The sequence below is a fragment of the Rattus norvegicus genome, chromosome 2 (genome assembly GCF_036323735.1).
Source record: "Rattus norvegicus strain BN/NHsdMcwi chromosome 2, GRCr8, whole genome shotgun sequence".
In the NCBI taxonomy this organism is placed as follows: Eukaryota; Metazoa; Chordata; class Mammalia; order Rodentia; family Muridae; genus Rattus; species Rattus norvegicus.
In genome coordinates, this window is record NC_086020.1 from 135,350,764 (window position 1) to 135,480,980 (window position 130,217).

The 130,217-nt window shown below is 38.0% G+C and overlaps 1 protein-coding gene across 8 annotated transcripts; it reads left to right on the top strand.

The window, feature by feature from the left end:
* The first annotated feature begins 7,183 nt into the window (after positions 1-7,183).
* LOC102550446 (rho GTPase-activating protein 20-like) lies at positions 7,184-118,102 on the top strand. Of its 8 annotated transcripts, none has more exons than XM_063282884.1 (23): positions 7,184-7,411; positions 11,689-11,763; positions 12,678-12,747; positions 16,566-16,620; positions 17,742-17,818; positions 83,236-83,419; positions 85,950-86,099; positions 88,153-88,194; positions 89,356-89,437; positions 91,789-91,866; positions 92,617-92,680; positions 96,810-96,989; positions 98,841-99,010; positions 99,271-99,432; positions 101,155-101,264; positions 101,654-101,843; positions 105,070-105,250; positions 106,241-106,380; positions 107,624-107,782; positions 112,675-112,784; positions 113,843-114,026; positions 116,914-117,154; positions 117,848-118,102. In XM_063282884.1, the coding sequence occupies exons 6-23, from the start codon at positions 83,301-83,303 to the stop codon at positions 117,904-117,906; spliced, it is 2,421 nt and encodes an 806-aa protein (XP_063138954.1). In that variant the 5' UTR covers positions 7,184-7,411; positions 11,689-11,763; positions 12,678-12,747; positions 16,566-16,620; positions 17,742-17,818; positions 83,236-83,300; the 3' UTR covers positions 117,907-118,102. The 8 variants fall into 8 exon arrangements, with proteins under 8 accessions (XP_063138954.1, XP_038959592.1, XP_038959588.1 ...); XM_039103664.2 differs by having other exon boundaries at positions 7,190-7,411; positions 105,070-105,331; XM_039103660.2 differs by having other exon boundaries at positions 7,191-7,411; positions 105,070-105,331; positions 117,845-118,102.
* Positions 118,103-130,217: the final 12,115 nt, after the last annotated feature.

Below are 130,217 nucleotides of genomic sequence, written 5' to 3' on the forward strand. Positions count from 1 at the left end.
CCACCCCAACATCCCACTTTGGGGAAATGAGCCTTCACAGGACCATTGATGCTGGACAATGTCATCCTCCACTACATGTGTGGTTGCAGTCATGGAACCCTCCACGTGCATCCATTGGTTGCTGGTTGAGTCCCTGGAAGCTCTGGTGGGGTATGCTTGGTTGATATCATTGTTCTTCCTATGGTGTTGCAAACCTGTTCAGATACTTCAGGCTTTCCTCTAACTCCTCCATTAGGGCCCCCTTGTTCTGTCAAATGGTTAGCTGCAAGCATCCTCATTTGTATCAGTAGGGCTCTGTTAGAGAATCTCAGAGGACACCCATATCTGGCTCCTATCACCAAGCAGAGAACCAACTCTTACAAGGTGTCCCTCAGTGTCCCTTTGTCAATGACATACATGTACGTGTGCACGCGTGCACGCACACACACACACACACACACACACACACACAAACTAAATAATATAGTATAATTAAAGATGTCCAACATCCTTTTCATTATATTATGAGGAATTTAGATCTTAGATTGATCTCTAAAGCTGGTAGAATTGCAGAGTATCTGTGAAGAAATAAATTCTTTAATCAGTTGTAATATTTAATTTTAATGATTGAAATGCTTTAATGACCGACATATAGAATGAATACAAGATTTGTCCTAATAATCTAACATATTATTGGCGAGGCACACAGAATATAACTAGTAATTCAAACAAAGGAGACATGAACAAAAAAGAGTTTAGTAGACAAACACTATATTGAAAAATTGAGAGGTTTAAAAATTAATAAGAAATTAGAACTCTAACAGCAGAAAGGAGGGGTAACACTACATAAAACAAGAAATTCATGATTTAGTTGCATTACAATTAAAGATTGTGTATATATTTTCCAACATGTATTGAAAGGTATTCGTGCATAAAATATCCTTTTGTGAAAAAACGAAATAAGTATTTAAAATCTTTATTTCAAAAATAATGTTTGCATCCAAACACTGATAGGAACACAAAGGGTGAATGTGAAAGTGTAACAAAATATTCCTGAGGATGCCTGAACTCTGCTGCTGGAAATGCAAGTGAAGAATGATGCTCCATAATGATGGTGGTTGTTGTTGTTGCTGTTTTAATCTCTTAGTTGAGCTAATAAAACCAATATTGGCTTAAGAAAATTCTGAAAGATAGAATTCACATATACATATGGAGAAATTACAATATAGCAGTTTCCTCAGAGGTAATAACAAAATGTAGAGAAACTACACCTTACAGAAAGCAGGAATACCATCCCCTTGCAGTGAAACCAAAAGAGAGACACACAAACATAATTCCACCTCCAGCAACGAAAATAACAGGAAGTAACAATCATTATTCCTTACCATCTCTCAACCTCAATGGACTCAATTCCCCAATAAAAAGACATAGACTAACAGACTGGATACGTAAAGAGGACTGAGCATTTTGCTGCATGCAGGAAACACACCTCAGAGACAAAGACAGACACTACCTCAAAGTAACTGGCTGGAAAACAATTTTCCAAGCAAATGGCTTAAAGAAACAAGCTGCGTTGCCATTCTAATATCGAATAAAATTGACTTTCAACCAAAAGTCATTTAAAAAGATAAGGAAGGACATTTCATATTCATCAAAGGAAAAATCCACCAAGATGAACTCTCAGTCCTAAATATCTATGCTTCAAATGCAAGGGCACCTACATTCATAAAAGAAATCTTACTAAAGCTCAAAGCACACATTGCACCTCACACAATAATAGTAGGAGATTTCAACACCCCACTCTCATCAATGGACAGATATGGAAACAGAAATTAAACAGAGACATAGATAAACTAACAGTAGTTATGAGCCAAATGAGTTTGACAGATATTTATAAGAACAGTCCATCCTAAAACAAAAGGATATACCTTCTTCTCAGCATCTAGTGATACTTCTCCAAAATTGACCATATAATTGGTCACAAAACAGGCCTCAACAGCTACAGGAAAATAGAATTAATCCCATGCATCCTATTAGCTCACCACGGACTAAGACTGGTCTTCAATAACAACAATGACAGCCCACATGTTCATGGAAGTTGAACAATGCTTTACTCAATGACAACTTGATAAAGGAAGAAATAAAGAAATTAAAGACTTCTTAGAATTGGGACACAATGAAAGGGGTGCGGAAAGCTCTTAGCTCTGATTACCTGCAAAATGAAACAGGACATTCCACTACCTGAGGACACAGCTATACCTCCCCTGGGCATATACCCAAAAGATGCTCCAACATACAACAAAGACACATGCTCCACTATATTCATAGCGGCCTTATTTATAATCTCCAGAAGTTGCAAAGAACCCAGATTCCCTTCAATAGAGGAATGTATACAGAAAATGTGGTATATGCACACAATGCAGTACTACTCAGCTATCAAAAACAATGACTTCATGAAATTCATAGGCAAATGGAATGAACTAGAATATATCATCCTGAGTGAAGTAAGCCAATCACAGAAAAACACACTTGGTATGCCCTCATCAATAGGTGGATATTAGCCCAAAAGCTCGAATTACCCAAGATACAATCCACAGACCACAGGAAGCTCAAGAACAAAGATATCCAAAATGTGGATCCTCCCACTCCTTTTTAAAAGGGGAAAAATATCCATAGTAGGGGATATGGAAGCAAATTTTAGAGCAGCGACTGAAGGAACGACCATTCAGAGCCTGCCCCACATGGGGCCCATATATATATATATATATATATATATATATATATATATATATATATATATATATATCCACCAAAACTAGATAAGATTGATGAAGCTAAAAAATGCATGCTGAAAGGGACTGGGTGTAGATCTCTCCTGAGAGACACATCCAAAGCATGTCCAATACAGAGGTCAGTGCTAGCAGCAAACCACTGTCTAAGAACAGGACCCCCTTGGGGGAAATTAGAGGTAATATTGAAAGAGTTGAAGGAGCTTTCAACCCCAGAAGAACAGCAATGCCAACCAACCAGAGCTTCCGGGGACTAAACCGCTTCTGAAAGACTATACATGAACTGACCCAGGGCTCCAATTGCATATGTAGCAGAGAATAGCCTTGTTGGGTCACCAATGGAAGGGGAAGCCCTTGGTCCCGCCAAGGTTGGACCCTCAGTGCAGGGGAATGTTGGGGGGTGGTAAAGGGGGTGGATGAGGGGAACAGCCATCTGGGGGATGGGTAAGAGATGGGGGCTTATGGACAGGAAACAGGGAACGGGAATAACATTTGAAATGTAAGTAAAGAAATATATCTAATTTAAAACAAAACAAAAAAAAAACACAAAAGGAATGTAGTAGAAGTCTAAGCAAATTGTTTATTGTTCACTTCAGTGGTACCAAGTAACGAGTGGAAGATAAAACGCACACAGACTTCAGAAACAAATCTGTTGACAGCCATAAAACAAACCCCAAAACACAAAACCACTGGCAGCCATGAAAAAAGACTTTTCAAGAATCATGAAATTATTAGCAAGTTGTGACCAAGTATGCCTGGACTATCGATAGACATCTCTATCCAAGGTGTAAAGGACACGTGGCTGAAAAGAAGTGAGTTACAGGGCATTCTTGATAACAAGACATGGGATAGTACCAAAAATAAACATGGAATCAAGAAGAGACAAGAAGATAATCTCTTAATTGTTACAGAGTTTGAGACAATATGCATACCTAGGTAACTTTTGTAACTTGTAGGAATAAAAGGAACTCAGGTGAGGAACAGAATAAGAGCCACACAATTGCCCACTGCAGTGGGTCCTCTACCGTTTTGAGCATACAGTAAAGAACTGCATTGCTGGGATTGCTCCCAAGACAATAAGTTGAAATATAAACAATTTGAAACTATGGTGACCTCAATAAAGATTTTCTTTTGCAAGTTATTGAGAGAGAAGAATGCCAAAAGTGCTATTTATCCAAACACAAGTAGACACTTGGTAATAGATTTCAGGGACATGGAGAAATAATGCTTTATTTTCTCACAGAAGCAGTTTTTGAACAGAAAAAAAAATTGAAAAACCAAACTGCAAAAGAATCGCAATTTAGGTGGATGAAAAAAGAAAACTTTTATATCAGACATTCAAAATACTGCTTTCGAGCTAAGCATGGGCAAGTCAGATTGCTGAAGCAGGTAAGAAAGCCTGCTCAATCAGCATTCTATTTTTATTTTTTAAAAGGAAATGGAAAGCAACATAAAATTGAACAAGAACCTCCTGGCTCAGATGATAAAGTATGATTGTGAAAACTGTTCTGAAGAGTTTCAGCTTAGGTGAGTGGGCTTGCTGGAAGGCTAGAAAGCCAGCCAAGTCTGGAGGTGTTGTGAAAAGGGTTCCCAGCAAGCTCTCTGGTTCTTCACATTTACATTGTCAGAAGAATGAACACATTACCAGTCAGCTTCCTCTGCTTTGCTGACAAAGTTCCTGAAATGTTTTTCTGTTTCTTCTTCTTCTTCTCTCTCTCTCTCTCTCTCTCTCTCTCTCTCTCTCTCTCTCTCTCTCTCTCTCTCTCTGTGTGTGTGTTGGGTACACTTTCTGTGCATGTGTGTGTGGAGTTCAGTAGTTGATACTGCTTATCTACTAACATTGCTCTCTCTTTTATTTTTTCTTTTTGAGCCAAGTTATTGCAGGAGGCAGGGAACTTACTGTCTTAGTTAAATTGGCTGATGGACAGCACCCCTGTATCAGCCTGTCTCTGCCATGTGCCTGCTCTGGGTTTCAGGTGCATACCATGTATGACACTGGCATGTGCATGAGTGCTGGGGACTGACCACAGGTCCTCCTCATACACCAAGCAGATAACCCACAGAGATTTCTTCTCCCTGACCTTGGACCAGCTTCCAAGATTCAGCTTGCATAAGACATTCATTCAAGGTTGTACTATCCTGAGTCCGAAGACAGGTTGGAGTGTAATTAAGAGTTGTGAAAAATCACTTTGTAGCAAATATATAGATATTGGAGCAGATTCAAATTTAAATTATGATTTTATCAACTATCATCAAGAAATTTTCTCATAGATATAAAGCAATTGTCATGTTTACTTTCCTTCTTAGAGTTTAAATATCCTATAAATATATTTGAATTTCCTCTTTCACATTATGTTAAAGAAATTACAATAAAGAGCTCAAAAAAATATTAAAGTGTATTTTGCAAAAGTTCAAATTATGACCCTAATTGAAGTGTAGTGTGGATATATTTCAAACAAATGGGATAATTCATTAATGATTGATGCACTAGAGGGAATGTCCATTACAAAGCCATTCAAAAGCATTCATGATGGCATTACTGAGATTAATTTGCTAAATTGTTCTTATTAAACAAACTGATCTCTAATTTTAGAAAAATAAAAAAACTAATTTAATCAACGATGTTCCCAATAGAATCAATTATATTCCAATTAAGATCTTAATGAAATTTATAAAATGTCTATTGAATAATTTGGATGTGGTAGAATGCAGTCAGGGGAATCTAATTGTTCATCACTATTTCCTCTTTTGGTGCCTCATGTGGACTGTTTGTCTCTTCTAACTTAATTCCCAGGAAGATCTTGTAGATTTCAGGTTCCTTTAGATAATACAAATTCCTATCTAACATGTATATTTCACTTATCTTCAAGCGTTTTGGATTCTTTAACCATATGTATCTGATTAGGGAGGGGACTTATCACCGCTATATCATTTTTTTTTCTGAAATTATGAAGCTGTGTTCAAAACTTTACTGATAAAATTTATTGTAAGCTTAAATAGAAGATTAAGAAAATAAAGAGGTTGAGAAGAAAATATTACATATCTGAAAAAGCTTCCAGAGAAAGACAGGAAGGAAGACCTACCTATGTATGGGCGTGGACCTAGCCATATGTAGGCATAGTCTCTAGAGGTAGGGAAAGCCTATTCTCACTTTCTTCCTTATTTGCTCACATTGTGGTTTGGATGGAGTGTCCTTATTTAGAACTAAGGAGAGGGGAATAAAGGTACCAAGGGAAAGGCCTCTAATGCCTGGGAAGGCACCTTCCTGTGATATTTAAGAATATGAAAAATTCTATCTCTCTTTTAAGATCCTTTCTCAGAGTCAGGGAGCTCAAGAAGTTAGACATGTGGATCCTCCATGGTTGTATATGTATGTCACCACCTTGCCCTAATCTTAAGAGACATTCTAGATGCCCAGTATCTCCCCAAGGAAGATACCCCACTCCTGGCTCTTGTGATGTCCTTTATATCTTGCCTGTTGCTCTCCTTGCTAATGAATCTAGCAAGGAAAATCAGTTTCCATGCCTAAAATCAAGTAGAAGTAAAGCAATCTCTTGCAAAACAGCTCATCTGTTCCTGTTCTGAAAGGTACCAAATATTACCTTAGACTTTGACTTTAGGCTTGAATAGAGACTTAATTCATTTGCAAACTACTCCCATTAGCTTGAGGTCAAGAAGTGATGCTTCCTCTCCACAGGTCAAAGCTGGTAAACCATCTTAACACCACTCATTACTAATGAGTAAAGAGACCTCCATTACAAACTTCAGCTTCACATTGAACATATCTCCCCTCGTTTCATACAGCATTTTTAGCCACAGCTGGTGTAAATTTTTTTTTGTATTTTAGGAATCACATGTCCTATGCATCATTTCTCAGAGGTATTCCTCCTTCATTATTTTCAGCTGGACGTTATTAGTTTGTGTTACTATCACTCTGATGAAACATGATCACCAAAGCTAATTGCAAGGACAGAGTTTATGTAGCTTACACTTCTATGATGTTCTTCACCAAAGGAAGCCAGGCCAGGAACTCAACTAGGGCAGGAACCTGGACGCAGAAGCTGATGCAAAAGCCAGAGAGGAGTGCTGATTATTGACTTGCATACAGGGTTTGAGCGGGTAATGATGGGTAACAAAGATTAGGTAGAAACAACTCCACATTGTAGTCAAGAGTTACCACATTTCCTCCCTTCTTCAGATATTCAAGAGAATAACATTATGAAACTATAGACAGACATTATTTTATGTGTAAATATATATACATATATATACACATATATATTGTGTGTATATATATATATATATATATATATATATATATATATATATATATTATATTTGAAGAACCTGAAGCTCAAAAATTATAAAGCCTGGATAGTGGATTCAAGGATACTTTTATTTTCTATGATACAGAAGTCTGATATATCTGTGTGTATGAGATAGAAATGTTTCCTCTCTCTGCCAGCAGCAAACCACTGAACTGAGAATAGGACCCCCGTTGAAGGAATCAGAGAAAGAACTGGAAGAGCTTGAAGGGGCTCGAGACTCCATATGTACAACAATGCCAAGCAACCAGAGCTTCCAGGGACTAAGCCCCTACCCAAAGACTATACATGGACTGACCCTGGACTCTGACCTCATAGGTAGCAATGCATATCCTAGTAAGAGCACCAGTGGAAGGGGAAGCCCTGGGTCCTGCTAAGACTGAACCCCCAGTGAACTAGACTGGTGGGGGGAGGGCGGCAATGGGGGGAGGGTTGGGAGGGGAACACCCATTAGGAAGGGGAGGGGGGAGGGGGATGTTTGCCCGGATACCGGGAAAGGGAATAACACTTGAAATGTATATAAGAAATACTCAAGTTAATAAAAATATATATATATATATAAATTTCTAGCTGATAATGGTAGTTGACTTGTGTAGGAAGAATAATTAGAGCTTAGGAAGTTTTATTTTCTCACATAATTATATTAGGAAACTAAGATTCACTTGGTGATCATAATTACCATAATTCAGATAATTTCTGAAACTCTGTGAAAATGTATGCCTTCATTTGGTAGCAATTATTCTTCTCAGTGATTCTCTGGCTTCAATAATGGTATTGAATTTCCAAGAAAAAATTACATCTATAAAGATATTATGCATGATCATGCATGTACACAGACACACAGAGTACATCTTACCTGTTTTTAGTCATGTATCAGAATATCATAGAATGAGAATCACCTATTAAATAAACTTTCACAGTTTCCTAGTTTAATAAAAACAAGTTGTGAAATGTATCTGTCCCAATCATTAAATTGCAGAGCACTGAAACAATGTCTAAAGGCCATTCCACAAGCAACATGAATTACCATGCACACATTTTAATATGCATGAGATTGATAAAGTGAGCCAGATTTGCATTCCATACATAAAACTGTCAACCCACATTTTCATGATAAATCATGAAGAGAATAAAGGGGTGCTCAGGCTTAGAAAAACTGCATATATTTTCTGGGCTAACAAAGGCATCGCCTCTGTGTCTGATTCACTTGTACTAATTTCTAAGACACCCAACTTTTTACCAGAAGGCTAATATCACAATTATAATTGAAGAGTATCATGCTGAAAAAGATGGCACTTCTTTATAATATTCATAGGCTGTAGTAATTATATCAAATGTGGCTTTAATATTTTAAACTATTATTTTCTAATATATTGCATTTTTGTAAAAACCCTTACTAAAGGATAAGATACAAGAGAAAGCATTTAACTGTCATCCTGAAACAGTTAAACTGCCTGCCATTCTGTGGAATATAAGTATTTCATATTGTCTAATGAGATCCCATGGTGGTTTGAATAAAATTGACCTCCATAGACTCATATATTGGAATGGTTGGGCATTATTAGGGCGTGGCGCTATGTGAGAGGGATTAGAAGTTGTGGTTTCTTTAGAGGAAGTATGTCTCTGGGGATTGGCTTTGCGTTTCAGATGCTGAAGCCAGGCTCAATATCATGTTCTCTCTCTCTCTCTCTCTCTCTCTCTCTCTCTCTCTCTCTCTCTCTCTCTCTCTTTCTCTCCTCTCTCTCAGACAGACGCGCACATGCACACGCACATGCACACACACTACTGCTTTCTTTGGTTCCAGATATAGAACTCTCTCAGCTAAGATGTCTGTCCGCATGCCACTATACGTCTCCCCCCACGGTGAGGATAATGGGCTAAACCTCTGAAACTGTAAGCTAGCCTCCAATAAAATACTTTTCTTTTTTGTTAGATTTTCCATAGTTTTAGTGTCTCTTCATAGCAATAGAACACTGACCAAGACACCTATATTTTCAAAACAATAACGTACTGAGGCTTGTATGTGTATGTTTAGACAGCTCCAGCATAACATAAGCTACACCTATTATTAAAAAAAAAAAAGAAGAACAGTGCCTATTCAGTGTGTGTCTAAACCATCATGGTTGCCACACTAGAACATCTTAAAGTGACCTCATATTATCCTGCAAGCCCACTGCCAAGCAGTCTCTCAGTTCTGTATAGTCAGTTTTTGACCTGATATCACATTGTTCCTCCTCACAGGTGCCCTCTAGCATCCCTGCTTCTAACCCCCTGGCATTGCTAGTTCTTGATATAACTATCTTCAGCCACCTTAAAAGAACAAATTCATCTACCCTGCTAAAAACCCCATGTATCGCTGATATTTCACTCTGAGTGAAAGGCAAAATTGCTTACTGTACTGGTCATCCAGTCCCAGGTCTTCCTAAACTTCTGCAGGTGGGATCTTTTCTGCCTGAGAAATTGTTCTAGAACCCCAGGAATATAACTATTAAAATAGTTATGTAAGTCAAGCGATCATTGGTTAGATATGGCAAAGAATTTTTAAATGACTATATATATGTATATATATGTATATATGTATGTATATATATACACACACATACATGCTGAGCTTAATAAAGTTGACAAACATAAATATCAATACATTTGAAATGCTTGTTTGTTTTGTCTGAAGAATTAAGTCTTGGCTGAATAATTGATGGTGCAAAATTTATTCTCTAACAATATTCAGTGTTGAATATTTGTTTCCATAATTGTCCGTGTTGAGAATAACCATTAACATACGTGATTGGTACAGAATAGCAAAACGATGTGTAGGGCCGTTCCAGAATGTGCTTGACATCCTATCCTCATCCAAACCACAGCTCACTTAGCAATTCCCCCTGAAATTCAAATCAGTAACTGGAACATAAAGGTTTAAATCATACATTCTAACATCATGCAAGTCATAGATATACTAATTTGATCCTTGTATGCAAAAGTCAAGAAGAAAACATTAGAAGTTCTCATTTTTCATAACTATCAATTTCTGTAAAAGTAGCAAACACTGCACAGTCTAACCGCAGCTCATAACACACAAGTGGCTCAGATCTGAGCTGGTGTTCCTGGTATTCACTAATGTTACATCCAGGCTGTGGAGCATGCAGTGCAAGTGTGCATGCCGTGTGTTCTGAACTAGACCTGTAGGGAAGATGTGATACACACGTTAGCATTGCCACATACCCCATTAACTGTGCATGAATTAGTCTAAGGTCACTGCTTTCAGTAACCTTCCACTGTTTTTAAATTATTTACAACACATTGTACTCAATTATATAAGCCAGATGTGGTCTCACCTGCAATATAACAATTTGGTCCACAGGGCTGTACTTGGGCTGGACCTGGCTGCCCCTGATGCATCCCTACCAGTGTTCTGGTTGCTGGTTTAACCATACAAGGGACTGTTGCACGAGCCTTTCTTTTTGCCTGGATATTAAACCAATTAGACACCCCACTGCAACATTTTGCTTTTTCTAATGTTGAAAAGACTGGTGAAAGGAAAGATAATTAGCTTCATTTTTAAAAATTTGTTTTACAGAATTCTGTCTCCATTTTTATCACACACTTGCTAAGTTTTCACAATCTGAAAATTCTCAACACATTTGCATATTTTACAAATCATCATTGTTTTACTTCCGGTCCAAATCAACATATGCTTTGAAGCCAATAGTGCTGGTTAAGCTTCTTGCCTGCCATATGCTCTTCTTTTTAGAATTAACTGGGGCACTTGGGTATGCCTGGGTATCAGCAGAAGTAAATCCAAATGACTGACTCTTTTAAACAGGTTCACTGACTGTCTACCAGGAATTGTTTTAGACCTTTGAAATACATCTTCGAACAAAATAAACAAGTGCCTTTCATCAGTGGACCTTATGTTGTGATTGAGATAAATGATGCGAAAGAATGGAGCTTTAGATTACAGTAATATTGAAATCAGTTAAACAGTGTAACAAGAATGGCATAGCAGGAGACTGAGCATATACAGTAACTTGGAACACGCTAGATTACTTTCCATACTTTGCAAATGAGATGGCTTAGCTGAATAGAAGCTTGTTGTGATCTTGAGTTACAGCCACAAGGGAGAACTGACTCCCACAAGTTGTCCTCTGACCTCATGTTTGCTATGGCATGTGTGTGTCCACACACGTGCACAATATATAAATAATTTGAATTAAATATAATTTGATACTGATTTAAATTTGTCAGCTACTACTGAGGTATGTTTATTCTGTTTTAAACAGTTTGAAAACAGAGAACTAAAGAACAGAAAAAAAACCCTAGCAAGAATATTCCCCAGAGAAGGTGAAAAGCAGTAGAACAACTCAGTTTGATGTAGGAGTCAGTTTTCAGACAAAAGTGTATGGCAGAAGATTTGAGTTTCCTGTCAAGAGGCACCGCGGCAGGCAGTGTCTGGATAGGAGTGTTCCTACTGAGTAGATGCTATACTGTGTTGGGATCTATGAGAACTGCTTGCTCACAGTTTCAGTTTGAACACAACGTTGATTCCATTTTGATTCCCAAACATGCTTTATCTTTTTTTTTTTTTTTTGGCCAAGCCATGGTTGACATCTATGTAGATGAAGAAAAGAATACTTCAAACCAACCAACCTCATGTATTACTCAATAATAAAGTAAGTATTATTACTAAGTAATAAATAATAAAATAAGAAGCTTTTTTCAATCCATCCAGAAAAAAAAAATTCCCTTTGCTTTGTTCCTGTAAAAGCAGTTGATTGACTTAGGAAAGAAATAAAATCTTTCATCATTATTCATGGTTCTGCTTTATTTATCATACACAATCCCCACTCTGTTTCTTCTGATAGTTCCAAACAATAATTATTTCCCAAGCAAGTATTATCCACAGGTGAATGAAAAAACCTAGCGAAATGAAAACAAGACTCCAGGAGGCCCCACGAGCTCACCACAGAAACTCCACTGTAGCACAAAATTACAAACAAATATTATCTATAAACAAGTATAAAGAAAGATTGACAGGTGGTTGTTCCTGCTTATGACAGTGTTAAGATTCATTTTCTTTCATTTGTTCTTTCTGCTGCAGGTAGAAATTAATATTGTGGTTTCTACCCTCAGAGAGATGATAGGAAAAGAAAACAAACCAGCTATCTCCCTCCCATTTTCTCTCATTCTGGAACACAGTAACTTGGAGACTGCCTTTGATTTCTACTCCCACCTCTGACTTAAATGAACAGCATAGACATCAGAAGAGTTGATATTTATAAGAAGTTGAATATTTATAAACAATTCTCATTAATTAGCTGTGTGATGTTTATAATTTTTAAAACATAAGGAGCAGGATGTAATAACCAAGACAAATAAAAGCATGACTTCTCCTCAGAATTTGACATATGTTTGTGTGTTTGCATGTATGATCGTGCTCTCTAATTACTTAGATAGCACTGCTACTTAACAGTAGTATCTTTAATTACCCTTTTCTCATTTGTAAGTTAAGTCTCCTATTAATTGCTGATTTCACACAGTATCCAACAGACATGTTCAAAGCATGTATTTTCACACCTGTTTACAGATCTAAAGGAATATTTAGGAGTGACATCCTCAGATACAACATGCTCTTTAATATGCCAAAGCCACCTCAAGTAAGTGATTTCCTTTTAAGTCATTCATTTATCTATTATTATGAGTAGTAATAACAGTATTTGAACTTCAGATATCCTGCCTGAGAGCAGACCCTGAGCCACAAGCTGGCTCCCTTTAATCCATTTGAATTCTTTCTTATACAATAACTCCATTTGTTTTGTTTTGATCCAGAAAATTTATAATACAGGACATTTTGAGATAAAATTCAAATGTGTTTTCATGCTAATCTGCAGTGAGATTAAGTGTTTCTATTACACTGCAGCTTCCTTTAGGAGCTTTGAGTGCACGGTAGTATCTAAGAAAGAGTTGGAAGATGCTCCCAGTCATCAGGGTCCATTACTCCAGCTCTCATTAAGCTATCATTTGCCACAATATTGCTCTCCTAATTTAATGATATTTTAAGCCCTAAACTTTCCCACCCAAGTAAGGTATCTGTTAATATTTTTGTAACAACTATGTAATTCGCATATTTGACTCATAAATATCTTGAAATTCCTCAATGTTTCCATCCAATAAGAGTAGTAACATATTCACAAATGTCAACATTAAAAAGTCAGAGGTGATAAACCATGGAAAGTCTAAGAACAATTGCTGTCCAGTTACTTTACCTCACCTTGATCTTCAGTTGTTGCCATGGTTTTTATATTTTAGTGCTTTTCTGTTGGCTGATTTGTATAAATATATACACTTACTTTTCCCATTTATTCCAAATTTGTTATCATGCTAAACTCAACATCCTGATCACTTGCTTTCATTTTTCAGATGATGTACTTGACATTCCTAAAAATATCAGTATGGGAAATTCTTTTTCTGTTTATATTTCACAACAATATTAGTATACTTTATTTTACAGTACCTGGTAATGGCCATTTGATATTTGATGTTTCAATTCTTACTGACCTGACAGTAACTTTTATTGAATCTATCAAATCCCATCTATGCAGAAAGATATGAAGCTCTTAGAAATAAGATTTTTCCTATCATGTGTTGGAGACACTTGTTTCTGTATATTGCTACCACTCTTTGAGGAACTGGAGAGATGGTTAAGGGTAAAAGCTGTTCTTCTAGAGGACCTAGATTTGATTCCAAATTCCCAGCACTTACATGTGTCAATTTTCAGGAGGCAGTAACTCCAGGTCCACCAAACCTGAGGCCCTCTTGTGGTCTTTTCTGGCAACATACACATACACACATAGGCACATACACACAAACACACATGCACACTTACACACATACACACCTACATATATACATGCAGAATACATTAAAGCTTTCAAGGGATAGAGTGATGGCTCAGAAGCCAGAAGCATTGGCTGGTCTTCAGTTGTTCCCAGGTTAAGGTACCAGAATTCACAGGGTCATTTACAACCACGGAATTTGATTCTCTCTTCTGATCCACAAATTCCAAGTGGGTATCAAGTGCATACATACATACATGCAATAATTTAAGTTTTTTTAAATCTTGAGCAGTCCTTAGAAGGGGGAACAAAAATATGCACAGATATGCAATATATCACAGTAGGAAATTCGGAGACAAAGTTTGGAGCAGAGACTGTAGGAAAGGCCATCCAGAGACTCTCCCACCTGGGGATCCAGCCCATATATAGATAGCAAACCCAGACAATATTGCTGATGCCAAGTAGTGCAAGCTGACAGGAGCCTGATATAGCTGTCTCCTGAGAGGCTGTGCCAGAACCTGACAAATACAAAGTCAGATGCTTGCAGCCAACCATTGAACTGAGTACGGGATTCCCATTGGAGAAGTTAGAAAAAAGATTGAAGAAGCTGAAGGGGTTTGCAACCCCATAAGAATAACAGTACCAACCAACCAGAGCTCCCAGGGATGAAACCACTATCCAAAGAGCACACATGGACAGAACCATGGCTCCAGCTGCATATGTGGCAGAGGATGGCCTTGTTGGGCGTCAATGGGTGGAGAAGCCCTTGCTTCTATCAAGGCTCGATGCCCCAATGTAGAGGAATGTCAGGGCAGGGAAGTAGGAAGGGGTGGGTGGGTAGGTGTTCACCCTCATAGGAGCATGGGGAGGGGGGATGGGATAGAGGGTTTATGGATGAGAAAACAGGAAAGGGGATAACATTTGAAATGTAAATTAAAAATATCCAATTAAATAAAGAAAAGAAAAGAAATCTTGAGCAAATTTATAAAAGTTATGTTTGTACTTTCTATGGAATCATGATGCATGTACTGCTCTAAGGTATATTTAAGTAGACATCCAAGCTTTACATTTATCTTTATGATCATTGTTGTCTCATAAGCAGTTTTAATACTATGTCTTCAATATAAGACATCACATTAAATCCAGGATTTGCATTTCCATATAGACCTTTAGTTCACCTCTTTATACCTTCTTCATCTATAGATTGAGATACTGCTATGTTATGATTCATCGCATGTAATTCATTTTAATAATTGATGGAGGTAATTCCTTTGTTTCTTTTTCCATCTACGTGAGTCTGTCCTTGCCACTACTTACAGCCAGCAGTCCTTATGAAGTCACGACTGCTAACATTTGAGGTTTATTTATCTACCTTGGTTACTTTTGCACCAACATACTGATTTTTTTGTATTCTGTTCTATCAATGTGAGTTCACTTTCTATCAAAAGTTTGATTAAAAAAGGGAAATCCATGGCAGTGAGTCGAAGACAAAGGTACAAAACAGTAGCCAATACCTGAGGTGATGTTTTCCATTTGTTATAAACTTGATACAAAGCATGGTTGGAAAAAAGGAAAGGAAAAAATGAAATAAAACGAATACGGGAAAATGCAAGCAATTCCACCAAATATTTAAAAATGGAAAACTGGAAAACAACCTAGGCAAATGTCCAACCCCTCTACTTAGCCCTTTTGACTTTTACCCAGTGGAATATCTTCCATTAGACACAGCCGTGCCTTGAAGAAAGGCTTTTAACCCTTCAATCATCAGGTTTAGACAAGATCCGAGAGAAGGAAAGGCACTGGAAATTACTAAACCATTTGACATGTTACCTACATGTTCCTGCTCAGACCTTTAGTAATTGACTCAGTATCATATGCATGCACACATAGTTTTCCAAAGAGAAAACTTCTCTCTCTCCCCCCCCCCTCTCTCTCCATATATATATTCTGTGTAAATTAGTTTTATGTCACTCAGATGCATGTTCACACCTTATTTTAAAAGGGATTAGTAGCCCATGTCTGTTTAATGAGGTTTATATCAATTTCAGGCCATATATCCGCACTCTTCATTCTCAATTCTGCTTCATTGTTCTCTTTGCTTCAAAGAAAGCTTAAATTTGTTAGAGATATTCTAAACCTCTGGGATTCTATTCAATGCAGCAGCCCATCTCAGAAGATCCCAGTATTGAATGGGATATATGACACATAGACATTTCTAATATTAATACCCCAAGTGCATATGCACAAATATAAGACCCAATGTTTTAGTTTCTATTTTTATTTACTAGATTACTGAATAAGTGGTGTTGATATAAGCATTTATTACAATTTATTTATTCTTTGCCAGTAAGTACAGTGTTGAAAAGAGATGACACTTTACCTTAGACTACAATTTTTAGTTAATATATTAATTATAATATATTATAATAATTATATACATTATAATTACATATTATAGTTATAATAATATTAATCAAATCATTGGAAATATGCACAACTGTGGAGGTTTGATATCCCCCACAGGCTTATTTATGTGAATAATCAATCCTGGTTGGTAGGACTGTTTGGGGAGGTTATGGACATTTAAATGTAGAGCCTTGTTTATTGGAGGATATAAGTCTCTCAACTTTCTGTTTTAGCACTCTGCTGCCATATGTTCTCCACCATTATGGACTCTCCTTCTGGAAAAAGGAGGTAAAATAAAGTTTTCATCTGTAAGTCACTTCTATTTTAGTGATCTTCACCAAATTGCAAAATACTGCTGATATTATTGAAGCCAAGAAGGAGTTCTGTACCTGAAGAAGGTTATACAGTAACAATTCACTTGCTTTTCTAAGGAAAGTGCAGTTAATTAATCATAGAGTTGTAGTGCAATATGAGATATTACTTTACAGTTAGAATACAGTAATGCTAAAGCAGTTAAAATAAATACCTAAAAAATAAATATTCAATAACAAGTTTAAAAATGAACAATTTTAGAGTTTTAATGCATTTCATGTTTTAAAATTCTTTAACAGTATTGAAGAAAGAAATAATAATTTTTCAAATTAAGAAAGAATGAAAAACAAGAGTTGAGGCTGTAATAGGAACATATATTCAATCTTTGTGGTGGAAGTATTCTTCTGTGTGTTGTTTGTGGCAGATCTGCAGATCTGTGAATCTGGTAAAATTGAGTAGAGCCAACTGTGTTTGTATTTTGCATACACAGATGAAATCGAATAAAATTGATGAGAATAAAACTTGTGAAAACAGAATGATAGATTATTAGGTAATATTCTGCTGTGGCATACTTATTTTACTTGGAGGAAATACCCTCAAACGTTAATGTTTGGTTCCATATGCAAACTACAATGACGCAGGCAATTGGATCATAAGAGCTTTAATTTCATTCCAGTAATCCAACTGTAGATATATGATTTTATGACATTCTTGGCAGATAATAAAATCAGTAGGTAAAGCCCAGTTGTGTGGAGCAGATCATTAGACATGCCGAGGGAAAGACTAGTCCAGAGTTCTTTTGTGTTTCTCTCTCTCTCCCTCTCTCCCTCTCTCCCTCTCTCCCTCTCTCCCTCAGCCACTCTCCCCACTGTCTCTCCTCCTTCTTCCCCGATCCTATCCCTCCCTCTTACCATCAGTCCCTCAGCTACTCCCATCCCCTCTCTCCTAGCAACCCAAAGAGAAACATGTTTGTCCCATACTGAGTTTTCTGCCATAATGATTAGCCTCACATGAGGTCCCAAACAATAAAATCACTGGGACACAGTTTGATATGCTGAACTAAAATAAATTTTCATCCATTACCTTGTTTTTCTCAGGTGTTCTTTTCACACTGATGGAAATTTGCCAAGTAAAAAGGTGCTGGAACCATGCAAAATTTTCTCAATGGAAGACAGTGAGTCAAAGGTTTTTATTATATTTTGGGGTGTTTTCTTACAAGTATATGATAATTTACAGGTAAATATAAGTTAATACTTGTTAAAATATTGTGTTTTCAGTCATGAGAATGGCTTTAATGGGTAGAGATACGTGGCTACAAATATCTTCCTAGAAAGCAAGAGAATATTACAAGCAGAAGACTGCTTACAGGAAAGATCATGTCCATTGATCCTTCATATGACGTTCAATTGTCTATGCATGAGTTCCACACATATCCTAGCTAAATTCTTACAGCTTCTCTAGATAGAGTGAGAAGAGAACTCATTGTACTTTTCTTCTGACTTTGTTTTTCTGACAAAAATGGCAACCATTCTTTTAAATGTTATTTTCTTAAATTTTAAAACATAATTATATCACTATACCAACTAGTTTTATATCAACTTGACACAAATAGAGTCATCAGAGAGGAGGACACTTCAACTGAGGCTATAGCTCCATCCCTAAGGTTCAGCTATAGGGATCTTTTGTTTAATTAGGGATTGATGCAGGATGGCCCAGCTCATTGTGGGTGGTGGTATCCCTGGTGTGTTGTCCTGAGATTTATAAGAAAAAAAGTTGTGAGAGCCACGGGAGGCAAGCCAGTATACAGCATCCTTCCATGCCCTTTGCATTAGTTCCTGCTTCCAAGATCCAGCCGTTTGAGTTTCTGCCTCAATACTTTGAGGGGTCAACTGTTACCTATAACTGTGAGTGAAGTAAGCTCTTTTCTCCCCAAGTTGTTTGTCATGATGTCTCATCACAATAGAAACCTTAACTCAACTACTTCTCTCATTCCCTTTCCTCTGTCCACTCCATATATATGTATGTATCTTCAACCTGCTGAGTATGTCTTTGTTGTTTGTGTATGTATGGCTTCAGAATAGACCACTTTGTATTTGATAACCAACCAGGGATTGAAAGGAACTGAGGCCAAATGTAATTCATCTTCTCTTACATTTGTTGACCATTTGCATTTGTTAATTTGAATGGGTCTTATCATTTGCCCATTTTAATTGGTTTCATTATTTTTATTATTTTAGTTTTAAAATATTGTGTATTTTAACACACGTTTAGATGAATAATGACCAGTAATTTCTCATATCCTGTAAGCTAGTTCCTCACTATTGATTGTATTGTTACTATTGGATAAGCTTTCTAACTGGATTTAATCCAGCTTCTCAATGTTTTGTCTGTTCCTGTTCTGTTGGATTCCTCTCTGGAGATCAATTTCCTTCATGAATATCTTGAAATGCTTCCATATTTTCCTATGGGAGTTTTAAATTTTCAAGGGTTACATTTAGGCCTTAGATGCATTTTATGTTAGTTTTTGTAAAAAGTGAGAGATAGGTATCAAGAATGAATTTTGTCTTTTCAAATATTCTAGTTCTCAAGCCCTCATTTATTGCATATGTGGCCTTCTCACAGTGTATGTGCTTGACATTTTTCTCGGCAAACTATTGGCTATAGTTGTATGGATTCATCCTTAGGATCTCTATTGTGGTTAATTTGTGTGTCTGATTTTTATGGCAATATTGTGCTGTTAACCATCTTCCAATCTGGTATTTTGAAGATTCCATTTCTGCTGTCTTTACTTAGGATTGCCTTTGTTTCCCGGTCTTTGCTCTCTTATCTAGAAAACAAGATTTTGTCCAAAAGTGTGAAGTGTTTTCTCTGTTCCTCCTGTTATGTCTCTGAAGATCTATCTGTGTTGCTAGTGCTCTAATGAAAATTTCATTAAGTCTCAGTGAGCTTTGCATATTCAGGCTTTTCACAATTTTAGTTCTTCCTATCTGAATTCGGGAGGTTCCCACATATTGTAGTGAGTAATTTTTATCCAGAGTTCTCAATTCTGTGGTTAATTTTTCTAGGTATTAAATATTTTGTACCTTTGGTGAAAAAAAATCACCTTCCCAGTTCATGGGCAAATTCAGGTGTGTAGAAAAGTTACTAATTAGTATATGCCAACAGTGATTTTTTTATATCGTAACTAATTTTTTAGTTCTGGTGTTTCCATGGACTCTGTGGGAGTTTTATGTACATATCTATTAACAAGGGCTGGAGTTAGAGTCCAGTGTTGAGAATTGTATATTTAATGTGGGAGCCTGGTTTCATTCTGCAGAAAATTAAAAGACAGACTATTTAGGGCTTTTGACATGATGAAATAATTATGATTGCAGAGAAACAGAACATAAATGAGTTTGAATAAGGCACTAAGCTTTACTAACAACAAAGATTAAACACAGTGAATACACTAATTGGGACAATGCTGAAGTTTTAATTGATTCTGAAGAACAGGACTTGTAATCATTTCTCCAGTTGTAGTTGGGGATTAAAAATAGAGAAACATGTAACTGAATTGATCTCGAAACAGCAAAAGTGAGAGCAAGAGTAAAGGTAGGAAAAGCATAAAATCAGCATACACAGAGTCAAGTAACTATTGCTATATTGAAAACATAGCATGAGGTTGTTGAACACTGCCCGAGCTTTCAGGAAGCTTTGTGTTACTCTGTAAGAGGATAAAAAGTTGGATGTCAGCAAGCAATAATTAAATATCAATAACTTGATTCATATCAGTGAAGAATTGATTGGTAGATAAAGGTTAGTTACTAACAACACTGGTAACACTAAGTAACACTGAGATGCAATTTAATTTGACATATTTATAATATGGTGAATGCTGCTATTAAAATGTATAGAAAATATTTTTCAAAGGAAGTTTTAAGCAGCAGTAACTACAACAAAAAAGGAATCAACAATATATTAAGCAAACACAAATAAATGTAAAATACAATATGAAGTAAACCTTTTGTATTTTATTTTTATATTGTATATTTTTTATTGGCTATATTTTATTTACATTTCAAATGTTATCCCCTTCTCCAGTTTCTCATCCATAAACGCTCTATGCCATCCCCTACCCCTTCTTATATGAGAGTGTTCCCCCACACATCCACCCACCCCATCCCAACTGCCACCCTGACCTTCCCCTACAGTGGGAGGTCCAGCCTTGGGAGGACCAAGGGTTTCTCCTCCCATCCTTGCCCAACAAGCTCATCCTCTACTACCTATGCAGGTGGAGCCAAGGGTCTGTCCACGGGTACTCCTTGGGTGGTATTTTAGTCCCTGGGAGCTCTGGTTGGTTGATATTGTTGTCTTTTTTTTTTTTTTATTAACTTGAGTATTTCTTATATACATTTCGAGTGTTATTCCCTTTCCAGGTTTCCGGGCAAACATCCCCCTCCCCCCTCCCCTTTTTTATGGGTGTTCCCCTCCCCATCCTCCCCCCCTTGTTGCCCTCCACCCAACAATCTAGTTCACTGGGGGTTCAGTCTTAGCAGGACCCAGGGCTTCCCCTTCCACTGGTGCTCTTACTAGGATATTCATTGCTACCTATGGGGTCAGAGTCCAGGGTCAGTCCATGTATAGTCTTTAGGTAGTGGCTTAGTCCCTGGAAGCTCTGGTTGCTTGGCATTGTTGTACATATGGGGTCTCGAGCCCCTTCAAGCTCTTCCAGTTCTTTCTCTGATTCCTTCAACGGGGGTCCTGTTCTCAATTCAGTGGTTTGCTGCTGGCATACGCCTCTGTGTTTGCTGTATTCTGCCTGTGTCTCTCGGGAGAGAACTACATCCGGCTCCTGTCGGCCTGCACTTCTTTGCTTCATCCATCTTGTCTAATTGGATGGCTGTACATGCATGGGCCACATGTGGGGCAGGCTCTGAATGGGTGTTCCTTCTGTGTCTGTTTTAATCTTTGCCTCTCTATTCCCTGCCAAGGGTATTCTTGTTCCCCTTTTAAGGAAGGAGTGAAGCATTCACATTTTGATCTTCCTTCTTGAGTTTCATGTGTTCTAGGCATCTAGGGTAATTCAAGCATTTGAGTTAATAGCCACTTATCAATGAGTGCATACCATGTGTGTTTTTCTGTGATTGGGTTACCTCACTCAGGATGATATTTTCCAGTTCCGACCATTTGCCTACGAATTCCATAAAGTCATTGTTTTTGATAGCTGAGTAATATTCCATTGTGTAGATGTACCATCCTTCTGTATCCATTCCTCTGTTAAAGGGCATCTGGGTTCTTTCCAGCTTCTGGCTATTATAAATAAGGCTGCGATGAACATAGTGGAGCACGTGTCTTTTTTATATGTTGGGGCATCTTTTGGGTATATGCCCAAGAGAGATATAGCTGGATCCTCAGGCAGTTCAATGTCCAATTTTCTGAGGAACCTCCAGACTGATTTCCAGAATGGTTGTACCAGTCTGCAATCCCACCAACAATGGAGGAGTGTTCCTCTTTCTCTGCATCCTTGCCAGAATCTGCTGTCACCTGAGTTTTTGATCTTAGCCATTCTCACTGGTGTGAGGTGAAATCTCAGGGTTGTTTTGATTTGCATTTCCCTTATGACTAAAGATGTTGAACATTTCTTTAGGTGTTTCTCAGCCATTTGGCATTCCTCAGCTGTGAATTCTTTGTTTAGCTCTGAACCCCATTTTTTAATAGGGTTATTTGTCTCCCTGCGGTCTAACTTCTTGAGTTCTTTGCATATTTTGGATATAAGGCCTTTATCTGTTGTAGGATTGGTAAAGATCTTTTCCCAATCTGTTGGTTGCCATTTTGTCCTAACCACAGTGTCCTTTGCCTTACAGAAGCTTTGCAGTTTTATGAGATCCCATTTGTCGATTCTTGATCTTAGAGCATAAGCCATTGGTGTTTTGTTCAGGAAATTTTATCCAGTGCCCATGTGTTCCAGATGCTTCCCTAGTTTTTCTTCTATTAGTTTGAGTGTGTCTGGTTTGATGTGGAGGTCCTTGATCCACTTGGACTTAAGCTTTGTACAGGGTGATAAGCATGGATCGATCTGCATTCTTCTGCATGTTGACCTCCAGTTGAACCAGCACCATTTGCTGAAAATGCTGTCTTTTTTCCATTTAATGGTTTTGGCTCCTTTGTCAAAAATCAAGTGCCCATAGGTGTGTGGGTTCATTTCTGGGTCTTCAATTCTGTTCCATTGGTCTATCTGTCTGTCTCTGTACCAATACCATGCAGTTTTTATCACTATTGATCTGTAATACTGCTTGAGTTCAGGGATAGTGATTCCCCCTGACGTCCTTTTATTGTTGAGGATAGTTTTAGGTATCCTGGGTTTTTTGTTATTCCAGATGAATTTGCAAATTGTTCTGTCTAACTCTTTGAAGAATTGGATTTGTATCTTGATGGGGATTGCATTGAATCTGTAGATCGCTTTTGGTAAAATGGCCATTTTTACTATATTAATCCGGCCAATCCATGAGCATGGGAGATCTTTCCATCTTCTGAGGACTTCTTCAATTTTTTTCTTCAGAGTCTTGAAGTTCTTATTGTATAAATCTTTTACTTGCTTGGTTAAAGTCACACCGAGGTACTTTATATTATTTGGGTCGATTATGAAGGGTGTCGTTTCCCTAATTTCTTTCTCAGCTTGTTTCTCTTTTGTATAGAGGAAGGCTACTGATTTATTTGAGTTAATTTTATACCCAGCCACTTGGCTGAAGTTGTTTATCAGCTTTAGTAGTTCTCTGGTGGAACTTTTGGGATCACCTAAATATACTATCCTATCATCTGCAAATAGTGATATTTTGACTTCGTCTCCGATCTGTATCCCCTTGACCTCCTTTTGCTGTCTGATTGCTCTGGCTAGAACTTCAAGAACTATATTGTATAAGTAGGGAGAGAGTGGGCAGCCTTGTTTAGTCCCTGATTTTCGTGGGATTGCTTCAAGTTTCTCTCCTTTTAGTTTAATGTTAGCAACTGGTTTGCTGTATATGGCTTTTACTATGTTTAGGTATGGGCCTTGAATTCCTATTCTTTCCAGGACTTTTATCATGAAGGGGTGTTGAATTTTGTCAAATGCTTTCTCAGCATCTAATGAAATGATCATGTGGTTTTGTTCTTTCAGTTTGTTTATATAATGGATCACGTTGTTGGTTTTCTGTATATTAAACCATCCCTGCATGCCTGGGATGAAGCCTACTTGATCATGGTGGATGATTGTTTTGATGTGCTCTTGGATTCGGTTTGCCAGAATTTTATTGAGTATTTTTGCGTCGATATTCATAAGGGAAATTGGTCTGAAGTTCTCTTTCTTTGTTGCGTCTTTGTGTGGTTTAGGTATAAGAGTAATTGTGGCTTCATAGAAGGAATTCGGTAGTGCTCCATCTGTTTCAATTTTGTGGAATACTTTGGATAATATTGGTATGAGGTCTTCTATGAAGGTTTGATAGAATTCTGCACTAAACCCATCTGGACCTGGGCTCTTTTTGGTTGGGAGACCTTTAATGACTGCTTCTATTTCCTTAGGAGTTATGGGGTTGTTTAACTGGTTTATCTGTTCCTGATTTAACTTCGGTACCTGATATTTGTCTAGGAAATTGTCCATTTCCTGTAGATTTTCAAGTTTTGTTGAATATAGGCTTTTATAGTAAGATCTGATGATTTTTTGAATTTCCTCTGAATCTGTAGTTATGTCTCCCTTTTCATTTCTGATTTTGTTAATTTGGACACACTCTCTGGGTCCTCTCGTTAGTTGGCTAAGGGTTTATCTATCTTGTTGATTTTCTCAAAGAACCAACTTTTGGTTCTGTTGATTCTTTCTATGGTCCTTTTTGTTTCTACTTGGTTGATTTCAGCTCTGAGTTTGATTATTTCCTGCCTTCTACTCCTCCTGGGTGTATTTGCTTCTTTTTGCTCTAGAGCTTTTAGGTGTGCTGTCAAGCTGCTGACATATGCTCTCTCCTGTTTCTTTCTGCAGGCACTCAGTGCTATGAGTTTTCCTCTTAGCACAGCTTTCATTGTGTCCCATAAGTTTGGGTATGTTGTACCTTCATTTTCATTAAATTCTAAAATGTTTTTAATTTCTTTCTTTATTTCTTCCTTGACTAGGTTATCATTGAGTAGAGCATTGTTCAATTTCCACGTATATGTGGGCGTTCTTCCCTTATTGTTATAGAAGACCATTTTTAGGCCGTGGTGGTCTGATAGCACGCATGGGATTATTTCTATCTTTCTGTACCTGTTGAGGCCCGTTTTTTGACCAATTATATGGTCAATTTTGGAGAAAGTACCATGAGGAGCTGAGAAGAAGGTATATCCTTTTGCTTTAGGGTAGAATGTTCTATAAATATCTGTTAAGTCCATTTGTCTCATGACTTCTCTTAGTCTGTCTACGTCTCTGTTTAATTTCTGTTTCCATGATCTGTCCATTGATGAGAGTGGGCTGTTGAAGTCTCCTACTATTATTGTGTGAGGTGCAATGTGTGTTTTGAGCTTTAGTAAGGTTTCTTTTACGTATGTAGGTGCCCTTGTATTTGGGGCATAGATATTTAGGATTGAGAGTTCATCTTGGTGGATTTTTCCTTTGATGAATGTGAAGTGTCCTTCCTTATCTTTTTTGATGAATTTTAGTTGAAAATTGATTTTATTTGATATTAGAATGGCTACTCCAGCTTGTTTCTTCTGACCATTTGCTTGGAAAGTGGGTTGCAAACCCTTTTAACAACTTCAATCCTTTCTCTAACTCCTCCAGTACAGACACCGTTCTCAGTTCGGTGGTTGGCTGCAAGCATTCACCTCTGTGTTTGTCATGCTCTGGTAGAGCCTCTCAGGAGACATCAATATCAGGCTCCTGTCAGCATGTACTTCATGGCTTCAGCAATATTGTCTAGATTTGGTGGCTGTATTTGGGCTGGATCCCCAGGTGGGGCAGTCTCTGGATGGTGTTTTGTTCAGTCTCTTCTCCAAACTTTGTCTCCTCATTTCTTCCTGTCAATATTTTTGTTCCCCCTTCTAAGAAGGGCTGAAACATCTGCACTTTGGTCATCCTTCTTGATTTTCATGTGATCTGTGCATTGTATCTTGGATAATCTAAGCTTTTGGGGTAGTATCCACTTATCAGTGAGTGCAGACCATGTTTGTTTTTTTGTTTTTGTTTTTGTTTGTGTTAGGGCTACCTCATTCAGGACGATATTTTCTAGTTTCATCAATTTGCCTATGAATTTGATGAAGTCCTTGTTTTTAATAGCTGAATAGTACTCCATTGTGTAAATGTACCACATTTTATGTATCCATTCCTCTGTTGAGGGAAATATGGATTCTATTCAACTTCTGACTATTATAAATAAGGCTGCTATGAACATAGTGGAACATGTTCCCTTGTTATGTGCTGGAGCATCTATTGGGTATATGCCCAGCATTGGTATTGCTGGGTCTGCAGGTAATGCAATGTCCAGTTTTCAGAGGAACCTCCAGACTGATTTCCAGAGTAGTTTACGAGCTTGTAATACCACCAACAATGGAGGAGTGTTCCCCTTTCTACATATCTTTAACAGCAGCTATTGTTATATGAGGTTTGTTTTTTTTTTTTATCTTAGCCATTCTAAGTGATATGAGGTAGAATCCCAGGGTTGTTTTGATTTGCAATTCTCTGATAAGGATATTGAACATTTCTTTAGGAACTTCTCAGCCATTCGACCTTCCTCAGTGGAGAATTCGTTTAGGTTTGTACTCCATTTTTAATAGGGTTATGTGATTCTCTGGAGTCTAATTTCTTGAGTTCTTTGTATGTATTAGATATAGCCCTCTATCGAATGTAGGATTGGTAAAGATCTTTTCCCAATCTGTTGGTTGTCGTTTTGTCCTAATGGCAGTGTCATTTTGCATTACAGAAGCTTTGCAATTTTATGAAGTCCCATTTTGAATTAATGTTTTTAGAGCATAAGCCATTAGTGTTCTGTTCAAGAAATTTTCCCCAGTGCTCATGTGTTCAAGGCTCTTCCTCATGTTTTCTTCTGTTACTTTGAGTGTATCTGGTTTGATGTGGAGGTATTTGATCCCCTTGGACTTGAGCTTTGTACAGGCCAATATGAATAGATCAATTTGCATCCTTCTATATGCTGAACTCCAGTTTAACCAGCACCATTTGTTGAAAATGCTATCTTTTTTTCACTGAATGGTTTTGGCTCCTTTGTCAAAGGTCAAGTGACCATAGGTATGTGGGTTCGTTTCTGGGTCTTCAATTCTGTGCCAATACCATCAGTTTTTATCACTATTGCTGTGTAATATTGCTTGAGGTCAGGTATGTGATTCCCAAATAAGTTCTTTTATTCTTGAGGATAGTTTTCACTATCCTGGGTTTTTTGTTATTCCAAATGAATTTGCACATTGCTCTTTCTAACTCTATGAAGAAATGAGGTGGAATTTTGATGGGGATTGTATTGAATTTGTAGATTGCTTTTGGCAAAATGGCCATTTTTACAATATTAATCCTGCCAATCTGAACATGGGAGACCTTTCTATCTTCTGAAATCTTCATACAGATATTTCACTTGCTTCGTTAGTCACATCAAGGTATTTTATGTTATTTGTGATTATTGTAAAGGGTGTCATTTCCCTAAATCTTTCTTAGCCTATTTATCCTTTGATACTACATATCAAAGGCTACTTATTTGTTTGAGTTAATTTTATACCCAGACACTTTATTGAAGTTGTTTATCAGGTTTAGTAGTTTTCCGGTAGAACTTTTGGGGTCATTTAAATATACTATCATATCATCTGCAAATAGTGATATTTTGACTTCTTCCTTTCCAATTTGTATCCTTTTGACCTCCTTTCATTGTCTGGTTGCTCAGACTAGGACTTCGACTATTATATTTTATAAGTAGGGACAGAGTGGACAGCCTGTCTAGTTCCTGATTTTAGTGGGAATCCTTCAAGTTTCTCTCCATTTAATTTTATGTAGTCTACTGGTTTGCTATATATTGCTTTTACTATGTTTAGGTATGGGCCTTGAATTCCTGATCTTTCCAAGACTTTTTACATGAAGGGATATTGAATTTTGTCAAATACTTTCTCAGCATTTAATGAGATGATCTTGTGGTTTTTACTTTAACATTGTTTATGTAGTGGATTCTGTTGATGGATTTCCATCTATTGAACCATCCCTGCATCACTGGGATGAAGCCTACTTGATCATGATGGATGATTGTTTGATGTGTTCTTGGATTTGGTTTGCAAGAATTTTATTGAGTATTTTTGTGTTGATACTCATAAGGGAGATTGGTCTGAAGTGTTCTTTCTTTTTTTTGGTCTTTTTGTGGTTTAGGTGTAAGTGTAATCGTGGCTTCATAGAAGGAATTGGGTAGTGTTCCTTCTGTTAATATTTTGTGGAATACTTTGGACAGGATTTGGACAGGTATTAGGTCTTCTGTGAAGGTATGATAGAATTCTCCATTAAACCCATCTGTTCCCGGACCTTTGTTGGTTAGGAGACTTTTAATAATTGCATCTATTTCTTTAGTAGTTATGGGACTGTTTAGATGGTTTATCTGATCCAGATCTAAATTTAGTATATATGGTAACTGTCTAGAAAAGTGTCCATTTCATCTAGATTTTCAAGATTTTTTGAATATAGGCTTTTGTAGTAGGAGCTGATGATTTTTTTCAATTTCTTCAGTTTCTGTTGTTATTTCTCCATTTTCATTTCTGATTTTGTTAACTTTGATACTCTCTCTGTGCTCTCTGGTTAGTCTCGCTATGGATTTATCTAACTTGCTGATTTTCTCAAAGATCCAGCTCCTGGTTTTGTTGATTTTTTTTTTTTGTATAGTTCTTTTTGTTTTGACTTGGCTGATTTCAGCCCCAAGTTCGAATAATTCCTGCTGTCTACTCTTGGGTGTATTTGCTTCTTTATGTTCTAGAGTTTTTCCATGTGCTGACAGCTTCCTAGCTTATGCTCTCTACTGTTCCCTTTTGGAGTCACTCAAAGCTATGAATATTCCTCTTAGCACTGCATTCATTGTACCTCCTATGTTTGGGTATGTTTTGCCTTCATTTTAATTAAATTCTAAAAAGTCTTTAATTTCTTTATTTCTTCCTTCACCAAGGTATCATTGAATAAAGTATTGTTCAACTTCCATGTATATGTTGGCTTTCTGTCATTTTTGTTGTTATTGAAGACCAGCCTTAGTCCATGGTGATCTAATAGGATGCATGGGATTATTTCAGTCGTCTTGTATCTGTTGAGGCCTGTTGTGTTACTGATTCTATGGTCAGTTTTGGAGAAGGTATCATGAGGTGCTGGGAAGAAGGTATATTCTTTTGCTTTAGGATGAAATGTTCTATAGATATTTGTTATATCCATTTAGTTCACAACTTCAGTAAGTATCTCTATTTCTCTTTTTAGTTTCTGTTTCCATGATCTGTCCATTGATGAGAGTTGGGTGTTAAAGTCTCCTACTGTTATTGTGTGAGGTGCAATGTTCTCTTTGTAATTTGGTAAGGTTTCTTTTATGAATGTGCGTGCCCTTGCATTTGGAGCATAGATATTTAGGAATGAGTAACCATCTCGGTGGATGTTTTCCTTTGCTGAATATGAAGTGTCCTTCGTTATCTTTTTTGATATCTTTTGGTTGGAAATCGGTTTTATTTCATATTAGAATGGCTACTCCAGATTGTTTCTTCAGACCATTTGTTTGGAAAATTGTTTTCTACCCTTTTACTCTGAGATAGTGTCTGTCTTTGTCACTGAGGTATATTTCCTGTACGCAGCAAAATGCTGGGTCCTCTTTTCATATCCAGTCCATTAGTCTATGTCTTTTTATTGAGGAATTTAGCCATTGATGTTAAGAGGTATTGAGAAATAGTGGTTGTTGTTTCTTGTGTTGTTGTTAGAGGTAGTTGTATGGCTTTCTTCTTTTGGGTTTGTTGCAAGAAAATTACTTTCTTGCTTTTTGTAGAGTATAATATCACTCCTTGTGTTGTAGTTTTCCATCTATTATCCTTTGTAGGAATGGATTATAGAAGTATATTGTGTAAATTTGGTTTCTTCATGGATTATCTTGGTTTCCCCTTCTATGTTAATTGAGAATTTTGCTGGATATAGTAGCCTGGGCTGGCATTTGTGTTCTCTTAGGGTCTGATGACATCTGCCCAGGAACTTCTAGCTTTCATAGTCTCTGTTGAGAAGTCTGGTGTAATTCTGATAGGTCTGTCTTTATATGTTACTTGACCTTTTTCCCTTACTGCTTTTAATATCCTTTCTTTGTTTTGTATATTTGTTGTTTTGACTATTGTGTGATGGAAGGAGTTTCTTTTCTTGTCCAGTCTCTTTGGAGTTCTATAGGCTTCTTGTATGTTCATGGGCATCTCTTTCTTTAGAATAGGGAACTTTTCTTCTATAATTTTTTGAAGATATTATTGGCCCTTTAATTTGGGAATCTTCACTCCCTTTTATACCTACAATCTGTAGAATTGATCTTCTTATCATGTCCTCGATTTCTTGGTTAGTATCTTTTTGCCTTTTATATTGTCTTTGATGGTTATGTCAATGTTTTCTATGGTATCTTCTGCCCCTTAGATTCTCTCTTCTATCTCTTGTATTCTGTTGGTGATGCTTATGTATCTGACTCCTGATCTCTTTCCTAGGTTTTCTATCTCCAGGATTTTCTCCCTTGGTGATTCCCTTAATTTTTCTATTTCTGCTTTTAGAACCTAGATGGTTTTGTCCAATTCTGCATGTTTTGTTGTATTTTCCTCTAATTCTTTAAGGGACTTTTATGTTTCCTCTTTAAATACTTTTACTTATTTACCTGTGTTTTCCTCTATTTCTTTAAGGGAGTTATTTATGTCCTTCATAATGTCCTCTAACATCCCTATGAGATGTGATTTTCTAAGTCTTGCTTTTCTGACATGTTGGGATATCCAGTATTTGCTTTGTTGGTTGAAATGGGTTCTGATGATGCGAAGTAGTTTTAGTTTCTGTTGCTTCCTTTCCTGCGCTTGCCTCTTGCCATCTGGTTATCTCTGGTGTTAGTTGGTCTTGCTGCTTCTGACATTGGTTTGACCCTTCTGTAAGCCTGTGTGCCAGCACTCCTGGAGAAGGGCATTTTCTTAATGGGATCTGGGTACAGTGAGCTGTGTCCCAGAGTCAGTTCTGGGCACAAGCAGAAACAGAAAGGATCCTGTCCCAGTCTTAGTTCCTGTGTCCATAGGGTTTCTGGCAAGTTCCTCTTGGGCCAGGCATGTGAGCAGAAGTGGTAGTCTCCCCTCTGCTCTCAGGACTGTCTGCGCCTCTAAGAGTTCAACTCTTTCCCCATGGTAGTAGGGTACAGAGAACTGTGTCACCTGGTCAGCTCCAGGTCCCAACCAGGAACTGGAGGAATCCTTTCCCATAGTGCTCCTCTGTTGCTGTGTCCTGTGGGATCCAGGTGGGTCCCTGTGAGCAGAAATGGTGGTCTTACCTCTGCTTTCAGGTGTGTCAGGGCTCCTGGAGACTGGCCTTCTCCTGGTGGGATCTGGGTACAGACAGCTGTGTCTTTGGTTCAACTCTGGGCACAGACAGAAACTGGAAGGATCGTGTCTCAATCTGCTCCTAGGTTCCTGTGTCCAGAGGGCTCCTGTAGTGTTTCTCTTGGGCCAGGAATGTGAGCAAAAGTGGTGGTCACACCTCTGCTCTCAGGATTATCTGCACTTCTGAGAGTCCCACTATCTTCCCCATAAAGTAAATCTTAAATCATGCACTTTATCAGAATTTACATCACATATGTAGATGAAAATGATTAGTGTGTATTTACACTTTGTATTGGTTGCTTGAATAATTCCACTTAAAATTGAAATAAAAATATTTTTAACAATAAGCTTAATTTTAATTTAAAAGAAAATAGAAAAATATTGAAAGTAAATATATGGAATAATCTTCATTATCCTCTCTCACCAGACTGGGTTCATTACTTTAATTTTGATAATAGCTTATGAGTAACTGGGTATACACAAAGAAAGACTCTTCTCCTCCGTTCCTGTGTCCATAGGGTTCCTGGCAAGTTATGTACCGATGGTACAGAAATATGGGACAGAAAAGCTGAGGAGAAAAGCTGAAGATCCCAGAGCCATGTGCTTCAAACTAATACTGATATATGAAAGTAGAGGGTTAGAGGACACATGACTTCTGCTCTCAGACACAATATAGACAAAATTCTTTAAAACAAACTAACCAGTGCAGAAACTCATCTCTAGAGGAAAGGACAAAAGAAACAATAAAACTATTTTGGCAGCAGGAGAGGGTCTTTGAATATCCAGATAAACCACTTTCTTGAACCAAATAGATCTGCTGTAACAGACCTATTCTTTTATCTTCTACACACTTGTTTGAAATAATCAACTGCTTCTAAAAATATGACTTTTTGTATATAAGCCATGGAAGGAAAGAACTTTCAAATGTCTAAAATCACTTCCAACTGCATGAACAGATATTAGTTTTGTATTTAATGATGTTTTTAAGTTTATACTTTTTAACAATTGAGGATGTATTATCTGCTTATATGTACTTTTCAAAGCTATAAATCTATACTGCCATGTGTGGAAAAAAATGGTCAGAACAAAGGAATTATATTTTGTTCCTACTGTCTTTGGAAACAGTAGCTATAATAAAATGGATTATATTGTAAAGGTTATGGCCACATTGAAATTATTGATATAAATATGTAAATTACATGTTGTCAAGAATATTATGCAAATAGGGTTACCATAATAATTTTATTAGTGGTATTTACAGATAGCACTGTATTTTCTGTTACTTGGCATTCTTTTAGATTTTGACTTTAAATAAATAAAATTTACTGTTATATTCATTTGCACCAAACTTTTTTTATTGATTTAGTTATAGATACCTTTAATACCCAGTGATTAGCATGTAAAAAAATATAAAGTTCATTTTTTTGGGTATCATTAAACTTCGAGATTCTAATTTAATTATCAAGATTATGATATTGAGCTGATTCTGGAAAAAGTTTCTGGTATGTACGCTCTTTTTTCTGTAATTACCTAAGAGCTATCGAAAGGTAGCCAGCAGAGGTTACTTTTAGATTAATCCAATCTGTGTGTCCTGTTGTCTCAACCTTGAGTGGGAATCAAACCCTTTTTCTTGAGGTACTGTGAGTACAAGAGCAGACAAAGTAACTAGTAGTCTCTCATTCTCTTTTTTTATTTTTAATCATTATTGTCATGTTCAGTTGTTGGTGGTACAAGGAAAAGAAAAAGCCTAGGGCAGATGATTCAAAGATAATAACAATGACATTTAAAATCAGTCATTAGACTGTTGTTTTGTTTTGTTTTTGTTTGTTGGTGTTCTTGTTGGTTGGTTTGGTTTTTGATTTTGGTCTTTTGGATTTTTTGAGAATGAGTCTGACTATGTAAGTTCTGGAACTCATTGTACAGACTATGCTAGCCTATAACTCAGAAGATGTCCTTTTTCTACCTTAAAAGTGCTGGGATTATTTAGCTCTGTACTCCATTTTTAATAGAGTTATTTGCCTCTCTGAAGCCTAGCTTCTTGAGTTCTTTGTATATTTTGAATATTAGCCCTCTATCAAATGTAGGATTGGTAAAGATCTTTTCCCAATCTGTTGGTTGCCATTTTGTACTAATGACAGTGTCCTTTGCCTTACAGAAGCCTTGCAGTTTTATGAGATCCCATTTGTTGATTCTTGATCTTAGAGCATAAGCCATTGGGGTTTTGTACAGGAAATTTTTTCCAGTGCCCATGTGTTCGAGACTCTTCCCCACTTTTTCTTCTATTAGTTTGAGTGTATCTGGATTGATGTGGAGGTTTTTGATCCACTTGGACTTAATCTTTGCACAGGGCGATAGGAATGGATCAATCTGCATTCTTCTAAATGCTGACCTCCAGTTGAACCAGCACTATTTATTGAAAATGCCATTGTTTTTCAAAGCTACATGGTTTAAGCTCCTTTGTCAAAGATCAACTGACCATATGTGTGAGGGTTCATTTCTGCATCTTCAATTCTATTCCATACAGTTCTTATAACTACTGCTCTGTAATACTGCTTGAGGTCAGGGATGGTGACTCCCATAGAAGTTGTTTAATTATTGAGGATAGTTTTCACTAATTCTCAGCTGAGAATATCAAATGGCTGAGAAGTACCTAAAGAAATGTTCAACCTCTTTAATCAGCAGGAAAATGCAAATCAAAATAACCCTAAGATTCTACCTCACACTAGTCAGAATGGCTAAGCTCAAAAACTCAGGTGACAACATGCTGACAAGAAAGTAGAAAAAGAGGAACATTCCTCCATTGTTGGTGAGATTACAAACTGGTACAACCACTCTGGAAATCTCTCTAGAGGTTCCTCAGAAAATTAGACATTGTACTACCGGAGGACACAGCTATACCTCTTCTAGGCATATACCCAAAGGATGCTCCAACATACAATAAAGACACATGCTCCACTATGTTCATAGCAGCCTTATTTATAATAGCCAGAAGCTGGAAAGAACCCAGATGCCCTTCAACAGAAGAATGGATACAGAAAATGTGGTACATCTACACAATGGAATATTACTCAGCTATCAAAAACAATGAGTTTATGAAATTCGTAGGCAAATGGTTGGAACTGGAAAATATCATCCTGAGTGAGCTAACCAAATCACAGAAAGACATACATGGTATGCATTCATTGATAAGTGGCTATTAGCCCAAATGCTTGAATTACCCTAGATGCACAGAACACAAGAAACTCAAGAAGGATGACCAAAATTCGAATGCTTCACTCCTTCTTTAAAAGGGGAACAAGAATACCCTTGGCAGGGAATAGGGAGGCAAAGTTTAGAACAGAGGCAGAAGGAACACCCATTCAGAGCCTGCCCCACATGTGGCCCATACATATACAGCCACCAAGCTAGATAAGATGGATGAAGCAAAGAAGTGCAGGCCGACAGGAACTGGATGTAGATCTCTCCTGAGAGACACACCTAGAATACAGCAAATACATAGGCGAATGTCAGCAGCAAACCACTGAACTGAGAATGGGACCCCTGTTGAAGGAATCTTAGAAAGGACTGGAAGAGCTTGAAGGGGCTCAAGACCCCATATGAACAACAATGCCAAGCAACCAGAGCTTCCAGGGACTAAGCCACTACCCAAAGACTATACATGGACTGACCCTGGGCTCCAACCTCATAGGTAGCAATTAATAGCCTAGTAAGAGCACCAGTGGAAGGCCCTTGGTCCTGCCAAGACTGAACCCCCAGTGAATGTGATTGTTGTGGGGAGGTGGGGGGTGGATGGGGAGGTGAAGCCCATATACAAGGGGAGGGGGAGGGGCTAGGGGGATGTTGGCCCGGAAACCTGGAAGGAGATAACAATCGAAATGTAAATAAGAAATACTCAAGTAAATAAAGGTAAAAAAAAAAGAACAACAACAATACCAACCAACCAGAGCTCCCAGGGACTAATCCACTATCCAAATATTATACATGGACAGTTCCATGGCTCCAGCTGCATATGTAGCAGAGAATGGCCTTGTTGAGCAGCAATGGGAGGAGAAGCCCTTTGTCCTGCCAAGGCTGGACCTCCCCCAGTGTAGGGGAATATCAGGGCAGTGATGTGGAAATGGGGGTAGATTCATGAGGGGGAACACCTTTATAGAAGAAGGGGGAGAGGCAGGGGATGGGGGTTTATGAACAGGAAGCTGGGGGTGGGGTGTATAACATTTGAAATGTAATAAAAAATAGCCAATAAAAAAATAGAAAAAAATGTGGAGGGATTAATGCTTGTGTCACCATACTCAATTGTGATTTGATTTTTAAAGAAATATACTATAAAATTATTTACCTAGTACACCATCAATATCAACTAGCTTTATTACAACATTCGGCTGTGTTTACATAAACACAGACACAGACACACACACACACACTCAAATTTCATAAACACAGACACAGACACACACACACACACACACACACACACACACACACACACACACACACACTCAAATTTCCCAAATGTTGCATCAAGAAAAATGGCAAATGTCAGGCTTCACAGAATTTAAACAATCCTTTATATATGTATATATCCTGTGCAAGCTAACTTTTAAGAAAAATGTCCAATGTCTGATGAGTACAGATTTAACCCACATGTACTTCTCCTAAAAGAAACTATTATTCTTATTATTTGAAGATCATTGTTCTTTAGCGTTGAAATTTCATAATTTTTAGGTTCCTTGTTTTTTATTTGATGTGGTTAATTTTTGCTTTTAACCACTATCTTCCCTTCCAATTAATTTTTAACAGAACTTAAAAATTTGCCTCTAAATATACATGGACAATTTAGAAGCCAAACTAATTCTTCATAACACACACCATATTGGCATCAAAACTTGCTGCTGAGGTTTAGACTTGAATTTGATAATTCAGTATTTTGGTTCAGGAAGTTCTTTTGGTCATGTGTCCTATAAACACGTCTGTTTTTCTATTAAGCTTTATTTTCATTTTTTAAATTAAATTGTTTTACTAAAACTTGTCAACGCGTATTCCAATTGTTTAGAAGCACATGTATGTGAGCAGAAAGTAGTTTACAGACTGAGTAGATAATAGAATGAGTTTTTAAAAAATATCATTGCTTGTTTTATACATATCATATGTTTAATATGTGCAATTATGTCCTTGCCTGAGGCCAGAAGTTAACGAAGCATTGTCATGCAAGGAGAGACCCCAGGGATATCTCAGTTCAGGAGGAGGCTATCATGTTCTCCCTCTCTATCCTCCTGTTCCTCTCAGGATTGGGTGGATGTGATGCCACCTTGTATATTCATAAATTAAACGTCTTTACAAATTCATTTTTAAACATTCTACAAGACAGCCAGATCTAATGTTTAACATTATTCCTGGGAACCCACTGGTTAAATAAAAATGAAAATTAAGTGGCAAAACATGTAAACTACCTTGAGAATGCCATTGATACATAAGAAGAAAGCAAGACAAGGAACTTTCTTAAGTAATGGCAAAATCCCCACCATACCTCATGCTATATTGCTGTCTTATGCTGGGTTGTACTTAGCTTTTTACTGTTGCATTCACTGTGCACAATCAAGCATAAGTGAGAACATCCACAATATGTAATTCTTTTGTACAAACAAGAATATAGGGCTGATATGTTTGGACCAGGTCGTTCTAACAGAAAGTTTATCTTTCAGTAATCTCATTGCATTTCTCTAGTATGTGTTGTCATAGATGTTCTGCCTCAGATAGTCCTTAATTATCAGACTGATTGTGTTGTTATTGAGGATGATGATCATAATCTTCTTCTCCTCCTCGTATGTGTGAAGCTCTCAAGATCTTAACTCAGCATTAGAACCCAGCTTGTCATAAGAACCTCTCAGAGAAGTCTTGAGGGAGACTTATTGACTATTCTGCCATAGTTTATATCCTCAGGCAGTCATAAATATCAGAAATCATCCCATCAAATGATCCATTGTGTTTCATATTTTTGTTCATACGAGCTCCACAGATTATTCAAGATCATCAAGGATCCATGAAGAAAACTTTCCTACAGATGTTTGAGCAAAATGTTGGGAAACTCCATGATACTTAACACATCTTTTTTCACATTTTTTCCTCTTTTTAAATTTATTTATTTTTATGGGAAATTTTTGTTTACATTTCAAATGTTATTCCCTTTCACAGTTTCCCATCCATAAGCCCTGTCGCGTGCCCAACGTCTCGCCAGCAATAACAACGCGAGGCAACAGGATTCTTCTATGAACAAGCCTTTATTGCATAGCTCTCTTGAACAGGGACAGGGGACCTCAAGCAGCAAGAGCGCTCGCCTTGTATAGACAGCAGGCTGAGGCTATGCTAATTGTCCTTCAGGGATTGGCAGAGCATGAATTACCTCATTAGCATGGTGCTGCTCCCTCATTAGCATATTACCGGCCAATTGATGCCAGGTGCAAAGCCTGCGCATGCGCAGTAACGTTGTTCACCACAGGATGGCGTCCTACAAAGCCCCCTATCCCATCCCCTCCCCCTTCTTCTATGGGGGTGTTCCCCCTCCCCAACCAGCACCCCTACCCACCTCCCTGCCCTGAAATTCCCATACACTGGGAGGCCCAGCCTTGGCAGGACCAAGGGCTTCTCCTCCTATTGGCGCCCAAGAAGGCCATCCTCTGCTACATATGCAGCTGGAGCCATCGGTTTGTCCATGTGTCCTTTTTGGGTAGTGTTTTAGTGTCTGGGAGCTCTGGTTGGTTGGTATTGTTGTTCTTATGGGGTTGCAAGCCCCTTCAGCTCCTTCAATCCTTTCTCTAACTCCTCCAATGGGAACCCCATTCCCAGTTCAATGAATTGCTGCTAGCATTTACCTCTGTATTTGTCATGCTCTGGCACACCCTTTCAGGAGACAGCTATATCAGGCTCCTGTCAGCATGTATGTCTCGGCTTCAATAGGTTTGGTTGAGGTTTGGTGGCTGTATATAAATGGGCTTGATCCCTAGATGGGGCCGGCTATGAATGGCCATTACTTCAGTCTCTGCTCCAAACTCTGTCTCCACATCTCCTCCTATGAATATTTTTGTTCCCCCTTTTAAGAATGAATAAAGCATCCATACTTCTTGAGCTTTATGTGGTCTGTAGATTGTATTTTGGGTAATTCAAACTTTTGGCCTAATATCCTCTTATCAGTGAGTGTATACCATAGGTGTTTTTGTTTTTGTTTTTGTTTTTTTTGGTTGGGTTATCTTACTAACGATGATATTTTCTAGCTCCTCCATTTGCTTATGAATTTCATGAAGTCATTGTTTTTGATAGTTGAGTAGTACTCCATTGTGTAGATGTACCACATTTTCTGTACCCATTCCTCTGTTGAAGGGCATCTGGGTTCTTTCCAGCCTCTGGCTATTATAATTAATGCTGCTATGTACATAGTGGAGCATTTGTCTTTGTTGTATTTTGGATCATCATTTAGGTATATGCCCAGGAGTGATATTTCTGAAGAACCTCCGGACAGATTTCCAGAGTGGTTCCAGAGTGGAAGAGTGTTCCCCTTTCTCCACATTCTTGCCAGCATCTGTTGTCACATTGATTTCTATAGGAATATCTCACCTAGTGAAAGAACAATCAGAATAACACCATTTATTATTCCTGTCGTGTTGTGAGCATGTGCCTTAGAGGTAGTGAAATATTTGTCCTATCAGTTCATCTTATCCCATCTCATTGGCTACAGGGCAGCAGCACCCCCTATTCAGACAACCGGTTTTCTGCCATGTGTCCGAATATGGATAACTCTCCCAGCACCATGCAGTCATTCACTCTTGATTTCTCACAGGAATTCTCTGCCCATTTGTTACTCATGGTTCTGTTACCCTTCCTGAAATATAATTTCTAAAAGACATCTAGAGAAATTCCAGTTAGCTATTTTCTCTCTGCAATGTTTTGAGCAAGCCTTTTTCAATCTTCCTCTTTTAGAGAAGCTAGCAGCTTTGCCATAAAATTCATAATTGATTACTTGTCATGCCTTTTCATGCCCATTTGTTTTGTAAATTACTGTTATATTTTCAAAAGACTTAAAAACTAAATTAAAACTTGAACCATGCAATTATGAAGGAGGCACAGTGTAAGGACCACAAATGGACTCTGCCCTTTGCCAGGAACATCTGTTTCTCTTTATAAATACTCTTCATAAGCTCAGTCAAAACCACCACCCAAAATAAAAGCAGGACATTAGAGGCCAGCAGTAAAACAGTATAAACATCTTTTTATTAAATCTGAATCACTTCTTAATGAACAAATAAATCCAAGGAATTAATTCATCTATATTTGAAAGACATTTGTGTAATTTCAGAAAAAGAGAGAGAGAGGATAAGCAATGGAGGAGGAAAAAATTCTATGGAGAAACAGACAGACAGGGAGAGTCTAGGAAAAGGATGACTAGGAAGTAAACAGAAGAGTCTAAAATAGAAGAGAGAAGAATCAAAGATGAGGAAGATAATGTAACTGATTTTAAGAAACACTCACGTTTAATGTTGTTCAGAGACAGTGTTTACATTATCTCTACCTTAAAAAAGAATACTAGTGATAAAGCAATTCTTAAATAAAAGAGAAATCTGTTGGATGTATTTATAATGAAAATCACTTTTGCTTCAATAGAGTTAACGGTTTTAGAACATGTGATATTAATGTTCTTGTTTGAATACAATTCTTGCATAAACAGTGTTTTATTTTCTTTGGCATTCTTTTGTTTGTCTGCAGTAATTATACATCTTTTATAATGCATGATCACATGATAAAAAAGTTCATCACAAGTTCACTCACTAAACCAAATCATAAATCAAATAAGTTTATAACAGTGAATGTTTACATGAATATACACTAGAAATATTTATATAACCAAACATTCATTTGCTGTCACAACTCCACAAGTTCATCAAATGTTGAAAACAATAACTAAGTTATTAGTGAAGTTTTGTATAGATAAACCCAGTCAATAGTTTAACTTCCGTCATAGAACCTATAATAAATCATCAGTTCCCTTTATTTGTTTATTTGTTTATTTATTCATTTACTTATTTATTTATTATCTTTTTAAAGATATATTTCTTTACTTACATTTCAAATCTTATCCCCTTTCCCAGTTTCCTGTCCATAAGCCCTGGTCCTATCCCCCTCCCACATATGGGTGTTCCCCAATCCATCCCCCATAGCCCCTGCCCCACATTCCCCTGCACTGGGGGTTCAGACTTAGCAGAACCAAGGGCTGTCCCTTCCATTGGTGCCCCAACAAGGCTATTCTCTGCTACATATGCAGTTGGAGCCCTGGGTCAGTCCACTTATAGTCTTTTGGTAGTGGCTTAGTCCCTGGAAGCTCTGGTTGGTTGGCATTGTTATTCTTATGGGGTTACAAGCTCCTTCAGCTCTTTCAATCCTTCCTCTAATTCCGTCCAAGAAGGCCCTGTTCTCAGTTAACTGGTTTGCTGCTAGCATTGACCTAGACATGTTCTAGATGTGTCTCTCAGGAAAGATCTATATCCGGTCCCTTTCAGCATGCATTTTTTTTTTTTTTAGCTTCATCAATCTTATCTAGTTTTGGTGGCTGTGTATATAAGTGGGGCTGGCTCTGAATGGCCATTCCTTCAGTCACTGCTCTAAACTTGGCTTCCATATCCCCACTATGGATACTTTTTTTCCCCTTTTAAGAAGGAGAGAGAGCATCCCCATTTTGGTCATCCTTCTTCTTGAGCTTCCTGTAGTCTGTGGATTGCATCTTGGGTAATTTGAAATTTGGGCTAATAGCCAGTTATCAATGAGCACATACCAAGTGTGTTTTTCTGTGATTGGGTTACCTCACTCAGGATGATATTTTCTAGTTCATTCCATTTGCCTATGAATTTCATGAAGTCATTGTTCTTGATAGCTCAGTAGTACTCCATTGTGTAGATGTACCATATTTTTTAATCCATTCCTTGGTTGAAGGGCATCCGGGTTCTTTTCAGCTTCTGACTATTATAAATAAGGCTGCTGTTGACATAGTGGAACATGTGTCTTTCATGTATGTTGGAGCATCTTTTGGATATATGCCTAGGAGAGGTATAGCTGGGTCCTCTGTTAGTGAAATGTCCAATTTTCTGAGGAACCTCCAGACTGATTTCCAGAGTGGTTGTACCAGTTTGCAATCCCACCAACAATGGAGAAGTGTTCCTCTTTTTCCACATCCTTGCCAGCATCTGCTGTCACCTGAGTTTTTTATCTTAGCTGTTCTAACTGGTGTGAGGTAGAATCTCAGGATTGTTTTGATTTGCATTTCCCTGATGACTAAGGATATTAAACATTTCTCTAGGTGCTTTTCGACCATTCAGTATGTCTCAGCTGAGAATGTTTTGTTTAGCTCTGTACCCCATTTATTAATACGGTTATTTGTCTCTCTGGAGTCTAACTTCTTGTGTTCTTTGTATATTTTGGATATGAGCCCTCTCATATGTAGGATTGTTAAAGATCTTTTCCCAATCTGTTGGTTGACATTTTGTTGTCCTAATGACAGTGTGTTTTGCCTTACAGAAGCTTTGCAGCTTTATGAGGTCCAATTTGCAGATTCTTGATCTTAGAGCATGAGCCATTGGTATTTTGTTCAGGAAATTTTCTGCAGTTACTATCTGTTCGAGACTCTTCCCTACTTTTTCTTCTATTAGTTTGAGTGTATCTAGTTTCATGTGGAGGTCCTTGATCCACTTGGACTTAAGCTTTGTATAAGGTGATAAGAATGGTTTGATTTGCATTCTTCTACATGCTTACCTCCAGTTGAACCAGCACCATTTGTTGAAAATGCTATCTTTCTTTCAGTGGATGGTTTTAGCTCCTTTATCAAAGATCAAGTGATCTTTCTGGATCTTCTATTCTGTTCCACTGATCTACCTGCCTGTCTTTGTACCAATTTAAAAAAAAATGCTGTCTTTTATCCCCCACTAGGTCTGGCACCACAGTGCCCCATGATATCTGATAGGTATCTCAATCTCAGTCAGCAAAGCCTCTCACCTGCTCTGCTTCATCCCATATCACACTGCCGAGGGCCTCTCTCTGAGCTTGGTGGCAATCTCTCTACCTATCTAGTTCCCAAGGTAGGTTTCCATGCCAGAAACACACACTCCAACTCATCAGTGTCCCACATACTCTTCCAAATTCAATTCTCTATATGAAAGATCACACAACAAAATAACCTTTGATCCAATTGATACGATATAATTGCCCACCTGAACATACAAAGCGCAATACACATCCATCCCTTAAGAACATTCATAACAACCTGTGATGGTTCAGCGTGGAACCTTAACATCTGTCAGCTTCCATGCTGTCCTGCGGCTACTCCCCTCTTCCATTTCCATCTCCTCCCCTTCCTTCAAACTTTTCTCCCTTCCATCCTTCCTTCTCGTCCAATGACAGGCCTCATTCTACCTTGTGTCAGCCTCACCTGTGACATCTTCTCACAGAGAACTACTAAGCCTGATAAACAACTTCAACAAAGTGGCTGGGTAGAAAATTAACTCAAATCAGTAGCCTTCCTCTACTCAAAGGATAAACAGGCTGAGAATGAAATTAGGAAAATGATACCATTCATAATAGTCACAAATAACATAAAATACCTCAGTGTGACTCTAACCAGGCAAGTGAACAATCCATACGTCAAGAATGTAAAGTCTCTGAAGAACTAAATTGAAGATCTCAGAAGAAGGAAAGACCTCCCATGCTCATGGATTGGCAGGATTAGTATAGTAAATATAGCCATTTTGCCCAAAGAAATCTACAGATTCAATGGAATCCCCATCCAAATTCCTACTCAATTCTTCATAAAGTTAGAAAGAGCAATTTGCCAATTCATTTGGAATAACAAAAAACCCAGGAGAGTGACAACTCTCCTCAACAATAAAAGAACTTCTGGGGGAATCACCATCCCCTGACCTCAAGCAGTATTGCAGAGCAATAGTGATTAAAAAAACCTGTATGGTATTTGTACAGAGACAGGCAAATAGATCAATCAAATAGAATTGAAGACCTAGAAATGAACCTACACACCTATGGTCACTTGATCTTTGACAAAGAAGCTCAAACCATCCAGTGGAAAAAAAGATATTTTCAACTGGAGGTCTGCATATAAAAGAATGAAAATCGACCCATTCTTACCACTCTATACAAAACTTAAGTCCAAATGGATCAAGGACCTCCACATAAAACCAGATACACTCAAACAAATAGAACAAAATGTGGGAAGATCCTTGAACACATAGGAAAATTTCCTGAACAAATCACCAATGACTTATGTTCTATGATCAACTGTGGACAAATGGAACCTGATAAACCTGCAAAGCTTCTGAAGGCAAAGGACACTGTCATTAGGAAAAAATGTCGACACTCCTCCATTGTTGGTAGGAATGCAAACTGGTACAACTCTGTAAATCAGTTTGTTGGTTCCTCAGAAAATTAGACATAGTACTACCTAAGGACCCAGCTATTCTTCTCCTGGGCATATACCAAAATGATACTCCAACATACAACAATGTTCCACTATGTTCAAAGCACCCTCATTTATAAGAGCCTGAAGCTGGAAAGAACAATAGATGGGCATAGAGAAAATAGATACAGAAAATATGGTCCAACATGGAGACCTTCTCAGCTATCAAAAAATGACTTCATGAAATTCACAGGCATGGATGGAACTAGAAAATATCATCCTGAGTGGAATAACCCAACCACAAAAATCCCCAAAACCAAACAAAACCAAACAAAAACCCACACATGGTATGTACTGACTGATAAGTGGACATTAGCCCCAAATCTTGAAGTACCCAAGATACAATGCATAGACCATATGAAGCTCAAGAAGACAGGATGAACAAAGTGTGGATGCCTCAGTACTTTTTAAAAGGGGGAACAAAAATATTCTTAGGAGGGGATTTGGAGACAAAATTTGGGGCAGAGACTGAGAGAATGGCCATTCAGAGCCTGCCCCACCTGAGAATCCAGTGCATATATCTATATGCTGTCACCAAACCTAGACAATATTGATGAAGCCAAGAAGTGCATGCTGTCAGGAGGCGGATTTGGCTGTCTCCTGAGAGGTTCAGTCAGAGTGTGACAATTACAGAGGTGAATGTTAGCAGAAAACCATTGAACTGAGAACAGGGTCCACAACTAGAGGAATTAGAGAAAGTTTTGAAGGAGCTTAAGGGGCTTGCAACCTCCAAAGAACAATACCAACCAACCAGAGCTCCCAGGGACGAAACCACTATCCAAAACTGCACATGAACAGACCCATGGCTCCACTTCCCTATGTAGCAGAGGGTGGCTTTGTTGGGCACCAATGGGAGTAGAAATGCTTGGTCCTACTAAGGCTTGACACACACCCCCTCTTGGAGGTCAGGGACAAGAGGTGGAAGGGAGTGTGGTTTGGAGGGGAACACCCTTATAGTAGAAGTGGGAGTGGGATGGGACAGGGGGTTTATGGATGGGCAACACGGAAAGGGAATAATATTTGAAACATAAATAAAAATCTCGAATAAAAAATTAAAAGGCTTCTCCTGCTCAACAAAAATGTTATCTTCTTAGAGCAACATGAAAAGCTTTTTTTATTTGGAGATAATTCTTTATTTTTTCTGAATTACTGGTAATTATGTTTAAGACTGCAATGCCTGGCTTCTAAATTTTTCTTTGGTTTCTCATGGTATTGATGAACTTTTGTCAACTTGACACAACCTCGAGTCTTCTGGGAAAGGAAATATCAATTGAGAAAATATCTCCATCAGATTGGCCTCTGGAAAATTCCCTGGGCATTTCTTGATGTAGGAGTGCCCAGTCCACTGTGGGTAGTACCAGCCATGGACAGGTGGTTCTGGACTGGGTATCAAAGCACACTGAGCAAGCCTTAAGAGTAAGCCAGTAAGCAACACTCCTCTATGGCCTCTACTACAGTTCTTGTTTCCAAGTTCTTGTCCTGACTGTTGTCAATGATGGACTCTTAATAGGGATATGAAAGCCAAATAAACCAGTTCCTCTCTAAATTGCTATTGGTCATAGTATTTATAACAGCAATAGAAATCAAAGTAAGGCAATTGTTAAGTATTCACCTTATTCTGTAATAAGATAATTCCATTGCATTTTATATAGCTATAAAATATTCCAGGTCAACCCTTTTCCTTATCTTGAATTTTAAACTTTGTCATTATGTATTATTTATATTATTCTTTTCAATACAATTATTAATTTTATCAAAAATAAATCTCCTATATTTAATATGTATGTTTGTATCTGGGCTTAATTTAATTATGTCATTTGTGTTCTCAGTTTCTGATCATTTTATTTTATGATTTACATCCATTTGTTTCTTTATAAAAGTTAATAGTAATGTTCATATTATTTCCCTATTTATGTTTCTGAGTAATATATCTTCCAATATTTTGTGTTTGTGTTTAATAGCTTTTACCTTTCTGTGGACATAAACTCTGTTAATCACAAAGCTTGATCCATTTGTAATGGGTAAAAATATGAGCATATGACTGTCTTAAATTTTCCAAGAACAGTACATGACCAGCAGATCTCTGGGTCCCTCCCATACCATATCTTACTCTTGAGTGCTATGCCAAGAACTTACCCTGGATACATGTCTCTCCTCATTGTTTCTCTGCCCAGGTCTTTCTTATATGCCATGGCAAACCTTTGGTATAATTTTTAATTTTGTTTCATTATGAGTGTGTCAAAGGTTTCTAATATTGTCCAAGATTTTTGGTGAGCTATGAATGTTTTAGTGATGAAATTTTTATTGAAATTGGTAAGCTGAGGGAGCTGTACTGTCCTTTTCCATGGGATTGGCTATCATCCAGACAATTGAGACCCATATGGACCCAAGATGGAGGAGTAAGGGCATGTGTGTGTTTAGTGACTGTATGCCATGTATGTGCCATGTATGTGCCGACAGATCTGTGGCAACCAAGAGAGGTCCCTCAACACACAAATTGTTGTGAGCAGCCTGATGTAGGTGCTAGAATTAAGCTTAGGTTCTTTAGAAGCAGGAGAATTTCTCTCACTCAGCCATCATAAACACACACACATGTGCACTCTGGTTCAAGGAATAGAACACATGGCCTCATGTAAACTCTCTACGATTACACTGCAACCACTTGTCCTTATAGTTTTTAATGTCAATTATGTTCACTTGCATCTAGTCAGTGCTCTTGGAATCACCACTAGAGTGCTTTGTGGCAGAGATTTTGAAATCTCTGTGATGATCCTTTCATTTTCTTTGCTGTGACTTGGCCAGTCAGGTGATGTGAATGCAGATCAGTTAGGCAGACACTGTAAAGTGTGTAACCTATATGTATTTATGTCAGGGCCCCAAATATCTGATGTCTCTTCACAGCTTCCCTATCTTCTCTTGTTATACCTTCATACACAAAATGGATATTAAAATTCTGCTTTTCTTTCTGTGAAGAATTTTCCTTCCTTCCTTCCTTCCTTCCTTCCTTCCTTCCTTCCTCCCTTCCTTCCTTCCTTTCTTTCTTTTTGTAGTGAATGGACCAATCTCCATGAGCTGACATTCATGTATACTTTTGTTTTTCAGACAGTATCTAATAGCCCTGTTGCTTACCTACAGGAACCTGCATCAGCATCCCTTCCTTTAGAAAGTGAATACTCAATATGCTTAGCCAATAAGTTTAAACTGTAACCTTGCTGATGTAACCTGTAGCCCTAAAAAGTATAAAAACTGCTTGTTATAGCCATCCAGGGTCACCTTCTAGTTGCTTGCCATAAGGGGCTGATTGAGGATCAACCCTGATGGAAAAATAAACCTCTTTTGTTTGCATCGAACTCTATTCTCGTGTCTCACTTGGGGGGTCTCCCCAAAGTTAGGACTCACTTTGAGGCTTACAGGTAGTGCATGCCTTTAACCTCAGAGAACTCACGATATAGACCAGCCTGACTTCAAACTCAAAACAATATGCCTCTGTCTTCTAAGTGCTAGAGTTAAAGGTGTGGCACAACCTGGCTTAATGATTAACTCATTAAAACAATTCTACTAGATTTTCATTATACTTATATTTTTGAAATTAAAGTATAATTGCATCATCTCCTCCCTTCTTAAATACATGGCCTCTATTTCTTTGTTTCTTATGTATAGATGTATTTATTTCTAAATATGTAAGTACAACCTGCTCAATCCATACAATGTTACTGAAACATATGTGATTGCATGACTGACTACTTGGTACTGAAAACCCAATTTGGGTGCTCTTCTCTGAGGAAAACTATCTCCCACTCTCGGCATGCCTTAGTTGCATTTAAGGCTTGCCAGGAATTTCCCCCTTCTCTGCTAACATTTCTATTGCTGTTATCCAGGTCTTATTTAGACAGCCCAGTTGGTGTGATTTACGGAGTGGAGCTAGAACTAGGAGCTAACCCCCCACCACAAACATCCTGTTCTAACAGCTTTTTCCTCTTCCTTTTCTGCTGTGACCCCCCAAAGCCTTAGGTCAGGAACTGTGTTGTAGATGTAGCCGGGTGGGGAACTGGGCACCATGAGGTTACTTATGTTGACCTTTGAATCTATTGGCTAGCAAGCATATGACATGCATTCGAACTCTATCTGGGTCAGGTGGCTATCAGTCAGTAGTACATTCTGTGATTTTTCAAGAGTGTCCCTGCTCCTCCCCGAAAACTGTGGGTAGAGAATGAAACTTGGCCTAGCCTTAACCCTATGTGGGAAGCTGGTACTTGGCCTAATCTTGACCTGAGGCAGTGGGTGTAAGGCTGGTGAAAGCCCCTAGGTTCCTTCACAGGAACCCCATAACCTACCTTCTTTCTACGAGGCCAAGACTATTAATAGTTGCTTAATACTTCAGTAACAACTAGGGCCCTTCATACCAAAACATACCTGTCAGATGCTCCATAGTAAACACACACACACTCACACACACACACACACACACACACACACACACACACACACACACACACACAGCTTGTCTGGTTTTCCTGCCTGCATTTCCTCCTTTTGTGGAATGGGTTATGAAGTCCTGCTCCTGCTATGTCCATGAGAACTCCTATTCTACCCTGGCCTAGTGGAGCTATTTCTGTCTTTTATGCAATTGCTGTAGTTTGAGTGTCCCTCCTCCAACCAGACTTGAGATTCAGTTGCCGGTGTATGTCGGGGGTGGGGGGGAGGGCGGGGTTGTATGTGTGCATGTGTGCTGAAGGAAGTGTGTTAAGTAGGTCAAGCAGTAGTATTAAGAAGCCTTTAATGGTAGTACTGGGGAAAAAAGCAGAGGCAGGCACATCTCTGTGAATTCAAGGCCAGCCTGGTGTACAGAGTAAATTCCAGGAAAGCTGGGTCTACATAAAAAGACACTGACTCTAAAAAACAAAAGAAACAAAAATGGCTCAGGCATTGTAGCACACACAGTCCAGTTCACAACTAAGTGACCAAGTGTCAAGGCCCTGTTCAAACAAACACCCCCCCCACTCCTCAAAGAGGCCCAAGAGGACATCCACCTTATCAGCAATGACGGCTGTATTGTATAACAGCCACACACAGGAGTGGGTTACTTATGAGCTATTTGCTTGTTGCCTGCTTACATGTCTGTGTAGCATGTGGGTAAGTGGTACCCTCGGAGCCCAGATGGGGGTGCCGGATTCCCTAGAACAGAGTTAAAGACAGTTATGAGACACCATGTGGGTGCTAGTAACCAAATGCCAGGTCCTCTGCAAAGTTAGGTGCTCTTGAATGAAGAGCCATTTATAGAAAGAATTCTAGTAGAATCACTGTACCTAAGGTAAACATTCAAATGAAATAGCTTTTTCACTGTATCTAGAGTAAATATTAGAATGAATATTGTTTTCTGTAAGTCCTTACACCTTTGTGGGAAACTGATTGTTTCCTGTGATTTATGGTTGTTTTTCTGAGGGACCTTAACAGCCATTGGGTTATTTTGGTCACAAGACAGTCCTGGCACACCCAGACCACCTTGCATTGTTGAGTACTGGAGACAGTGTATAAGGACTAAGGTAAGGTCACAGAGATGTTTTCCTTCAGAAAACATAGATCAGGGGTGTTGGTTTAAGAAACCTGTTTTACAAAACAAACAAAAAAACAAACAAAAAACTTTCGTGAGCAATCAACAAATAAGCTTTCGTTAAGTTGTTCCATCCAGAGGCTGGATCTTGCCGCTGCCAGTAAAGCCTTTTTTTTTTAATTTTTATTAGATATATTTCTTTTTTTATCTTTATTAACTTGAGTATTTCTTATTTACATTTCAATTGTTATTCCCTTTCCCGGTTTCCAGGCCAACATCCCCCTAACCCCTCCCCCTCCCCTTCTATATGGGTGTTCCCCTCTTCATCCTCCCCCCATTACCGCCCTCCCCCCAACAGTCTAGTTCACTGGGGGTTCAGTCTTAGCAGGACCCAGGGCTTCCCCTTCCACTGGTGCTCTTACTAGGATATTCATTGCTACCTATGAGGTCAGAGTCCAGGGTCAGTCCATGTATAGTCTTTAGGTAGTGGCTCAGTCCCTGGAAGCTCTGATTGCTTGGCATTGTTGTTCATATGGGGTCTCGAGCCCCTTCAAGCTCTTCCAGTTCTTTCTCTGATTCCTTCAACGGGGGTCCCGTTCTCAGTTCAGTGGTTTGCTGCTGGCATTCGCCTGTGTATTCAGCAAAGCCTTTTAACATCCTGCCGTATCTCTCTCCAATCAACTGGAGACTCAGAACACTGACACCATTTCTCCAGCCCTAGTTGTGAACTCTAAATTTTTCGTTGTTGTTTGCCAGACATGATAAAGGATACCTGTAAGCCAGGAGACTGAGGCAGGATTGCTGTTTGAGATAGCTGGTGGTCACATCCTGGCAATAGTTCAGGAAGCAAGGGAGGCTGCAGCCCTCGGGCCCGTCTTCAGCATCCCTCCGCTGCCAGCCATAGCTATAGCTCCAGTGTGGCACAAGGGTGTACAGTGAAAGTAAGTGGACAGATCGCTTTCATTCTGTAGAGGCAGGTGCATCAAGACCCAAACACGGCTCAGTAGGCAGGGACAAGCTGGCCTGCTGTGTCCCGAGTTCAGGTGGTGACTCAGTCTGATCCCACTGGTGGGCTCAGCTTCTCAATCTGACTAATGACTGGCACAAAGAGGAAGAGGAAGTCCAAGGAATAAGGCCCTTGTCAGAATAACCACCTTTGATAAGAAAAGTTTCCCCAAGACCACCTCCCACAGAGCGCCTGCACCACTTGGGGACAAGCTACTTAGATACAGCCTTTGACGACATATGGATTCAAACCTTAACAGTCTGTTTTCTTGGAATATTTTAGAATGTGCATATTTTCACCCCTTCATAACCTTAGAACTCCAGTCACCCACCTTACTGTACCTGCCCAATACCCTAGCTAGATCTTTTTTCTGTTAGTATTGAAATGTACTATTTTGAATAAATTTTATGTGTAAATCAAAGGTAGGAAATACCTAGAATACAAATATATATATTTGTATAATTTGTTAATAAAAATTTCCCCACAGTACCCCAAAATTCTTTTTTTAATTAGATATATTTCTTTATTTACATTTCAAATAATATATATATATATATATATATTAAATACTCAGACTTTGAAGCCTGGACACAGGTAATAAAACACTCCAGCTGCAAATTCTTCAACAGCAGCATGTCAACATCATTACCCTTTGCTCCTTTAGAATTTTTACTTTCATCCTTTGGCTTTGATTGGGTGTCAGTTACAGTTCCTTTTCATCTGTACTGTGCTCTCCCTAAGTACTTTCTCAGCAAAGTCCTCATGGCTTTGGTTAGAAGAGAGCAGTGGCGCACTGAACCAGGTGAAATGAAGAACAGCAGCTGCACTGCTCACATCTGCTCTGCCCCACAGTCATCCTGCCACCCTCCTTCTTTCTTTTCCATATTTTCTTATTGATCCCTTTGATGTCCTCTCCCAAAACATTCCAACAGCGTTGATCTTTTCATTCTCTTAAGGTTATAGTTCTTATTTTTTTTATAAAAAAGGAAATTTTCCTGTGTCTCATGAGTGGGCTCAGTGTTTCAAAGTACTAAGTGTTCTTGAGGTTTGCTTCCCAGCATCCTCATGATTGCTCACAGCCATCTGGAGCTCCTGGTCTCTGTTATCTGACCCCTTCTTATGGATTCCAAGTGTTCCTGTACATGTGTTGTACACATAAACTTACCTAGCTGAGCACATGTCCACAAAAATAAATGTGTTGATATTATTAAATGATATTAACAATTTTCATTGAAGAGATAGAAAAATCTCTACTCATTATTTAAGATACTGCCCTCCCTGTTTTGCTTGTTGAGATGGAGTTAGTAACCTAGGTTCTAGCTTTGTGTTGCAAACTGGCCTGTAATTTGCAGCCAGAGCTATAACTCCACCTGCAGAGTTCTGTGGTTAGAGGTGTGCACCAATATACCCATATCAAAATTATTTGTTTCAATAAAGATTATTTACAGCTTCCCTTGGGAGAAATGTTTGTTTATTGGGGTAAACAGGAAGGGAAAGGAAGTGGTAAAGGAGGGGAAGAGAGGTGATCGTCATCATCTCTCACATACAAGTAGAAGGATACAGTACTATTATAGAAACCACATGTCCACCATACTCTTGTTAGGTAAAGCATCAGTTTTTTTTTAATTTTTTATTAACTTGAGTATTTCTTATTTACATTTCAATTGTTATTCCCTTTCCTGGTTTCCGGGCCAACATCCCCCTAGCCCCTCCACCTCCCTTTCTATATGGGTGTTCCCCTCCCCATCCTCCCCCCATTACCGCCCTCCCCCCAACAATCACGTTCACTGGGGGTTCATCTTAGCAGGACCAAGGGCTTCCCCTTCCACTGGTGCTCTTACTAGACTATTCATTGCTACCTATGAGGTTAGAGTCCAGGGTCAGTCCATGTATAGACTTTGGGTAGTGGCTTAGTCCCTGGAAGCTCTAGTTGCTTGGCATTATTGTTCATATGGGGTCTCGAGCCCCTTCAAGCTCTTCCAGTTCTTTCTCTGATTCCTTCAACGGGGGTCCTGTTCTCAGTTCAGTGGATTGCTGCTGGCATACGCCTCTGTATTTGCTGTATTCTGGTTGTGTCTCTCAGGAGAGATTTACATCCAGTTCCTGTCAGACTGCACTTCTTTGCTTCATCCATCTTGTCTAATTGGGGGGCTGTATATGTATGGGCCACATGTGGGGCAGGCTCTGAATGGGTGTTCCTTCTGTCTCTGTTTTAATCTTTGCCTCTCTATTCCCTGCCAAGGGTATTCTTGTTCCCCTTTTAAAGAAGGAGTGAAGCATTCGCATTTTGATCATCCGTCTTGAGTTTCATGTGTTCTGTGCATCTAGGGTAATTCAAGCATTTGAGTTAATAGCCACTTATCAATGAGTGCATACCATGTGTGTTTTTCAGTGATTGGGTTACCTCACTCAGGATGATATTTTCCAGTTCCGACCATTTGCCTATGAATTTCATAAAGTCATTGTTTTTGATAGCTGAGTAATATTCCATTGTGTAGATGTACCACATTTTCTGTATCCATTCCTCTGTTGAAGGGCATCTGGGTTCTTTCCAGCTTCTGGCTATTATAAATAAGGCTGCAATGAACATAGTGGAGCACGTGTCTTTTTTATATGTTGAGGCATCTTTTGGGTATATGCCCAAGAGAGGTATAGCTGGATCCTCAGGCAGTTCAATGTCCAATTTTCTGAGGAACCTCCAGACTGATTTCCAGAATGGTTGTCCCAGTCTCAATCCCACCAACAATGGAGGAGTGTTCCTCTTTCTCCACATCCTTGCCAGCATTTGCTGTCACCTGAGTTTTTGATCTTAGCCATTCTCACTGGTATGAGGTGAAATCTCAGGGTTGTTTTGATTTGCATTTCCCTTATGACTGAAGATAAAGCACCAATTTTTATGTTTTCTGAAAAGTGGTTTGCTTACCACCAAATAGAAGTTCTGCTTATTATATATCCTGGACCATATTAAAGGCAGTAGTTGGCTAGCATTGGCATCAATCCTGTAACACTGAATGAGATGTATAATTTGATTGTGTTTCCACTCACACAGTAATAGTGAAATATTTTGTTGAACAACACTGCTACCGACAAGAATGCTAATTGTACCTTTAGAATGGTTAGTTTGATGTTGTGTGAATCTTAGCACTATGAAAAGCAGAATGACAACAAATGTCAAGAAGCATCTTTCGGCGTGGGATAAGGTAGAGCAAAACCTGCTTCTCCAGCAAGGACGCTGCTGGTCCTCTCCTTGCTTCTCTTCAAAGTTGCAAATTCAGGCTGAGGCCCATCCCAATGTTCCTGCCTATTTCTACTCTACTCCATGGGTGTTGGGTGGTGGAGCATCTATATTTCCACATGTTTCTCATTTCTCCATTCTAATTCACCTCTGTATTCCAGGTATAGTATTACCACTGTTAGGCATTCTGACTGATATTGTTTACCTTAAGAATTCTATAACATTTTAATGGAGGTTACAATATTTTTTAACAACTCTGTGGTTTTTGTTTCTGTTAAAGTCTTGTCTAGCCTCTTAAACTTTCTGACTATATATTCTGGGTGTAATTTTCCGCTATAGTTTAGATGTTGAAATGTTCTGTTTTAGTCACCAGACTTCTCTTACAATTCTTTATAGCCTTTTTCCTCACATAAGTCTACTTAAACCCTTCAGAGATACCTGTTTTTCTAATCCTCAAATAAATACAGTAAATTGTATATATTATTTACTGAGGCCAGATTAAATCACTTCATTTTGAGGAGTAACAATTACAATTTGTTTCAATGTTAACTGGGTCTATCCATAATTTCTGTTTCTCTCATATCAAGCATTCTCTTTGAGAAGATTCAATTAAGGTAAATTTCATGAGAAAAACATTACTATTTACATACCTACAGTAACTTACTAAATGCAAATCTGTACTGTAGTCAGTACATATATTTCCATGTATATTTAAATTTAGTATACCACCAGCATTGCTTATTTTATATCTCTTATACAATAGTAGAGAAATAATTATATATGTTTAATGATTCATGAATGTAATAATTAAACCATTTTGAAAAATAATCCATTTATCTTTTATGCTTCTTCCTGAAAGCCAAAACTGCAATACAGTTTAATTAGTGCTCACAATTACTTCTATAAAAGTCCCTTTAGACCAGTCAATGTTTTATTTTCTCGTACTTTAACATTATCTCTTTCTAAGTAAAATTATACCTATTAAATCTATGGTTGCAGAAAAAAAGAACTACTGTAATCATCACTGAGGATTAAATTAAATAGTGTGCAATAATAGTGTTCATTTGAAAGAAAATCATTTGTACCTGCACATTTTCATTTGACTATGTTAAAATATGCTTTACAGCACTATGAGATGATTATAATGCATTCCATTTCAGCAAGATGTCCTGAGTGTGTGATTCTAAAATAGTATAATGAGATTTCTGTTAATTCAGCAATAGTTAAAACCAAATATTTCAAAAATATCCTGTCTACTCTTTGGTTGGTCGTTTAGTCCCTGGGAGTTCTGGGGGGTCTGGTTGGTTGATATTGTTGATTGCAAACCCTTCGGCTTCTTCAGCCTTTTCTCTAACTCCTCCATTGGGGTTCCCATGCTCAGTACAGTGGTTTGCTGTGAGCATCTGCCTCTGTGTTTATCAGGCTCTGGCAGAACTTCTCAGGAAACAGCAATATCAGGTTCCTGCCAGCAAGTACTTCTTGGCATCCAAGATAGTGTCTGGGTTTGGTGTCTGTATATGGGATGGATCCCTAGGTGGGGCAGTCTCTGGATGACCTTTCCTTCAGACTTTGCTACACACTTTTTCTCCCTATTTCCTCCCTTGAGTATTTTGTTCCCTCTTCTAAGAAGGACTGAAGCATCCAAACTTTGGCCTTTCTTCTTCTTGAGCTTCATGTGGTCTGTGGATTGTATCTTGGGTGTTCCAAGCTTTTGGGCTTCAGTGAGTGTATACTATGTGTATTCTTTTATTTCTGAGTTACCTCACTCAACATGATAATTTCAACCAAAGATGAACCTATGGAGGGACCCATGGTTCCAGCCGCATATGTAGCAGAGAACGGTCTTGTAGGGCATCAATGGGATGAAAGACCCTTGGTCCTGTGAAGGCTCAATACCCCAGTGTAGGGGAGTGCTGAGGTGGGGAGGCAGGAGGGAGTGAGGGAGTGGGGGAGTACCCTCATAGAAGCAGGGGGAGGGAAGATGGGATAGGGGTTTCTGGAGGGAAAACCAAAGGAGATAACCTTTGAAATATAAATAAGCAAAATATCCAGTAAAAAGAAAGAAAACAATATCCTGCCTAAATGACCCTCTCCACATAATGGCCAACCATCCCTGAATGACATCAAGATGGGAACACTGTAACTATCTCGTTCTCTGTTTATGTGGGTAATATCTGTGTTTGGGGTACATTATATTTTGCAAAATTCCCCTTTCCTCTTAGAGCACAGTAGATTCCTTAGTATACTAGTACTCTTGTCTTTTTAGTTGACCTTCTACCTTTCTGTTACCTTCGTGCTGTTTCAAGAATGATTCCTCTCTCCTGCCAGTGAAGTGTCTGCTTGCTTCTGCTTTTTGAATATATTTCTTTTACCTACATGGTTATCTTATGTTTCTCACCCTTACTGATTTTCATTGCATAGAATAATGAAATTAATTTAAAAAAATATGCTCATTGTCTTTTCAATCCTCATTGACTACAGGCTGATATTTCTGTGCAGGGCTTGTGTACGACATGGCATAAAACAGATATGAAGGCAATGGCAAAAGCTACTTCTTGCCAGCAGTGTTTTTCTTCAGACTTGCAACTTCCCCATCCAAGGGAAATGAAGTTCACCTCACCACTGAAATAATTCAATACAATTACTATTTAGGTGGAAAAATTTGGAACAAGTGTAAAACTAAAAAATAAAAATGCATGAAAACCATTTTTTTCCATTTCAGAAAGTCAATATTAACTCTCATTTCACAGGTAGTTTGAAAAAAAATAGTAACTCACTTCCCTCACCTTGGATGGTCCACCTATGTAGAGTTGCTCAAAAACTTTCCTCATTTTCCTGACCACTTTTGTATGCCAATTAAGCCAGATGTGTCTACCCTACAGCAGTACATCAATTGGGCTCATACTGACATTCTATGGTTTCTAGGTCAACATTAATGAAATTATGCACTTTCATTTATTTTTTAAGTTATTTTGTCAACAAGAAAATTCTGTTAAAGCATTTAATTTACCCTGGAAACATCAATGTTCACATGTATAGAGCCAATCTGTTTAAAGAGTATCACAAATTCAAATCTGTACAGTGGTTCTTCTTTTCCTTCTCTATTAACCATGAACATGAGTCTTTATATTATGAATCACTGTGGCATTTTTCAGCTTTACTAACCTAAACATAAATCTAGCCTCCATTATGAAAAACAACAATGTATTGTATTTTTTCAATTCTTCTCTTTCCCTTATGACTAAGTGCATTGGTCACTCACTGCTTTCTAAATCACTCACTGTAATGCAGATGAAATGATACAGGTGTTCCTAGCATATCTCAAAGTTAAAGAAAATTCTTCTGGATTAAAACAAAATAAACTATGGTCTATTTCAGCTCAATTGTGTCTCTCACATCCCAGGAGAAACACACACACACACACACACACACACACATTCATATTAACATCATCACATCATCTAAGGAGCTTCATCTATTCCTTAAGAATGGTGGTACATGTTTCATTTTTGTAGGGTTCGTCTAACAGAAGAAAGCATTGAAATGATGCTGCATGACTGGGTAAAATCTATCTGAACTGTATACACTATTGAGTGTATTTACAAAGGCACTATGAACTGTAACAGTACTCCACTACACTGAAAATATTTTACATTATGGTTATTTTGTAAACCATAAAATCAGTTGATCTATTTCTTCTGCTGTTTGTTACAAACTCTAAATAAGGATCAAAGCCTGTGACCTAATCCACTGTAATATAAAAATAAAAGTATGCATAACTAAGACTTACCTTTCATGAGGTACTATATAAAGAATAAGAATAATTAAATATTACACAACACCTGCCACTCTATTAGACTGTTTACTACGTTTAACTTCACTCTCCAAGGCAGGCATAAAGTAAAACAGAAACTTTGTTTCTGCTAAACATTGCTTCATTGCTTCAGTTTTCCCCTGTTTCACTACTTCAATGTTAACATTTCTTTGCTTGTTCTTGGCTTTTTTTTTAAAGATTCTTTTGTATTGGAGAAAATATGACATACACCATATAAAGAATTGAGAAAAAATCACCAAAGACAAATTTCATGATTAAATTTCACCTCACTCCCTCCACCCAAAAAAAAAAAGTCAAAGTAACCATACCACCTAGCAGCAGTGGAGTTACCCAAATACCCAAAGGCTTTTGTAGTTGGTAGTTATAAATTGTCTTTCAGAAGTAAAAGATTGAAAGAGGTTTTGCATGGCCTCTGGTTGTTCTGAATTGTCAGAAATTCTATTTGTTTCCTTGCCCAACACTGACATGGAGTTGATGGTTTTAAGGTTTTGTCATTGTCCCACAGCATTTTTCCTTATCAGCATGTGGCAGGTTGTGACCATTTAAGGAAAAACTTCTTTACTGGTCTATCAACCTTATTTTCATAGCTTCTTATTTCGCACTGTCAAAATGTATTACGTACATTAAAAAAAAAAGTGCAGTCATCTGTGCCAGGCAATTGTAAATAGAATTGTATTTTAAGTGACACAGCAAAGGAAATTGACCTTGGTAAGCCTCCTGAATTGTCAGGAATACGGCCAATCCTTCAATTTGAGTTTTGTTTACAGAATGCAAGTGATAAACTTAAAGAAAATGGACTGTTTTTAGGCAGAGGTCATAGCTATTTCTTAATGGTAATGCCAAGTGTGCCCCCTTCAGCAAATGGCAGCTCAGTATTTTGAGTGAAATGTCTAGAATCTTTTCTTTCTTTCATTGCATACAAAGGCAATCTTAAAGGTTTATTCTCTTGATAACAGCAGCGGCATCATGAAGAGTCTAGCTGGATATGTAAATTCTTTGTTCCCCTCTAGATGCTCCAAAGAGCACACGTATAGTGGAATCTCTATGTCTGATGAGTTTTCAACTTTTTGCCTTTTATTCTTTTTCCTTTTTCTTTTGTGATTTCGTGTATACTTGAGTGAGCTATAATTGAAAAACAATGTGTTCATCTCTCTTATTAGTTTATTTTAATATTTCATATATGTATGTAATATATTTTTGTCACAATCAAATGTCCCACTTCTCTTCCCACCTCTTCTTAACAATTCCCTCTCCCCCTCCTTTGTTTTATTTGTTTTTGTTCTTTTATTGTATTTTATGACATGCTGAGTTTACCCAGGGACTCAGAGAGGCGTGGGTGTGGAGATATACTGTCACATGACTAAATCACTGAAAACAAAGATTTTCGATCAAATGCCAGTGGCTTCCCAAGAAGAAGGTCCCCATGAGCCCTTTCCACATCCATGACTGACCTTACACATGTCTTTGTTGCTAAAGACAGCTCTTTGAAGCCCATGAGAGCAATAGGCTTGTCTTACCAAGAGGACAAAGCTTCACAGCCCTTCTCTCCATCTTCTAGATCTTACACTCCTTCCACCATCATTGCCAGAATGTTCGCTGAGCCTTAGAAGGAGTGATGTGGCTGTCCCATGGTAGGGGAGGCGCTTAACTTTCTTGCATATGAAATTAATCATGTAGTAATTCACAAGTGAGTAGTATCCCAGTGAAAGCAGTAATAGAAATCTAGTAAAAAGATATCCTGCAAAGGTGAGACCTATGAACCCCCTTTGTGTTGAAGCATGCGAAACAAAAAGCATAAAACAGTTGATATGAAAAAGGCAGTCAGCACAGCAAAGACAAAAGAAAAGTATTAACAATCATAAATAAGTGACCTTGATCCCAAACTTGGCAGTTTTCACTGAGGCTCACAGAGTCACTGAGGTCCAGCAATAGGACAGGAAGCAGGGAGCCCTAGGGATTAACAGCCTGGTATCCTCTCTATAATGCTCCACATGAAAGCATGAATCATTTTACCATATTCAAAATAAGGTTCTGTCAAGCAAAAACTTGACAAAATACTGCCAGTACAAAGAATATGAACAAGTCTGCAAAGTACAGGGCTCTGGAGTTTAACAGTCATAACAGAGATAGGGAACTGGAAAAACAGACAAGCACCACCTTATTGATTCAGTCATTTGCCTAGCTGTCATTTTAACTTAAAAGTTTCTGAAGGCTGAAGCTTGATATGCTCTTAACACACACACACACACACACACACACACACACACCACACACACATAACACACACACACACACACACACACACACAGAAAGAGAGAGAGAGAGAGAGAGAGAGAGAGAGAGAGAGAGAGCGAGCAAAATTTGGGTTTAGAAATAAGCAGAAGGTCTGCTGGCTGTATCTCCTCATTGGGAAAATAAGTTGTAGAAACTCATGTCTATGTCTAAGACTACAGCTAAAAGGGTGGGGTAATGACTGAGGGCTGAGATCCCATTCCAGGTCCATCATTATAAACAGAGAAAACAACCCATCTCATAAGATACGGTGTCTAAGAAGATACTTTTTTCTCAAAATGTATAAAACATCTGCATCTTAGTGATAGCATTGCTTGAACAGTTTTTAATGAAAAAGAATAAACTACTTAAATTCAAACAACGTAAAAAATAGTTCTATGTCTTCAAGTATGCTATTTAAGTGTCAGATTTCCTGACTTTAAGATAAAGTTGGAAAATAAGATTTACTAAGGAAACCACACACATTACCACTTCTATGTGAGAATATTTAAAATATAATGTAACATTTAAAATCCTCCATATATTTCACTTCCTCCATATATTGTTTCTAAGAAACATTCCAGGCTTTCTTTTTGATTTAACAGTTACATAAATTAAAGGTACATATGTTGTCATTATTTCTTCTTATTAATACATTTTCTATCAATGCTTGGTGTTAATTTTTATTACCTTATGAAGGCAATCTAGCTATAACTCTGGATATTTAGAACTCAGTTCTTAAATACAAGCCATCAATGCCTAAGTTCTTACTTGAAACCAAAACATTGTATATAGATTATCCATTTCTACCAGTTTCAGAAACAAGTCTACTTACAATTAGCCATGGAATGGTAGTGATTTAGAATCAGAGGTATTGTCCCAAAATATTATCTAGTCCAGTTCCTTTTGCATAGGCAAGAAAAGCAAATTTCAAGTTACACTAATTTGTCATATAACACATAAAGGCAGAGTCTAAGACTGAATGATTTTGTAGAGACTGACGTTTTTGGAAATGAAAAGTTTTAGGCCTTTAATATTATACTGAATGCATAGTATAGTGATATAAATATACCTATTTCAGAACATATGTATAAATATGTTTTAGGACTTTCTGTTTAATAAAAAGTAAGGATAATCTATCCATGTCTATAAATCAACATGTACAATTCTTATCTATTAAAGTTCAACTTTCCAGGAAACATTTGCTAGTGCAATTTATGTTTTATTTTAACTTCCAGATTATAATATATCTCTGTGTGGAAGTCACAGAATCAAGAGCTTAAGACATTAAGTCATATCTCATTCAAAGTTAAGGGCAGATTGAGATTAGTTCAGATTACATGGTTAGTGTTCACCTAGCTTTCTCTAACCTGACACATTCCATACACCAGAATAATGCCACTCACTTTCAATCTTCTGCCTTCCATATCAGTTTTCAACCTACAGGTTACTGTCCCTTTGGAGGTCAAAAGACCCTTTCACAGTGGTTGCATATCTGATAGCCTGTATATTGGATATACAATATACAATATGATTCATACTAGTAGCAAAATTACAGTCATGAAAATAGCAATAAAAATAATTTTATGTTGTGGGGGAATGGTCACCACGACAAGAGGAACTGTATTAAAGAATTGCAGTATTAGGAAGGTTGAGAACCACTGGTTTAGACCATCACAATCCTCTGCAGATGTGCCCAAAGGTCAGCATGATCTAGACCATCACCTACTGTGACAGACTTTCCAGGAAATTCTTGACTGCAGTGAGTTCACAAATAACACAAGCATTACACACATTAACCTAATGTTTGTAATGAAGGTATGTTATTGTGTGTGTGATCCACAGTCACTGGATTTTACATATAATGTATAAGCAAAAAGAGCATGGGTAACTGTAAAACCATTTACTGAAGGGCTTGGAACAAAAGCAATTTTTCCAGAGAAATCCTGTATCTTGTCCTTAATGTATGGAACCTGTGAGTTTTCTGCCTACCCTCGGGCCTGCTGGGTGTTTCCTTGTTAGCCTGAGGCTAATAGGGGTCTAATACTCAGTACCAAATTTTCACCTATCACAAATATTAAAGAAAACAAAAAGATGGATGCATATCATTGTTTATTTGTCTGGAGAACCCTCCTACAGACCGTACCTACAAACTCAAGTTAGGTAACATATGGCAACGATTGTAGCATCAGTACCAATGACAGTTTGCACATTAGCTAAAATACTTTGTATTACATGACCAGAAAACCTGAACTTTTAAAAGGAACATTTGGGTAAATTTGTAACCCCATCTCTTTATTTTCTGTGTCCTGAACAAAGTGCTTATATTCCCAGCCAGACTTTGTGATTAGGTCATGATTTTTGTAGAAGTGTTAGATTCATTCACTCGCAAAGCAAACATCATTTGAAATAGTCCTTAACATTGGCCTACTTTTCATATCCAATCCCTTGAATATAAGTACTTGTACTTCTATTGTACTATCCAAACCTGTGCCAAGTTAAGAAAATAAGCCCTATAATATGTCTCCCCAACACCCTGAAATGTCTTAGATTTTTCCTGTCTTGCACTGGAAAACATTTTGAAACTATAAAATGTGTAAAGCACTAGCATCTGAACTGGTTGCTTAGTCCTCAGTGAATATGTATTGACAAAAGCAAGAGGTCAAATGAAACCATCTGTTGCTGATTCAGCCCCTCTTAACTCGTCTACACTATTTATATTCCGCAAACTATGAAAGCTCAACAAAATGCTTTCAAATTTTCTGAATTAATTTTTCCCATTTTAAAAAGAAACAAAAGGACAACGGAAGAAACAAGTGCAGAATGGATGGGCTTCATGCATTTTCAACATCAAGAAGCCTGCAGCGGTCCATCCTAGCTGAGGATCTTTCACAGCTGTCCCAGGAGCTCTGGCTGCCAGTAAGCACCAAGCATTTGGGATGGATAAATTCCCAAAGCCAAATCCTATGTACTGTGCTAATTTCTCAACTCTGTATAACAAATGCATCACCACAAATTTACCAAATTAATTCAATGTCTGTTTTATGAACATGACTTAATTGAATCTTTGTTGACGGTCTCCTAAGGTTACTGTTGAGTATTGGGCATACAATACACTATCTGCTTCTACAGAACTATAGTAATTTTGCCATATTCTTTTCCTGAAAATTATAAACTTCTAAACTAAGCCACGACAGTAGACTCCTTTTCTATTTTGTTAAAACCAACTCTTTTCTTGGGTGATCTAATCCCAGGATTGGCAACCATTGCCATGACCATATTTATTTGTTTTTCATGCACATGGGAATTGGGAAGGTGGTGTCTAGTACATGGACAACATGCACACGGAAGGAAATAATTGCACTTAGGCATGAATACCTGAAGTGAGGAACCATCAGCATCTGCCCTAGGGAGTCTTGTCATGCCCCCTTATTCTCCTCTCCAAGCCCCGTTCCACCTAGTCCTTCCATCCCTCTGCTCCCCTGGCTATTTTATTCCCACTCCTATGTGAAATTCAAGCATCTTCACATGGGCCTTCTTTCTTCTTTAGGATTTTTATGTATGCAGAGTGTAGAGTGGGTATCCTGTACTTTATGTCAAATATCAACTTATCAGTGATTACATAAAATGCATGGCACTTAGGGCTGGGATACCTAACTCAGGATGATATTTTCTAGTTCCATCCATTTGTCTGCAAAATTCATTATGTCCTTGTTTCTAGTAGCTGAATCGTATTCCATTCTGGAAATGAACCACATTTCTTTGCGACCTTCCTCAGTTAGGGGTCATTTGGGTTGCTTCCAATTTCTGGATATTACGAATAAGGCTACCATAAAATTATTAGAGTACCTACCCTTGAGGTATGGTGGAGCAACTTTTGGGTATATGCGAGGAGTGGTATAGTTGGGTCTTCAGGTAGATCTATTTCCAACTTTCTGAGAAACTACCAGATTTATTATCAGAGTGCTTATACAAGTTTGCAATCTCACCAGCAATGAAAGAATGTCCCCCTTTCTCCACATCCTCAACAGTGTGTGCTGTCACTTGAGGTCTTTATCTTAGCTATTCTGAAGGTTATAAGGGTTTAATTTGTATTTCCCTGATGATAAAGAACAATAAATATTTCATTAGGTGCTTCTCAGCCATTCAGGATTCCCCTGTTGCGAATTCTCTGGCTCTCTACCCCAATTTTTAATTGTGTTATCTGATTTGTGGAGGTCTAACTTCTTAAGTTCTTTATATATTTTAGATATTAGCCCTCCATCAGATGTAGGACTGGTGGATATTTTTTCTCAATCTGTAGGTGTTGTTTCCCTAATTTCTCAGCTGATTTATCATTTGTATAAAGCATGTCTACAGATATGAGTTAAATTTGTTTCCAGCCAGTTTGCTGAAGTTGTTTATCAAGTGTAGGAGTTCTCTGGTATAATTTTTGGGGTTGATTATGTATACTGCCAAATAATCTGCAAACAGTGATGCCTTGACTTCTTTTCCAATTCACATTCCCTTGATGATCAGTTGTTTCCTTACTGCTCTAGCTAGAACATCAAGTACTATATTGAATAGATAGGGAGAGAGTAGACAGCCATGTCTTGTCCCTGATTTTAATGGGATTGCTTCAAATTTCTCTCCATTTAATTTCATTTTGGCTATTGGCTTGATATATATTGTTTTTATTTATATTTAGGTATAACCCGTGTATTGCTGGTCAGTCTAAGACTTTTAATATGAGTGAGTGTTGATTTCCAAATGGCTTTTCAGCATCTAATGAGATGATCATATGAATTTTTTTTAGTTTGTTTATATAGTGTACTACATTGATGGATTCTCATATATTGAACAATCATAGACTCTCTAGATAATCATGGTGAATGATGTTTCTGATGTGTTCTAAGATTTGGTTTGCAGAAATTTTATTAAGTATTTTTGCATCAATGTTTATAAAGAGAATTCAGTCTGAAGTTTCTCTTTGTTGCATCCTTGTGTAGATTAGATACGCGGGTAACTGTGGCCTCATAAAATGATTTTGACCTTGTTCCTTCTGTTTCTGTTGTGTGGAATAGTTTGGGAAGTAATGGTGTTACATCTTCTTTGAAAGTCTGGTAGAATTCTGCTCTAAAACCATTTGGCACTGGGCTTTTTTTGGCTTGGGATTTTGATAAATACTTCTATTACTTTATGTGTTATAGAGCTGTTTAAATAGTTTACCTGATTTTGATTTAACTTTGGTAAGTGGTATCTGTCTAGAAAATTCTACATTTCCTTATGATTTTCTAATTTTGTGGAGTATAGGCTTTTGAGGTAAGACTTAATGATTCTCTGAATTTCCTCAGTTTTTCTTGTTCTGTCTTCATTTTTCAAGTTCAATTTTCTTAATTTGGATACTGTCTCTATGCCTTTTAGTTAATTTGACTGAAGCTTTGCCTTTCTTGTTGATTTTCTCAAAGAACTAGATCTTGGGTTTTGTTGTTGTTGTTATTGTTGTTTTGTTTTGTTGGAGTCTTTGTATTGTTGTATTCACTTCTAATTGATTGATTTCAACCCAGATTTTGACTGTATCCCACATTCTACTCTTCTTCTGTATGCTTACTTCTTTCTTTCTAATGCTTTCAGGTGTACTTTTAAATTTCTGGTATGAAAAATTCATAATTTCTTTTTAATTTTTATTATTTTTATTCTATCCTTTAAAATAATAGACATAAAATTGGTAATGTTTCATGACTAAATTAAATCAATTCTTATTACAAGGTTTAATACTACATAAGAACACATTTCATCCAAGGTTGACCAGAGCTAAAAGGGCCTTAATTTCTCGAAGCATACATTGTCCTAGAATTTCAAGTTATTCATTTCACGTGACCTTTTTTGATGTTTGTTAGGTCCAATTAATTCAGACTGTCTTTTAACTTCATTTATTTTTGTTTACTTTTTGTTTGGATGAACTGTTACTTGCTCTGAGTGGTGTGTTGAAATCTTTCACTATTAATGTGTGGGGTTCAGTGTATGATTGATTTATGCTTTAGCAATGTTTCTTCTACAAGTGAGGGTGACCATGTATTTGAGGCACAGATGTTCATAACTGAGATATCATCTTGCTAGATTTTTTTCTTTGATGAGTATGAAGTGTTGTTCCCTGTCTCTTTTGATTAATTCTTTCTTTGAAGTGTATTTTATTAGATAGTAGAATGCTTATTCTACCTTGCTTCTTGGATCTGTTTGCTTGAAAAACTTTTCTCTAGCCATTTACCCTGAGGTAATTTTTATCTTTGTTACTGAGGCATTTTTCTTGTATGCAGCAGAATGATGGATTGTGTTTATGTATTCAGTTTGCATACCCACTATTGAAAGCCTGTGTGTTAGCCAGTGTCTTTTTATTTGTGAATTGAGTTCATTAATATTGAGAGATTTTAACAACCAATGACTGTTAGGTTCTGTTATTTTGATGTTGATGGTGGTTCGTTCTCTCTCTCTTTCTCTCTCTCTCTCTCTCTCTCTCTCTCTCTCTGTCTCTGTGTGTGTGTGTGTGTGTGTGTGTGTGTGTGTGTGTGTGTGTTGTTTCTTCGTTTTGCTATGAGATACTTAATTTCTTGTGTTTTCTTGGATGTAGTTACCTTCTTGTGTTGGAGTTTTCCTTCTAGTAGATATGAATTAGTGGAAAGATATTGTTTAAAATTGGTTTTGTCATAAAATATCTTGGTTTCTCCATCTAGGGTGATTGAGAGTTTTGCTGTGTATAGTAGTCTGGGTTGATATCTGTGGTCTCTTAGGGTCTATAGGATGTACTGCAGATGCTCATGGATGTTTTGTGTTACAAACTTTTTAGATTTGGCATTTTTGATCAATGTATCAATTTCTTCTTTTGTTTGTTCTATACCTTAGATTCTTTCTTCCATCTCTTGTATTCTGTTGATGATGCTTGTGTTTGCAGTTCCTGGTCTCTTTCCTAAATTATTCATCTCCAGGACTGCTTCCATTTGTGTTTTCTTTATTGTTTCTATTTGCATTTTTATGTCTTGGGTCATTTTCTTCATCTGTCTAATTTCTGTACTTTTAAGGGATTTATTTGTTTATTCTTTAAAGGTCTCTATCATCTTAAGATGAAATTTAATATCATAGTCTTTCTCTTCAGATGTGTTAGGCTATCCCTTGAGGTAGTAAGGGAGCTGGGTTCTGACTGTTTTTTCATAATTGCATTTTCTTCTTTTGATTGTCTTCTTGTGCTTGCCTTTTGCCATCTGGTGTTGGGTGACCTATGGGTCAAGGGTTGAAGCAGGCTTCCCAGGAGGCAAGTGATATTGTGTGTCCCGTGTTAGAGCAGGTCCCTGGCAGGCAGGCAGAACTGTGGGGTACAGGATTGCAAGCCAATCCAAGATTACATGTAGAGGTGAGGACCCAAAGAAGATGGGGCTCCAATAGGGTTGGGCAGAGCCCTGGCTGTTAGACCTGGTAGGATCCCAGCATGCAGGGAGATTGGGGCAGGAGTCTTACCTGTGTTCCAGATTAGAGCAAGCCACCCAAAAGACAGGCAGAACTGTGTGGTGAGTTGCAGTGCACCAATACTTGCAACTGCAGATGGAGGTGTGGGTTAGAAGGAAAATGGAGCTCCGACAGGGCCAGTATTTCAATTCTTAACATTATGATCTAAACACAAGAGTACTCATTTTTGTAAAGGAAACACTATTAACAGCTTAAATCACATATTAACTCTCACACATTGACAGTGGGAGAATTCAAAATCCTACTCTCACCAATAGACATATGTAGACATAATTTTTTTTGCAACCTGCTTTAAATAAGGGTTCAATGTCTTCTCTATACCATCACACAGCAGAGGTAGTGGAAGAGAAAGGTTACTAGGATATGGGAGAAGTGGACTATTTAAGTAATAGTTCTTGGGGGCTAGCTTGATCTTCTTTGGCAGAAGGTCAGTCCCATAGCCAACACCAAATACAGCTCAGCAGCTACAGACCAGTCCACTTCCATCAAGCAGACAACAAGCATGGATCAGAAGATGTACTTCAACCCTAAAGAAAATGAAAGACACAGCAAGCTCAAGAGTACTTTTTGGCGAGCTTCTCTCAGTTGAAGGGTTACCACAAGTTAAGCTTAACAACGCTAGGTCAGGCCAACCAATACATGTGTATCATTGGTGAAGAATAGCAAGGCTAAGCAAATGAAACCAATGTCTTGTCTCCCTATTTGTGGGGTAATACTTATACTTATTCATCATGGGTCTTTTCATGTTTTTGCTGTATCAAAACATCTTTTCGCCAGTGTCTGCTTCAGGAAAACATTCTTTCACATATCTGCTTTAGCAAGACATCCTATCCTCTGTGTGCCCCAGAAAAATATCATTTGACATAACTAACTTTCCAAAGTAATTAGACATTTCCACTTCAGCTATATCTTCTAGACAAAAAGTAAACTGATAGATGCTAGAACCAACAGACATTTTAAACTAAATGGACCTAACAGATATTTACAGAATATTTCAACCAAACAAAAAAGAATGCATCTTCTTCTCAGTACCTCCTGGGACTTTCTTCAAAATTGACATATATTGGTTCAGACATGAATCGAATCTCAGTAGATTCAAGAAAAAGGAAATAACTCCCTGCATTCTATCAGACCACCAAGGATTAAAGTTGTATATCAACAACAGAAACAGCAGAAAACTTACAAAATAAGAAAAACTGGACAACTCTCTGCAGAATAACACAAGGGGTTAAGACAGAAAGGGGAAAAAGAGAAAATCAAGAGAAAGAGGCAGGGGGAGAGCAAGAAAGGAAACCAGAATGAAATTAAAGATTTTCTAAAGTTCAATAAAAATGAATAAACAGCATATCCAAACTTATGGAATACAATGAAAGGAGTACTAAGAGGAAACTTCGGGGCTGGGGATTTAGCTCAGTGGTAGAGCGCTTACCTAGGAAGCGCAAGGCCCTGGGTTCGGTCCCCAGCTCCGAAAAAAAGAACCAAAAAAAAAAAAAAAAGAGGAAATTTCATAGCGCTGAGTATCTAAATAAAAAAAAAAAGGTTTCCATGATATCCCACACTAGAAACTTAACAACATAGCTAAAATCTTGATACCAAAATCTTGGGACCGCAAGAGAAATAGGCAGTAGGAAATAATAAAACTGAAGACTGAGATCAATAAAATAGAAACAAAGAGAAAAATACAAAGAGTCAATGAAAAGAGTTAGTTCCTTGAGAAAAATCACTAAGATAAACAAACCCATATTTAAGTTAACTAAAAGATGAAGCAAGAATGTACAAATTAAAATAAATAAACAAGCAAACAGAAAAAATGGGTGGGACATAGCAAAAGACACTAAGAAAATATAGAAAAACTGAAGGACATGCATTAAAAGCTTATTTGTTCCTACTTGTCCAAACAGCTACCAGCAACTACTAATTGGTACAGTCCGTTGGTCCTAGCTACTTCTTTCTTGCTACTTTTCGTCACAAACCTTCTGAGTGAAGAAGAAAGGATAGTACTTTAAAAATATGACAACTGTTTTCCTTGTAATTTGCCAGCTTCTCAAAGTTTTCACACTAACAGATCTACTGCAGTGTTAGGATGATTTTTATCAGAGGTATGCATGCTGATTGGTAAAGAAGCAAACAGTAACTTCAAACTTAAGAGCCACAGTTTCTGTACAAATATGTAACTCTTCCATTGCAGTTTCAAGTCAGCTGTAGGTAATGCAAAAACAGATGCATGCAGCTGTGTTTCAATAAAACTTTATTTACAATGCAAAAAAATTGTACTCATTTGGGAAATGAGAACCTTAACAATAGTCCCTCATAATATAAAATGTTTTAGTGTGACTTTAAGCAAGTTTAAGATATGTATGACAAGAACCTCAAGTCTCTGAAGAAAGAAATTAAAGAAGATCTCAGAAGATGGAAAAATCTTCCATGCTCATGGTTTGGCAGGATTAATAGAGTAAAAATGGCCATTTTGCCAAAAGCAATTTACAGATTAAATGAAATCCCCATCATAATTCCTACGAAGTTCTTTATAGAGATAGAAAGACCAATTTACAAATACATTTGGAGTAACAAAAAACCCAAGATAGCGAAAACTATGCTCAACAATAAAGAACTTCTGGGGGAATCACCATCTGAGACTTCAAGCAGTATTGCAGAGCACTAGTCATAAAAATTGTATGGTATTGGTACAAAACAGACAGATAAATCAGTGGAACAGAATTGAAGACCCAGAAATGAACCCACACATCTATGGTCACTTGATCTTTCACAGAGGAGCTAAAACCATCCAGTGGAAGGAAGATAGCATTTTCAACAAATGGTGCTGGTTCAGCTGGAGGTCAGCATGTAGATCAATCCATTCTTATCACCATGTACAAAGGTTAAGTCCAAGTGGATCAAGGACCTGCACATGAAACCAGATACACTCAAACTAATAGAGGAAAAAGTGGGGAAGAGTCTCAAACACATGGGCACTGGGGAAAATTTCCCAAACAAAACACCAATGGCTTATGCTCTCAGATGAAGAATAGACAAATGGAACCTCATAAAACTGCAAAGCTTCTGTAAGGCAAAATACTGTCATTAGGACAAAATGGCAACCAACAGATTGGGAAAAGATCTTTACCAATCCTACATCTTATAGAGGGCTAATATACAAAGAACTCAAGAAGTTAGACTCCAGAGAGAAAAATAACCCTATTATTAAATGGGGTACAGAGCTAACCAAAACTTTCTCAGCTGAGGATTAACCAATGTCCAAAAAGCACCTAAAGAAATGTTCAACATGCTTAGTCATCAGGGAAATGCAAATCAAAACAACCCTGAGATTCCAACTCACATCAGCCAGAATGGCTAAGATAAAAAAAACTCAGGTGACAGCAGATGCTGGTGAGGATGTGGAGAAAGAGTAACACTTCTCCATTGTTGGTGGGATTGTAAACTGGTACAACCACTCTGGAAATCAATCTGCAGGTTCCTCAGAAAAATGGTCATTCTACTACCTGAGGACCCAGCTATATCTCTCCTGGTCATACACCCAAAAGATGCTCCAACATAAAACAAAAACACATGCTCCACTATGTTCATAGCAGCCTTATTTATAATAGCCAGAAGTTGCAAAGAACCCGGATGCCCTTCAACCAAGGAATGGATTAAAAAATGTGGTACATCTACACAATGGAGTACTACTCAGCTATCAAAAACAATGACTTCATGAAATTCATAGACAAATGGAATGAACTAGAAAATATCATCCTGAGTGAGGAAACTCAATCACAGAAAAACACACTTGGTATGCACTCATTGATAATTGAATATTAGCCCAAATGCTCGAATTGCCCAAGATAAAATCCACAGACCACAGGAAGCTCAAGAAGATGTTCCCACTCCTTCTTAAAACAAAGAATTCACAGCTGAGGAATGCCGAATGGCTGAGAAACACCTAAAGAAATGTTCAACACCTTTAGTCATAAGGGAAATGCAAATCAAAACAACCCTGAGATTTCACCTCATACCAGTGAGAATGGCTAAGATCAAAAACTCAGGTGACAGCAGATGCTGGCGAGGATGTGGAGAAAGAGGAACACTCCTCCATTGTTGGTGGGATTGCAGACTGGTAAAACCATTCTGGAAATCAGTTTGGAGGTTCCTCAGAAAATTGGACATTGAACTGCCTGAGGATCCAGCTATACCTCTCTTGGGCATATACCCAAAAGATGCCTCAACATATAAAAGAGACACGTGCTCCACTATGTTCATCGCAGCCTTATTTATAATAGCCAGAAACTGGAAAGAACCCAGATGCCCTTCAACAGAGGAATGGATACAGAAAATGTGGTACATCTACACAATGGAATATTACTCAGCTATCAAAAACAACGAGTTTATGAAATTCGTAGGCAAATGGTTGGAACTGGAAAATATCATCCTGAGTGAGCTAACCCACTCACAGAAAGACATACATGGTATGCACTCATTGATAAGTGGCTATTAGCCCAAATGCTTGAATTACCCTAGATCCCTAGAACAAAGGAAACTCAAGACGGATGATCAAAATGTGAATGCTTCACTCCTTCTTTAAATGAGGAAAAAGAATACCCTTGGCAGGGAAGGGAGAGGCAAAGATTAAAACAGAGACTGAAGGAACACCCATTCAGAGCCTGCCCCACAGGTGGCCCATACATATACAGCCACCCAATTAGACAAGATGGATGAAGCAAAGAAGTGCAGACCGACAGGAGCCGGATGTAGATCGCTCCTGAGAGACACAGCCAGAATACAGCAAATACAGAGGCGAATGCCAGCAGCAAACCACTGAACTGAGAATAGGTCCCCCGTTGAAGGAATCAGAGAAAGAACTGGAAGAGCTTGAAGGTGCTCGAGACCCCAAAAGTACAACAATGTCAAGCAACCAGAGCTTCCAGGGACTAAGCCACTACCTAAAGACTATACATGGACTGACCCTGGACTCTGTCCCCATAGGTAGCAATGAATATCCTAGTAAGAGCACCAGTGGAAGGGGAAGCCCTGGGTCCTGCTAAGACTGAACCCCCAGTGAACTAGACTATGCGGGGAGGGTGGCAATGGGGGGAGGTTTGGGAGGGGAACACCCATAAGGAAGGGGAGGGGGGAGGGTGATGTTTGTCCGGAAACCGGGAAAGGGAATAACACTTGAAATGTATATAAGAAATACTCAAGTTAATAAAAAAAAAAAAGGGGGGGAAAATATCCATAGGAGGAGATATGGAAGCAAAGTTTAGAGCAGCAACTCAAGGAACAGCCATTCAGAGCCTGCCCCACATGTGGCCCATTTATATACAGCCACCAAAACTAGATAAGATTGATGAAGCTAAAAAAATGCATGTTTAAAGGGACCGGATATAGATCTCTCCTGAGAGACACATCCAGAACGTGTCTAATACAGAGGTCAATGCTAATTGAATGGACAAGCTACACATTGCAAAAACATGTATTTCCATAGAGGCATGATAACAACAACAACTGAAGTAAATTCACATCTAGCCACTATCCCTGGGTGGAGCACAAAAACACATTCCAAAAACAATTCTGTGTTTAAAGAAACTGAGGCTACAAGATTCACATCTTATATTCTTGGAGGTGTTGTAAGGCTCAAAGTGAGTCTTAATTACCAGGAGACACCCCCTGCCCCCAGTGAGACAGGAAAACGGAGTTTGATGCAAACTCAAGGGGTTTATTTTCCAGCGAGTTGGGGTTAACCTTCAATCAGCCCCTCATGGTGAGTGACTAGAAGGAAACCTCGAATGGTTTTTATATTTTTTAGGGGTACAGGTTACATCAACAAGGTGACAGTTTAAACTTACTGGCTAAGCATATTGACCTGTGAATCTATTGGCTAGCAAGTATATGACATGCATTCGAACTCTGTCTGGTATCAGAGGGTCAGGTGACTATCATTCAATACATTCTGCAGTTTTTCAAGAGAGTACCTGCTCCTCCCAAGAACTGTGGGTGGAGAATGGAACATGGACTAGCCATGACCCAAGCTGGTACTAGGCCTAATCTTAACCTGAAGTAGTGAGTATAAAGCTGGCGAAAGCCCTTAGGGTCCTTCACAGGAACTCCATAACCTACCTACTTTCTACCAGGCCAAGCCTCTTAAAAGCTCTTACACTTCAGTAAGAACTAGGGTCCTTCGCTGTTTTACAAGCATTCGGAATTCTCACACAACTCCATTCTTGAACTGTGTTCTGACCAACTTGTTTATATTTCCCGAGCTTGCATGACTTACTGTGAAGTAAATATCCTCATTTTACTTCACATTGTTCAAGAGGATCAAACTGATTCTGTCAGCATTGCAAAGTGAATTACATTCAAATTTATAATTGCTGATAGAGAAATAATGTTTAAAGGCTAAATTTTTTTCTAAATCTTTTAGTTAAGCATTTGTACTAAGGGATTAAGTAGAGTTATATTTAAATACAGAGAAAAGTTCTGAAAAATTACAAACACCACTAACTGACTGAAATACTATAGCCAACTATGAACACAAACATTTTTTATAAAATGGGCAGATTTCAACCTTAAATCTATGAACTCTTTGGTTTTCAGCAAATTGTTGTTTTAAATATGTATATTGTGATTTTTTAAAAGTTTTCAATATTTTAATGTTCGTTCAGATAGAAAGGAAAAACTTTACAAACATGTAAATTTACATTTAATTTTAATATCATAAACTAAGTTGGTATAATATTGGAAAATATCTTTACATTATTGTGGAAGAATGTAATGACAACTATTGGCTTCCATTCCTCCTGATTCTCTGTATCTCTTGTGTCTTAAATGCTTTCTATGTAAAAGCTTTGCTTCCATATCCCCTCCTATGAATATTTTTGTTCCACCTTTTAAGGAGTGAAGTATTCGCACTTTGGTCATCCTTCTTCTTGAGCTTCATGTGGATTGTATCTTGGGTAATCCGAGCATTAGGGCTAATATCCACGTATCAGTGAGTGCATACCATGTATGTTTTTCTATGATTGGGTTACCTCACTCAGGATGGTATTTTCTAGTTCAATCCATTTGCCTATGTATTTCATGTAGTCACGGTTTTGGTTAGCTGAGTAGTACTCCATTACATAGATGTATCACATCTTCTGCATCCATTCCTCTGTTGAAGGACATCTAGGTTCTTCCCAGCTTCTGGCTATTATAAATAAGGTTGCTATGAACATAGTGAAGCACGTGTCTTTTTTATATGTTGGGGCACCTTTTGGGTATATGCCCAAGAGAGGTATAGCTGGATCCTCAGGCAGTTCAATGTCCAATTTTCTGAGGAACCTCCAGACTGATTTACAGAGTGGTTGTACCAGTCTGTAATCCTACCAACAATGGAGGAGTGTTCCTCTTTCTCCACATCCTCATGAGCACCTGTTGTCACCTGAGTTTTTTTATCTTACCCATTCTGACTGGTGTGAGGTGGAATCTCACGATTGTTTTGATTTGCATTGCCCTGATGACTAAGGATGTTGAGCATTTCTTTAGGTACTGCTCAGCCATTACATATTCCTCAACCAAGAGTACGTTGTTTAGCTCTGTACACCATTTTTAATAGGGTTATTTGTCTCTCTGAAGTCTAACTTCTTCAGTTCTTTCTATTTTTTAGATACTACCTCTCTATCAGAAGTAAGGTTGTTAAAGATCTTTTCCCAATTTGTTGGTTGCCATTTTGCCCTAATGACTGTGTCCTTTGCCTTAAAGAAGCTTTGCAGTTTTTTAAGGTCCCATTTGTTGATTCTTGATCTTAGAGAATAAGCCATTGGTGTTTTGTTCAGGAAATATTCCCAGTAACCATGTGAACGAGATTCTTCCACACTTTTTCTTCTATTAGTTTGAGTGTATCAGGTTTTACGTGGAGGTCCTTGATCCACTTGGACTTAAGCTTTGTACAGGGCAATAAAAATGGGTTGATTTCTTGAGTATAGTTTTCGCTATCCTGGGTTTTTCATTATTCCAAATGAATTTGCAAATTGCTCTTTCTATCTCTATAAAGAATTGAGTTGGAATTTTGATGGGGATTGCATTGAATCTGTAGCTTGCTTTTGGTAAAATGGCCATTTTTACTATATTAATCCTGTCAATTAATGAGCATGGGAGGTCTTTCCATCTTCTGAGATCTTCCATTTCTTTCTTCAGAGACTTGAAGTTCTTATCATACAGATCTTTCACTTGCTTTGTTAAAGTCACACCGAGATATTTTATATTATTTGGAACTATTGTGAATGTGACATTTCCCTAATTTCTTTCTCAGCCTGTAGTTCAGGAAGGCTACTGATTTATTTGAGTTATTTTTATACCCCAACACTCTGCTGAAGTTGTTTATCAGGCTTATTAGTTCTCTGGTGGAACTTTTGGTGTCACTTAAGCATACTATCATATTATCTGCAAATAGTGATATTTTGACTTCTTCCTTTCCTATTTGTATCCCTTTGATCTCCTTTCCTTCTCTGACTGATCTGGCTAGGACTCAAGCCCTATATTGAAAAAGTAGGGAGAAAGTGGGCAGCCTTTTCTAATCCCTGATTTTAGTGGGATTGCTTAAAGTTTCTCTCCATTTAGTTTAATGTTAGCTACTGGTTTGCTGTGTATTGCTTTTTAGTATGTTTAAGTATGGGCCTTGAGTTCCTGATTTTTCCAAGACTTTTATCATGAAAGGGTGTTGAGTTTTGTCAAATGCTTTCTCAAAGTCTAATGAAATGATCGTGTGTTTTTTGTCCTTTGAATTTGTTTATATAGTGGATTATGTTGATGGATTTCTGTATATTGAACCATCCCTGCATCCCTGGGAAAAAGCCTACTTGATCATGATAGATGAACATTTTAATGTGTTCTTGGATACAGTTTATGAGAATTTTATTGATAAGTTTTACATAGATATTCATAAGGGAAATTTGTCTGAAGTTCTCTTTCTATGGTTGGTCTTTGTGTGATTTAGGTATAGAAGAGAGTTTGGTAGTGCTCCCTCTGTTTCTATTTTGTGGAATAGTTTGGACAGTTTTGTATGAGGTCTTCTAGGAAGGTCTGATAGAATTCTACACTAAACCCATCTGGTCCTGAGCTCTTTTTGGTTGGGAGACTTTTAATACCTGCTTCTATTTCTTTAGGAGTCATGGGGTTGTTTGGATGATTTATCTGATCCTGATTTAACGTTGGTAACTGGTATCTGTCTAGAAAATTGGCCATTTCCTCCAGATTTTCAAGTTTTGTTGAATATAGTCTTCTGTAGTAGGATCTGATGATTTTTTTTTAATTTCCTCAGATTCTGTTGTGAAGTCTCCCTTTTCATTTCTGATTTTGTTAATTTGGCAACACTCTCTGTGCCCTGTATTTAGTCTGGCTAAGGGTTTATCTATCTTGTTGATTTTCTCAAAGAACCAGCTTTTGATTCTGTTGATTCTTTGTATAGTCTTCTTTGTTTCTACTTGGATGATATTAGCCCTGAGTTTGATTATTTCCTGCCTTCTACTCCTCCTGGGGTATTTGCTACTTTTTGTTTTAGAGGTTTTAGGTGTGCTGTCAATCTGCCGATGTATGCTTTCTAATGTTTATTTTTGCAGGCACTCACACCTATGACTTTGTCTCTTAGCACTGCTTTCATTGTGTCCCATAAGTTTGTGTCCCATATGTTGTGCCTTGATTTTCATTAAATTCTAAGAAGTCTTTAATTTCTTTCTTTATTTCTTCCTTGACCAAGGTTATCATTGAGAACAGCGTTGTTCAACTTTCATGTGTATGTGGGCTTTCTATAGTTTGTTTTTATAATTAAAGACCAACCTTAGTACTTGGTGATCTGATAGAATGAATGGGATTTTTTTCTATCTTCCTGTATCTGTTGAGACCTGTTTTGTGATCGATTATATGGTCAATTTCAGAGAAATACCATGAAGTGCTGAGAAGAAGGCGTATCCTTTTGTTTTAGGAGGAAATGTTCTACAAATGTCTGTTAAGTTCATTTGGCTCATCACTTCTGTTAGTTTCTATATGTCTCTGTTTAATTTTTGTTTCTATGATCTGTCCATTGATGACAGTGGAGTGTTGAAATCTCCTACTATTATTGTGTGAGGTGCAATGTGTGATTTGAGCTTTAGTAAGGTTTCTTATATGAATGTCGTTGCCCTTGCATTTGGATATTTAGGATTGAGAGTTCATCTTGATGGATTTTTCCTTTGATGGATATGAAATGTTCTTCCTTATCTTTTTTGATAACTTTTGATTGAAAGTCGATTTTATTCAATATTATAATGGCTATTCCAGCTTATTTCTTTGTACCATTTGCTTGGAAAGATTTTTCCAGCCTTTTACTCTCAAGTAGTCTTTGACTTTGTCTCTGAGGTGAGTTTCCTGGGTGCAGCAAAATGCTGGGTCCTTTTTACATATCCACTCTGTTATTCTATGTCTTTTGTTGAAAAATTGAGTCCATTGATGTTAAGAAATATCAAGGAATAGTGATTGTTGTTTCCTGTTATTTCATTGTTAGAGGTAGAATTATGTTTGTATATCTCTCTTCTTTTGGTTTCATTGCAAAGATATTACTTTTTTTATTTTTGCCCTTTTTTAGCGTGTAGTTTCCCTTATTGTGTTGGAGATTTCCATCTATTGTCCTTTGTAGGAATGGATTTGTAGAAAGATATTGTTTAAATTTGGATTTTGTCATGAAATATCTTGTTTTCTCCATCTATGTTAATTGAGACTTTTTCTGGGGTGCATTTTCTTAGGATCTGTATGACACCTGTCCAGGATCTTCTGGCCTTCATAGTCTCTGGTGTGCATAATTCATATAGGTCTGCTTCTATATGTTACTTGACATTTTTCCTTTACTGCTTTTAGTATTCTTTGTTTTGTGCATTTGGTGTTCTGACTATTATGTGATGGGAGGAATTTCTTTTCTGGCCCAATCTATTTGGAGTTCTTTTGGCTTCTTATATGTTTATGGGCATCTCTTTCTTCAACTTGGGAAGTGTTCTTCTATAATTTTGCTTAAGATATTTACTGGCTCTTTAAGTTGGGAGTCTTCATTCTCTTCTATACCTACTATCCTTAGGTTTGATCTTCTTATTGTATCTTGAATTTCCTGGATGTTTTCAGCTAGGAGCTTTTTGCATTTTACATTATCTTTGACTGTTGTGTCAATGTGTTCTATGGTATCTTCTCCCCTGAGATTCTCTCTTCTATCCCTTGTATTCTGTTGCTGATTCTTGCATCTATGTCTTCTGATCTCTTCCCTAGGTTTACTATCTCCAGGGTTGTCTCCTTTTGTGCTTTATTTATTGTTTCTGGTTTCATTTTAAATCCTGGACAGTTTTGTACAATTCCTTAACCTGTTTTGTTGTATTTTCCTGTAATTCTTTAAGGAAATTTAAGAGCTTCTACTTGTTTACCTGTGCTCTCCTGTACTTCTTTAAGGGAGTTATTTATGTCCTTCTTAAAGTCCTCCATCATCATCATAAAGTGTGAATTTTAAACCCATATCTTGCTTTTCCGGTGTGTTTGGATATCCAGCATTTGCTTTGGTGTGAGAACTGTGCTCTGATGATGCCAAGTGGTCTTGGATTTTGTTACTCCATTTACTGCGCTTGCCTCTACCCAGGAGGTTGTCTCTGGTGTTACCTAGACTTGCTATCTCTGACAGTAGCTTGACCCTCATGTAGGCCTGTGTATCAGCACTCATTAGACCTATTTTCATGAAGCTGGATCTCAGAACAGAGAGTTCTACTCTCAGGTGTGTAGGTGCTCCTGGTGACTGGATTTCAGCTCTCAACACAGTCAGAAACCTGAAGGGTCCTGCCCCTGACTGCTCCTAGATCCCTGTGCCCAGGGGGCACAGATGAGACTAGGTAATTTCTTCTTGGATTGGGAATGTGGGCAGAGAGTAGTCTCCTCTGAGTTCTCAGGAGTGTCTGAACTTGTGAGAGTCCAGCTCTCTCCACCATGGGATTTGGATGCAGGTAGCTGTGTAACCAGGCGCAGGCCTGACCAGCAGTTTCCTGCAATTGACTGCTTCTGTATTCCTGTACCAGAGGCAACATGCAGTTTCCTCCTGGGACAGGGATGTGGGAGAGGTGGGCAGAAGTGGCAGTCTCAGAATTGTCTGAAATTCTGTGTGTTTAGTTCTCTCCGTATTTGGGTACAGGGAACTTTTGGGTCAGTTCAGTTCAGTTCTGGGCAACTCGTCAGATATTTTTAAGTAACAAAATTATAACACTCTTTTTTGTTCAATTTTTCTAGTTTCAAACACATGCTGTGTACTTTGAAATCTATTTCTGAGTATTAGAATATTAATTCAGATTATACATGAACTACTTCCCTGACATATGCATTTACTTTCATTATTTATCATGAAATTGAATTGCTATTGTGAACCTATCTTGATATTTTTCTTTGAAGAATTTGGTGACAACCAATGGCGCTGTTCCTCGTGACTCTGTATCTCTTGGGTGTTACATGCTTTCTGAGTAAAAGCTATTCTTTAAATACTCATAGAATGTTATATCATGTTTTTGACAGAGTGATATTAACTTAATATGTTTTAATATCCAAATTGTATGAGCAGAGTAATGAAACAAGCCAAACAATAGCTATCAATCTGTCTGTTGACCTAGCATCCATCTCTCTCTATATTCTATCTGAAACCTATATAATATAACTTTCATATACACATGTATAGTTGTGATACTGTCTTATTCCTTCCAAAAACTTATGGTCCAGCTATAATTAAAAAATAATTTTTAAAGGCACTAGGTATAAGGAAAGGCAATGCATGTGGAACTGTGGGAGTTGTCAGGAACCTTAGAGTGATGACATCACAGTACACCTTCACCTTGACAACACCGGGTCTCAGACTTCCGTGGTTTTCCTGCTAACTGCAGTCACCAGTTTGGTGTTCAAGAGTAGGAAGGCGAAATAAAATTTCAAGTCTATTCAAAGGTTCTCCCTTCCAGGCTCCACTGAAAAGGTATTTTTATAACTAATTTGATTCTCATGATAGACTAGTGGAATCAGGAGGTGTTCTCTCTTGAGTCCTCCATATAATGTGAACCAACTCTCAACTCAGCAGTGGTTTTTAGAAAAGTTTAGTTATTGTAGCAATATTCAGTGCCAGTCTTCTTTAGAAACATTATTGTGTGAGGAGTGGTATGTTTTGAGCATAGAGGAGAACAGTTTTTGTAATCTTAAAAACAATCTGAGTTATGAGTGAGGTTTATTTTATACGCAACCAAATTGTTTTTACCCTCATGGCTACAAGATTTTTTTTAAAATTTCTTCATTTTTGATAGGCCCCTAGTCTAACTATCTTTTTTTCTTAAATTGTTATAGTTTCCAACTCATATTGTGTGGTTTGAAATCTATTTCTGAGTATTTGAAGATTAAATCAGATTATACAGGAACTCTTTTCCAGACATTTTCATTAACTTTGTCTTTTTATCCTGAAATTGAGTTGGTATTGTTAACATATCTTGACCCTATTGTTTGAAGTGTGTGAAACTGCTATTGGGTGCTGTTCCTCCTGACTCACTGAATCTCTTCTGTCTTAAATGCTTTCTATGTAAAAGCTCGTGTTGCTCTACATATTCTTTCCAAGATGTATCATGTTCCTGGCAGAGTAAAATTCACTTAAAATGTTTTAATATTAGAATTGTATGAGCAGATTAAAGAAATGAGCCATACCATAGTTATCAATCTGTCTGTTGACCTAGCATCCAAATATCTCTATATTCTATCTCTCACCTATATAATGTAATTCTCATATACCTATGCATAGTTGTGAAACTATGTTATTCCCAACAAAGTCTTACTGTTCCATAATTATTAAAAATATAATTTTTAAAGGCACTAGGTATAAGGAAAGGCAATGCATGCGTAACTGTGGGAGTTGTCAGGAGCCTTAGAGTAATGACATCACAATACACCTTCACCTTGACTACCACAGGGCCCTCAGACTTCAGTGGTTTTCCTGCTAACTGCAGTCACCAGTTTGGTGTTCAAGAGTAGGAAGGCAAAATAAAATTTCAAGTCTATTCAAAGGTTCTCCCTCCCAGGCTTCGCTGAAAAGGTATTTTTATAACTAATTTGATTCTCATGATAGACTAGTAGAATCAGGAGGTGTTCTCTCTTGAGTCCTCCATATAATATGAACTAACTCTCAACTCAGCAGTGTTCTTTTAAAAAGTTAGTCATTGTAGCAATATCAGTACCAGGCTTCTTTAGAAACAGTGTTATGTGAGGAGTGATATGCTTTGATCATACAGGAGAATGGTTTCTAGAAATATTTTTAAAAATTATGCCCAAGTTTTGAGTGATTATTATGTTTCAAAATTTAAAAAAGTGATCAGATTTTTTTGGTGATGACTCTCTGATTTCTTCAAATTGTTATAGTTTCCAACACACATTGTTTTCTTTGTCATCTATTTCTGAGTATTTGAACACTAAATCAGATTTAATAGAAACTAGTCCCCAGACAATTCAATTTCTCTTATCAGGAATTTGAGTTTGTATAATTTTTTAACATATTTTTATTTTATTACTTGAAGTGTGTGATGACAATGATTGACTTCTGTATCCCTTTGATGCTTTGATTCTCAGAGATACTAAATATTTCTTTTTTTTAATTTTTTAAACATTTATTTATTTATTATGTATACATCATACAGCTTACTGCCTGCATGTATGCTTGCAGGCCAGAAGAGGGCACCAGACCTGATTATAGATGGTTGTGAGCCACCATGTGGTTGCTGGGAATTGAACTCAGGACCTCAAGAAGAGCAGACAGTGCTCTTAACCTCTGAGCAATCTCTCCAGCCCCTACTAAATACTTTCTAAGTAAAATATTTGGTACCTCTAGGGGCACCAATAGAAGGGGAAGCCCTTTTCCTGCCAAGGCAGGACCCCCAGTGAATGGAAGTGTTTGGGGGAGGGCAGTAATGGGGTTGGATGGGGAGGGGAACACCCATATAGAAGGGGAAGGGAAGGGGTAAGGGCAATGTTGGCCTGGAAACTGGGAAAGGGAATATCATTTGAAATGTAAATAAGAAATACACAATTTAATAAAAATGGAGGGGGAAAGAAAAAAAGAAAGATATAACAGGTTTTGGGCAGAATTATAGTCCCTTAAAGAAAATTTATATCATAAAAATTCCAATGAATGAGCATTTCACAGTACAGAAACTACCAGAATGTTAGTCACTCCATTATTACAGGGAAGAATTTCAATATGGATAAGAGGAAACATGGTCAGAGGAGGCTGGAAGGTTCTGAGTAGCGAGAAAAAGGTAAAAGATTTGGTATGGTCAATGCTTGGTAACAGAGAAGGAAGAATATCAGGAGTGAAACATGAGGATAACTTGAGTAGGAGAAACTTTAAATTCCTAAAGGTGGGAAGGGGTTCTATAGCTCACATAGCACACATGATAGAGATGTTTGGAGAGATACAGGAGTCTAGGTGGAGACTTTAGAGTGTACAAGTATTTTCACTCCCCAGAATCCATGTTGTTATCCTTGAAGGACACACAGGAAGAGGAAGGGAAATGACACCTTTATTTGGACAAGACCAATTCTCAAATATTTTTTGAGTGCTGGAGTATTTGTTTATATAATCTGATTTGACAGTGATCTAATGTATTATAACACTTTTGAAAGCTTAGCTGATCCTCAGGTTCATGAAAGCAGAGGCCTTTGGCTTGAGTTGTTTAGATTAATACAATTATATCTTCAGAAGACAATAAATGGCAGCTGCTCATGTCTAAGTTTTCACCATTCAAGACAGTGTGGGGATGAGACAATCACATTAAAAAAATTTCTGAAGGAAGCAGACATATAAGCCAATACAGGTAAAGCCAGGCTGTTCACATATATTAAAAGCAGTGTAAAATTATTAAGTCTGATTAGTTTTTTAATTTCTTACTATCTTTTTCATTAGCATATAATTTATGTTAAGAGTTACAATTATCTTGTAATGTCACATTTGTATTTATTATTTAATTTTATACATATATACCATATATTAACTGTTAGCATTATAAATGTTTTTGTGCTATTCCACAGAGCTTCTCTTTCAGATTTATTTACTGTGTTTTAACATCATGAACTCTTTAAAATTTAGTATCAACATTGGTCTAATAACTTACCCACTGTCTTTTTGTTCTTTTAGTTGGAGACCTGTATCAGGAGTACGGTTAGTTTTTATTCTATGTGGAAACCCTTGTGAAGGAAGACATGGGGGAAATACATCGAACCTTGCTCTGTCAAGGCCCTGTGGAACTCACAAGTGGCAGGAAAAGGAAAAAAAGATATCTCTCCTTATTTGATGATGTTTTGGTTGTGTCTACTAACCTGTGAGTATATGCAACAAGCATTCCTTACTATGAGAGATTACACTTGAATCAGCCTTTTCTGTACGAAAATTAAATAGTATTTTTTAAATTTTGCTTAAAATAAAAGATTATACTTCATTACTTCATTATCACAACTTCTTTTTCCTCTACTATGGTTGAAATTTGGTTTGACAAAAACTTTTAGGCATTTAAAAAAGGAATTATTTATCCTGCTATTTGAATCACAGTAAGAAGAGATGTACAAGCACATGCTAGTAATTTTAGCATTGTTAAAACTGACTTAGGAGTATTGAAACTTTTTGGGATATGTGGACTATACAGTGAGACATGTTCTCAAAATAAAATATTCAAATACAAGAAGCAGGAGTAGACATAGAAGCAAGAAGAGAAAGACCCAGATTATGAGCGTTGCACACAAGGGGCAACACATGTAAGCCTCTTGACCTCATAGATTCCAAATAAGTATGAAGAGGCAAAAAGCAGCTCCTATCCCTACTGACAGTAGCTACTAATGAGGGGAAACGGCAGGCACCGAGTAGTTCCTGGTTGGTGATTCTTCACATGCTAGTGAAAACTGCTGTGATTAAATGAGGCCGTATACATGTTTGCATTGTAACTTATAAGCATGGTGGTGTTTTCTGGAACCACATCACATATAATCTTCACTGGCCATGATTATAGCCTTCATATTATTCTAGAATCTATGAAGCTGGTATTTACATTATCAAGGAAATAATTTAATTTATGTTCGCCTTAGTTCCTATGTGGTTTGGAGCACAGACATCAATAGTATAGTTTATTCAGTTTAGGGTTTAAATTTTTTGGTCATCCTTAAATAATATTCCTGAAGATCTACTTCAAAATGTGAGAAAATAAATTGTTCAGATGAGAATTACTCTGTACATTATAGATTCAACCAATTGGGTAAATTTGGCTTTCAACCCTCATTAGTAATTGTAAGTTCCTTGCATAGAAAATGATAGTATCTGACTGATGCAGGCTCAAAATAAATGAATGACCTGGCTGTCTATCAATATGTCTATCCTTCTTGTTATTTCTAATCAACTCACCTTTGGTCCCCAGTTGGAAATACATCTTTTTAAAAGACTGCAATTGACTCATTTGAATTAAAAGTATGTACATACTGATAAGTGCCTTTTAAGTGTAGTTTGTGTAAATGGTTTTTGAGAGTAGAGGAAACAAAATGTTCTTGAAAGACCACATATTTGTTCTATTTCACCTGTGTTATTATAATAATTAAAACTAATGTGAAATTGGCATTCATATTTTGGAACACGCATTATTAATTTCATAGAAAATGATTGTCAGTTCCATTTTCAAGGTAGATTATCTCTTATCAGACATTGGAATTGACGATTTTAGGTTTATGCATTTCTCCTGAATTTTAATTCATATATATGCTCATATATATGTATATGTACATATACAATTATGTCTTGAGTTTGAAAGAAAATATAAGTACAAATGTGTTATGATTGAGACATGTGTTTATTTTTGTGTGAGAATGTACAAGTAAATTATTATTTTTATATTTACATGATATGCTTCTATTTTGATTGTTACCTGTTACATTAGATACTGTGGGAAATAATTCCTGTAATATCCTGTTTCAAAACTTGTAAAAGTTTTGATGTTTACAATATGTTTATATAGGATTTTTGAATCACAGTTTATACTTGTGTTATATTATCTCCTGAATCTGAGAGAGGCAGAGTCAATATCCTCAATTTTGGACCAACGTAGTTGGTTAATAGTTTCAAACGCAGAATTTCAAACCCAAATTCACACACACACATATTATTAAATGTAATTAAAATACAAAATGTTAACTTTTTTTTGGCATGGACATTATGGAAATGAATCACAATGTTTCCAAATTAACAAAATTAAAGAAAGAAATCTTCAAACACATGGTTTTCTAAAAATGTCCTATATATAATATGCATTGTATATTAATTCTAACATTCTCCATTCAGAAAACGATCAAACTAGGTCTATTTGTGGCCAATGAGAAGCTTGTGTCCACTGACTTCTTTCAGTACATGCTTAACTGAATTTCATCTACCATGGCTCCCATGGCTTGAACTGTTCCTGAGTGATAAAATGGAGTAGTACTCCCAGTGAACTAGACTGTTGGGGGGAGTGCGGCAATGGGGGGAGGGTGGGGAGGGGAACACCCATAAGGAAGGGGAGGCGGGAGGGGGATGTTTGCCCGGAAACCCGGAAAGGGAATAAAACTCGAAATGTATATAAGAAATACTCAAGTTAATAAAAAAGAAAAAAGAAAAAAAGATTCAGGCTGGAATAATTATTTATGTACTAGGAATGAACTCTTTCTATTCATATACCTGTGTCAAAGAATCATGCACAATATATTCTAAAAACTACTTCTAAAAAAAAAATGGAGGAGTACTCCTCTGCCCTGGAGTAGGAAGAACTAAGTATTTCTACAAGCAATACCAACTACAGTGCAAATCAAACTAACAGAGATACCTGACTCTCTTTCTAGGACTAAGAAAAAGTTTAAGATAAAATGTATCATCCCACTGAATTATCTGTGGGTGGTGGATGATGTGGAACTTGTCAGGGCAAATCAAACCTGTACTTGCAAGACCATCTTCTTCTACTGGGCCACTGGGAATGCTTTGGCCACCTTTCGGTAAGTCCTACAATTAGGACCTGTATTCACAAGAGGATAGCTATAGAAACTGTGGGCAGCTTATTGCTTTGTAATTTATAGGTTAAACCAATTAACCATAATTTGTGCAAAATAAGAATTCATTTAAGTCTGATTGTATACAGGTTGCTAACTCAAACTCTTCTATGATGATCCTAGTTTGTCTATATTTTCTACAACGTACATTTCACGTGTAAGCATATTCCTTAGCTTTTGATCTGGGTTTTTCACTAGGAATCCACAAGATTCTTGGGGCAGAATGGAGGTACATTGTCTTCGAAGAAGGATGTGGACAAAACAAGCACTTACTATGGCCTCCACATTCTTTTTCCCATGGTATTATCTAGGATTTGAAAGTGCATAAATTGATTTATCACCAATAATACTGCAAAATATAATTATTTTAACCAATATCTCCAATACTTCCCTATTAATTTCCATTAAAATAGTATTTAATTGAATAAATAAAAGTAGTTCTTTATTGAATGCTCAAGTATTTGAATGTCTGCGTAGCAGAATATCACTGATGTCTAATGGTCAACAGACAAGGATCAAGGTCAAGGAATATGGTTCTATCGGATGGGTAGATCACACACACACACACACACACACACACACACACACAGAGGTATGCGGGCACACGTATATGCACACACACATGCACACAGACACACTAGCTTATTTTGATATGTTTTAACTCTATGGCCAGGCTCTTCTAAGCCTTCCTCAACTACCATGCCCTTTCTCACACTCCCAGCCCAACACCTCAGAATCTGCCCTTAACTTTCTTTGCTCAGTAACCATAGTCCTAGCTCAGCACCCTAAATCTACCCTCAGATTAATTATATTTCTGATATCCTGCCTGCTCTCCAAGGCCAATTGGGGAACCAGCCAATGGCCAATCCATCTGAAACCTCACAAGGCTGGTGACTCCCTCTGTAGCATGGTGAATCTTTTTCTCCTCCCCTACATCTGGTAGCCTTCCTGTGGTAAAACTTGAAGACCTGCCTCTTCCACTAAGCACACTGGCCATTATCATTGGATGAAATGTTAATAGTAAAAACATGGATGTGTCCATCTTTTTGCAAATATCAGTCCATAGTTCCACAGGAAGCTACCAAGAATATAAAAATTACTATTTAGCTAGAGTTATGAATGTTAGAACCATGTTAAAAGGGAGAAGAAAATTCTGGGAAAGAAAGATCTTTGCAAGACTGATAATTATTTTCAGAAAGAAGAACAATGTACACAGAAGGAAACACAATACCTGACAGTGGGTTGTGAGCATGGGGAAGAGGAATAGTGCATAGGGAAGGGATTGCTGTTTGGATAAGCAAAACTTTGATCATCAGGACAATGTTGATGACTGTAAGACACTGAATATCAATGAGGTCTAACGCATTCAGCATGTCCTTTGCAGTTTTAAACTGTTAGCCTTGTGAGTTCATTTTTAATCCAACTTCAATTAGAGGATTACATGCTACAGTTTCATACTTGTGGGCTTATTATTTGTACCAGGAGAGTTAATGTGATGACTCACACAAATGAAGGACCACCTGTCTTGTGTCACCAATTCTGTAAATCACACAAGGAAATAATATTTTTTTTCTTAAAAGGCATTCTCCCTGGATTAAGTGTGATCAATCCAAAGGACATATACCTTACCCGTCATATAATGTGAATAATGTAACCTTCCTATGCGAACCTGACCTCACACTAACAGGGCACTGTCTTAACTATCCTTTTATACAGATGAAACTAAACTAGGAGTAATTGGTGGCCCAGTCGTGGTCACACTGCTCTTGGAACAGAGTCATGTCTTGATATTCCCAACTAGTTTCCACACTTAGATTCAACTTCCTGTCATACAAGTGTTCCAGTTAAGCATGTCATTCAGACGGGCAGTTGCATGAAGAATACAATCTACACGTGCACCCTCATGATAGCCATTGTCTTATAGGAATTTTCTGTGTAATAATCTAAAAGTCTAAAGATTGTCAAGACTCTAATCTTGTTTTTCATTTTAACATTACAGGTCAAAAGAACAGAAAGTGCAATGGTATACTTTCCTCACCAGGTAATTTACTTGTGATTATACTTTAATTCCATACTGACAAGGGAATTAGAGTTTGTCCTTCATTTCATTTTTAAAAATATTTTTGGTGGGCTGTCTCCAACTACTTTGTTGACCAGATGGTCACTCAATATTGCAGTCACTCAATATTGCTTTATATTCTCCTACCTATCACGCATTTATTTAGTTTTGAGGATGTTCTGCATTCAATGTTGTCTCTTTATATTGGAGTAAACAGTACTCTTCAGTCTTATTGTAAATTCAACCCCACAGAACTTACTCTACCATGTACATTCAAACCATCTGCTAATTCCCTCTTTTAGGTAAGGCAGATTTTTGCTTTTCCTTGTGTATTTGTCACAGAACATTCTCTAGAGTCACAGAATTTAAGGACTGTATATATTAAAGGAAACTCATGTGATGACCTTCTTCTATAGTCCAACTAACCCAACATTGAGCAGCTGTGAATTGAAATCTAGTAGCTGTTCAGTCTGTGAGGATAGTTTGTTTCACCTGGTCTTCTGTATGAACTGGAATCCTGAAGCAGTAGATGTTCACAGTTATGTTGGCAACTAATTGTAAACAGGCAAAGAAGAGTGAGTCTTCTCTCAATGTCCTTATTTAGGCCTCCAACAGAAGGGAGACTCAGATTAAAGGTGTGTACGACCACACCTAGGATGGAACCTTGCTTTGTGGCAGGCTGACCTTGAACATACAGATCCACTTGCCTAAATCTCTATGTATTAATCATGGGTGTGTTTTGCCTCTCCTTGTCCTTTATGGCCACTACGCCTCAATATCTCCATGGCAAGGTCAAGTTAGCAGCCTGTGTGTTCTTGCCTCAAGATCTCGATCACAGATGTGCCCTCTCTTTCTGCATTGTAGTTCATTCCACATGTACTCAACTTGACAACTACTTTGCCAACAAATCGTCCTGAGGAATGGCTTTTCTTCCTAGAGCAATGTGCTTCCTAGATGAAGCTGATCATGTCTTTGTTCCTGAAACATTTTTAAATATTCCCTAATCCAATAATGCATATTACTGAACTGATTGTCTTGTATTTAAAACTAAGAATGTACTTATAAAATATTAACAGTCATTATCTTAAAATAAGCTACAATCTTTTTAATTTTACTTTGTTTGTTTTTATTGCATTTGAGCAGATCTATCAATGAAGCCAAGAAGGGGATCATGAAAACTTTCCCACTGCAGATATTCCCTGAGGATATCCAAACCTGTGACAGTGTATGTGAATACAGAACCAAAACTGATAGTTCAAGTTCATGACTAGCAGTGAGGCAGGCAGTTTGTAGAGTTATAGAAGACGGAGACATAAGAAGTGGGTGGAGGTTAGAGATAGTAAGCATTTACGTATATGAAAAGCCATAAGAAGGAAGATTGTTCCACGTGCTAATGCAAGAAAAAAGAGGAAATAATTTTTCTTAAATGCCTGAAATTTAAGTGAGGTAGTTGCAACAGAATACATTTCCTGGGCAAGTAATAATATTGGAATTAAACTGCTTTTCCCCTGAGTTCTTACTGCTTATATTTAAACATATATTGTTGCTCAATTATTATGTATTTTAAAATACTTTTCTAATCAAAATAGTTCATATTACATAACATAATCAAACACATTTAAACATGCAAAATATTATCAAGAAGTATTTTGCTCTGCACATTCACATTGTTGTAACATTTGATCTCTGTACCACTGTCCTCTGCCCTTTCTGTTTGTCTCTCTGCTCCTCATACCTGCTTTGGAAGGCCCGCTACATAATCCTGGCTCTTTATCTTATATTTATTTGAATGTTCTAGGCATAGGGATATTTTTTCATGTAACTTCTGTTTAGAAATAATTTTTATTTACTTACCATTTTTGTGTGTGTGTGTGTGTGTGTGTGTGTGTGTGTGTGTGTGTGTGTGTGTACACTGCTTAGGATAAAACTCATGACCTCACACAGACTAAATAGTAGTTTTATTGTTGCGTTACACACATAGTGATTAAATAATAATCTAATTTTGACCTACTTTTATAATTGTTCTACTTTCACTATTGGATTTAGTGCAGATTACAAATCTACCTGTTACGTAGCATGTAGAGCATTGAAGACATTTTCTAGTGTAAAGCAGAATAGACTGTGTCTCAGAGGATCAGCATCTCTCTGTCTTTCATAAATGCTAATGGGTATACAATGTACCTAGAGTTCAATATTCTAACATTTCACTGTTGAAGTTGCATTATGCTTACCAAGTTGTGTAAAATAATCTCCACACAATTAGATCTTCATACTTTCTAGGTTAAATAAAGCAGTAATTAGATATAGTAATTTATAGCCAGTGATATAAGTCAGAAGAACACTCAGTAGCTTGGCTGAACCTTATGTGTTCTCAGGACACGGAGGAGCTGAAAAGCCGAAAGTCTTGTAGGGAAATGTTCTCTTGTCTCTGCTGCTGAAGTTCAGCTATGGCATATTACCAGTATTTCTCACATATATATGAACACACACACAAACACACACACACACACACACACACACACATACACACACACACACACATTTAGGGTAATGGATTATGGCCAGTTGATTGAAGACAATAAATAAAAACTCTGTGAAAGACATGGCTTATGAAGTGATTTTCTCTGGTCTTGGTTCAAGGTTGTTATGGATAGCGAGGGGGCATTTGTGCTGTTTTATATTTAAGGGATTGTTTCCTAGACATAACATTTACTGCAGATAGTTGATACTATAAACACTATCTTCATAAAGATAAACCTACCTACTCACTGTCATACACTATGATAATGTATCAGAACTCTAGGATATCAGTGCTATCAGATTGCTATGATTTGATTTCATGCTAGGTTATGCTTGCTGTCTTCCTAGGTCTCTGGATCAGATTCTAAATGTGAGAGGCAGTAGAGAGCTAAAAATATAAGCACCTTGCTTGTTCTTGGAAGTATTAAGTCATGGAGAACATCTCAAATATTCATTTTGGTTTCTACTTCTATCACCATTACATATTTCAGTACCATATATCTGTATATCATCCAGCAAAATTCAAAGCATGAAATGAAGAGAGTTCTAAATCAACTTTTGTTGTTTTGTTTTCATTTTCTTTTCTTTTTTGTTTTTGTCTTTTGATTTTTTAATTGCTGCTCCTATTTGTCCTGATTTTCCTAAAACTGTGCACATGCTGTGCATGAAAGTAAGGCTGTAAAATGTTGGAAGTCTAACAAATGTTGGAGGAAGGAAAGAGTTGTGTTCTATTTTAAACGCCCTCTGCCTTGTCCGCTGCCATAGTATAAGAGTATTAGGGTGCAGAGCTCCTGCAGTCATGGCTACTCAGTCTTCCTTTATCATACAAACCTGTTACAGCTATGTTTTAATACCATCTGCCCACAGAGTTAATTTTGTAATAAATATGTTAGAAAGTCTTCTAGAGTTACCTTAAGGGAAGAAATCAAGATGTGTAGTCTATATTAGAGCATTTATTACAGACTGTAGATTATAAGGACTGTTTAGACAGTAACTAAATTTGTAATCATGAATTTCCATTTTATTTGACACCATACTTCTCTGTACTTTTCATAGTCTTTATGTGTAACAGCAACAAACATGGATACTGTGAATGATATAATGGAGAAGTTACTACCAATGATAAGAGTGCATGTAAGTTATTTTCAAGTTATTTTGAGTTAAAATTGAATTTTGTTTTTGAGATCCATATATGTGCAAATCTGTACTCATATAAATAATATGGAGGAAACTTAATCATGACACATTTACATATCATATTTTACAATATGCTTTTGGAGATAAAGGCATCTCATAAGTAATAATAGACTTGATAGGGTCTTTTTTCTTGAATTTTTTCTAAGTGTTTTTCAATGCTATTGAGCTATACTTTACTATCACTAGACAATTAAGATATTGAGACACATGTAATAAAGTGGGATTAATTGGTCATATGCACACACCTGATTTAAAGGATGCCAATCTTAGAGGCAACAAGATTTGGTTTCTTCTTTCTCTTGTTCTTCTTTCCCTTTGTTAAAATTTCATAGCACTTATTTTATGATATAAATTCCTCTCAACTCACATTGCTTCTTTTAATTCTCTGTGACTGGAATTGTGAGTAATTTGATAATAATATTGGTCTTGGTTATTGATGGCTGAATGCAATTTCTTATTCTACTGTGGATCAATAGACCATGGGTCGTCCTTCAGAGACGTACCCAAGGTTTTTCTCCTGAAATAAGTCCTGATGGCTCAAACCTGTGTTCAGAAGACATACCATTAATACTTGTCTTAATGATTTCCTTGTTAGACAACTAGAAATTGTAAGTAAATAAAATCACTAGAATCTTTAAGACCCTTTTGTTAGTTTTTTTGTGACAGTTGGTTCTTTTCCACTCCCAGAACATTGAAGATTACCAACTTTGGTTTTGTCCTGGCCACAGGGAAGCTCCAAGAGCACTGCAAGGTAACTAACAGGGAAATCTAAGGAAGGACTAACTGAGTTCAGTGGTCTAACCCTGAAAGCTCAATACTTTCATCATTTATTCTTAAATTTGAATATACACTAAAAAAAATAACTAAATATTTCACTCATTAAATTCCTAATTAATAACTTTAACATCGCCTTCAAGCACATAGCCTTCAAGCACATGATAACATCTCATAATGAAAGATACAAAGATCTGACAAAAAATAACTGAAACATCTATGCTTTTCACTTGAGAAACATAATTTTTGTAGAAAGAAAAACGATTTTCTTGATATATTGTTACTGAAAAAAATAACTGAAAAAAGAGGTTGGTAATCATTACAGAAAATGCTACTAGCCAAAGAAATATCTCCTTAATTCCCAGTATCCACGTGGTAGCTCATTGCACTCCATCACTCCAGTGTCCAGGGATCACATACCCAATCTGACCTGCACAAGAATCAGGTTCAATATTGTACATGATATACATTGGAACAAAACAGCTACAATGAAGAACGAGTCTAAAATTAAAACAATCACATTCAAAGAACAGTTCAGTGTTTGTAAGGAAACTGTGTTCACAATGTGTGTGTGTGTTTGTGTGTGTGTGTGTGTGTGTGTGTGTGTGTGTGTGTGTGTGTGTCTGTGTGTGAAGATTTCTCATAAGCAGTAAGAAATTTGGCAACTTTAAAAGGGATTCTGCTTATTCCAAACTGTGATTCTGTTTCGTAATGAAAACAGTGAATGTAGACCAATCTCTGAATCCATGTGAAATCTGCATTCACATCTCCCTATGACCAGCCAAATCCCCTGAATGAGAGATCGTATTCAGAATTTTGGAGATATTCTGGCTGACCTGCTACTTTTTCTGCTGCCTTTTTTTTATTTCTCACTAAGTTATTGCTAAATAAATAATACTAATAATATGATCATAACCATTTGGATAAGATTTAAAATTCTGAGATCATCAAGTATATTTCCAGATGTGATCTTTTAAAAGCTAAAGAAAAGGTGAAGTTATAATGCATAAAATGACATTCGGAGAAGTGACAGTAACAATATCTTTGGAGATCAGAGAACATTGTTATTCAAAATGCTCTCATGTATCATGAAAGAATCTGTGGAGATATTTCTGTTTATTTGAAGGAAACTGAAACTGGACTCCTGTTATTTTTCTTCAATATTTATTTTCAGTGTTTTAATACACTAGATAATAAGCAGTGAAAACGCAGCCCACACACTGGACTTTATTTCCCTTTATGCAACAATGTATTGCTTCTTAGTCCAGGCTGGTAAGCAACGCTCCACCCTCACTGTCCTAAGTAAATGAACATGGAAAACACAGACGTGTGCCAGCATCATCCGGGCTTTTCACTTTGTATAAGGTGGACCTGAGAGCACTACTCAAGTCAGTGAAAAGACAAATGCTGAGTGGCACATTGTACAGTAAATTCACTGAGTGAAATGAATCACCTTGATAACATTTTAATTCTGACATTTGGAAGAGCTTTGTACATCATGAGGCTTCAGAAATCTCAGGAACTTAACTTTCCTGTTTCATTTCTAAACATCATTTTGAATGTGTATTTCAACCCACAGTCCATCCGCAAGTATGTGTCAGTCATGTCTAGATTTTCCCATATTGATCCTTTGGAGGGATCTGGAGTCCTGTCATTTCAATGTTGCTGTAAATCTTGCTCTGACTATAGCACTGACATTGCATCTGTGTCAGAAGAAAAGGCAAACCAAGCCTTTAATCATATTGGTGATACATCAGAAATGGACAAATCCATGGTTTCATACTTCCTAGGAAACCATATCCACAACACAGCACATATGCTCTAATATTTCATTAGAGCATAAATAACATAAAACAGGGAGAGCACCTTAGGCACCTGGATTTAATTCCTATTTTGTATTGTCCAAACAATCTAAAAATCGTGTTGTGAGAAAGGAATTAGACTTACTGCTTGTGAGAGACACAGATACACACACACAAACACACACACACACACACACACACACACACACACACACAGAATCTTGTGATCTCAGTTTCCTTAAAGACACTGAATAGTTTTTTGAATGTGTTTTGGTGCCATTTCTAGTTGAAGCAGATAGGGGAGAGTTTACTTCAATGGTTGTTCATATACCTTTATGGAGAAATATGTTTTGTCTCATCCAGTTTTGTGATTGGATACTTGCCTCTGGTGACTCTTCTTAACCCACAGATTATAAAATATCTTGGAAAATTGTCTATTGCATACAATTTCATCCTGCCTCATCGTTCGGGGACATTCTCTCCGGTCCATGCCCTCAACTACAGTACTAAGGTCCAAAAAACCTCATGTGTTTTTTATAGCATACAGCATCAACCTGACCGTTGTCAAGGAGAGGAGTGACTGGAGTGAGCAGAGACCATTACAGTTCACTGATTTCAACATATCTTGGCCCCATACTACGAAAGGACACAGACTCTTTATCATTGTGGCCATCAAGAGAGAAATAATTTTGCACAGAGAAGTGCTTAACATACCTAATAAAATTACTTATACAGTACTAGTCTCAAACCGTATGAAGACATCTATATGTATATGTGTGTGTGTATATATATATATATATATATATACACACATATGTTGTGAGAAATAGAAAAATTGATTGATACAAATCTAGTAAATTTCTTTTTTTTTTCTTTATTAACTTTAGTATTTCTTATTTACATTTCGGTTGTTATTCCCTTTCCCGGGTTCTGGGCCAACATCCCCCTAACCCTTCCCTCTCCCCTTCTATATGGGCTTCCCCTCCCCATCCTACCCCCATTACCGCCCTCCCCCCAAAAATCACGTTCACTGGGAGTGCAGTCTTAGCAGGAACAAGGGATTCCCCTTCCACTGGTGCTCTTACTAGGCTGTTCATTGCTGCCTATGAGGTTAGAGCCCAGGGTCAGTCCATGTACAGTCTTTGGGTAGTGGCTTAGTCCCTGGAAGCTCTGGTTGGTTGGCATTGTTGTTTATATGGGGTCTCAAGCCCCTTCAAGCTCTTTCAGTCCTTTCTCTGATTCCTTCAACGGGGGTCCCGTTCTCAATTCAGTGGTTTGCTGCTGGCATTCGCCTCTGCATTTGCTGTATTCTGGCTGTGTCTCTCAGGAGAGATCTACATCCGGTTTCTGTAGGCCTGCACTTTTTTGCTTCATCCATCTTATCTAGTTTGGTGGCTGTATATGTATGGGCCACATGTGGGGCAGGCTCTGAATGGGTGTTTCTTCTGCCTCTGTTTTAATCTTTCCCTCCCTATTCCCTGCCAAGAGTATTCTTGTTCCCCTTTTAAAGAAGGAGTGAAGCATTCGCATTTTGATCATCCTTCTTGAGTTTCATGTGTTCTGTGCATCTAGGGTAATTCAAGCATTTGGGCTAATAGCCACTTATCAATGAGTGTATACCATGTGTGTATTTCTATGATTGGGTTACCTCATTCAGGATGATATTTTCCAGTTCCCTCCATTTGCGATGAATTTCATAAAGTCATTGTTTTTGATAGCTGAGTAATATTCCATTGTGTAGATGTACCACATTTTCTGTATCCATTCCTCTGTTGAAGGGCATCTGTGTTCTTTCGACCTTCTGGTTATTATAAATAAGGCTGCTATGAACATAGTGGAGCATGTATCTTTGTTATATGTTGGGGCATCTTTTGGGTATATGCCCAAGAGATGTATCGCTGGGTCCTCGGGTAATTCAATATCCAATTTTCTGAGGAACCTCCAGACTGATTTCCAGAATTGTTGTACCAGTCTGCAATCTAATGATCTTATTGATATCAAGACTCCAACAGGCAGGTCTTAGTACAGTCAGAGTAGAAAACAGCATAACTCTGCCATACAAAGTGCTCTATTATCTAAATGAAATGATAAATTGATATTTTTCTCCTCGATTTCAGAGTTGTCAGCGTACACAAACTTACTTTGTCACAATATCCCTGTCAGTCTCCCTATGCTTAGGATGCACAGTCTCTAGTGTCCAGAAGAGGATGAGTCCTGAAATAGAGCATTGATTGCCAATCCCATTGGAAAGGTTGCTTACACTCGTTATTATCAGTTTCCACTCATCTTATTTTCTTCTCATAGGCCACGAGTATCCATATGACATTATAATGAACAACATTCAAAATAACCTCAGTAAATCGAACTCAAAAATTTTCACGGCTTTCCCCCCCTTGCCTGGGCTGTTTATGGAAAACCAAAGCTGGGATGCAAGAGGGCAGTTCATATTAAAGCCCAGAGACTCAGCTGGAAGCCAGCAGCAAGGTGAGTCCTCCACCTTCCTTCATTACCATCGCGGTTCCCACTTCAATTTCACATGAAATATCAGTGCATGTTGTCATTTCTTTCATGGGAGGGGCACTGTAGAAAACATACCATAAACAAAACAATATGTCCTAGGTCCAGTTTGACATTTCTATATTCTGATATCAAGGTTATAGGGAAAACATTCCATTTGTTCCAAAGAGATAGTCAAAATAAGCTGGTATGCTAAGGCACAATATGGACATAAATGTGTGCACACATCTTTTGTTCCACTAGAATATGATTTCATGTGTTTCATGACAAAAGCAGAAAAGTACCTAAAGAGTGCATTTAAACTATTGAATTACAAGAGACAAAGAAAAGTCATATGTAGAGAATTGAAAATAATCTCTTTCCAACTAGAGTATAAGTAACCATAGTCTCCTAGTTGAGACTCTAATCTCAGTTCAGTTCCATGAAAGCACACATACTTTTTTGTCTTTTACACCTGCATCTGGATTTCAAATAGAACTAGTACTTAATTTCTGGGTTTTTTTTCAAATAATGGCAAAATTTCATTATTTTCCCCTTTACTCTTGCATACCCCTCTATTGCTTTTAAGTTCTTGTTTTTCGAAAAACATGTTTGTATGTATATATGTGCACACACACACACATGCTAGAATACATGTGAACATGAAAACATGCATATACACACCAACTCATTCATCACGTTCAATCTGTATGGTGTTACTTGTGTTTTCAGCCCTGAATTTTTTGTTTTAGACAAAAAGCCACAATGTTACATGGAGAAAGACTATTTTATATTTTGTTACAAGACTCCTCTGTTTACTTTTCATACTTTTGTTTTAAGTAACATATGTAAGATTTCATTATGGTCTGATTTTCCTAAAAGCTGAAAAGAGAGAAAGAAACTTTAGTCTCATATTTGAACTTACACTACTGGATCCAGGGTGCAGAGTTTGACAAAATATTCATGGATATGGTCTCATGAAAGGGACAAAGTGCTGATGAGAAAAATTAATTTTTTCTCCATCTTTATTAACTTGGGTATTTCTTGTTTACATTTCGATTGTTATTCCCTTTCCCGGTTTCTGGGCCAACATCCCCCTAAACCCTCCCCCTCCCCTTCTATATCGGTATTCCCCTCCCCATCCTCGACCATTACAGCCCTACCCCCAACAATCACGTTCACCAGGGGTTCAGTCTTGGCAGGACCAAGGGCTTCCCCCTCCACTAGTGCTCTTATTAGGCTATTCATTGCTACCTATGCAGTTGGAGCCCAGGGTCAGTCCATGTATGGTCTTTGGAGAAAAATTTAACAGTGGTTCTTCTCAGAGCTTAACAAGAAAACTACAAATGGAGAGATCTTCACTATGACATTTGAAGAGAATAGAAAACAAATTGATGTGAATAAAATTGAGGGTGACTATGAAAACGAATATGTCTACTAAAGCCACTACCTGTACATAGTTCAGGGAACTTGTGCAATTAGATACAAGTATCTTTTTTTTTTTTCCTTTTTCTTTTTTTCTGAGCTGGGGACCGAACTCAGGGCCTTGCGCTTCCTAGGCAAGCGCTCTACCACTGAGCTAAATCCCCAACCCCGATACCAAGTATCTTATGATGCAGTGCAATTTAGACAGCATCTTGTGAGAATTCCCACTGGATCATGTCTTAGAGACATCTCTAAGATGAATAACAGTATAGAGTATAGGGAAGAAAAATATATAGACACTACAGGATGACTACCCCATTCCAACTGGGACATTATGCAATTGAAATCTGGTTTTCTAAAGGGGCAGTATAAACTACACTATTCCAGGTAATGATGATGTCATCTCCTCCTTAGATGCAAAGAAAAGACGTAGAAAATCTTGTATGACATCATGTTTCCATGGGGGCTGTGTGCCGCACCATGACCAAGAATGCAGTGAACCAAGAGATGATAAGAGAGGAAAACTTTTTGGGCAAGATTTGAGCTCCATTAGTCAGGATGGCAAACTGCCCACCATAATTCTGGTAGGTCTCACATGATTCCTTTTGGGAATTACCTAAGGAAAATCTAATTAAAAAGTAAGTGTTGCCTGATCTTTCAGGGTTAACATTAGGATAGGAAGTGTACAACAAAAGATTGAGGCACAAAACTAGCTTGAGGTCCTCTGTGTCCATGCCAGCACTTGCACTGCACCAGTGCACACTTGGTCTGGTTCTCAAGGAGCCAGTAGTGCTCTGTGCTGCATGATGTCTGACAGGTATACTTTGCCCTGTCTTCCTCTCAGGAAATGCTGTCCAGAATAAAAGATAAAGGACCTACAACAGATGGTATATTTTTATTAACTCCCAATGGAACATTATGCAAAACTATAAAGGAGAGGTTGGACAATGGGGAAAATGTGGATATACATCATCAATCGGTGCATGTGGTAGCCTGGATCTTAAAGGTAAGGAAAGTCCTTTGTCACCCAAGCTCATGACTTCTCTGAGTGTACATGAGTGGTTTCCTTCATCACGCATTCCCTCGAGTGACCTTAGGTACATATGAGAGAAATCTGGTAAGCTCAAAGTTCTTCTGCTCTTCACAACATAAGGAATAGGGATTCAACCCAAAATCTGGTCCGAATGAGCAGTAATGTAACTAACTTTCTTTCATTTGATTTTTTTTCATGGGGACATGGAGGGTCACTTTATACCTGAATACAAGTGTCATCTAGTATGCATGCGTAGTCAGATGCATTTGACTACCAGTGTTCTTCATGCTTTGTCATTCCTCAGTGTAGAGTATGGGATTCCTTCATGTATCTCTTTGCTACACATACCAAGTAGGCTCTCATGCCCTGCTTGACTCTATCTCAGAAATAATGGTATCGAATGCAGATCTTCATGGCTGTGAAACAGGTATATGTAATCACTCTGCCATACCTTCAGCACCATAAGATATTTTCTCCTTATTTAAAATTAGCATTCAATTACATCATTTCCCTCCTTCCTTTCCCTTGCTGTTTGTTTCCATTTCGATCTCTGACTTCTGCTAAAATACATGCCCCATTTTCCTTTGCTTTCATTATTATGTAGTTAAAAATGAGTACATAAATACGTTAAAACAACCTGATATGTCCATTATCCTTGGAAGTACATGGACTATTTCTGAGCAAACCGACTAAGATTTGTTTACAAATTAGGGCGTTCCCTTTAGGAAACACTAATTTTCTCACATTTTTTTAGTATTCATGTGCATATAATTCTTCATCTAGTTATTTATCTTCACAATATTTACTCATTCCCAGTTAGTGTTATTAACATTTATGATCTTTATTCAGAAATTATTTTGACACATATTATACTGTTTGACTATCAAAAGTGAATTCTCCCTCACATCTATATTTTCTGATGTATAGTCTTTGACTCTTTTTACCAATGTTTGGAGCCCAAGGTTCAGGAGTTAGTATGTAATATGTACACAGTGGGGCTTGGAGCCAGAAGATATTTTGTTCTCTGTACCTAGAATAGCTGTGGTTTTCTGTAATACTCTTCATCCATGGCATTCTTTGATATATGGGTAAGGGCTACATTATCTATAATATTAGATTAAATATTCAGAACAGATTTGGGAATCATGCATGTTTGGTGAAATCATGATAGAGCCTTCTGGAAAAACTATGACCTCATGTGATCCATGCTTCCAGTAATGAAAATGATTTCTGCACCTCAGAAATGAGGTAATAACTTACTATGGTTGTTTTTGTTTAGTTACCAGAATTTTATATTTCTGTCATTTGGGGAGAGCAGATGTTGGATAGGGGATGTGTGGAGGGGTAATCTGGAAGCATGATACCATTTGAGATGTAAATAAATGGTATGATTAATAAAAATATAGTTTATGTCTGAGGTAGTGATCTCTTCTGTGTGCTCAGTTGTCCACTAAAAGCACATTGAGCTAAGAAGAGATTTTTCTGCAATCCAAGTCCATCTGAAAATCTGCTCCTAGTTTTCCAGTGTTGATGGACAAAACTTACTAGACCTACATATCACTCAACATTGTAACTAGGGGGAAGTTTGGGAGTTGTAAAGAAAGTTAGAACTAACCTAAACATTAGAGTAGAATACATTTTGAATAAGCACCATAATTAATTTTCCACAAAATATCTTTTTCTCTCTGTCCTAAGGAGTTTCTTCAATCTATCAAAGGAAGTTTACTGACTTCCAAATTATACGACCAGTGGCTTGCTGTACCCGAGAAGGTGAATGACAAAGAGAAATTAGCAGCAGTGAAGAGGTAATGGTTGGCAACTTACATGAACAACATCAACAAAATAGAAGTAATATTTGCTTGCATACACTAGAGATTATACATCACAGAAATATTCACTAAAAATACTGAGTGACAGGAAATGATTACAATTGTTCACACACTTGGAAGACATTTTCAAACAGAAGTGTGACAGGGGAGTCACGGTGGACTATGCTTCTGATCTCAGCTTTGTATTCCAGTTAAATTTGTCACTTTACCCTGAATCTGCGGAAACATTTCAAGCAATATTTTGAATATACGTTTTCATTTTATTCACACATGCCCATTCATAAGATACAAGTACTCTGTCCCCTTTCTTCATATTTACAAATCGAGTGAACTTGTTTTAAAATAACTGTTTTTTTTTTGTTCAGTCTTCTAGAAAAACTTCCAAAACCTAATGCTGATCTTCTCAGACAACTGTTTAGAATACTACATCAAATAAAAACAAAGTCTTCTGTTAATCATATGTCATCATTCAGTCTGTCTCTTGAGACAGCCCTATGTATTTTATGGCTTCCTAGCTACAGAAATAAAATATTGACAAATGATATCGCTAAAAAGGTAATTAGATAAGACCTCCATGACTAGTTTGATAAGCCTTTATAATGATACAGGAAAACAGGGTTGTCCTGAGGGTCTGGACTATTTTATTACTGTTGATTGTTTGGTTTTGGTTTTGGTTCGTTTTGTAAAATACATACACCTTTGCCGTTTTTCTGGAGAGGAAGAATCATTGGTGCCTTTTAAGTAAGTAAAATTCAAATTGTTATTTGAGCTCAGTGACTCAGTGTTTTGTCAATTGTGATTTAGAATATTCTTAGACTAAAGTGTCAAGAAGAAAATTCTGTGAAATGATAAAAAAATAAATTCTGGGTATTGGGTTTAGCAATGAAGTCAGAATTCTAATGTAATCAGTGTAGAAGGGGATGTCCTCAACCAAAGAAAGGCAAGCAAAATTAATGAAGTGGACAGTATATAACACATGCTGGCCATCAAAATTTGAAAACCTAAATCATCCTCTCATATAATATTGCACTGTGATGATAACATTTGATCATCTGAACTCAAAGTCTAACAAAATTTCCCCCTTAATTTTATAACCAATGATGATCTTTTTTCTTTTAATAATGTTTTATTGGATATTTCTTATTTACATTTCAAATATTATTGCCTTTCAAGGTTTGCTGTCCTTAAGCCCCCTATCCCATCCCCCTCCCCATTCTATAAGGTGTCCCCTCCTGCCAAACCATTCCCCACCCACCTCCCAGCCCTGACGATTTCCTATATTGGAGGGGTCCAGCCTTGGCAGGACTAAGGAATTCTCCTTTGTGGCCAACAAGGCCATCCTCTGCTACATATGCAGCTGGAGCCATGTGGCTGTCCATGTGTACTGTTTGGGTAGCGGTTTAGTCCCTGGGAGCTCTAGTTGGTTGGTATTCTTGTTCTTATAGGGTTGCAAGCCTCTTCAGGTCCTTTACACCTTTCTCTGACTCCACAAATGTGAATGCTGTTCTAAGTTCAATGGTTTGCTGATAGCATTCACCTTTGTATTTGTCCTGCTCTAGCTGGGCATCTCAGGAGACAGCTACATCACACTTGTGTCACCCGGCACTACTTGGCTTATTCAATATTGTCTAGATTTGGTATATATATATGGACTGGGAGGAGGGGCAGGCTCTCAATGGTCATTCTTCCAGTCTCTGCTCCAAATTTGTCACTATTTATGCTCTTATCAATATTTTTATTCCCCCTTTTAAGAATGTCTGAAGCATTTGCACTTTGGTCATCCTTCTTGAGATTCATGTTGTCTGTTATTGTTTGTTGGGCAATTCGAGTTTTGGGTAATTTCCACTTATCTGTGAATGGATACTATATGTGTGTGTTTTGTGATTGGGTTACCTCACTCAGGATGACATTTTTTAGTTCCATCCATTTGCCTATGAATTTCATGAAGTCATTTTTTTGATAGCTGTTTACTACTCCATTGTGTAGATGTATCACATTTTTTGTATTCTTTCCTCTTTTGAAGCCATCTGGTTCTTTCCAGTTTCTGGCTATTATAAATAAGGCTGCTATGAACATAGTGTAGCACGTGTCTTTGTTATATGTTGGGGCATCTTTTGGGTATATGCCCTGGAGTGGTATAGCTGGGTCCTCAAGTAGTGGAATATCTAATTTTCAGAGGAACCTCGAGACTAATTTCAGAATTGTTGTACCAGCAATGGAAGAGTGTTTCTCTTGCCCCACATCCTTGGCAGAATCTGCTGTCGCCTGAGTTTTTTATCTTAGTCATTCTGACTGGGGTGATGTGGAATCACAGGGTTGTTTTGATTTGCTTTCCCTGATGACTATGGATGTTGAGCATTTCTTTAGGTGCTTCTCTGCCATTCGATATTCTTTAGCTGAGAATTCGTTCTCTAGCTCTGTACCCATTTTATTAGTAAAGTTATTTTACTCTGAAGTCTAACTTCCTGAGTTTTGTATATATTGGATATTAGCAGTCTATCAGATGTAGGATTGATAAAGATCTTTTCTCAATGTGTTGCTTGCCATTTTGTCCTAATGACAGTGTCCTTTACCTTAATGAAAATTTTGCATTTTTATGAAGTCCCATTTGTCCATTCTTGATCTTAGAAACTAAGCCATTGGTGTTCTGTTCAGTGTTCATGTATTCGAGACTCTTACCCACTGTTTCATCTATTAGTTTGAGAGTATCTTTTTTGGTGTGGCTGTCCTTGATGCACTTGGACTTAAGATTTGTTCAGGGTGATTAGAATGGATCAATCTGCACTCTTCTACATACTGACCTCCAGTTGAACCAGCACCTTTTGCTGAAAATGCTATCTTTTTTTCCACTGGGTGGTTTTGGCTCCTTTGTCAAATATCATGTGATCATAGGTTTGTGGGTTTATTTCTGGGCCTTAAATTCTATTCCATTGATCTACCTGCCTGTCTTTTTACCAATACCATGCATTTTTATCACTATTGCTTTGTACTATCGTTTGAGGTTTGGGATAGTGATTCCCCCAGAAGTTCTTTATTTTTGAGTATAGTTTTCATTAACCGTAGGTTTTCATTATTCCAAATGAATTTGCAAATTGTTCTTTCTAACTCTGTGAAGGAATGCGTTGGAGTTTTGATGGGAATTGCATTGAACCTGTAGATTGCTCTTGACAAAATGGCCATTTTTACTATATTAGTCTGGCCAATCCTAGGGTTTGGGGGATCTTTCCATCTTCATAGATCTACTTCATTTTCTTTCTTCAGTGCCTTGAATATATTGTTATACAGTTCGTTTCTTGACAGGTTAAACTCACTCTGAGGTATATGATGTTATTTGTGACTATTTTGAAGGGTGGCATTTCCCTGATTTCTTTCTCAGCCTGTTTATTTTTGGAGTAGAAGAAAGCTTCTGATTTGAGTTAATTTTATATCCAGCCACTTTCATAAAGTTATGTATCATAACTCTCAGGGAACTTTTGGGTGTCACTTAAGTATACTAGCATATCATCTGCAAATAGTGATATTTTGACTTCTTTCCAATTTGTGTCCCTTTGGCCTCCTTTGTTTGTCTGAATGCTCTGGATAGGACTTCAAGTACTATATTGAATAACTAGGGAGAGAATGGGCACCCTTGTCCAGTACCTGATTTTCCTGGGATTGCTTCAAGTTTCACTCTATTGAGTTTGATGTTGCCAACTTTTAACCTCAAAGAATCATAATCAAAATGTGATTTGTAACCATGCAAAATGACAAAGACCCTCTCTGTTTGCTCCATTTGTCACAGATTTCTCTGGTAACATTTATGATCGACAATTCTCCAGAACTGTTTGGAGAGGACGTTGTGGCAGTTTGGTATGAAACATCGCTGTACCATCCTCCCGGACCAAAGGACCCATGTTCCCAGAATACTCCATCTAGCAATGGGATCATGGAGGAAACGGAACATGGACTCAGCAGCTGCCCCGGTGAGAGGACATGCACCCCTGATTTTGATGAACTGCCGAGAAGTGGTGCAGCTGCTTCAATTCCATATGAGGGCCTTCTAGGTGTGTAGAGTTGTTCTACTGACATAACTAAAACTTAGAATCTTTAAGCACAGAAAACATGAACTGCAACAAACAGCAATGAAGAATTTACTAAGTCACATTAAGGCAAACTTCACCTGGGCATGTATTACCCTAGTGTTCAAATTTGCCTCCAAAGTTTGGTACCTTTTGTCACTGGTCCTGAGTTTATCTTAGAGGCTAATACCAGAAATGAGATTAGTAATTAAGGATATGTAAAGAAATGATACTTACAGTGATGGATTATTAACCTAGATTCTCATAGTAGAAGAACAATTCAATACCAAATTGGGTTTTCTCTATGTAAAAGCTTTGGCTGTCCTCAAACTAACCTTGTAGACCGGGCTGACCTCAAACTCACAAAGATCTCCTAGGCCCTGCTTCTTGGAATAATCTTGGAACAAAGGAATGTGCCACCATGCTTTTCTCATATGCAAGTCCTAGAGTATACATAATTTACCCATATTGGCAACATAGACTGAATGATATCAGATTTGAGCTTACAGTTCAGGACAGGAAACTGAAGGACTGTAATAGAAATGAAATCAGTCAAGTTATTTTACTGTTAGTTTATAGTTGTCCATGGCTGTTCAGTCAAAAAAGTCACAGGGGAGTCAAAGATTGGTAATATATTAATGCTGTATTCTAATACCTATATGCATAGCTTTCAAGGCAAACAGAAGACTTTAATTTTTATACCAGAAATTTGGCCCATATGCAACTATATATCCAGTGCCTTATAAAGCAATCTTATTATTAAATGTTATGATACTGATTAGTTATTTTCTATGCATTTGTGATGATGTACAAGGCATGCAGGCTATAAAATGAAAAGGGCATTCAAGGGCTAAGTGACTTCAATTACAGCAAATGATTTCCCTTCTTTCGTAGCCTCAGAGAAAGGTGAAGGAAATGAGTACACAACTCAACCAGAACCTATCCAACATTCACCAACACCAGAAACCAAAAAAGAATTGGGGAATTCTTCCCCCAATATTCTCAAAGACGTTAATGTGCCTGCTGTGATACTTGTGAGTTTCATTTTGGATTTTTACAGCTCTCAAATTTCACATAATTTCAGGGAAGCTTTGTTTTAGGTAAATTATTACATCAACCAGATGAATGTATAGAAAATCTATTCATGAAAATAGAAATAAATCCCAATGTTGTTTGAGTCATATAATTTAAATAAAAATGATAAAAAGAAAGGAAGTTGTATTCCTATGTTCTGCACTGATTTCAGCAAAGACCCAAATAAACAAGCTTGTTGAAAGAAATGGATCTATGGAGGTGCCCCGCTGATTCCCCAACTATCAATTATTTCTACAGCATTATGCCTCCATATTACTCTAGAATCTACCTTAATATCATTGCCTGAGTTTCCTAAATATTATAATTAAAAATATCTGTAGACCTTGATTTGATATTATCACTGAATGAAATATTTACATTGTTCTTTGCTATATACTAATATTTTAATCCTAATGGACTATAGGTAAATTCCACATAATGTGATTTAGTCTGTTTTAATTAAGCTACTAGATTTCCAGCTACTATTTTCGTTTACTATCCAGCATCTATTTCAGCCCTATGTCTGCCAGGAATTTATGCAGCGTGTGAGCAACTTTTTCAGGTTAGACACATGGTATTTTATAGCAGAATTTTCTGTTAACAATAATTATAAACATGTAACCAATTGAAAATATGTAGTAAATATGTTTATGGTCATCATACTTACATTGTGAAACCAGGGAAGAATTATTGAAATTTATCTGGGATTTTAAATGGGACAGCAGCATTAGGCATAGATAGCTGGAAATAAGAAGTCACAGAACAAGGAAATAAAAGTCTCAGAAGTTTAGGAGTTTAGGAATCATAAGAGACCAGGAGAAACAGGAAGTAAAATAGTGATGTTATCTCTGAAAGAGAAATATCCCAATGGTAACTTAGAATGGCATGCTTTAGAAAGATATTCATATTAGAAAAGAAAAATGAGAGAGGACCATTCACCACGAGGCTTTGGAACAGAAGTGTGATTCAATGCTGAGGATTATCTGAATCCAACAAAACCCTGATGTTTCAAATTGGGGAAAACGGATTAGGGAAGAAAATATATTTGGAGGCTAAAACGAAAAAGTTCAAGTTCTCCTTCATTCTTCTAAATTGTAGCTCAGCATTCGAAAATTGCCTTTGCTCAGGTTCACAATAAAAGATATATTTGTGCTTCAGGTGTGTGGATCACTAATAATGCAAGCTTATCCTTATCCTACACAGGATATGTTGTCCTTAATTGCGGAAAAAGGACAATGTTCAGATGACATATTCAGAATGCAATTGGAAAAATCACACTGGTCCCTTAGGGAAAAGGTTAACACCGGAAAACATATTAACTTGAAAGAGGAATCCGTGCTTACTGTCGCTTGTGTAGTAAAGGTAAAGAATGTTTTTGCGTCAACAACATTCAGCTTCCCTCTGGAGATATATTTTTGGTTTCTGTCCTTGAGATTACATGATGATGACAGTTTCCTTGAACTATAGATACATGACCTCTTGGTAAGAGGCAAGGTAGGTAAAAGTGTGAGAATCTCAAAGATTCTTCACAAAGTCACAGGTAAACATCATCTTTTAGAAGTTAACTTCCTCAAATATCAGATGGAATTTGGTTTGGCAATGCAAATGTTCCCGCTGACGTCACCTCTGACTGTACCATGTGAGCAATAGCAGGGCAAGTAATAATAGTGGGAAATGTGCGTTTAAAAGCACATATCTCAAATCATACTGACCAAAAGTATTCCTCATAAATAACAACAGTACAAAAGAGCTAGTCCATGTCAGATTTTAATAGGTTATGAGAGAGTTGGATGTTGCACTCTGTCCAGTAAATACACGAAATTGTTTTCCATCTCTACCAAGAGTAAATAAATAAAACAGCACCCTCACTTTTGCCAAATATCGCCATCCTAATTCTCAAATAATGAAAAATTAGCCTAACCTTTTTCAAAATAGTCTTCCATGCTTAACTTACCAGTGAGCACCAGTAACTCTGGAGCAGATATCATTGCTTTATTTTTATTTGGGCCATGATCTGAGTTTGCCTCTCAGTAGACTGTGGATCTATGGCCCAGACTTCAAGAGAAAAGATAGTGCTCTGAGAGTAGGCATGCTTAATAACATTAGGCAAAATTACTGAATTGTCCCTCTTTGGCCAGGGAGCCTGACAAGGGCATCTGGCACTCATTGCCAGAAATCTGGACGCCTCATGGGGAGGAAAGTGAAGATCAGTAACTGAAGGAGTCAATGTGTATTCATAGCAATTTAAATGTTCCCAAAAAACAGACAATCTTCCATTTTTCTGATTTGCAGTCCTTGATAAAACATGAAAGTTTACTGTGGTACTTCATGAAGAAAGACACTTTTCTGTGCTTCAACCATGCTGCTGTTTACAATTAATTTAAATAGTTGAATATTTACACATTAAAAGGAGTGGATATAAAACTGGGAGATCTTCTGACTTAAAAAACAGGATGCTCAAGAAAGTTTACAACTATTCAAAGTAGACCTGTGCGCAGAGGTGCACCTGTGTATTATGTGAAAGGAAGTACAGATTCACCAGATTATACAATCAGAATGAGATACTGGCGTTTGCTGCCTGTTTTTTTTTTTTTTTAGATCCAATTGGTAAGATATAATTGCCCACTTAAACATACAAAGCCCGGTACCATCCATTCCTTGAGAACATTAATAACAACCTGTGAATACACAGAGCAGAATCTTAACATCACCTGCCATGGCTTCTCCCCTCTCTCTGTCCCCCGTCTTTCTCCCCTAGTTTCCTCCTCTTCCTTCAAACTTCTCTCCCACCCATCCTTCCTTCCTTCTACAATGACAGGCCTCCTTCTATCCTGAACCTGCCCCATCACCAGTACTTTACAAATTCAATGGAGAAGTGGTTCTGGTGAAGTCACCTGAGTTCTGAGTCCTTGACTAGGCAGCTGTCCTTGGGGCAGTGGAATTAGCCTCAAAATACAGTAACTTCAGGGCCAACCAAACATTTCACCCTTTCTGTCAAGGTAAAAAGCCTTTTCACTTGTATATTGAGTACAATTACCATTCTACAATTTATAAAGCATATGATATACTCAACACCCAGTCCATCTCTATATCAATTAAACAGAACATTCTATTCCATTCCAGCTTAAGAACGGCTTAAAATCTGTATTATATCTTGCCTAGCTTGTATACTACCTGTTAAGTATCTAATAAAATATGTATATTTAGAGTTAAACAGCCTGATAGGCTATGAGACTATAATGTCTTCAACCCCGTCAGAAATCTGGGAATGACCAAATATCTATACACAAAGGAAGCCTAACACGGCTTCTAGAACTGAGAGGTTGTAGAGACAAATCTCCACTAGCACAGTCCCCTGTTAGCAACATGTGAGTACAAGTCTTCAGCCTTCTGGCCCAAAATCAACTGACAGACTCTAGAAATGTAGATTTTGAAGGCAGATCACCCTGTCTTGGCAGAGTTTATTCCTTTTCTGGACAGTATTAGTCTGCAGATGAAACAGGCAGTTTTGTGTAGTGGCTGTCTAGCCACAAAGTATTGCCTCACCTAGGGGTAGAGATGTTCACATTCTTCATTAAATCTACCAAAGGGTAATTGTTAGGAGCAGATATGTCTCAACAAAAGATAAATAACTTAAAATCTCAAATTTTGTGGATTTCTGACGTTTTTGAAAACCACCTATCTATATAAGACAGTCTGTTCTGTTGTCTTTATATCTTAATAATATCTTGAAATTACTCTCACAAACTCAGAGCCATGACTTTGCTATTTGAATCTTAACTCACAGGTGTAATCAACTCAGAAGTTTGTAATGACAACAATAGAAGGACTGGCTCTAAACCTTGTACTTTTAAACTCTTTAACAAATAAATTCTAAAGCAAAGCAAAGATATGATTTTAGCTTAGTTACCAAATGAGATTATGACTGTACAATTCAATCTAGCTAATTCCTCCCTGTTAAATTACAACCAATTTTAAGTACCTCATAAAAACAATTTTAGAATAACCATTTTTAGCCCCCCAAAGTCTAGGGAATTGGGGTGATGACTCCTCCATTACTTCTTCAAGCTGTACAGGGGCGTTGAGATATCCTTGGGGGTAGGGGGTAGGAAGAATGAAGCAAATGCTGTAGCCGATGTGTCCTGACTGGACCCAGCTGAAAGTCCTTGAGACCAGGATTCCAAGTAGGTAGGCACGCTCTGTAAAATACAACTCTCAAGAAAAGGTTTAGAATCGAGATACCTTTTTGTTTGATTCTCCTGAATAAATTTTTCAGGCAGTCTACCTCTATCAAATCTGATAAGTATGATTCTGGGAGGTTTCCAGAGCCTAATCACAGGTTTTAAAAACACAAAGACAAAATCTTTCTCCCAAAATACTGTGTTCCTTAGTCTGAAACCAGAAAAGCTTGTATCTTGCACTCTCTCCCAGAGTAATAATATAATCATAAAACTCAAAGTCACACCCATCATGAATATTAAACAATTTTTTTAAAAAAGGAAGTAAGCTAAACAATGAGCCTGATAGGCTTTTGTACTCTATGATATCAGGAAATAAACCCAAAATTCCCATGGAGATCACGTTAAGAGAATCCGAACTTCCTGTGGTGGTAGATATCAAAAGTAACCACAAACCCTCACTAGCCGGCATCAACTAGCCATATGGTCTTTAGCGGTGTAATTCATAAAACAAACCAAATACCTTTTATCAATTCCAGTATCAATAAGCAACACATCAAACCAGGACTTTAGCCCAAAATATCTCAATCTGTTAAGCTCTCTACCCGGAGCAACAGATTTTTCTTTAACCTTAATAACTTCTAAAATATATGTCTGCATTCACTCTCCTTGGTGTTACAGACATTTTATCACAACTCTCTACTTGGAGTTAGTGACTAATTTTTCCCTAAGTTCTGAACCATGGATGAAAATCCCCACCTGATTCAGCTAATCTCTTTACTCGCTTTTTTCTAAAAACAAACTCAATCATCTTTTAATAATATCTGTAATTAAGAAGTAGCTTGTCTAACTAGGATTTCAGACGCTGCCATTTTTTGATGGTTGCTTTTTTCTCGAAGAGTACTTAGGTATTTGTTAGTTTTGTTGATTTTTTTTAATGGTTACTACACATTTTTCTTTTTCATTTTTCTTTTTACTGTAATTTGATTATTTTTTTCTATTTATTTATTTATTCAATAATTTGTTTACTCTTTTTAATCATGAGTGCTGCCCCTACCTCATCACTCTTCAGAGTCTCTTCCCTTCTCCTCTGAGCTGGTTAGCGCCCCCTGATTTATGTTCACATCCTGGCACATGAACTCTCTTCAGAATTAGTACATCTATTCCACTGAGGCCAGTGAGTGAACGATTTCCACAGACACTCAACAGCTTTAGGGAACCCCACTCTACATGAAGATTCACATGGAGACAGAGTTGCACATTTTCCACACATGTGCCATAAGTCATGATGCATCTTCTATATGCTATTGGGTTGGTGGTCAGTCCTTCATAGCTCCCAATGTTCCATTTTCACTGACTCTGTTGGTCTTCCTGTGGAATACCTGTCTTCTCAGGACCATGATTTCTTTCCCCAACTCTTCCCTATGAGTCACTGAACTCCATCCTATGTAGGTCTGTGAGTCTCCTTATCTGGTTCAGTCAGCTGCTGGGTAAAGCCATTCAGAGAGCAGTTATGATGGGCTCCTGTCTGGATGTCCCACACGTCAGGCTGTGAAGTGGAGTATAGATCTCTGCTTGCAGGTAGTTGAGTAAACTGCAAGCCAGGAAAGGCAATTTGAACAGAGTAGGTTTATTTCAATGATACTGTAGCCAGAAATCTGCTTCTTTGATTCTAGTCCTAGGTAAGAACACATAAGTTTTTGCCTGTAGGTTCTACTTTTGAGCCAAGGTTCTGGGTAGTTGACAGGAATAAAACCTCTTGAGGAAGTAGGGTCTCAACCAGTGGTTGTCAACCTCCCTAATCCTGTAACTCTAATATAGTTCATGATGCTATGGTCCCCCCTAAACAGGACATCATTTTGCTGTTATTTCATAACTGAAATTTTGCTACTGTTATGAATTATAATGTGTAATTTATGGAATATCTGATGTGGAGGATATATAATATGTGACCCCCAAAAAGATCATGACACGCAAGTTGAGAACTAAACTGCTAAATTTTAAACAAAAATATTTCTCAAGAACATTCTGCAATTTACATTGACCATTACTACTTTGTTTGCATTTTTTAAAAAGGACTTTATCCAAAATATCAAAGGAAGTTTACTTTCTTGTGATTTATATGAAAATTGGCTTAGCGTACCAGATGAAGGACCTCTCCTTGGAAAAATTACAGCCATCCAAAAGTAAGCACATGGGGAATTGCACTAATATAGAAACAGTGCTTTTTTAAGGTACAAAGGCTTGTGTTTATAGATTGAAAACTGGAATGATGTCCCATGCCAAGAGGTTTCCTTTACTCAGAAATGTATATTCACCTTATAAACACATGCATTTCTCAAGCTAGAGTGTTGAATCATGTCTGTAATCCCACTATTTGAGAGTCTTCTACATTATAACTGTCATGGGTTACAAGACAGCCTACGTAACATGTTGTGTGCAGGTCAGCCTAGACTATTGCTTTGATTTCCTGTATGAAACAAAATAAGTGTAATGCCTGTGGGATCTTTGCATCCTATTATCATGGTATTGTGAATATTTCACATGTTAAATATATGTCACTGATTGAAGCTATTACTAAGTTTGTCTTTCTCAATAACTACGTAGAGAAGTCTGTCAGTTATAGCTTTGACCTCTTTGAATCATTTTTCAGTATGATACTTCATAGAAATATTTCCTAAGTAGCAGAAGCTTTGAGCTCACATTGCTACCCAGGAACCCAACATTTCTGCCTTGCCTACAGCAGAAGCTTTTTATAATTGCAGTGTATAGGGTCACTAGTGTGCTTTTTGATCCTTATTTTCTACAGTGTCATGAGAGTGTTACATGAATTCATACTGTATTCGATATTTAATGTGTTCCGATGGTAGCTGGAAAGATGTTTCACTGTTTAACAACACTGGAAGTTACCATACACAGAACAGACATGGCCTGCCTCAATCTTCATTCTCTCTAATACCAGGGATCATGATCCATTCCTCTGGGTTCTGTGGGTAACAGCTATACTTGTAGTATACAGAAATTCATACAAAATTTAAATTTTTCCCATAATCCTATAGGGAGAATTGATTTCCAGAAAACAATTTAAGGCAATACTTTGATTGTATATTCTTACTCATTGTGAATTCTCATTATCCAGTGAGCTGGTCTACAAAACATTTACACCGATTTTTCTTTAAATTTAGAGTTTTGTAAGTAACATCACTTGTAGGACCATCAGTAAAATTCTCCTATTTATATATAGTATCCTTTTGATGATGCCAAAGCCAAACTACGTTTTGCTTAAGCAACTCATCCGTGTTCTACAAAAAATTAAAGCCGCTTCTACGAACCATTTAGACAGCTTTGACTTGTCTGTTCGCATAGCACCTCATGTTTTATGGAATCCGACTTACAAGATCTTATTTGGGAGGGATCTCTCAAAGAAGGTAAGGGGTCTGATTTTCCCTGTGGGAACAAAGTTCTCATTGTAAATCAGGAATTGGTAATACCTCAGAAAGGTTACAGATGTTAAGGGACAGTGGAGAATTGCATTCTTCTGGTGTGGGAGATGCACTGATCTATTTCAGGAAGGATTGGGAAAGGGAATTTTTAATGTAGTTTGATGTAGTTAAATCATTTCTTTTTGGTTCTTTCCCTTTTTTCTTTACAGATATTTATTTTAGATATTAATGTTTTAACCAGCAACATCCTGGCATGTATACTGGTAGTTCAAGGAGACTACAGTGAAGTTGAAAAAACATCCCGATTACCTAGTGCTTTGTTTTCTCTTGTAGACATCCTTTGGAGCACATGATACTTGTGTTTCTTTGTGTTTCCTTTTTTAAATTTTTTATTGGATATATTTCTTTACTTACATTTCAATGTTATTTCCCTTACCAGTTTCCTGTCCATAAGCCCAATTCCCTCCTCTCCTCCTCCCCAATATGGATATTCCCCCAATCCATGCCCCTGAAGCTCCCCCATATTCCCCTGCACTGGGAGGTCCAACCTTGGCAGGACCAAGGGCTTCCCCTTCTACTGGTGCCCCAACAAGGCTATTCTCTATTACGTATGCAGTTGGAGCCCTGGGTCAGTCCATGTATATTCTTTTTTTTTTTTTTTTTACATTTTATTTTTTTTTATTAACTTGAGTATTTCTTATATACATTTCAAGTGTTATTCCCTTTCCTGGTATCCGGGCAAACATCCCCCTCCCCCCTCCCCTTCCTTAAGGGTGTTCCCCTCCCAACCCTCCCCCCATTGCCGCCCTCCCCCCACCAGTCTAGTTCACTGGGGGTTCAGTCTTGTATATTCTTTCAGTAGTGGTTTAGTCCCTGGAAGCTCTGGTTGGTTGGCATTGTTGTTTTTATTATGTTGCAAATTCCTTCAACTCTTTCAATACTTCCTCTAATTTCCCCCAAGGGGGTCCTGTTCTCAGTTTGATGGTTTGCTGCTAGCTTTGATCTCTGTATTGGCCATGCTCTAGATGTGTCTCAGGAGAGATCTATACCTGGTCCATTTCAGAATGCATTAGTGGTGAGATTATTATAATTCAGAAATATTCTCCCCCCAACTGCACTGCTTGTCATATAAAAGCACATTGCATATAATTATATAGGTGCATATAATTATATAATTTCATATAAGTACAGTATGTGATATAATGAATAATGATAAAAGCCTAGTGTATATTATGTAATGCACTTGTAATGTTTTAGCACTAACTCCTACTTATATGAAAAAGAATAGTGTATGTTTGCATTATTTTAGGTGCTATCTTATGTACTTCAGGTTTTCTGTAGCTCTTAAGTTTACTATACCCACATGCCTTAATATTTTTACTAATTTATTTACTTTATATACTGATTGCCTTGAGTACCTTCCTCCAAGTCCCATCCTCACGACCCCCTCTTCCCATGTTTAATAATTTAAAAATTTATTAACTTTTTAATGTTTTACATTTTTTTGGATGTTACCATCAGAGAAGGCAGGCAGAAAGATAGGAAAATGAGTGTTAATGAGTTTCATGATGAGAAATTCACAGAGAATCAGTGAAGAACATGCATTTTGAAAAGGAAAAGATTGTCAAAAAAAACCCCCACAAAACAACAACAAAAAAAAAGGAAAGCAAAGGGTATATTTTACCTAAGAGTTTCCAGAAAAAAGCTCCACAGGAAGGAAGTCATGTGATATCACACACAATGGCATAGGATAGCCTAGGGAAAAGCTCGTTCCATTTAGAAAGTGTCTTAATTTGCCACCATTGCTGTGATAAAACACTTATGAAAAGCAACTTATGGAGGACAGGTTACACTTGATGATATACTTCTTGTTACCAGTTAAATACTGATTAATGTCGTGGCACAAACCGAAGCAGGGCAGGAACCTGGAGGCAAGAAGTGAAGCAGGAGCTGGGTAGGTGTTCTACCAATTGCCCTGCACCTTATATCTTTCTTTGATCAAAAGCTCAAGGGTGGCACAACTGTGGAGGTACGGGTCTTACAAATTCCATTGTTAATCAATATACCTTAGACTTCGCTACATAATAGGCAAATCTGATGGGGGCATTGTATCAACTAAGATACCCCTTCTCACCAACTTCTTCTCTCAGTCATTTTTCTATTGCTTTAAAGAAACACAAGGACCAATGGAACTTATTGAAGTAAGTGTTTATTTGAAACTGAGAGTTGTAGAGGGATTACAGTTCTTCAATGGCATCACAGAGGAGCATGGCTACAGGAAGGAAGGAAGGACAACCAAACAGGAAGCAGAGACCTTAGGGCTTTCATCCTAGGAAGCAAACATGAAGCACACAGGGCACACTGCAAATGGCACCTAGCTTCTGTCAACTTAAATTCTAAGCAATGACATACTTCCTCCAGGAAAGCCAAGCCATGTAAACCACCCAAAATATGTAACGAAGATGGGATCATATATTATGGTGCTCGGAATTAGACAGTCAACCCATTCAAATGTTCACAATGGAACTCCACCTTCTCCCCACACCCCAGCAAAACATCAACAATTAAAGAAAGCTTTGAAGTCATTAATTTGATTCATTCATATTTATTCTGGCAGCTCATCAGCTCTGAAATATTACTTTGCTTTAGTAGTTCCTTCATTCTTTGCAATATGTATGAAATTTTTACTATGTTTAGTAAGTCGCAAAGAACTTAGAGTCTCCATTTCAGACACAGACTTCATTTCTCAGCTTCATATCTGCTGATAGTAACTGCTATTTTCCTCATCATTTTGGATTTCAAATTTTATTGATTTCAATTTGGTAAACAATGTGAAATGAGAGGACCTAGTTTTTGCCTTGTGTCATTACAGTTGTCCATTATACAAATCATGATTGACAACTGTCAAGAATTATTTGGAGAAAATGATAATATATTTTGTGAAGATAATCAGAAGTCTTATGACATCAACCTATCTTCTGATACATTAAATACTTCTGGCAAAGCAACTCTTATGATTGAAACCATAGATGACCACGATGTGAAGACCTCAAAGGCTAATACTAAAGAATTAGAGATGTCGTCTGCTGTTCCTCATGAGGGAGGTCCTACAGGTAGGAGAAGTTTTAATTAGTATTCAAATGAATGGAAGGATGTTACTATTCTCTGATTTCGTAAGTTTTAAATATCAGAGCAGCATTGGGGCACATAATGATATTAGATTATGGGAAATGTTTCTAAACAACACTCTAATGAATTTTATATGAATATGTGTGTATGTGTGTTCTTATGTACGTATAATAGAAGGATTCCATAATTATCTCCTATAAGAATTCCAGAATCTTGCATGCGATATGTCTCTCACTTCTTCCCATGATCCATAAGTATTATAGAATGTCTTAGATATGAAATTATTTTTGACAAGATAACTTAGAAACAATTATTTGATTTAAAAATCCATTAAACATACTACAAGGTTATATCATGCTCTAGCAAGCTTTTCTATCTTTGGACAAAAACCTTGTTTAATGTTATTTGAGAGATAATCTTGCCAAATGCTTATCACTTGGTATGAATATTATGTTGCCCAAGATCCACTAAAACCACATATATGAAGAATAATAAAGAGGCTAAAACATGCCTGATTTAACAAGTAACAACATTCAAAATCAGATATATTGTTCACTGAAGTAATTCTTAGTTTAGAGTAAAAAAATATACTGAAAAATTAATCGTATCTGAAGTTGTACGAATCTGTTTTCTGAGAATGTTTGTCTAATGATGACATTTTATGTTTCATTTAGCAGGCCACAACGGAACAACTTCAAAATATAATGTTCCACAAGAGAAAATTCTTCATGACTGAAGAAGTTTCCGGTCATTGTATTTCAATGTTCTCTTCTACCTCCCACTAACCATAGCGGAAGAGATTATTACAAGAAACAACTTCAGTTTTATATTTAACCATATTGTTTGCTATAATTGTTTTACTCACTATATGTACTTTATATTATGTATTATATATTATTCTCTATTATAATAAATACTATTGAATTATATTATTTGTTAGATTCCAATGTGGCTGATTTATGATTCTCCACAGTCTTTGGAAAATGGCATGTTCAGTATTCTCCTCTACTTCTGTTACTCAAATCTGTATTCATGTGACAGACCCACTAGAATCACTTTATTCATAGTTTCTTCAAAACTACAATGAAGATGACATTCTGAGTACTGCTCAACAAATGAAAGGTGGGGTTTTATCTGGCCGAATTCTTCCAGATTCTCACTAACAGTCCCCATGGCTAAGAATCAACCACTTAGCAGTACAATAACATTGGACTCTCCTGTGAGTTTTAGCAACACTTTTTATAAAGAAATTATATTCCCATTTCTATGAAAAGGTACTCTAGACAGTAATTTCATTAGGAAAAATAGATCATTACTTGGCTCAGGGAATCATCATTCTTCTGGTCTGATGGCACGATGTTGCAGCTAGTGAAGTCGTTCACCTAGCTCAGAAGCAGAGTATGACGAATGTTCATATTCAGTGAGTTTCTTCTTTTTATTCATTCCAGGAACTATGCCTAAGGAATAGTACAGCCCAGTTATAGTACATCAGTTATGTAAACAGAAACAGAAACTAGTGACATTGAATATTCCTTCAGAGTTGTGCCCAGAATAAAGTTCCATTAATGATTAAAATTAATCATCACACATGATGAAATTAGAGGTTGATCACAGTTTTAATAATATAAAAAATGACCTGATAAGATGGTTCAGTGTCTAAAGCAATTGAGATACAGGTTTTATGACATGAATTTGGGTCACTAAAGTTTACATTAAAAAACAAACAAAACTGGGTACTTTAGCACAAGCATCTTTAGAAGCTTCTGTGTAGAGATACGATTTGGAGAACAGAATTAAAAGGAGCAACTTGGTCAGACATTCCTGGCATATTGTTCAGTAGTGAACAAAAGAGACCCTGTGTCAAAAGAGACAGAAAAAGAACAGGACTTCAATCTGTGCTTGTAGAAATAAGCTCAAAGCTCTATATTGCCAGTGATATGCATATCTTTATACACACACACACACACACAAAGATCATGCACATTTGCACATGCACTGCATACACTCAAACATATAGAGATAGAGGATATTTCTTGTAGCATCTCTCTTCATGACTAAGAACTTTATCTGAACATCAAGCATTGTTTATGGGTGATCTCTGATGAGAGCAGAAACAATATAAGATACATAAAAAGGCCTTTTGAAAAATACCTCAAACATGCAGAAATTAAAGAGCACATTGGAAAAGATTCATGTCTCTAAAGTATCAGGAGCATTCAAAAGGAAATCAAAAATTCTTACATTGCAATAACCAAATTCCTTAAAGATTGATTTCATTTGAAGAAATTAAAATGAGTAATTTAAACTCCCTTTCTGTCTGCTCCTCTTCCTGGGGCAGAACTTAATGTTTGCCCCTCTCAAAACTCCACAAGTGGCAAGTCTCCCAGGAGTTCTACTACAGCCAGGGCAATAGGTAAGACACCCATCTAAATAACTGCAGCACCTGAGACCCCCATGAAGCCCAGTGGACTCCAAGAGCTTAGGCTTTAAGATCAATTCATAAATGAGCCCTCATGAAACTGAAAAGCTTCTGTAATGCAAAAGACTTCCTCAATAGGAAAATAGTCAACCTATTCTTGGGAATTGGTTCTAAGGCTTTGTCTTATTTCACCTGCTAAAAGCATGTGTCCAGAACTGAGAAAACCTGCATCCAGCTGGCTTTGGGTGGTAATAAAAAAATTGTCATACAGCCAATGGCTGGGCTTTTAGATTGGGCAAGAGACTGCGGGGGAGAAAAAAAATTGCCATGACAAGGAAGTAGAAGATGTTTGTGAATGGGGTCTCAGAGATGAAATGTAGGTTTTAAAGGATGTTAACTCAGGAACACCAGAAGGAAGTGTTTGCAACCTGCAGGGAGGTAAAGAAGTGTCCAACCATTGACCAATCTAGGCATGTCAAAATGAGTTGGCTTTCATATCTTTCACTGAAGAACCCAGAGAGCTCTTGGACAGATGCAACATGTGAACACTGGGAGCCAAGCAGTTTAACTAATTCATAGCTATCACCTAAAGACTGGGAGAAAACCTTCAGTAACCCTACATCAGATAGAGGGCTGATTTCGCAAATACATAATGAGCTCAAGAAGCTAACCTCCAAAAAATCCAAATACCCAATTGAAAAATGAGGTACACAGCTGAACAAAGAATTCACAACAGAGAAATCTTGAATGACCTAAAAGCACTTAGAGAAATGTTCAAAGATTTTAGTTATCAGGAAAATGCAAATCAGAATGTCCCTGAGATTCCATTATACATTTATCAGAATTGCTAAGACCAAAAACTCAGATGACAGCACATGCTCCTGCATTGTTGGTGGGATTGCAAGCTGGTACAACCACTCTGGAAATCAGTCTGGAGGATCTTCAGATAATTGGACATAGTACTACATGAGGACCCAGCTATACCACTTCTGGGCGAATAACCAAAAGTTGCTACAAAACTTAACAAAAACATATGCTCCACTATATTCATAGTGGCCTTATTTGTAATAGGCAGAAGATAGGAACAACTCAAAGGTTTCTCAAACATTGACTGCATATAGACAATGTGGTTCATATGTACTATAAAATACTATTCAGCTATTAAGAATGAGAACATCATCAGTTTTGCCGGCAATTGAATGTAACTGAATATTATCATCTGGAGTGAATTAACCCAGACCCAACAGAACATGCATGGTATCTACTCACTAATAAGTGGATATTAGTCAAAAAGTAGAGAATACTTAGGCTACAACCCTCAGAGATTAGGAAGTTGAACAAGCAGGAAGGCCCAAGAGAGGATGTTTCAATCCCACTTAGATTGTGGAAGAAAATAATCATGGGAGACAGAGGAAGTGAGGAAACTGGATGGGAAAGGGGGTAGGAAGGGGAAAGGGGGAACAGCAACAGGGAGGGTGGCAGGAGAAAAGCCCAGAGGGACAATAGAATGGATAGAAATATGCACCCTGGGAGGGTGTGAGGTGGGAGGGCTTTCTAGAGAAAGAACCAGAGACCTCGGAGGGAGACCCTCTCAGGACTTGATGGGAGTGATCTTAGATAAAATGTCCAGCGGTGGAGAGAGTAAAGTTGAAGAGTCTACCTCCAGTAGATAGACAGGACCTAAAGTAGAGGGATGGGGTTAACAAACCACAGCCAAAATTTCTGACCCAAATTGTTCTTTTCTAAAATAACTACGGGCACAAAAATGGAGAAGAGGCTAAGGAAAAGGTGGTTCAGTGACTAGCCCAACTTGGGATCCATCTCATGGCTGGCACCAAGGCTTGATACTATTACTGATGCTATGCTATACTTGCCTACAGTTGCCTACTAGGGCTGTGTTCTGAAAGACCCAACCAACAGCTGACTGAGACAGGAACAGATAATTACACAGAACTATTGAACTGAAGTCAGGAGCTCCTATAGGTGAATGGGCAGGATGTAAGAAGCTGACGAGAAGGGCAACCCCAAGGGATGACCAGCAGTCTCAGCTAACCTGGAACCCTAGGAGCTCCCAGCCGCTGAGCACCAACCAGGCAGCATACAGTAGCTGGTCTGAGGTCCTGGGCACATACATAACCAAGCATTGCCTTATCTGGCCTCAGTGGGAGAAGACACACCCAATCCTCAAGAAACTTGAGGCCTCAGGGAAGTGAGAGGTCTGGTGTCATGGAGCATCCTCTCAGAGACAGGTGAAGGAGGAGTGGGATAAAGTGTGAGAGGGAGGATAAGGAGCAGGGGCAATGAGTGGATTGTAAATAAATATAATACTAAGAAGAAAGTAAGAAATTTCCAATGAAAATAAGTGCAAATAAACAGAAAAGCTGTTATAATTACAAGAGCAAACAATCAAGGAAACAGCACTAGCACGTGCTGATATTAAGATAATATTGTTGTTGTAAAACTATAAAAAATAAAGTATTGTTGTCTTTTACCTCACTAGGTCTGACACTGAGGGTCCCCAAGATATCTGCTAGATATCTTGGTCGAAACACATCCCAACTTCCTGGCGGCCCAGACCCCACACTCCATTACACTTAAATGTACACATGAAAGATCACGCAACACAATAATCTTTGACCCAATTAGTAAGATATAATTGCCCACCTAAACATACAAATCCCAGTACCATCTGAAATATTGTTAAAAAAAACTCGGCCCTGTCGCCCACCTACTCAAGGCCTGAACCTAGCTTTCAGCCTGTACAAATTAATTCTGACATAACTCATGCACCGGGAGCTTTGTTCCAGGAACTCTGAAGCCATGAGATTAGATAGCTGTCCTCTAGGGGTGAGTCCGAGAAAATGAACTCCTCTGCCCTGCATCCAGATCTCTGAAAAAAGCCACAAAGAACATCTGTGGGACCCCAGATATCTCTTCTGCCCACTCAAGTCCTGGTTAAGTTTGAATAAGTGTAGGGACCAATTACGTATTGCCTCGCCATCCCTTTCCTGGTCCTTCTCAAAAACCCTATATAAACTCTGTACTTTTGCGGTTCGGGGCCAATCCCTCTGCCTCCTGTGCGAGGTATGTATTGGTCCAGAGCTCTACCTGATACAGCTTGTTGGTTTTGCATCGTACCAGGTCTCCTGTCGTTCTTGGGCGCAGTTCCTCCCGTAGTTGAGCGGGCACAGCCCCCTCCTGAATTAAGCACGGCTAGGGAATTCGGACTTAACATATGGGGGCTCCTCTGGGATCGGAGTGAACGCCCCATTCGACAGAGACTTTTAGGAAGTTCGAAAGCTGTTTCGGTTTTATGTATTCATGTTCAGTATGTTACTGTTGTGTGTCCTCAGTGTTGTGGTGTTAGTCTTGAGTGTGTTAGGGTCAGGCCGCAGTGAGTGAGAGCGCCTGTGGCCTTGGCTTTCTTCTGTGGTATTTGTGGGATGGCCATAGAAGGGCTCCGAGGAGGGAGCTAAGGCTCCGGGAGGAGCCAAGGAGCAGCTGCCCAGGAGTCTGTGATCAGGCAGACTGATCCCCTGGAGGGATGCCTCTGGGAGGATTGGGGAGACGTAATTTCTCCCCCTCAGGGTGGCAGGGAATCCACTAGGTAAGGAGGAAGGCGTGGAGGAACAAGGCGTGTGGCAGACGTGGAATCCTACTTCGGTCCTATTTGTGCCTGAGAGGAGCACCTGCCCCTTGTCTAGAAGACTGGGTGCGCTGAGTGAAGTTGCTTTTGGTTTCTTGTTTGAGAGCCACTCTGGGCGGTGGTCTTGGCGCCTTAGTGTTTTTGTCTCTCCTGGTTGTTTTGTCTTGTTTTCTGTATTTTGAGGTGGGGATGGGACAAAAGGTATCCACCCTGCTTTCCCTCACCCTGGATCATTGGACCGAAATAAAAACTAGAGCCCACAATTTGTAGGTGGAGGTCAGAAAGGGACCATGGCAGACTTTCTGTACCTCTGAATGGCTGATTTTTGAGGTAGGATGGCCACCTATAGGAAGTTTTGATATAGTCACCATTAGGTCCGTCAAGACTGTAGTGTTTCAAGAGGGGCCCGGAGAACACCCTGACCAACAACCTTACATTCTGGTCTGGGAGGATTTGGCCTTGAATCCTCCTCCATGGTCAGACCCTGGGTAAAGATACTGGAACCCAGGGTGCTGGCCGTCCGAAAGGCAGGCAACAACAAGAAAAGTAGGGACCTTGAAACCCTGAGTCCCAAGGAGGGACCCTCAGCCCCTCCACGCAAGATTTATCCCTAGGGCCCCGATGATGCTGGCGCCAACGCCCGGGCACGGAGACTGGCGGCTGGAACCCGCAGTAGGAGGGCTCAGAGCCCTGAAGGGCCTGACTTTGAGATCTTATATGAGGTCTCAGCTCCTCTGACTGTATTAGATGATGTTATTAAACCAACATGTCATCGTAATAATGATTTATATGCCAGGCTAAAAGACCTACAGGTGATACAGAAAGAAGTCTTGCCACAGCTGACAGCAGCCTATGCCCCGGGGACCCCTGAGACATCTCATCAGTTCCATGTTGGAGACGCGGTCCTGATACGGAGACATCGTGCAGGGAACCCTGAACTACGCTGGAAGGGACCCTATCTGGTACTGTTGACTAACCCCACTTTGGTGAAGGTAGATGGGATCCCTACCTGGGTACATGCCTCACACGTAAAGAAGGCCCCTGCGTCCAGTCAAGATGAATGGACTGTGGTGCGGGCTGATAACCCTCTTAAATTGTGCCTCCACCGGGGAAACAGGGAACCGGGGCAACCCTCACCAGCCTAAAACTTTCACCTGGCAAATAATCAACCAGGCGGGAGATGCAGCTAATGTCTCCCAACCCTACACCAGGACGGGCCTTGATGGGAGGCCCCAGAGGTGGACTCATGTAAACTTGCTCTGGGGGCACACAATTACTGGGGTACTGCTGATGTTTTTGCCCCCTTGGATCAGGCCCCGGAATTGTCTGATTCGGCTACAGACACAGGTTGCAGCAATACTTTGAGACGTGCAATATTAGCACTCCAGACTGGGGGAGTCTATGTATGTCCGGGTCCACATAGAGAACGTTCAAGGGCTAGAAGCTGTGGCTATGAAACCGATTTTTACTGTCACAATTGTGACACCACTGGGGACACTGACTGGGCTCCCAGCCCCCAATGGGATTATATCACAGACAAATTACTAAATGCCCTTCCACCTCAGAACTGGGATCCAGGGCTAATCCTTAAAATTAAACTTGACATTAATAACACCCCTAGCAGCCCAGTGGGCTCCAATAAGGTCCTGCCCAATCAAGGGTCTCCAAAGCCCCAATGCTTCCAGTGTCCTCCCCGGCAGCTCCACCTGCTAAACACCCACATCTCCTCCTAGGGAACAAACAGCAGTACTAGCTCGCCAGTCACTAGTGTACCTTCTACTCCGTCCACCCTTATGCATACTGTGCCCTCCCCCATTACTAGGCACCCTTCCACTGGAAATAGACTGTTTAATCTCATCCTTGGGGCCTACCAAACTCTCAACCAATCCAGTCCTAATGACACAGAGTCCTGTTGGCTGTGTCTAATGGCCAGTCCACCCTACTATGAGGGGATAGCACTGATAGGGAGCTACAGTAACTCTAGCTCACATGGTGAATGTGCTTGGCAGGACCAGGGCAAGCTAACCATCACTGAAGTGTTTGGCTTAGGACTATGCCTGGGTAAAATCCCCCCGAGCCACCAGTATCTCTGTAACCAGACCTCTCTGAGCCCAACCACTACCCAGAATTATTATCTAGACCCCCCTAATGGAACCTGGTGGGCCTGTAATATTGGTCTCACCCCTGTGTTGCTACCAAAGTTTTCAACAACTCTAGAGACTATTGCATCCTTATCCAGCTTTTGCCTAAGATTATATACCATGATGCCCCGGGGTTCAAGGACCTGTTTGACCGGAGAGTAATCAGGTACAGGAGGGAACCCATCTCCCTCACTCAAGCTATGCTATTGGGATTAGGGGTGGCAGCCGGAGTATGTACAGGGACTGTGGCCCTGGTAATCCAGCATCAAGTGTTCTTATCCTTACAGACAGGTATTAATGAAGATCTTAGAGACCTACAAAGTTCTATTGAGGCTCTAGAGAAGTCTCTGACCTCTCTCTCTGAAGTAGTTTTACAAAATAGGAGAGGACTTGACCTCCTATTTCTTAAAGAAGGGGGACCGTGTGCCGCTTTGAAGGAAAAATGTTGCTTTTATGCTGACCTCTCTCTCTGAAGTAGTTTTACAAAATAGGAGAGGACTTGACCTCCTATTTCTTAAAGAAGGGGGACCGTGTGCCGCTTTGAAGGAAAAATGTTGCTTTTATGCTGATCATACTGGAGTGGTTAGAGATTCTATGCGAAGACTCAGAGACTAGAAAAACGACAGAGGGATTGTGAGGCACAACAAGGATGGTTTGAGTCTTGGTTCTCCCACTCTCCGTGGCTGACCACTCTGTTGTCTGCTTTGGCTGGGCCCCTGGTGCTATTGCTTCTGCTTCTTACCTTAGGGCCTTGCATGATTAATAGGTTTATAGCTTTTGTTAGAGAAAGAATTAGTGCTGTGCACATATTAATCCTTAGACAACAATATAAGGCTTTACAAAATCCTAAGGAGGAGCTGTAATTCTAAGATTAGAATTAGTTACTAGAAGTGGGGAATGAAATATTGTTAAAAAAAACTCGGCCCTGTCGCCCACCTACTCAAGGCCTGAACCTAGCTTTCTGCCTGTACAAATTAATTCTGACATAACTCATGCACCAGGAGGTTTGTTCCAGGAACTCTAAAGCCATGAGATTAGATAGCTGTCTTCCAGGGGTGAGTTCCGAGAAAATGAACTCCTCCACCCTTCATCCAGAGCTCTGAGAAAAGCCACAAAGAACATCCGTGGGACCCCAGATATCTCTTCTGCCTGCTCAGGACCTGCTTACATTTGAACAAGCACTGGGACCAATCACGTATTGCCTTGCCATCCCTTTCCTGCTCCTTCTCAAAAACCCTATATAAACTCTGTACTTTTGTGGTTCGGAGCCAATCCCTCTGCCTCCTGAGTGAGGTACTTATTGGTCCAGAGCTCTGCCCAATACAGTTTGTTGCTTTTGCATCTGACCCAGTCTCCTGTCCTTCTTGGTCACCTTTCCTCCCCGACTTGAATGGGCACCGCACTCTCCTGAGTTGAGCAGGCACCACCTGCTCTCGAATTAAGCAGGGCTGGGGAACCAGGACATAACACATACATCCCTTAAAAGCATGAATAACAACCTGTAAATACACAAAGCAGAATCTTAACATCACCTGCCATGTATTCTCTCCCTCTCTCTCCTGTCTTCCTCCTTTCCATTTCTGTCTCCTCCTCTTCCCTCAAACTCTTCTCCCACCCATCCTTCCTTTTCATCCAATGACAGGCCTCCTTCTCTCCCCTTCCTGTCCTTACCTGTGTTTTACAATTTAAATGGAGAGAAGGCTCTGGTGAAGTGACCTGAGTCCTGTGCATGTGATTAGGCAGCTGTCCTTAGGGCAGTGGAATTAGCATCAAAATACAGATAACTCCAGGGCAAACCACAACATAATATGACTAGATGGAGACTATTCTTAGACTACTTACAAAGTGTGTAAGAAAGACATTTAAACTTCAGAAATTTCAATAGCATTCTCCTGACACCTCTGCCCACCTTCATCAGACCTGATGATTTTGAACCATACAGGTAAGTTTCCCTTCCCACACCCATCTTCCCTTCTCAGTGAAGCCTCTGGCACAATCCAAGCTGCCTTAATCAACCTGCTATCCACTTAGCACCTCCATTCTCCCTATGCCCCTCCTACTTCCTTCATCAGACCTAAAGATCCTAAACCATACAGGTTAGCTTCACTTCCCTTATCCATCTTCCCTGCTCACTGAGTTCTCCATGGCACACCAAACTGCCCTAAACAGCATATTATACCCCCGGGACTTCCACTCTCCATCACCTCTCTCTCCTCCATCATCAGGCCTACAGCTCTTGACCGATAAACACCTGTGGATTTTGAATGATACAGATCTGCTGATCCTGTACCATGCAGCACTAGAATACCTGTGAGAAGCCTGCCTAACCAGGACCTTTGAAGTTAACCCCCATTCAGATACTTATAAGACTACAGGAACATTGAGGGACCAAGACTATCCAGATGACTAAAGGATCTCAAATGAACCCAATCAACAAAATCCAGGGCAATATGACACCTCCAAGACATAGTTACCCCACTACAGCTAGCCCTGGACATCCTACCATAAGCAACACACACACACACAAACACACACACACACACACACACATAGTAACACAAACACACACACACACAGAGAGAGAGAAAGAGAGAGAGAGAGAGAGGACTAAAATCCAATTTTATAGAGATAATAGAGGCCTTTAAATAGCAAATGGATACATCCATTAAAGGAATAGAGGAAAATACAATCAAACTTGTGGAGATCTTTAAAGAGGAAACAAATAAATCCTTTAAAGATACACAGGAAAATACAATTATACTGATGAAGGAAATAAAATTGTACAAGACATGAATGTACAAAAGAAGTGATAAAGAAAACACAAACTGAGGGAATCCTGGATATGGAAAACTTAGGGAAGAACAGAAATAACAGATGTAAGCATCACACAGAATGCAGGAGACTCTCAGGCATAGAAGACACAATAGAAGAAATTGATATAGCAGTCAAAGTCATGTTAAATCTAAGAAATTCTACACAAAACATCCAGGAAAACGGGAATACTATGAAAAGACCTAACCTAAGAATAATAGGTATAGAAGAAAGTGAAGAGTCCAATCTCCTAGGGTCAGAAAAAAATTCTCAACAAAATCATAAAAAATCCAACCTAAAGAAAGAAATAAAAAACATATAAAAAGCTTATAGAAATCCAATTATACTGAACAAAAAAAGAAAATTCTCTCACCATATAATAATCAAATCACAAAAGTTATAGGAAAAAGAAATCATATTAAAAGAAGCAAAGAGAAAAGAGCAGATAATACACAGGACAGACCCACCAGAATTGCACCAGACTTGTCAACAGAGACTCTCAAAGCTACAAGAGCCTTGTCAGTTATCTTGAAATCTCTAAAAAACTCACATGTAGGATCCTAGATTACTACACTAGGCAAACCTCTCAATCAGTACAGATGGAGAAAACAAACTATTTCAAGACAAATCATAATTCAAACACTATCTACCAACAAATCCAGCCCTTTAATAAAATAACAGAAAGAAATTTCAACCCAAAGATGATAAGTCCATCCAAGAAAACACAGGAAATAAGTAATTCCATACCAGAAAAAAAAACAAGAAAAGCACACACAGTCTCTCTCTCTCTCTCTCTCTCTCTCTATCTATCTATCTATCTATCTATCTCTATCTCTCTCTCTCTCTCATACACACACACACACACACACACACACACACACACACACACACACACACACAAACAACACCAATATCAAAATAATAGGAAATAATCACTGGTCATTAATATCTCTCAATATAAATGGACTGAATTCCCAAATAATAAGACACATGCTAACAGAAAGGATTCAAAAGCCGCATCTAGCATTCTGTTGCATACAGGAAATACACCTCAGCCATAAAGATACAATTTACCTCAGAGTAAAATGCTGAAAAATTTTCAAGCAAATAGACACAAGAAACCAGCTTGTGTAGCCATTTTATTATCTAATGCAGGAGACTCTTAACCAAAATTACTCAAAAGAGACAAGGAAGGACACCTCATATTCATCAAGGGAACAGTGTCTAGCAAGATATGATCTTAATTCTGAATACCTGTACTCCAAACACATGGTCACCAACATCTGCAAAAGAAACATTGCTAAAGCTCAAATTGTACATTGAACACCACACATTAATATGGGAGTCTCCAACACCAATACAGATGTGAATGCTCACAATCAACCATCAGACTGAGCCTGAGGGAACAATGAAGGAGTAAGAGGAAAGAACGAAGGGGCTGAAAGAGTTTGCCACCCCATAGTATGAAAAACAATTCTAACCAACAGGACCTCTCAGAGCTCCCAGGGACTAAACCACTAATCAAAAAGTATACATGGAGGGTCCCATGGTTCCAGCCGTATATGTGGCAAAGAATGACCTTAACTGGCATAAATGGGAGGTGAAGCCCCTGGTACTGTGAAGGCTGGATGCTTTGTCATAGGGGAGTACCTTCCTAGAAGCAGGGGAAGGAGAGTAGGATAGGGAGATTTTGGAGGGAAACCTAGAAGGGGGATAATATTTGAAATGTAAATAAATATTTTTTTAAAAAAAGGATTGATCTCTGAAAAAATAAAAAACCAATAAATAAATAAATAAATAAATAAATAAATAAACTTTAGAAGGCATCATCATCCCTGACATCACAGAGCAATAGTGATTTAAAAATGAATGGTATTGGTCCAGAAACAAACAAGGAGATCAGTGGATTTGAATCATGGCAAAAAAATAAATTCACACACTTATGGATTTGATTTTTGATGAAGAAGACAAAACCATACAATGGAAAAATAAAAACATCAACAAATGGTGCCTGACTAAATAGATGTCTC

Coding starts and splice junctions, on each gene's coding strand:
- LOC102550446 (XM_039103660.2), top strand. CDS start 83,301: ATGGGGGAAATACATCGAACCTTGCTCTGTCAAGGCCCTGTGGAACTC. Junction 106,381..107,623: donor ATGTGCCTGCTGTGATACTT/GTGAGTTTCATT, acceptor TATCCTACACAG/GATATGTTGTCCTTAATTGC. Junction 112,785..113,842: donor AAAATTACAGCCATCCAAAA/GTAAGCACATGG, acceptor ATTTATATATAG/TATCCTTTTGATGATGCCAA.